This window comes from Symphalangus syndactylus, chromosome 13, assembly GCF_028878055.3.
Source record: "Symphalangus syndactylus isolate Jambi chromosome 13, NHGRI_mSymSyn1-v2.1_pri, whole genome shotgun sequence".
NCBI lineage: Eukaryota > Metazoa > Chordata > Mammalia > Primates > Hylobatidae > Symphalangus > Symphalangus syndactylus.
Genome location: NC_072435.2, coordinates 128,141,710 through 128,263,605, shown reverse-complemented (window position 1 = coordinate 128,263,605; position 121,896 = coordinate 128,141,710). Strand labels below are relative to the sequence as shown.

At 52.5% G+C, this 121,896-nt stretch overlaps 4 protein-coding genes across 12 annotated transcripts; 2 read left to right on the top strand and 2 right to left on the bottom strand.

Moving 5' to 3' along the window:
* Nucleotides 1-3,505: 3,505 nt before the first annotated feature.
* On the bottom strand, nucleotides 3,506-17,489 carry PXMP2 (peroxisomal membrane protein 2). Of its 2 annotated transcripts, XM_055238115.2 has the most exons (5): nucleotides 17,170-17,489; nucleotides 15,213-15,326; nucleotides 12,767-12,929; nucleotides 7,136-7,255; nucleotides 3,506-3,872 (listed from the first exon to the last, which is right to left on the bottom strand). In XM_055238115.2, the coding sequence occupies exons 1-5, from the start codon at nucleotides 17,289-17,291 to the stop codon at nucleotides 3,804-3,806; spliced, it is 588 nt and encodes a 195-aa protein (XP_055094090.1). In that variant the 5' UTR covers nucleotides 17,292-17,489; the 3' UTR covers nucleotides 3,506-3,803. The 2 variants fall into 2 exon arrangements, with proteins under 2 accessions (XP_055094090.1, XP_055094093.1); XM_055238118.2 differs by lacking the exons at nucleotides 7,136-7,255; nucleotides 12,767-12,929 and having other exon boundaries at nucleotides 17,170-17,303.
* Nucleotides 17,490-17,603: 114 nt separating this feature from the next.
* POLE (DNA polymerase epsilon, catalytic subunit) lies at nucleotides 17,604-78,504 on the top strand. Of its 2 annotated transcripts, XM_055238083.2 has the most exons (49): nucleotides 17,604-17,708; nucleotides 24,524-24,665; nucleotides 25,116-25,196; nucleotides 25,607-25,651; nucleotides 25,783-25,875; nucleotides 26,176-26,330; nucleotides 28,127-28,268; nucleotides 28,403-28,483; nucleotides 29,189-29,296; nucleotides 29,638-29,748; nucleotides 30,018-30,103; nucleotides 30,321-30,440; nucleotides 32,065-32,197; nucleotides 32,423-32,536; nucleotides 32,861-33,073; nucleotides 33,378-33,485; nucleotides 36,658-36,786; nucleotides 36,860-36,962; nucleotides 37,101-37,247; nucleotides 37,961-38,106; nucleotides 40,159-40,307; nucleotides 41,152-41,244; nucleotides 41,388-41,532; nucleotides 43,867-44,024; nucleotides 44,388-44,583; nucleotides 46,029-46,243; nucleotides 47,936-48,038; nucleotides 48,478-48,558; nucleotides 48,649-48,771; nucleotides 52,350-52,562; nucleotides 52,727-52,936; nucleotides 53,170-53,313; nucleotides 58,267-58,407; nucleotides 58,682-58,835; nucleotides 58,912-59,018; nucleotides 59,246-59,422; nucleotides 59,513-59,736; nucleotides 59,863-60,083; nucleotides 60,407-60,611; nucleotides 62,969-63,142; nucleotides 64,121-64,246; nucleotides 66,220-66,352; nucleotides 67,884-68,061; nucleotides 69,510-69,641; nucleotides 69,797-69,990; nucleotides 75,949-76,149; nucleotides 76,496-76,621; nucleotides 77,272-77,361; nucleotides 77,456-78,504. In XM_055238083.2, exons 1-49 carry the CDS (start codon nucleotides 17,647-17,649, stop codon nucleotides 77,567-77,569), a joined length of 6,846 nt encoding a protein of 2,281 aa, XP_055094058.1. In that variant the 5' UTR covers nucleotides 17,604-17,646; the 3' UTR covers nucleotides 77,570-78,504. The 2 variants fall into 2 exon arrangements, with proteins under 2 accessions (XP_055094058.1, XP_055094059.1); XM_055238084.2 differs by lacking the exons at nucleotides 17,604-17,708; nucleotides 24,524-24,665; nucleotides 25,116-25,196; ... (5 more) ...; nucleotides 29,189-29,296; nucleotides 29,638-29,748 and having other exon boundaries at nucleotides 30,028-30,100; nucleotides 30,317-30,440.
* A 1,373-nt stretch (nucleotides 78,505-79,877) lies between these two features.
* On the bottom strand, nucleotides 79,878-83,393 carry P2RX2 (purinergic receptor P2X 2). 7 transcript variants are annotated; one of them, XM_055238107.1, is made up of 12 exons: nucleotides 83,180-83,393; nucleotides 82,697-82,832; nucleotides 82,521-82,592; nucleotides 82,352-82,427; nucleotides 82,175-82,271; nucleotides 81,924-82,004; nucleotides 81,687-81,825; nucleotides 81,144-81,274; nucleotides 80,922-81,012; nucleotides 80,727-80,792; nucleotides 80,571-80,648; nucleotides 79,878-80,369 (listed from the first exon to the last, which is right to left on the bottom strand). In XM_055238107.1, exons 1-12 carry the CDS (start codon nucleotides 83,350-83,352, stop codon nucleotides 80,292-80,294), a joined length of 1,218 nt encoding a protein of 405 aa, XP_055094082.1. In that variant the 5' UTR covers nucleotides 83,353-83,393; the 3' UTR covers nucleotides 79,878-80,291. The 7 variants fall into 7 exon arrangements, with proteins under 7 accessions (XP_055094082.1, XP_055094079.1, XP_055094085.1 ...); XM_055238104.1 differs by having other exon boundaries at nucleotides 79,878-80,648; XM_055238110.1 differs by having other exon boundaries at nucleotides 79,878-80,792; nucleotides 80,903-81,012.
* Nucleotides 83,394-91,459: 8,066 nt separating this feature from the next.
* Nucleotides 91,460-100,347, top strand: LRCOL1 (leucine rich colipase like 1). The gene is made up of 6 exons (XM_055238102.2): nucleotides 91,460-91,648; nucleotides 96,032-96,146; nucleotides 97,456-97,581; nucleotides 97,704-97,829; nucleotides 97,915-98,037; nucleotides 100,094-100,347. The coding sequence occupies exons 2-6, from the start codon at nucleotides 96,045-96,047 to the stop codon at nucleotides 100,094-100,096; spliced, it is 480 nt and encodes a 159-aa protein (XP_055094077.1). The 5' UTR covers nucleotides 91,460-91,648; nucleotides 96,032-96,044; the 3' UTR covers nucleotides 100,097-100,347.
* Nucleotides 100,348-121,896: the final 21,549 nt, after the last annotated feature.

Genomic DNA, 121,896 nt, shown 5'->3' with positions numbered 1-121,896 from the left:
TTGAACAGGAGGATTCTGGATTTCAGGACACCAAGCATAGCTCAGATCGGGGATTCAGTAATAAAGATGGGATTATACAGAGTTCACATAAGGAACAGTAGGACCTCTAACCCCTTTCCTCCAGATAGACACAAGAATGTTGGCCACTAGGCTCATTCCATGCTCAGCTACCACCACCATCCTTCCCCCAACACCCTGACAAGAACTAAAGGATCCTCTGTGTGGAAACTGACCAGCCCAAGAGAAAATATTTTTTTAATGTATTTTTTACACCGGGCGCAGTGGCTCCCGCCTGTAATCCCAGCACTTTGAGAGGCCGAGGCAAGCGGATCACTTGAGGTCAGGAGTTCGAGACCAGCCTGGCCAACATGGTGAAACCTCATCTCTACTAAAAATACAAAAAATTAGCAGGGCATAGTGGCACGCGCTGGTAATCCCAGCTACTTGGGAGGCTGAGCCAGGAGAATCACTTGAAAACGAGAGGCTGCAGTGAGCCCAGATCACGCCACCACACTCCAGCCTGAGCAACAGAGCGAGACTCTGTCTCAAAAAAAAAAAAAAGAAAAAAAAAAAAAGCCTGTTTACTGATGACTGTTCAAGTGAGTGAAACTAAAAACTCCTGGTCTCTGCTCTCCCCTGTGTGCCTTGACAGCACTCCGTAAAGGTGTATTCAGCGAACTGACCTGATGTGGGCTGTGGTAAGCCATATACATGATGCGAAATCTCCAGCAAATTATCTTGACCTTGCCGTGACACTCTGATGCCCTGTGATAAAGTGGTGAAGACGGTGGCTCAGGACCTGGCTGACTGCCTCTGAATCAGGACTTGTCTCTTGCTAGCTGAGGCATCTTGCATCCCCCACATGTGGAGCAGAGAAAACAATGGCACCTCCCTCAGGGCTGCTGCAGGATGAATAATGCCAACCCCGCACAGCTCTCGCAGCTCTCAGAAGAGTTCCGGCACAAAGCAACCCTGAGCGGTGTCAGTACTGTCATCTCTGGATTCTAATCTAGAATCTGCTCTGAGATCCAGGTTCTTAATCCTCCATCATGGCAGGGGGGTGGGACTCACTGGGAAGTGGCAAGTTAGAGGGATAGTCAGAATTGTCACCTTCCGCATCAATTGCAGGAGCATCTGTTACTTTTGCAAATGCCCTAAACTTCCTTTGGGAACGACTCCACCTTAAATATTCTGAACTGAAAGAGCAGTTCTTTGAAAACCCAAGGCAAGCAGGACTTGAGCAGGCATTAGTACCACCGTCTGCACCACCACGTCCTTCACGGCATCCAGGAGCTGCAAACAGTCTAGCCACTGACGGACAGACGGACAGGCAAAATGCAGTCCACGCACACGGGAATGTTCAGCCTTTTAAGTTTTTAATTATTATTTTTTAGTAGAGTGGGGGTTTCATCATGTTGGCCAGGCTGGTTTCAAACTCCTGACCTCAAGTAATCCGCCTGCCTCGGCCTCGAAAAGTGCTAGGATTACAGGCGTGAGCCACTGCACCCAGCCCTATTTTTATTTCTTATTTTATTTATTTATTTTTTTGAGACAGAGTCTCACTCTGTTGCCCAGGCTGGGGTGCAGTGGCACGATCTCGGCTCACTGCAACCTCTGCCTTCCCAGTTCAAGTGATTTTCCTGCCTCAGCCTCCCAAGTAGCTGGGATTATAGGCGTGCATCACCACACCCAGCTAATTTTTTTTTTTTTTTTTTTTTAAGACGAGTCTTTCTCTGTCGCCAGGCTGGAATGCAGTGGAGCTATCTTGGCTTACTGCAACCTCTGCCTCCCAGGTTCAAGCGGTTCTCCTGCCTCAGCCTCCCGAGTAGCTGGGATTACAGGCACGTGACACCACGCCCTGCTAATTTTTTTTTTTTTTTGAGACGGAGTCTTGCCCTGTTGCCCAGCCTGGAGTGCAGTGGCACAATCTCGGCTCACTGCAAGCTCTGCCTCCCAGGTTCACGCCATTCTACCACCTCAGTCTCCCGAGTAGCTGGGACTACAGGTGCCCGCCACCACGCCCAGCTAATTTTTTGTATTTTTTTAGTAGAGATGGGGTTTCACCGTGTTAGCCAGGATGGTCTCGATCTCTTGACCTCGTGATCCGCCCGCCTAGGCCTCCCAAAGTGCTGGGATTACAGGCATGAGCCACTCTGCCCAGCCGCTAATTATTTATATTTTTGGTAGAGATAGGGTTCCACTGTGTTGGCCAGGCTGGTCTTGAACTCCTGACCTCAAGTGATCCGTCTGCCTCAGTGATCCCAGCCTCCCAAAGTGCTGGGATTGCAAGTGTGAGCCACCGAGCCTGGCCTATTTTTATTTTCTTTTAAAGAATCTTAAGGACAATCAAAAGTCAGCCTTTTTTAAAAGGAAAGAGGGCCGGGTATGTTGGCTCATGCCTGTAATCCCAGCACTTCGGGAGGCCAAGGCAGGCAAATCATGAGGTCAGGAGTTCGAGACCAGCCTGGCCAACATGGCAAAACTCTTTCTCTACTAAAGATACAAAAAATTGGCCGGGCATGGTGGTGTGCACCTGTAATCCCAGCTACTTGGGAGGCTGAAGCAGGAGAAATCTCTTGAACCCGAGAGGCAGAGGTTGCAGTGAGCTGAGATCGTGCCATTGCACTCCAGCCTGGGCGACAGGGCAAGACTCTGTCTCAAAAAAAAAAAAAAAAAAAAAGGAAATTGCCCAGTGCAGTTGCTCCCACCTGTAATCCCAGGAGTTCAAAGACCAGCCTGGGCAACACAAGAAGACCCCATCTCTACAAATAAAAGAAAACAATTAAGGCGGGGCGCGGTGGCTCACGCTTGTAATCCCAGCACTTTGGGAGGCCGAGGCGGGCGGATCACGAGGTCAGGAGATCGAGACCACAGTGAAACCTCGTCTCTACTAAAAATATAAAAAAAATAAGCCGGGCGTGGTGGCGGGCGCCTGTAGTCCCAGCTACTCGGAGAGGCTGAGGCAGGAGAATGGCGAGAACCCAGGAGGCGGAGCTTGCAGTGAGCCGAGATCGCGCCACTGCACTCCAGCCTGGGTGACAGAGCAAGACTCCGTCTCAAAAAAAAAAAAAAAAAAAAAAAAAAAGAAAGAAAACAATTAGCCAGGTGTAGCTGGGTGGGAACTTATAATCCTAGCTACTTGGGAGACTGTAGCAGGAAGATATCCCAGGAGTGTGTGTGTGTGTGTGTGTGTGTAGACTGTAGCAGGAAGATATCCCAGGAGAGTGTGAGTGTGTGTGTGTATATATATATATATTTTTTTTTTTTTCTTGTAGAAATGAGGTCTCACTGTGTTGCCCAGGCTGGTCTCAAATTCCTGGCCTCAAGCAATCTTCCTGCCTCGGCCTCCCAAAGTACTGGGATGACAGACATGAGCCACCACGACCAGATACATGGTAAATTTTGTATTTTATGTATCGTACCACACACATGAAAATTTAAAAAACATCTGGCTATGCATGTCTTTCGAAGCAACAGCAATTGTTCTGAGAGATTAAAGTCACCCTTGAAGAACCTGCATTATCGTTTATTGTGATCCTAATTCAGTCCACAGTAACAATTGAAACTGCCTCGACTAAATTTTAAGTTTCTGGGGCAGCACCACCTGAAGGCAGCGACTGCCTTTTTAAAACACAAGGTTCTGACATTCAGAGATTTCTGTTTCTCTATCCATCATTTTCGGGCATCTTGAATCACCTGATTTAGAGTCAGTGATGTCCTGACCGGATTGGTTCTGCTCTTGCTGGGCGGGTGAGACCCCCAGACCCATGTCCACAGTGCACCTGATGTTCTCCCAGCGGTCGTCACTTCCCCAAGGAGGCCAGGTAGGCATACCAGAACAGAGCTGCCAGGTTGGCGAAGAGCACCCGGAACTGCCAAAAAGAACAGTCCGACAGGCCACGGTCAGCGGGAGGCCGTGGCCAGTTATCCAGCCTCAGTCACCCAGTTCATTCGTTTACCCGTTTGTTGGTCGGCTGGTCCAACTACCCGTCCATTACTGCATTTACTGAGCCTTTGTTTGTACCAAACACTGTGCTAAGCCCCTAGCAGAGGAGTGGAGAAGAAAAATGGTCCCCTAGTTACAGTGTTCACAGGTTACAGTGGCCCAGGAATTCCAAAGACAAGTCACTCTCCTTTTTCCCCCTTCACTGCACACCTTAGCTCCTGGTTCAGCCTCTCTCACTCCAGGACCAGCCATCATGCAGGTGGCTGCACCCTCCTCAGGGGACACAGCTGATGAACAGGGGAGGGGCCCCAGACCTTCTCTCCTCTAACCCATCACCATCCCACTGCCCTGCTTTGGTGACTCAGCACCTTCACCCTTCCCCAGAATCCTCTGGCCCGGTGCTGAGTCTCTCCCTGGCATGTGGTGCTATGAAAAGTAGTAGCCCATGTGTCTGGTTAATCACCGCGTCCCCGAGTCTAGCAGCATGGCGCAGTCACTGCTCAGGAAACGCTTGCTGAATGAATGCTGCTTCCGCACCCACCTAGGATGGCGACTCTGCCCCCACGCTACTCAGAGGCGCGGCTTACCGGCTCTCCCCTCTTGCATCCCAGATCCTCCGTGTTCCCCGCCAGTCTGTCTTCTCACTTGTCCCTACTTCTCTAAATTCCTGAGAACCAGTGGCCTATGGCTGTGACTTCCTTAGCCTACTGTTCTTCAGTCACACTCTGGAAAATCCTTTATCCTTCCTGCCTTCTCACCTCCCCAGATGCTGACCACAGCTGGAAAGGCCCCAGCCCCCTCTGCCCAGAAATCCTTGTCTCTGCAGTCAGCATGCTCTCCCATCCTCCACATGGCCAAACTTGCCCCTTCTGTATCCCCTCAAAATGCCCGTCTGGCTTCCTCTCCCCTCAGTCCCAGCCCTGGCCCTCCAGAGGAGAGGCACGTAGGGGCTTGAGGTGGATGTCCCACTCTCCTCTCCGCTCAGCTGTCACTTTCTCTCCTCTCTCATCACAGAGGGCGGGGCCTCTGTCCCAAGCACCACTGTGAGTGTGCGGGGGCTCACATTCACCCTGACTCCTTAGGGGACCCCGCAGAGCTGCTCTTTCTGGACATGTCTGTTTGCCCATCCCACAAGCAGCTTCACGTCTGCACCCACCATGGCCGCCATCTCTGAGTGTCAGAACCCCCTCTGCCACCCAGCCTTCTTCCATCGCTTCTCCTCACCTCCTCTCAAACTTTTTAAAATTCATTTTTATAAAATAGAGATGGGGTCTCACTATGTTGCCCAGACTGGTCTGAAACTCCTGGCTTCGAGTGATCCTTCTGCCTCGGCCTCTCAAAGTTCTGGGATTACAGGCATGAGCCACCAGGCCTGGCCCGCACAGACTTTGAGAGCATGTTCTAGACTTGTGATTTTTAAAATAATTCCCACCCACTCTTCAAGGCAATCTGGCTTCAGCCCCATGGAGCTGAAATTGCTCTGGGAAGGGCCACTGTTAAAGCCAAAGGAAATTTTGTTTTTATTTTGCTTTAACTCCTGGCAACTTTGGCTAAGGGTGAACTGCCTCTTTGTCCTGTCTGTGTGCGCCCCTGGTTTCCTGCTGCTTCTTGGTGTGTGTGTGTGTGTTTGTGCTGTGTGCAGTGTGCGCACACTGGGCTGCCTCCCTCCTCTCCCTCGGGGGTCACCCTGGTCCTCTCTTCCCTCCTGGGCAGGGTTCAGAGCCGGTGCTAATGCAGGAAGGCTCTCTGCAGCTGAGATCCAGCCACTGCAGGCCTGTCCAGGTCCTCCCTAGCGGCAGCCTGGGCTGGGACGGCACCCACCTTTCCCAGAAGGGCCACCTGCCCTGTGCCTGGACTGTTTGCATCAACAATGCAGGCTCCACACAGCTGCTGTCTTTCTAGGGGTCTGGAGCTTTGGGGCGGCAGGCAGAGATGCCCGCCCAGAGTGCCAGTAAAAAACCCTGATGGGCGGCACACCTTGCAGGGGAGGGAAGCATGTGGCCCCTGCAGGCTCTGCCAGGCCTCCTCCTGTAGCATCCGGGGGTGTCCTGCCATGCTGCAGGGGGTGCTGCACCCCATCCTCCCAGTGTGGGAGTGGTCCTGGGGACCCCGGCTGAGCATAAAGACAGTTGATCCCAGTGGCAGAGCCTGGGGCTCCAGCCTCCGCACCACCAGCCCAGCCCCAATCTGACACCTTTGACTCAGCCCCCACAGCAGCTCCTTCATGCGCAGGATAGCGGAAAGGCTCAGCTTCCCCAGAAGGCCTTCACTCTGCACCTGGACGGGCCCACCCCTCGCCTAGGTGTGGCTGCCACGGCTGCAGGTGAGGCAGCCCTTCAGGTCAGTGGCAGGACCCATGGCCGCACAGTGCCTGCCTTCAGGCTCAGCTGTAATTCATGAGCCCAGGGACCACGAATGCTTTGTTTCTTTTTAACATTTTATTTATTTTTTGAGACAGGGTCTTACTCTGTTGCCCAGGCTGGAGTGCAGTGGCGCAATCTCAGCTTACTCCAACCTCCGCCTCCCAGATTCGAGTGACTCTTGTGCCTCAGCAACCTGAGTAGCTAGGACTACAGGCACCTGCCACCACGCCCGGCTAATTTTTGTATTTTTAGTAGAGATGGGGTTTCGCTATGTTGGCCAGGCTGGTCTCGAACTCTTGGCTTCAAGTGATTTTGCCCGCCTCAGCCTCCCATAGTGATGGGATTACAGGCATGAGCTACTGTGATGGCCTTTTTTTTCTAAGTATAACTAGAGTTTATTTGGGCCAAGTTTGAGGACTGCAACCCAGGAGCATAGATCCAAGTTGCCTGAATGTACACTCCTGGGATTGGGAATGTTTCAAAGGCTAGAAAACTCATAGGCATCCCTGGCATGGGGGCTTTTAATGAGAATTTGTTGAACGAACAGAAGAGGCAAAGACGACCACTCGGGACACCCTTCTGTGTTGCTTCCTAAATCCCGAACTAGCAATGATTCAGGGTCATGGGCAAAATCCAAGGGTAGTTGAGGAGTCTAGACACGGGTGAAACCAAGTCTAGCAGAAAACTACAGCAGAAAGAAAAGAAGAGAAAAGAGGGGAGGGAAGGGAAGGGGGGAAGGAAAGAGGAAGGAAGGAAGGAAGGAAGGAAGGAAGGAAAAGGCTGACAGAAAGTAACGTTGGCAGAGGCTGAGCCCCGTGGCCCTCACCTTCAGAGGGACGTAGTTGACGTTGATGAACTGTAGTGGCGTCCACACCCTCCAGTTCATCCTCAGCGCCGGCCAGAAGCCCCCCCTCATCTTGGCGGCAAAGGCTGAGGCGTCTTTCCCCTGCAAAGGAGGGAAGGCGGGTGGTGAACAGTCTCACTGCCCATCAGAACTGAATTCCGGGCACCCAAACCATATCGTGATGGTTTTTAAACTGCTATTGGATTTTGTTCTGTGTGTACGCAGACAGCACACATGTGTACTCAGCACTGCGGCTCTAAGGAGCCAACCAGCAAGATGGAAAATGATCATTGAGATGCCAGACAGCAGCCTGCTCATGCTGGCGGTGATGTCTGTCCTGGCCCAAAACTCCTTGCGGACAACTGGAGGAGGTGACTCCCAAGGCTGGCCCTGGGCACCAGAACTGCTACTCAGAGCTATGCTGTCAGTTCCTCCCAAATAACCTCCAAAGTCGATGTCTTTCCAATCAAAACTTGTTAGGAGTTATGAAAAAATAAAAAGGACCCCAGTAGGTTCATTCTAAATATCAGCTGGTGGATTCAAGACCTGAACCCAAGACCTGAAACCATGAAGATCCTAGGAGCAATTCCTCTGGACGTCGGCCAAGACAAAGAATTTGTGACTAAGTCCTCAAAAGCAAATACAGCAAAACCAAAAACAGACAAACAGGACTTCATTAAACAAAAAAGCTTCTGCACAGCAAAAGAAACAATCAACAGACAATCTACAGCCTGGGAAAAAATATATGCATATTATGCATCCTACAAAGGACTGTTATCCAGAATCTATAAGGAACTTACACGACTCAACAAGAAAGAAATGAATAACCTCATTAAAAAAGTGGGCAAAGGACATGAACATTTTTCAAAAGAAGAAAAACAAGTGGCCAAGAAACATATGAAAAAATGTTCAACATCACTAATCATCAGAGAAATGCAAATTAAAACCACAAGGAGATACCACCTCACGCCAGTCAGAATGGCTATTATTAAAAAGTCAAGTGGCCGGGCGCGGTGGCTCATGACCATAATTTAAGCACTTTGGGAGGCTGAGGTGGGTGGATCACGAGGTCGAGTTTGAGACCAGCCTGACCAACATGGAAAAACTCTGTCTCTACTAAAAAAAAAAAAAAAATACAAAAATTAGTCGGGCATGGTGGCGTGTGCCTGTAATCCCAGCTACTCAGGAGGCTGAGGCAGGAGAATCACTTGAACCCAGGAGGCGGAGGTTGCAGTGAGCCGAGATTGCGCCACTGCACTCCAGCCTGGTCGACACAGTGAAACTGCCTCAAAAAAAAAAAAAAAAAAAAAAAAAAAGGCAAAAAACAATAGATGCTGGCAAGAATGTGGAGAAAAGTGAACACTTACACACTGCTGGTGGGAATGCAAATTAGTACAGCCTTTCTGGAAAACAGTATGGAGATTTCTCAAAGACCTAAAAATAGAACCACCATTCGATCCAGCAATCCCACTACTGGGCCTCTACCCAAAGGAAAAGGAATCATATCAAAAAATCCTTGCCCTCATATGTTTATCACAGTGCTATGCACAACAGCAAACACATGGAATCAACCTAAATGTCCCCCAACAGAGGACTGGATAAAGAAAAAGTGCCATAAATATACCATGGAACACTACTCTGTTATAAAAAAAGAATGAACTCAGCCGGGCACAGTGGCTCATGCCTGTAATCTCAGAACTTTGGGAGGGTGAGGCAGGAAAATCGTTGAACCCGGGGGGCGGAGGTTGCAGTGAGATGAGATTGCGCCACTACACTCCAGGCTGGATGAAAGAGCGAGAGTCTGTGTCAAAAAAAAAAAAAAAAGCATGTCTTTTGCCGTGACGTAGATTGAACCGGGGGCCATTATCCCAAGTGAAACAACTCACAAATGGAAAGTCAAATACTGCATGTTCTCACTTTTTTTTTTTTTTCCAGACAGGGTCTCGCTGTCTCACTCTGTTGCTCATGCTGGCTGGAGTGCAGTGGCGCGATCACGGCTCACTCAGCCTCAACCTCCCGGCATCAAGCCTCAGTCTCAGCCTCCTAAGTAGCTGGGACTACAGCCATGTGCCACCACAACCCTTTGATTTTTAATTTTTTTGTAGAGAAGGGGTCTCACTCTGCTGCCCAGGCTGGTCTCGACATCCTGGGCTCAAGTGACCTTCCTGCCTCAGCCAATGTTCTCACTCATAAGTGGTGGCTAAACAGTGGGTACACATGGACCAACAGAGGGAAATAACAGACACCAGAGACTCGAAAAGGTGGCGGGGAGAGGAGGGTTGAAAATCACCACTGACTACTTGGGTGATGGGAACTAAAAGCTCAGACTTCACCACAGCACAGTCACATAAGAAATCTGCACTCATACCCTCTAAATATATACAAACTAAGAAAAAATTTTAAAGAAATGCTTAAATATTTTCTTGTTTAAAGTAAGGGGGAGAGCTGGGTACAGTGGCTCATGCCTGTAATGCCAAGGTGGGCATATCACTTGAGGCCAGGAGTTCAAGACCAGCCTGGCCAACACAGAGGAACCCCATTGCTACTAAAAATACAAAAATTAGCCAGGCATGGTGGCGGGCGCCTGTTGTCCCAGCTACTCTGGAGACTGAGGCACGAAAATCACTTGAACCCGAGAGGCGGAGGTTGCAGTGAGCTGAGATTGTGCCACCGCACTCCAGCCTGGGTGACAGAGTGAGACTCCATTTCAAAAAAAAGAAAATAATCCAGCAAAAGAACAAAGAGTGCAGATAATTGCCTGTACAGATGGAAATGAGAATATTTCAAAATACTGGGGATTGCCCAATAAATGGTAATGAGAAAATTTGCTATGTAAGTGGAAAAATCAGCACAGAAGTCTGTCTCTTACTGTACACAAGTAAAACCATAAGGATACTGGAGGAAAGCATAGGAAAATATTTCTATTATCTTCCTGTAAGGAAAGGCATGAAGGAAAATAATGTCATATTTGAATACATGAACCTTTAGAACTTCTGTATGGAGAAGTGAATGGTTAAAACAAATTACTTTCAGGACAGAAGGTGACGCCAGGTGCGGTGGCTCACGCCTGTAATCCTAGCACTTTGAGAGGCCGAGGAGGGTGGATCACGAGGTCAGGAGTTCAATACCAACCTGGCCAAGATGGTGAAACCCCGTCTCTACTAAAAATACAAAACAATTAGCCAGGCATGGTGGTGGGCACCTGCAATCCCAGCTATTCAGGAGGCTGAGGCAGAGAATTGCTTGAACCTAAGAGGCAAAGGTCGCAGTGAGCCGAGATCATGTCACTGCACTCCAGCCTGGGCAACAGAGTGAGACTACTCCGTCTCAAAAAAAAAAAAAAAGGTGACACGTCTCACACACAGCACAACCTGGCTGGTGCTCCTAGAGATGGTGAGGATTTGAAGGTGCTCGTGAATGGGGAAGGTGGGACAGTCAGAACAGATACAGCTGCTGAGTGCAGGTGAACACGCCTCCCGTGCGTTGGATTCTGACTGGGATTATGTCAGTAGGTGAACCTCCAGGCCCGGAACTCTTCTGTGTTATCAGTAGGGTCTCAAACTTCTTGTGCCACAGATCTCTTTGGCAGTTTAGTGAAGCGTGTGGACACCCTTCTCAGAATCATGTTTTGTAAGTATAAAATAAAATATGGCTGGGCGCGGTGGCTCATGCTTGTAATCCCAGCACTTTGGGAGGCCGAGGCAGGCGGATGATGAGGTCAGGAGTTCAAGACAATGCTGGCCAACATGGTGAAACCCCGTCTCTACTGAAAATACAAAAATAAGCTGGGTATGGTGGCAGGCTCCTGTAATCCCAGCTACTCAGGAGGCTGAGGCAGGAGAATCGTTTGAACCCGGGACGCACAGGTTGCAGTGAGCTGAAATCGCACCACTGCACTCCAGCCTGGGCAACAGGGCAAGACTCTGCCTCAAAAAAAAAAAAAAATTAAAAAAATAAATAAATAAATAAATAGGACTACAAAGGAACCAATAATACTGAAATACAGTTATCAAAATATTCAGAAAAAATTTTGACAGACTAATGTGTTTATTTCTTTTTTTTTTTTTTTGTCTTTTGAACCAGTGTCTTGCTGTTACCCAGGCTGGAGTGCAGTGGTGCGATCTCTGCTCACTGCAGCCTCCACATCTTGGGCTCAAGGGATCCTCTCACCACAACCTCCCGAACAGCTGGAACTACAGGTGCACATCACCACATTGGCTCACTTTTTATTTCTTGACAGATGGGTTTTCGCCATGTTGCCCAGGCTGGTCCCGAACTCCTGGCCTCAAGCTATCCACTGGCCTTGGCCTCACAAAGTGCTGGGATTACAGGTGTGCACCACCACGCCCGGCCCTGTTTCTTTCTTTTTTTTTTTTTTGTTGAGACAAAGTCTTGCTCTGTCGCCCAGGCTGGAGTGCAATGGCACAATCTCAGCTCACCGCAACCTCCACATCCCGGCTTCAAGTGATTCTCCTGCCTCAGCCTCCTGAGTAGCTGGGATTACAGGCACACACCACCATGCCTGGCTAATTTTTTTTTTTTTTTTTTTTTTTTTTGAGACAGAGTCTCGCTCTGTCACCCAGGCTGGAGTGCAGTGGCGCGATCTCGACTCACTGCAAGCTCTGCCTCCCGGGTTCACGCCATTCTCCTGCCTCAGCTTCCCGAGTAGCTGGGACTACAGGCGGCCGCTACCGCACACAGCTAATTTGTTTTGTATTTTTAGTAGAGACGGGGTTTCACCGTGGTCTCGATCTCCTGACCTTGTGATCCGCCCGCCACGGCCTCCCAAAGTTCTGGGATTACAGGCGTGAGCCACTGCGCCCGGCCACCTGGCTAATTTTTTGTTTTGTTTTTGTTTTTTGTTTTTGAGACGGAGTCTTGCTCTGTTACCCATGCTAGAGTGCAGTGGCGCGATCTCGGCTCACTGCAAGCTGTTCTCCTGCCTCAGCCTCCCGAGTAGCTGGGACTACAGGCGACCGCCACTGTGCCCAGCTAATTTTTTTGTATTTTTAGTAGAGACGAGGTTTCGCCATGTCGGCCAGGCGAACTCCTGAGTTCAGGTCTCGAACTCCTGACCTCAGGTGATCCACCCACCTCGCCCTCCCAAAGTGCTGGGATTACAGGCGTGAGCCACTGCGCCTGGCCTGTTTCTTTCTTTCCACAGTGACAAGCCCTCTAATGGCAGGTCCAAGTAGTAATGAGCATAAATTATATTTCGAGATATCTGTAACAACTGATGTGATATAAAAATATCTGATTAGCTGGGTGTGGTGGCACGCACATGTAGTCCCAGCTACTTGGGAGGCTGAGGCAAGAGGATCGCTTGAACCCAGGAGTTTGAGGCTGCAGTGAGCTATGATTGTGCTACTGCACTGCAGCCTGGGTGACAGAGTGAAACCCTGTCTTTAAATAAATAAATAAATAAAGTGACTCTACTGGGTACAAACAGGTCCTGCCAATACTAGACGTTTGCTTCCTATATTCATAAAGGAAAATGCAAAATTTCAATGTGAGTGAAAAGTCTGCAGACCCTCTGAATTCTGCCAGGAATGTCAGGTGAAGAATCCCTGTGCTAAACGAAGAGCTGCAGTAAGTGCTGTGGCAGACACCCACCTCCAGAAAGTTCATGATGAGGAAGAACAACATGAGGAAGGCCGGTGCAAAGACGAGGCGGTCCAGGAGGAGCCTCCTGAGCCCTGCCAGGGGGACCTCAGGAGGGATCCAATGTTCCATGAAGAAGTAGAAGAAGTGACTCAGCGGCCCTGTGAAGAAGAACCTGAGGCCCCCAGGGGCTGTGAGCCAGACTGTGGTTCTCTGGATGTGCTCTTCTCTGGTCTAGCTTCACCCCCAAATCCCAGGTCCTAAGCCCTGCTTCCGGATGTCCCTCAGCATTGGCCACACAGGTCTGTACAGACAAGTCGGCTTCAGGGGCACTCTGTCTCTGTTGCTCTAACAGACCAGACTTGCTCCTGCTGTTGACTCTCTGCTCCCAGCGCTTCCCCGCCTAGCCATGTTGGCTCGCTCCTCCTCACACTGTCAGCTTCCAGGTTGTCCCAGCACGTGTGCACGCCTGTGCTAACACTCTTGGCCCTGGTTCATTTTCTGCCTAGCACTGTCCTTATCTCATCTGTTAGGTTAGTCTGTGCCTCTCCTCCCCCCCTAGAAGGCAGGCTCCACAAGGCAGGCTATGTCTTCTGTCCACTGCAGTACCCAGAACAGGGCCTGGCTTTGAGAAGCGCTGAATAATGAATCATCAGATATGTCCCTGGTTGTAAAGCTTTTCATTAAACTCACTAGGCTAACTGGCAAGGGAACTCACTAGGCTAACTGGCAAGGGCACTCACTAGGCTAACTGGCAAGGGCACTCAATAACTGGCAAGGGTGCTCACTAACTGGCAAGGGCACTCACTAACTGGCAAGGGCACTCACTAACTGGCAAGGGCGCTCACTAACTAACTGGAAAGGGCAGGACCTGGTACAGCACTCTAGCTTATGTGCGTTGCTACTAATCATTCCCCTGTGTGCTTGGGAGAGAATGGAGCCAGCTGCCACATCTACTGGGACAAGAGGCCTGCAGTTCCATAAAATTCGGCAACAAAAAGAGGGGTCTTTCAACTTGTGACGTCGACAGTCTTTAGGTAAGTGGTTCTCAGTGTGTTTTCCCACCCAGTCATAGGGGGTTATGTGGCCTGTGCAGGGATTCTCAGTGGGGAAGGGGACTGAAGTACTGTGGATGGGAAAACTGTACTTGGATGAGGCCTGCTAGGTGATCTCATCACCTGCCCCTCTTGGGGGGATTACTGCTTTAAATACATTATGGAAAAATCCATGACGACTCAAGTTAGCAAGCTTGGAAGTATAAAAATGTTCTTCAGGAATTCTGAATTAAAGAAAAAATCACTGTAGTTGGAAAATACTTCAAATAATCCATCTGTAACATTATTGTTGGCCAAGAGCTCAGGGTGGATTAAATTGGTAAAACTCTTGAATCACTGTGCTTTTGCAATTCAGAAAGTGGTTCAGAAACCGGACATTTTTCAGGGTACCGAAGTATTTCTTTTCTGGATGTTTACACTATGAAAATAACAATAGAGGCCGGGCGCGGTGGCTCACGCCTGTAATCCCAGCACTTTGGGAGGCCAAGGTGGGCGGATCACGAGGTCAGGAGATCGAGACCATCCTGTGAATAGTGAAACCCTGTCTCTACTAAAAATACAAAAAATTAGCCGGGCGCGGTGGTGGGCGCCTATAGTCCCAGCTACTCGGGAGGCTGAGTCAGGAGAATGGCGTGAACCCAGGAGGCAGAGCTTGCAGTGAGCCAAGATCACGCCACTGCACTCCAGCCTGGGCAACAGAGCGAGATTCTGTCTCAAAAAAAAAAAAAAAAAAAAGTAAAATAACAATAGAAACTAACTGGTCAGATTGGAGTCAGTTTTTCTCTTCCATGAGCCCAGTCTAGGACGCTTTCAGGGTTTTTGAATCCTGAAGTCTGACTTTAGGTTGAGTTACTTGTCCTCAGGTTTGCCTCTCAGCCCAATTAAGACAGTCACCCCCACCCATCCAATTAAAAAGAAACATGATAAAACCACAAATGTGAGGCTGTAATCCTAGCACTGTAATCCCAGCACTTTGGGAGGCCACGGAAGGTGGATCACTTGAGGTCAGGAGTTCAAGACCAGCCTGGCCAACATGGTGAAACCCCATCTCTACTAAAAATACAAAAATTAGCTGGGCATGGTGGTGCGCGCCTGTAATCCCAGCTATTTGAGAGGCTGAGGCAGGAGAATCACTTGAACCAGGGAGGCAGTGGTTGCAGTAAGCCTGGGTGACAGAGTGAGACTCTGCCTCCAAAAAAAAAGAAAAAACAAAAAAACTACATATGCGTAAATATGCCATACAAACTATATGAACCATTCGAGTTTTTTCCCATGATGATTACTACAATGTTTTCTAAAAAATCATATTTCCAAATAAGAGTACTCCAACTACTCGGTTTTGGTGCCCAGCTTGGTTGCACTCAGCGGCTACAAGGTAAACCCACCCCTTGTATGGCACTCACCCATAAACGGCATATCTCAGAGGCCCACCGACATCTAGACTTCTAGAGTTTTCTTTTTTCCGCTTCTTCTCAATCATCTGGGCCAGGAAGTTCCCAAGTGCTGACAAAATGCCACTGTGGAGAGGGAGGTCATCAGAAAACAGGAGTGACCAGCAGGAGGGTGTCCCTTTCCTACAGGTGAATTAGCAGGGCCGTTCTGAGGCCATGCAGCACATGGGCAGGGGGTAGGAATTCTTGTTAAAGCGGCTGCAGTGTATAGTTCTTGTATCAAAAGGTGGAGATGGTGGACTTAAACACACAGGTAAGGACAAGTGGCTTTCCAGTATCAATGTCAACATTCTGGCTGTGATGTTATACTATAATTTGGCCGTTTGGGAGTAAGGAAGCCGTGTGGTTATGAATGGGCAACAGGACGGCCCTATCATGACGCTGTTCTGCATTTTGACTGTGGTAGTGAACACATGAATGTACAGATGTGATAAAGCTGTACAGAACAGATACAACTACAAGAAAAATGGAGAAATCCGAATAGGATCTGTGGACTGTGTCCACGCAATGCCCTGGTCGATACTGCACTCCGTTTCACAGAATGTAACCAATGGGGGACACTGGGAAGGTGTACGAGGGATCTCTCCATGTTAGTCCTGGAACTGTTTGTGAATCTACAATTATCACGATAAAAATTTCCATAAAAAGGTGGAACAGGCCCAGTGGCTCCCTCCAGGCCTTGGTTTGTATTTGCCTTCTGAGAAGCTCTCTGGACCATAAAATCCAAAATTCCTAGCACGGACCTAGACACCTTCTGGATCAGATCCCTGGCGATTCCCTTCACATCTCCTGCCTCTTGCTCAGGGTTCACGTTCTCCACACACAGATCTTCCCTCCCTCGGGACTGAGTCCAAGCTGCACCTCTCTCCGCCTTTCTTTAATGCCGGCCTTCCCTTCAAAACCTAACAGAGACCTTTGCCCTGCTGTTCCCTGTGCCAGGAGAGCCTCTGCTCCACTTCTTTACACAGCCTGTTCAATGTCACCTTCTCAAAAAACACCTTCCCTGGCCGCGTCTCCATCCGCGCCCCGCAGACTCGCTTCCTTGGCCCTGTCTTCACCCGCGCCCCGCAGACTCGCTTCCTTGGCCCTGTCTTCACCCGCGCCGTGCAGACCCGCTCCCCTGGCCCTGTCTTCACCCGCGCCCCGCAGACTCGCTTCCTTGGCCCTGTCTTCACCCGCGCCCCGCAGACCCGCTCCCCTGGCCCTGTCTTCACCCGCGCCCCGCAGACTCGCTTCCTTGGCCCTGTCTTCACCCGCGCCGTGCAGACCCGCTCCCCTGGCCCTGTCTTCACCCGCGCCGTGCAGACCCGCTCCCCTGGCCCTGTCTTCACCCGGGCCGTGCAGACCCGCTCCCCTGGCCCTGTCTTCACCCGCGCCGTGCAGACCCGCTCCCCTGGCCCTGTCTTCACCCGCGCCGTGCAGACCCGCTCCCCTGGCCCTGTCTTCACCCGCGCCGTGCAGACCCGCTCCCCTGGCCCTGTCTTCACCCGCGCCGTGCAGACCCGCTCCCCTGGCCCTGTCTTCACCCGCGCCCGTAAAACCCGCTCCCCTGGCCCTGTCTTCACCCGCGCCCTGCGGACCCGCTCCCCTTGCCGTGGCTTCCCCGGGCGCGCGGGGCCCCTGTTGGGTCCTTGGGTGAAACCTCAGCGCCGACCCCCGGGTCTGGGCGGGCCCTCCACGCGCTGGGAGGGCGGGATCCGCGAGGCGCCTCACAATCGCTGACTGGGGACGCGGGTGTCGCCGCGGGAAGTTCAGCGCCGGGTCGGAGGGCGCCCGCTGCGGGGGCTCTGACCCGGGCGCGCCCCCAGCCTCGTCCTGGCCCCGCGCTCCCGTCCAGGCCCCGCGCCGCTGCGGCCGACCTGGGGCCGGGGCGGCGTCCGATTCCCGCGCCGGCCGCGCCCCCGCTCACCTGGTGGCCGCCTTGGTGAGCACCGGGTAGAGCCGCAGGAAGAGCAGGTATTGGGCGAGCGCCCGCCGCGGCAGCGCCCCGACCTCGGCTTCGGCCCGCAGCCTGGACGCGGCCGGCGCCATAGCCTCCCCAGCGCCGTGCCGCCGGGGGCACCGACCCCACCTCAGGCTGGCCGGGCGCGGAGCCGGAGGCGCGGAGCGCGGAGTGGGCACCGCCTGACATTTCCGGCCCCACCGCGGCCCGCAGCGCCGCCCGGTCGCAACGCTACGGTGCGCCGCGCGCGCCTACCACACACTTTTCCCCGGTCCCTGCCGGCCACCTCCCCCGCCGGGCGCTGGCGCCTATTGGAGCGCCTCGGGGGGCGGGGGAGGGGCGCAGTGCGGCTCTTGATGGACGGCGGCATTTCCGGCTCTCGCGAGAGTGGGTGAGAGCGCGCCAAATTTCCCCCGTGAAGCAGAGGCTGTAGCCAGCGGCTCTATGGCTCTGAGGAGAGGCGGGCGGCGGCGCGCGGACCCAGGCGCGGATGGCGAGGCCAGCAGGTGAGGGGCGCCCTCCTGAGGCCCTCGGGCCGGCCCTTCGGAGGGTGCCATGGGGCCGTCCTTGGGTGGCGCCGCCAAGGCGGGAGGGAGGCCCGGGTCCCGCAGCCACCCGCACTCGCCGCGCCTGACAGGGGTAGGGCGGCGCGCCCCGACCGCCGACCGAGGGGCTCGGGGTGGGCGGAGGCGCTACGGACGCGGCTTCTCCGCGGGGAAACGAGGCGGGCCGCGCGGCCTTCCCCTGCTCGGCTCTTTCTGAGGTTTTTTGGGCCTCGCCTTCTGCGCAGCTGCGTTTGGGACCTGCCGCGCGGCGGGGGCGATGAGAGCGGCGGGATCCGGGCCAGGCCCTGCGGGGTGGACGCGCGGCTGGGGAGGGTGCGGGAGGGGCCGGGCCGGGGACCCTGCCTGGGGGCCTAGCGTTGGGGGAGGCCGAGGCGGGCCGATCGCTGGAGCCCAGGATCCTGTTCTAGATCAGCCTGGGCAACAGAGCGAGACCTCGTCTTCTCTATTTTATTTTTTTGGACAGGGAGTCCCGCTCTGTCGCCCAGGCTGGAGTGCAGTGGCGCGATCTCGGCTCACTGCAACCTCTGCTTCCCGCGTTCAAGCGATCCCGCTGCCTCACTCAGCCTCCCGAGTAGCTGGGATTACAGGCGCCCGCCACCGCGCCCGGCTACTTTTTGTATTTTTAGTAGAGACCGGGTTTCACCATGTTGGCCAGGCTGGTCTCGAACTCCTGACCTCAGGTGATCCGCCCACCTCGGCCTTCCAAAGTGCTGGAATTACAGACGTGAGACTCCGCGCCCGGTCCTTCTCTTGTAAAAACAAGAAAAATTAGACAGGCTGGTGGTGCGCGCCTGAGGTCCCAGCTATTAATACTCCGGAATCCGAGCCCGGAGGTTCACCTGAGCCCGGCATGTCGAGGCTGTTGTGAGCCGGGATCGCGCCACTGCACTCCAGCCTGGGTGACGGAGCCAGACCCAGTCTCAAAAAAAGTAGAACAAGGGTAAGACGCGGCTGCTTGGTGGCCAGAGCAAACGGTAAACATGACCGGAGGCCCGGCGTTCTGCCATAAGCAGAAAACGTATGAGGCCCGGCGCAGTGGCTCACACCTGTAATCCCAGCACTTTGGGAGGCTGAGGCAGGCGGATCACCTGAGGTCAGGAGTTCGAGACCAGCCTGACCAACATGGAGAAATCCTGTCTCCACTAAAAAAAATACAAAATTAGCGGGGCGTGGTGGCGCATGCCTGTAATCCCAGCTACTCAGGAGGCTGAGGCAGGAGAATCACTTGAATGCGGCAGGCGGAGGTTGTGGTGAACCGAGATCGCGCCATTGCACTCCAGCCTGGGCAACAAAGAACGAAATTCTGTCTCAAAAAAAAAAAAAAAAAAAAAAAAGAAAACGTGTGAGAACGTGAAGCTTTTTACAGACACTTAGCTGAACAAAATTCTTCCCAGAGAAGAAACCAAGTGGTAAGGAGCCCTAACTGCTATTGTGCTAATCGCTGTCTGTCCATATCAGGCAAGCCCTAGAGAGGTAGGTACCCTTAGGATCTACATTGTGTGTTGGAACTTGGAGCTTAGAGACGTTTACTGACTGCCCTGGTTCAGGACACAGGACTGCCCTCACCTGCTCCACTCCACTGCCCTGCCCCAAGCTCAGTGACGGCCTCCAGGCAGGGGGAAGGCTGCTGCTGAGATAAGTACAAGTGATGGCTTTTACCTTACATGCTTTATGTGGGTTACCTCATCTCATCCTTAAAACAGTCCTGGGAGGTGAGTGTGCCCCAGGAGGCAGTGGGTGCTGTTTGCCTGCGTTTCTTCTTGTGTGAAATGGGGACACCAGTGGCCTCCCTCATAGGGGTTGTCATGAAAACTGAATGAGAGCATATGTGGAGTACTAGGACAATGTGATACAGTAACCAGTCAGTGGTAGCTCTCTGTGAATGAGAGCCTGTGTGGAGTACTAGGACTGTGTGATACAGTAACCAGTCAGTGGTAGCTCTCTGTGAATGAGAGCCTGTGTGGAGTACTAGGACTGTGTGATACAGTAACCAGTCAGTGATAGCTCTCTGTGAATGAGAGCCTGTGTGGAGTACTAGGACTGTGTGATACAGTAACCAGTCAGTGATAGCTCTCTGTGAATGAGAGCCTGTGTGGAGTACTACGACTGTGTGATACAGTAACCAGTCAGTGGTCTGTGAATGAGAGCATGTGTGGAGTACTAGGACTATGTGATACAGTAACCAGTCAATGGCAGCTCTCTGTGTGACTCTTATCCCCATTTTTCAGATTTCTAACTGTCACTGGGTTAAAAGTGAGATACACAGCTCAGAGAAAGCAGTTTTGGGAGGAAATATGGTCCCAGTGAGCAGTTTTCTAGTCTACTTAATCCAACTTACTTGAGGCAAGGATATTTGGAGGACAGTGTCATAGAGGGCCATGCGGCCCCATTAAGTGGTGATGCCTCATAAATAGCACTTCATTCACTCTTGATTTTGATAAAGATCTGGGCCTCAGAACTGAGGCTGTTCTCTAGCAAGGTTTGGAATATAGTTTCTCTGTGTTTTTGATTATGGGTGCATCCAAATATTTAAAAGATTAAACCTTTATTATACAGTATGGTGGTGTATCAGTTTCCTATTGCTGCAGTAACACATGATCACTAAGTGACTATATAAATTTATTCTCTTATGGTTTTAGAAGTCAGAAGTCGTAATATGAAAGTGTCTGGTTGGTTATATTTATTGTGATGGTTCCAGGGGGAGAATCTGTTTCCTTGCTGCTTCTCCATCTTCAGAACCAAGGGTTGCATCTCCTCTCCCCCATGCCCTCTCTCTCTCATCCCTTTCTCCTTCCTGACTCTGGCTCTCCTGCCTTACTCTACAGGGATTCTTGTGATTACACTGCGCCCATCCAGCTAACCAGAATCTCAAGGCCCTTAATTTAGTCAGATCCGCAAAGTCCCTTTTGTCTTGTAAGACAACATTCACAGGTTTGGGGGATTAGGATGTGGGTCTTTCCTGGGAGGGTGTCATCCTGCCTGCCTACAACAAGTGGTTATAATCTTTCGTGAGAAGTGAGGATCCTAGTCTTGGAATATGGTCATTCTGCTCTTGAGTTGAAGGTGATCCAAGGAATACCTTCAGACAGGTATTCTGGGTGGCAAAAGTGAAACTTGGTCTCAAAAAAATAAATAAAATAAAATAAAAAGAAAGGAAGGGTCTTCCTTTCTTTTTTTATCTTGTTCTTTTTTTTTTTTTTTTTTTTGAGATGGAGTCTCGCGCTGTCGCCCAGGCTGGAGTGCAGTGGCATGATCCCGGCTCACTGCAAGCTCTGCCTCCCGGATTCACGCCATTCTCCTGCCTCAGCCTCCCGAGTAGCTGGGACTACAGGCGCCCACCACCACGCCTGGCTAATTTTTTGTATTTTTAGTAGAGATGGGGTTTCACCACGTTAGCCAGGTTGGTTTCAATCTCCTGACCTCGTGATCCGCCTGCCTCGGCCTCCCAAAGTGCTAGGATTATAGGCGTGAGCCACCACGCCCAGCCTTTTATCTTGTTCTAAAAGAAAGCTGACAGGAAGGGTTTTTCTTAAGAAGCAGTTCTCTGTCTGTTTCTGTTTATAAATTAACAATTGGGGATATAATGTAATTAAAGACATGAGTTCTGCACAGGCTTGGTTTAAATCCTAAAAAAATTTTTTTAACTGGTCTTATTTTGGATGGTTTTCTTTCTTCCTCTCTTATAAACACACCTGTAATGAACTTCTATATGTAAAATAATTGCTTTCTGCACATCAATTTCCTTGGCGTAAATTTTTAGAAGTGGATCTACAGGGTCCACGATATTTTACACAATGACACTGATATTTTAGAAACAGTCTCACCTTATGGAGAAATCTAATAGTGTCAGAAATGGAATGGTCATGTAGTTTAATCAAGAACTGGTATTCCAGGAAACATGTAATAGCAGTGAGCTGGAATCAGATCCTGGGAAATGAGAGGTGGTAGAAGGGAAGGACTGAGTGTCTGTGAGTAGTTGGGGAAAGAACACCTTTGATACCTGGATCATTGGAACAACATGTTTTGCCCTGTTTGGAAGACCACATGGATGACTTTAAGGGTAACACTGCCCAGGAGAGCAGTCTAGCAAAACATGAGACCTAGCATATCTGTATATGCCTGCGTGGCCAAGGCCAGAAAGCAGTCGTGGGAATCTGTTGCTTCTGAAACAGGGAATATGTATTTACCACCCCCACTCATTTATTTACATTAAGATAAAAAGGCACATGAAAAGTTGAGTTTCCCAGTCAGTGAAGATTGTTCCTCTCATACAGAACAATGTGACCCATTTTTATTCACATTTGATTGTGCTGACATCTAGACAATGCACTCCAGAAGGATATGTTCTTTTTTTTTTTTTTTTTTTTTTTTGAGAGAGAGAGTCTCGCTCTGTCGCCCAGGCTGGAGTGCAGTGGCACGATCTTGGCTCACTGCAAGCTCTGCCTCGCAGGTTGACACCATTCTCCTGCCTCAGCATCCCGAGTAGCTGGGACTGCAGGCACCCGCCACCACGCCTGGCTAATTTTTTGTATTTTTAGTAGAGATGGGATTTCACCATGTTAGCCAGGATGGTCTCAATCTCCTGACCTCATGATCTGCCCGCCTCGGCCTCCCAAAGTGCTGGGATTACAGGCGTGAGCCACTGCGCCCAGCCTACATTTTTAAGATATATTTTGCTGCAGCAGGTGTTTCTGTAACCCTGATTAGTTCACATGCAACAGGTAAATAGGAAAATTATGTTAGTAAAATGTGGTAATTGTATCAGCTCATTTATAACTTTTCCTAGGCAAGGGGAATCAGAATAGAGGAGTAGAATTAGAATTACATTCTTTCATAGGAAAGGAAAAAGCTCTTAGTTGGAGTGTTGCACAGATATGTGTCTTGTTGGCTCTATGTTTCAAAATTTCATGAGTTCCTATACTTGGGCTCCCTCTACAGAGAGGCACATCCTTGGCCTTGCACAGTTCACAGCTTGTGGCAGGTTATTCTTTTCTCCTGTGCTCAGAGGTCCACTTGGATCTTCATCGTCTTAGTGATCATAAGGTAGCATCTCCACTCTCTAGTTTTGAAGCATTTAAGAAAATAAAACAACCTTTTTTTTTTGAGACAGAGTCTCGCCCGGGCTGGAGTGCAGTGGCACGATCTTGGCTTACTATAACCTCTGCCTCCCAGATTCTAGCAATCCTCCTATCCCAGCCTCCCAAGTAGCTGGGGCTACAGGTGTGTGCCACCACACCCTGCTAATTTTTGCATTTTTAGTAGAGACGGGGTTTCACTATGTTGGCCAGGCTGGTCTCAAACTCCTGGCCTCAAGTGACCCACCCTTCTTGGCCTCCCAAAGTGCTGGGATTACAGTTGTGAGCCACTGCGCCTGGCCCTCAACCTTTTTTTGAGGTAATTGTAGATTGATTCTCATGCACTTGTCAGAAATGATAGAGGTTCCTGTATCACTTCACCATAACATCTTGTGTAACTAGAGTACAATTGTCACAACTAAGAAATTGACATTGAGACAACCCATGTATTTTATTTTATTTTATTTATTTTTTTGAGACCAAATTTCACTTTTGCCACCCAGGCTGGAGTGCAGTGGCGCAATCTTGGCTCACTGCAACCTCCACCTCTAGGGTTCAAGTGATTTTCCTGCCTCAGCCTCCTGAGTAGCTGGGATTATAGGCCCACCCCACCACACCCAGCTAATTTATTTATTTATTTATTTATTTAATTTATTTATTTTTATTTTATTTTATTTTTTTGCCGGAGTCTCGCTCTGTTGCCCAGGCTGGAGTGCAGTGGCGCGTTCTCGGCTCACTGCAAGCTCCGCCTCCCAGGTTCATGCCATTCTCCTGCCTCAGCCTCCTGAGTAGCTGGGACTACAGGTGCCCACCACCATGCCTGGCTGAGTTTTTGTATTTTTAGTAAAGACGGGGTTTCACCGTATTAGCCAGGATGGTCTTGATCTCCTGACCTTGTGATCCGCCCGCCTCGGCTTCTCACGGTGCTGGGATTTAATTTTTTGTATTTTTAGTAGAGATGGGGTTTGGCCATGCTGGCCAGGCTGGTCTCGAACTCCTGACCTCAGGTGATCCACCTGCCTTGGCCTCCCAAAGTTTTGGGATTACAGGTGTGAGCCACTGCGCCTGTCCTGACAATCTGTCTGTTTTATTCAAATCATGTCAGTGTTACATGCACTCTCATGAGCCACTGCGCCTGGCCAGTTTTATGCATTTTTAGTGTCCCAAGAGGCAACAGTGTCTAGCCATGATGACTGTTTTTGTTAGTATTCTGGTTATAAAGTTGAACAGGTTTTGAAGGGCCTGCCCTAATTGTGTTTTTCCAATGAGTCCTTTTATTTTAATGAGCCTTTTTGCCAAGCTCGGGGTTTTTCAGGAATATATATATACCCTGTCATATCTGAAACACACTAGATGGGATGAGGGTTGCAGAAGTAGGTGGCAATCGGATCACAAGGTCAGGAGATCGAGACCATCCTGTCTAACACGGTGAAACCCCGTCTCTACTAAAAATACAAAAAATTAGCCAGGCGTGGTGGCTGTCGCCTGTGGTCCCAGCTACTTGGGAGGCTGAGGCAGGAGAATGGCATGAACCCGGGAGGCGGAGCTTGCAGTGAGCTGAGATCGCACCACTGCACTCCAGCCTGGGCGACAGAGCAAGACTCCGTCTCAAAAAAGAAAAAAATAAAAAGAGGTAGGTGGCATTACAAACTAAGCACTGGGTTCCCTTCTTTCACTCAGGGATGATGGTGCCACTTCCTCAGTCTCAGCACTCAAGCGCCTGGAACGGAGTCAGTGGACGGATAAGATGGATTTGCGGTTTGGTTTTGAGCGGCTGAAGGAGCCTGGTGAGAAGACAGGCTGGCTCATTAACATGCATCCTGTAAGCACTAGGTCCTTCTTCTACCCAGGAGTGTGGCTGCACCCCTTCTTGTCATAGCATGGTCCTTGTCTAAAGAGTGGGGGACACATGAGGGAACTTTGAGTGAGTCAGGTGGGAGATGTGAAGGTTCCCAGCTCTCCTTTCCTCTTTAACGTCATTGAGGGCCACAAAGAGGCCACTGTGAGAAGCCGGAGGTGATGGGCATCTCTTTTAGCCATCAGAATAAAGCTTTCAAAGATTATGAGGGAGAAATTGAGAGAAATCCCCATTTGGAGGCTGTTACAATGTGGTTCTTGTGAATAAGGCTGCTAGTGTTAATGTAGGGATGGAGTAAAGACCTAGATGAGAGGGTTTGTTTCTAAAGTGCTCAGTTTCCCAAAAGGTAGGAGGAAAGTTTCTTTAACTGTGTAGAGGATGAACTTGTGTCTATGTTGACTGATTATCTTGTAGACCGAGATTTTAGATGAAGATAAGCGCTTAGTCAGTGCAGTGGATTACTACTTTATTCAAGATGACGGAAGCAGATTTAAGGTAAGCCCCTGACTGCAACAAGCTAAAACCCACTTTAATTGAGCAGCTTGATGCAAAATGAGGGGTGTTCATTTAGCTCTGTGACTGTCAGGGAGGGCGTGGGAGGCTTCCAGTGCACAGCAGCCCATAGCCTACCAGAACTCAGGCCCCTGGAGGCCCCATCAGTCATCAGGTAAGATGTCCTGAGAGAAGTCAGTTCAGGAAGACTCTGAATGGTGAGCAGTATTGTGTCTTTCAGATTCTTGCCCCTGTGAAAAGTGCACATTCTGACTTCCTGTTATGCTACCAAGGTTAAGGCTACCCTGGCCCTAGGCTGTTCATGGGATATAGGAGCAAGCAATGTGTTTTTACTTTTCTCTCTCCCTTTTTTCTTTCTCATCTCCCCTGGATGGGTTGGTGACTCTTAACAGGTGGCCTTGCCCTATAAACCGTATTTCTACATTGCAACTAGAAAGGTAAGTGTGTTTTATAGATTCAGGTCAGACGACCTGTGTGTCATTCTGTGGTGGGCTTTGCAACTAGGAAATAGGCAAGGAAGGAAATGTATTTTACCAATGGAAAGCCTTTTCATTCTGATCCTGATTAGGGTTGTGAGCGAGAAGTTTCATCTTTTCTCTCCAAGAAGTTTCAGGGCAAAATTGCAAAAGTGGAGACTGTCCCCAAAGAGGATCTAGACTTGGTGAGTATCACCCAGACTTTCCAGGGGTAAATGAGGCCAGAGTCTACATTGTCCATGGCAGGTGGGATTGGAAGAGGTAGAAATTCAGGTCATCTATTGGGTGATGGGGCGGTGTGGCGATGGTCTATAAAATTCCTTTCAAAGAGCTCTAGTGGTGTTAGTTGGTGCCACTAACAGTTGGACAAGTTGCCTTGAAGTCGCCAACTCTTTGACTTGTGTGTTTACCTTTGAGTGTTTACCCTCTCACCCATAAAGTCCTATTTCTCTTGAACCAATGAGCGTGATCTCTTCGCATTATAGCCAAATCACTTGGTGGGTTTGAAGCGAAATTACATCAAGCTGTCCTTCCACACTGTGGAGGATCTTGTCAAAGTGAGGAAGGAGATCTCCCCTGCTGTGAAGAAGAACAGGGAGCAGGATCATGCCAGCGACGCGTACACAGCTCTGCTTTCCAGGTAAACTTTGCTCTTGTGAGCAAAGCATCAGCTGGTTCAGAACGACAAGATGGATAGGAGACAAGAACACATAGCAATAAAGTTACCTCAATGGCTGGCTCTGTTTGATACGGAAAACTTGAGCAATTAGGTAGAGACTTCTGTATGTTCTGTGTTAAATAAACCGTGGCCTCCCAGGTTATATTTTATGTGTTAGCTCTCTTTTCCAATGGAGGGGTGGGTTTATGGCTCTAAAATTGAGTGGCTGTAATAGTAAAGTCACCTTAGATGGGAAAAGATCCCTCATCCTACTGCCCTAATACAGTCCATCTATGAATTTCATTAAGTGCTGAGATTTACACAGCACATCTCCAGAGAACCTTGGGTATCGTCCACAGAAATTTAAGTCTAGAACACTAAACACTGTTCATCAAATGTTTGAGCATCAACAATAATAGGATGCAAAGTAACAGATTAGGAAGAGAAAATCTTGAGTAATGAAGTTTGGATGACTTCGGAAGAACCTACCTTACCCTCTGACAAAAGAGGATCAGTTTGGGATGCTGAACATTTCTACAGTCCCTACCCGGAGTCTGCCTTCCCTGGCAATGCCACAAGTTACTTTTTGAAATATTGGAAGGTGTGGTCAGAGACTGAGTCCTCAGAGGCTTGAGCCATATCTGAGACTCGTCTGTCTTTTTCTCCCTGAATAGCCCGTTCAGTATTTGAGCTTATAGGCCAATAGTGGCCGCAAGGGTGGGCCACTTCTTTAGACATGGCAGAGACCCATGCATAGGCTGTGTGAGGCCCAGGCCTGCTCTTCAGCCTGCATGAGGCAGCCTCCTGAGTATCAGGACCATGGTGGGATGGTCATGCCTGGCTCTCCTGACTGGCAGCACTTAATGTTTTCATTCTTTTTTCTTCTATTTACTTATTTATTTTGAGACAGGGTCTTGCTCTGTTGCCCAGGCTGGAGTGCAGTGGTGCAATCATAGCTCACTGTGGCCTCGAACTCCTGGGCTCAAGCAATCCTTTCACCTCAACCTCCTGAGTAACTGGGATCACAGGTGTGTACCCCATGCCTGGCTAATTATTATTATTATTATTATTATTATTTTTTTTTTTTTGTAGAGATGAGTCTCCCTATGTTGCCCAGGCCTGTCTTGAACTCCTGGGCCGAAGCAATCCTCCTGTCTCTCCTAGAGTGCTGGGATTAGAGGCATAAGCCACCATGCTTGGCCCTCCTTTTTTTTTTTTTTTTTTTTTTAGTTGAGGTGTAACTCACACATATAAAATGCATACATCTTACACTGAATTTTCTCCTGTCTGTAGGGTTATCATCCAAGCTATTTATTTTTTTGAGATGGAGTCTGGCTCTGTTGCCCAGGCTGGAGTGCAGTGGCGCAATCTCGGTTCACTGCAACCTCCGCCTCCCGGGTTCAAGTGATTCTCCTGCCTCAGCCTCCCAGGTATCTGGGATTACAGATGTGCGCCACCACGCCTGGCTACTTTTTGTATTTTTAGTAGAGATGGGGTTTCGTCGTGTTGGCCAGGCTGGTCTCAAACTCCTGACCTCAGGTGATCCACCCTCTTTGCCTCCCAAAGTGCTGGGATTACAGGTGTGAGCTGCCACGCCCAGCCCAGTCCAAGCCATTCTTAAAGGAAGGACTGCCCTGGTCATTGAAACCACATCAATTTACCTTTTGTGTTTCCTCAGTTTGAACTCTGGTCTCACCTCTTTCTACTGAGTTGGAACTCTGGTCTCACCTCCTCCAGACCCTGGCAGCTGAGTTAGTTGCTCTCTTGTTAATTCCTAGTGTTCTGCAGAGGGGCAGTGTCATAACTGATGAAGAGGAAACCTCTAAGAAGATAGCTGACCAGTTGGACAACATTGTGGACATGCGCGAGTACGATGTTCCCTACCACATCCGCCTCTCCATTGACCTGAAGATCCACGTGGTGAGTGGGGCAGGGTTGGGTTGCTGCTCACATGAATTTCCTAACAGCCAGGAGATGATTATTATGGGTGAATCCACAGAGGAATAGACTTTCCTGGATGTAGAACTCTAGTTAACACACTGTGTGTTTTGCAGGCTCATTGGTACAATGTCAGATACCGAGGAAATGCTTTTCCGGTAGAAATCACCCGCCGAGATGACCTTGTTGAACGACCTGTAAGTTTTGCTCACATTACCTTCATCCTAAAATTTCTGGTTTTCTGGAGAGAATATTCTTCAGTGCTGAAGAGTGAATTCAACTCAAAGATATGTTTGCTGCTTTTCCCCCAAATACTTTATTAAAGGAAATATGGAGTTAGAATTTTTCATCAGTTTCTGACTGTATCATTTCCTTTTTTGTTGTACATCACTGCATGACATCAGTATTTGAGCTAGACAGGATTTGGACATTCGAGGGAAAGCTGGGACTTCCATTTGGGTAGTTGATAGTGAAGGGACATGGTGAAAAATGGATTTGTAACTAGAAGGCCTTGGTTCGAACATGACTGGTGTTGGGAAAGTCTTTGTATTCAGTTTTCTCTTTTCCGAAATCAAGATATCATCTCTGTGCCATAATTACCTTTCAGAGTTGTCATAACCACCAGAATGAGGTGATGTCTTTTAAAGAGTTTTTCTCCTAAAGTTCTGTGATTTTAGGCTTGTCCTGTGATCAGCTGCTCTCTTAGGTGTGTAAGTTTTCATACTATAGGGAGTTGTGATACTCTTGATGTAGGTTGGTCAGTCTTAGGGTCCCTCTCCCAGCTCTAGAGCCTTTTGACTCTTTTAACAACCAGAGGGAGGTAGAGCAGGCCGGGGGTGGATCTTCAGGGAGGCCTAATGGGGAGTTTAGAGCTTAGCTTTATGCTTATTTTGTCCCCACAGGACCCTGTGGTTTTGGCATTTGACATTGAGACGACCAAACTGCCCCTTAAGTTTCCTGATGCTGAGACAGACCAGATTATGATGATTTCCTACATGATTGATGGCCAGGTGAGCAGGTGGCTTCTGGGAAGTAAGCTCCTGGGATGGGGACCTTGTCTGGTCCCCATACTAGAGCAGCATCTGTCCCACTGTTAGTATTTGTTGAGTGAATAATGAGTTAGTCCAGGAATGGGAGCAACCAAGCCGTTCTGACCTCCAGCTGTACCCTCCCCTTTCCAGTGGGAATCCAGACACGGAGGGTCTCTTCTCAGGAAGCTTAAAGTGCTTTCACATTGCTGTGGACTTCTTTGTAGTGAGAATCTCTAGGCAGAGTGTGTGGGCAGGGTGGGGACGCCATGTCTTGGCTTTGCGGCCTCTGACTTGTGCTGATTGCTAATGAACTTCGCTAGGGCTACCTCATCACCAACAGGGAGATTGTTTCAGAAGATATTGAAGATTTTGAGTTCACCCCCAAGCCAGAATATGAAGGCCCCTTTTGTGTCTTCAATGAACCCGATGAGGTAAGGAGGTATCACTTGGGAAACTACCCAGTATTGTGGGAAGAATGGACATGCGGATCTTTCCAAGGCCTCAGGCATTCTGTCAGATCAGAATTGCAGCTCCATGAGCTTCGTTCTCAGGGTTTGACCCTCTTTTCTGCCAGAGATGGGTTGGGGGGCAGGAATAAGGGCCAACATGAGGCTGCTGCTTCTGAACTTTGGGAGAGGAATTTGGAAATAGCTTGAAGAAGAGAAAGAGCAGACCTCTGACTGCTGTGACTTGGGTTCAGGCTCATCTGATCCAAAGGTGGTTTGAACACGTCCAGGAGACCAAACCCACCATCATGGTCACCTACAACGGGGACTTTTTTGACTGGTGAGTCTGTGTCTTCTCTGTGAGTAACTGGGCAGCCTTTGAGAGGGAGGGCGTTGCGTGGTGCGGGGGCGCTTCCCATGTCGACTTAGGAGGTGGCTCCTGGGTTCACTCTGCACCTTCCCTGTCTGGGTTCCTCCCTGGGTCTGAGGGAGGAATGGAGAAAGGGGAATTAGAGCCTGACCTGCCCACTTGCTTGTCTGTCCTCTTTCCAACCCAGGCCATTTGTGGAGGCTCGGGCAGCAGTCCACGGTCTGAGCATGCAGCAGGAGATAGGCTTCCAAAAGGACAGCCAGGGAGAGTACAAGGCACCCCAGTGCATCCACATGGACTGCCTCAGGTAGGGGCCACAGAGCAGCACGGCTCCTCACTGCTGTCTGTGAGTGCGATCTGAAGGCCTCTTGCAGACTGTGCTGTCGCCACATCTCATGGGAGGAGGGTGGCCTCCGAGAGGCCATTTCAGGTCACCCAAGAGGATGGCAGCTGCAACCCTGCTGGGGCCCGGGATGTGCTGTCTTTGACTGTTGACTGACAGTTCATCAGTGACCAGGCACATTGAGCATCAGCCTCTAGGGTGGGGAAGCCGCTGGGAAGACGCACTCAGCTAACAGGTCCCAGACCTAGGACCTCATGGAGCTGCTCTGCCCAGGCAAGGTTGGGATGTGGCAGCCCGGCTGCCTCACAGGACAAGCCTCACGGGACAACCACAGATTCCAGATGAGCTGGGGTGGGAGGCAGCTCAGAGCTTCAGAGAGTCACGGCGTTCGGGGGCTCTGACATGTCTGGTTAGGTAGACAGGTGGATGTGGAAATGCCAAGAGAAGGAGACTGGAAGGGAAGGGAGGGAGGGAAGGAAGGGAATGGAGGGTCCTCCATGGCCTCTGTACTCTGCACAGTGCCACTGGGGCGCTTGAAGCCTGAATGCATTTCTGTTTAGCTCTGATGCTCAGCACTTGGCTTGGAGAGGGAGGCCAGGAGGCTGGGGCTGGTTTAGCATGTGACGGTGTGACAGTCCTGATCCAAGGCAGGGAGTGAGGGTTGTGAGGATTCAGGGTCTGCCATGTGGGGCGGGGGGAGGCCCAGGGATGCTGGTTCTCAGGGAGGGAGTGGCACCTGGGGTTTTTGTGCCATCCATGGAGACAGGGAATGGGTAGAGAAGGGGCTTGAGGTAGGAGGTGACCCTGCTACCGATATGCTAGCCTGGAAGCCCCACCCATATGGGGGCCCTGAAGACCACCATGAGGCTTGGTTTGGGCTCGCACTGTGGATTGGGATTCACTGGGATGCGGGTGGGTCTTGGTGAAAGCTGGGGTGGTGGATGAACTGAAGGCAAGAGGTAAAGTGAGAGAAGAGGGCCACAGGGTGGAGGCTGTGGGGGGCGGAGACCGGACATAAGCCCTGGACAGCTGCTCCAGGGAATGCGTCTGTAGGGAGGAGGTAGAGACAGGTTCCGGGTAGGGTGTGGGGGCCTTCTTTTCTTAATTTTTATTTTTTATTTATTTTTTAAATTTTTATTCTTCTTCGCATCTGATCACATCTTGCCTTCTATTAAAGGAGGGTGGGCTTGAGTGTTTCCGTGCTGAAGGGACACTGTGAGGAGAGAAGCTCAGTGTGGTTGATAGAACTAGGCCCCAGGGGTGCAAACCTGAACTCTGGGGGAGAGGTCCAAAGAGGTGGGGTGCCCATTGGAGAGGCCACAGGCTCTGCTGTGGGTGGGAGGAAGGCCAGGGCCAGAAGGAGCAGTCCTGGTGCTTCCTTTTGTTGTGGATAGGTCTGTGAGATTAACTAGATCCTGATGAAGGGTTTTCATGAGGGGCCTACACCGTGTGGGGCCTTGGTGTGAGGCTCCTGGGTGCCTGTTAGGACCTTGCATCTGTCTGTGTGGTGCCCAGTTTTGTCGGTTCTCAGGGGTTCCCAGGCTGCATGTTAGAATCGTCCTGGCTTCTGTTCTCATTCTCCTTCCAGGTGGGTGAAGAGGGACAGTTACCTTCCTGTGGGCAGTCATAATCTCAAGGCGGCCGCCAAGGCCAAGCTAGGCTATGATCCCGTGGAGCTAGATCCAGAGGACATGTGCCGGATGGCCACCGAGCAGCCCCAGGCACGTAAGCCACATCCCGGCTCCCCCTGCTGCCGTGTGCACGCATGTATGCCAGCCCGCTCCACCCAGCAGGCTGTGTCTCCGGGACACACATGTTTTGTCCCGTGCCCGTCTCCTTACTGTGTGTGCGGCAGGCTGGTCAGGCCAGGCTTTGCTTTCTGTGCTTCACACTTGACCCTGGGCTCTTGATTTTGATGGCCCTGCTCTCTGGCATTCTCTCCTCAGACTCTGGCCACGTATTCTGTGTCAGATGCTGTCGCCACTTACTACCTGTACATGAAGTACGTCCACCCATTTATCTTCGCTCTGTGCACCATTATTCCCATGGAGCCCGATGAGGTGAGTATCTTCTGTCCTATCGGCACCCTGGCCTCCTCATCCCTTGCCCCATTCCAAATGCACTGGAGCTGAATGGAGGTGTACGTCTCAGGAGTGCTGGCGCCAAAGGCAGCAGTAGAATTCTGGTGTGTGATGTCAGGGATGTCCTTTGGGAATTCTCTGGCCCTGGTGTGAGGAAGGAACCACAGGAGGCAGAATTTGCAGCCATTTACTACGAGGTTTTCTCTCCCATCACACTGAAGTTCAGCTTAGGTTCCTGGACTTTGCCTGCAAGTCAGGGCCTTTGGTGTTGCTTTTGGCTGGAAGCCTTGGTTTCTCTTGCAGGTGCTGCGGAAGGGCTCTGGCACGCTGTGTGAGGCCTTGCTGATGGTGCAGGCCTTCCACGCCAACATCATCTTCCCCAACAAGCAAGAGCAGGAGTTCAATAAGCTGACGGACGACGGACACGTGCTGGACTCCGAGACCTACGTCGGGGGCCACGTGGAGGCCCTGGAGTCTGGGGTCTTCCGCAGCGATATCCCTTGCCGATTTAGGATGGTGTGCTTCTTCCCTGGGATTCAGTTTCTTCCCACTTTTGGGCTGTGGTAGGACCCAGAAGCTGCAGGGGCTGAAATAAAGCCCCTTCTCCCCATCCTGTCCCATGGACCCTCACTGGGTGTGGATTCTCTGGCCCAGCTTCCCCCCGGGGCTTCTTTAGGGCAGTGCACTGCAGAGTGTGCACGTGAGTCCTTCCGGAGCTTTCTCGGGCACATCCTGCCACGTGCAGCCACAGCGTCAAACCTGAGGTGGGCTAGTGTGGGTGTGTTTCCCCTCTGACCCCGTCATCTCACTGTCGTGCTAGAATCCTGCCGCCTTTGACTTCCTGCTGCAGCGGGTTGAGAAGACCTTGCGCCACGCCATTGAGGAAGAGGAGAAGGTGCCTGTGGAGCAAGTCACCAACTTTGAAGAGGTAACCATCTGGGAGGCAGGAAGAGCTAGTCTGTTTGGCGCCTTCTTCACAGACCACGTCTTTCAGCAGCGCGTTTATTGTGCACCTGCTGCGTGTAGTGCCGTGGATGGATGACACAGGGTCTCTGGTGGGACAGGGCAGTCATGGTTGTGACGTATGATGCTGTCACAAGGTTGGAGGGCTTCATGAGAGGTGGGGTGTGAGCTGCTCCTGAAATGCAGTGACATGGAAGGTGGGTCCTGGTGGGATGTATCCCATGTCCTGTTTTAAGGCATTAGGACTTTATAGGTATTGGGGAGCCATTGGAGGTTTTAAATTTTATTTACTTTTTGTTGTTGAGACTTAAAAATGACAGTAAATTCCTACAAATGACAGGATTAGTGACTGTAAAATCTGTTCACATAATGGTTAGAAAGCACACTTACAAAGTGTGTTACGTGACTGGAGAGGGAGACACCAGTTCTTCTGTGATCCCCGTTTCTCAGGACATGGCACATCTCAGGTCTTTTTTTTTTTTTTTCCTTTTTGAGATGGAGTCTCGCTGTTGTTGGCCTGGGCTGGAGTGCAATGGCATGATCTTGGCTCGCTGCAACTTCCACCTCCTGGGTTCAAGTAATTCTCCTGCCTCAGGCTCCCCAGTAGCTAGGATTACAGGCACCTGCCACCACGCCTGGCTAGTTTTTGTATTTTTAGCAGAGACAGGGTTTCACCATGTTGTCCAGTCTGATCTTGAACTCCTGACCTTGTGATCCGCCTGCCTTGGCCTCCCAAAGTGCTGGGATTACAGGTGTGAGGCACTGCGCCCGGCCTGTCTCAGGTCTTTATATCAGGCACTGTGCTGCACTACATCATGTTCAGTGAGGTTGCTGGTTTAGAGTTTTTAACAGTTTTCACATTGATGCCAAGAAGCTTTTTTTTTTTTTTTTTTTTTTTGAGATGGAGTCTTGCTCTGTCACCCACACTGGAATGCAATGGCACGATTTCGGCTCATGGCAACCTTTGCCTCCTGGGTTCAAGCGATTCTCCTGCCTCAGCCTCCTGAGTAGCTGGGATTACAGGGGCCCACCACCATGCCTGGCCAATTTTTGTATTTTTAGTAGAGATGAGGTTTCACCATGTTGGCTAGGCTGGTTTCGAACTCCTGACCGTAAGTGATCTGCCCACCTCAGCCTCCCAAAGTGCTGGGATTACAGGTGTGAGCCACCGTGCCTGCCCTCAAGAAACATCTTATAATACATTCAGTAGTCAAAATTTAAACAAGAATATGTGTACACTCTTGGCAAACTGAAGCACTATTTGGCTATTGTCAGCCACATCTATTATTATATTTCAGGGAACTCTCATGAACCAATCAGGAAGAGAGCCTTGTCTGAATAACAAATAGGAGTTAAAGAATGTCAGCCATGGCCGGGCACGGTGGCTCACGCTTGTAATCCCAGCACTTTGGAAGGCCGAGGCGGATCACGAGGTCAGGAGATTGAGTCCATCTTGGCTAACACAGTGAAACCCTGTCTCTACTAAAAAAATACAAAAAAATTAGCCGGGCGTGGTGGTGGGCGCCTGTAGTCCCAGCTACTCGGGAGGCTGAGGCAGGAGAATAGCGAGAACCCGGGAGGCGGAGCTTGCAGTGAGCTGAGATCGCACCACTGCACTCCAGCCTGGGCAGCCTGGAATCCCAGCATTTTGGGAGGCTGAGGCAGGCAGATTACCTGAGGTCAGGAGTTTGAGACCAGCCTGGCCAACATGGAGAAACCCCGTCTCTACTAAAAATACAAAACAAAAATTACCCAGGCGTGGTGGTTTGACGTCTCAGACAGAGTTTCACTCTTGTTGCCCAGGCTGGAGTGCAATGGCGTGATCTCGGCTCACCGCAACCTCCGCCTCCTGGGTTCAAGAGATTCTCCTGCCTCAGCCTCCTGAGTAGCTGGGATAACAGGCACTTGCCACCACGCCCGGGTAATTTTTTTGTGTGTTTTTAGTAGAGACGGGGTTTCTCCATGTTGGCCAGGCTGGTCTCGAACTCCCGACCTCAGGTGATCCGCCTGCCTCGGCCCCCCAAAGTGCTGGGATTACAGACGTGAGCCACCGTGCCAGACCTAGAAGCAGATACTTAAAGTCTTTAAGAAACAGTGACATGGGCAGGTAGAGTGAGGCTGGAGGTGTGGTAGATGTAAGGATGCCAGGCTCCCTGGTGAGTGAGGAAGGGAGCTATGTGGATGTGAGGACGCACTTGAAAAGGAAGCCCAGGGTCGCCTTTGTGTCCCTGAAGGGTCACCTGTTGGGTGGAGGGTGGCTGGGGGGATGTCAGCAGGGGCTCACAGCCACGTGGGGCATGTCCAGGTGGTGTCCCCACCATTGAAACTTGGCCATTCACTTGTCCCAGCCCATCCTCCCCTTGGACTGGACAGCCTTTCAGAACACGCCATTACTGGGCAGGGAAGGGTGCAGTGGAAGCTCTTCCCCGGCTGATTCGTTTACCTATAATTCAAGTAGAAACAATAGGTGTTACTGTTGTGGTATTTCCTGTTCTATGGGATAGATATTATTCCTTGTAATCACTTTTCTCTTAAAATTTTAGGTGTGTTTTCTATTTTTACTACTTTGGAGGGTTTTAAGGATTTTTCTTTTTCTTTTTTTTTTTTTTTTCTGAGACAGGATCTGGCTCACTTGCCCAGGCTGGAGTGCAGTGGTGCAATCTGGGCTCACTACAGCCTTGACCTCAGGGGCTCAAGCGATTCTTCCACCCCAGCCTTCCGAGTAGCTGGGACTACAGGTGCCACCGCCACACATGGCTAATTTTTTATTTTTTATAGAGACGGGGGTCCCACTGTGTTGCTCAGGCCAGTCTCAAACTCCTGGGCTCAAGTGATCCTCTGGCCTCGGTCTCCAAAATTGCTGGGATTACAAGCGTGAACCTCTGCACCTGGCCTAAGGATTTTTTTAATACTAAGGAGAGTTTGGTGTTTGAGTAATTTTCTGATAACTCCACCAAATTTAATGTATTTCATAGAAATGATGGCAACCCTTCTTAACTTTTTTCTTCTGGCTAGTTTTTGCTCTATTTATATATTTTTCAGCTTTTTCCTCTCCTGAATGTCTAAAAGGGGTTGGTGAACTGCACACGAGGCAAGCTTGGTCACCAGCCTCGACTGAGTTTCACTTTTCTCTGCAGGTGTGTGATGAGATTAAGAGCAAGCTTGCCTCCCTGAAGGACGTTCCCAGCCGCATCGAGTGTCCACTCATCTACCACCTGGACGTGGGGGCCATGTACCCCAACATCATCCTGACCAACCGCCTGCAGGTGAGACTTTACTTCCCGCGTCAGAGTCGGAGCTCTCTCTGCCCAGCCCTAAGTGCTTTCTCACCCCTTGCAGCCCTCTGCCATGGTGGATGAAGCCACCTGTGCTGCCTGTGACTTCAATAAGCCTGGAGCAAACTGCCAGCGGAAGATGGCCTGGCAGTGGAGGGGCGAATTCAGTGAGTGTTGGCTGCTTGGGTGGGCACTCGGTGGGAAACGGGTGGGTGAGTGTCGGCCACCTTTCCCCACACACACTCGGTGGGAAGCCGGTGTGTCTGTGCCTCCTTTTGAACTGGCCCCCATTGCCTCCTTCCCAGTGCCAGCCAGTCGCAGCGAATACCATCGGATCCAGCACCAACTGGAGTCAGAGAAGTTCCCCCCCTTGTTCCCAGAGGGGCCAGCTCGGGCCTTTCATGAACTGTCCCGTGAGGAACAGGCAAAATACGAGAAGAGAAGGCTGGCGGGTGAGTGCCTGGGCGTGGTCGCAGCTGTAAAGATGTGGCTCCTGCTCCCACTTTCTGTTCTTGCTGGGCTGCATTGGTCCATCCCAGGTGGGGCCGCAGAGGTGTTGTCACAGCAGACCGGAAGCTGCTCTGGGTCACTGTAAGCTGTGCTCTCACTGCAGGGTCCTTTATTTGCTTCCCCTTCTGCAGGTGTTAGACACTGCTGTTCTGTGGTCTTGGGGTATTTGGCCTGTTCCTACCCCTGGGCTGTCTTATTTCTTTCTTCCTTTTTTTTTTTTTGAAATGAGGTCCCACTTTGTCACCCAGGCTGGAGTGCAGTGGTATGATCTTGGCTCACTGCAGCCTCAACCTCCCAGGCACCGGCAATCCTCCCATCTCAGCCTCCTAAGTAGCTGGGACTACCGGTGTGCGCCACCATGCCTAGCTAATTTTTTGTATTTTTTGTAGAGATGGGGTCTCGCCATGTTGCCCAGGCTGGTCTCGAACTCCTGGGCTCAAGTGATCCACCTGCCTCGGCCTCCCAAAGTGCTGGGATTACAGGTGTGAGCCACCGTGCCCACCCACCTTTTTCAGTATGAGAAACTAGCAGTGTGTCTGAGCTGTTGCTCCTTTGTGGTGACGTAGAAGCCATGTTCCTCAGCACCCCTGTGCCCTGGCTCCCTCTGCTCTGGGAGATCTCACCCACTTGCTCTGACCCTCTCCGTCATGCTTAGATTACTGCCGGAAAGCCTACAAGAAGATCCACATCACCAAGGTGGAAGAGCGTCTCACCACCATCTGCCAGCGGGAAAACTCCTTCTACGTGGACACCGTGCGTGCCTTCCGGGACAGACGTTACGAGTTCAAAGGGCTCCACAAGGTGAGCTCAGAGGGGCTGCAAGCTTTGGCCTCTGTGAGGGCAGTTTCGGTTGGCTCATTAAGTGGGCACTCTTGGCTTTTTGCCTGGGATCCTCCGAGCAGGCACCTGCACTCGGATGATAACGTGCAATTGTTTTTGACTTGGAAGAGTTGATGGCCACGAAGGACGCAGACCATCATCCACCCTGGTCTGAGGCCTCAGAAGGACCCTAAAGGATGATTTCTGAAGTGATTATTTAGAGCAAGGGTCAGCAAGCTACAGCTGGCTGGCCATTTGAGTACATCAAGTTTTACGAACCCAACTGCCTTCGCCTATTGTTTATCTCTTTCCTGCTGTCATGGGAGGTGAGGAGTTCCGAGAAACTCTAAGGCCTTCTCATCTGTGGTATTCACCATCCGGCCCCTCTTGTTTAACTGACGTATTTCATCTGGTAGGAACATGGAAAATGCATAGCAACACCTCTGTTTTGATATCAACGGTTCATTATTTTATATCTGATCAGATTGAGCCATTTTTTTTCTGAAGAGACGTTCACTGTAGACTCAGCACGGCCCCTGCTGTGCGGCCCCCTGGCATCCTGCACTGCCCTGCTGAACTCATCATCACACGTTCTTTTTTATAATGGTAAGGCGGACATAATGTGACATTTAGTGTTTTTAAGTGCTCAGTTCAGGGGCATGAAGCATATTCACACTGTTGTGCAACTATCACCACCATCTACCTCCAGAATTCTTCGCCTTCTCAAATCGAAACTCTTGTCTCCATTAAACAGTAGCTCCCCACCTCCTCCCCTGTCCCCTAGCGACCCCCGTTGCACTTTCTGTCTCTGAATTCCACGACTCTAGGGATGTCATGTAAGTGAACCGTGCAGTATTTGTATCTTTGTGACTGGCTTTTTCACTTAGCATGATGCTTTCTTTTTTGGAGACGGGGTCTCACTCTGTCACCAAGGTTAGAGTACAGTGGTGTGACCTTGGGTTACTGCAGCCTCCACCTCCAAGGCTCAAGTGATCCTCCTTCCTCAGCCTCCCTGGTACTTGGGACCACAGGCGTACCACCACGCCTGATTGTTGTATGTTTGGTAGAGACGGGGTTTCACCATGTTGCCCAGGCTGGTCTCAAAGTCCTGAACTCAGGTCATCTATCCACCCCAGCCTGCCACAGGGCTGGGATTACAGGTGTGAGCCACCGCGCCCAGTCTTAGCATGATGTTTTCAAGGTTTATCAACATACAGCTTGTATCTGTACTGCATTTTTGTAAATGGCTGAATAATATTTTATTGTGTGGATTTGTCACATTTTGTTTATCTTTCACACACTGATGTTCACTTGGGTCGCTTCCACCTTTTGGCTGTTGCGAGCAATCCTGGTTTCAACATGGGCTGCAAGTGCGTCTTCACGTCTCTGCTTTTGGTGATTTTGGATATGTACCCAGCAGTAGAGTTGTTGGGTCATATGATAATTCTACATTTTACCTTTTAAGGAGCTGCCTTACTATCTCACTTTATTTTAATTAAGCAATTGCTAAATTACTTGTTCATCTGTCTCCCTCATCAAATAAGCACCAAAAGTGTAGTGATTGTCTCGGGGTTCAAAGTACAATGGAGTTCCTGGCACATACTAGGCACTTGGTAATTATCTTAAGGAATTTGCTTTTGTTCTTTAAATACCCAGCCTTTAAAAACCTTTCCTCATGTTGGGTGGGGAATTTGATGAGACATCTGTGGTCTTAGCTGCATTTCTTTATTGACTGATTTTACCGGGACCTCCTGAGTAGCTCTTGTTCCCTAGAAAGTGTGCTGAAGTGTTCAGACCGTGAAATCTACAATGTTCAAATGATTCTGTCAACACAGAGAGACAGAATAAAGGAAGTGTGACAAAATATTGACAATTGGCCAGTCTAGGAGAAGAATGTACACTCTTCATTGTACTGGTTTTTTAGGTTTTCTATAGATTTGAAAATTTTCAAGATACTAAAAACCTGGGCCATTGACTTTGTAGAATGTGAGATGGAAGAATCTGTGAGGTGCTCCATGTTCGTGTGCTTCTCAGGTGTGGAAAAAGAAGCTCTCGGCGGCTGTGGAGGTGGGCGACGCGGCTGAGGTGAAGCGCTGCAAGAACATGGAGGTACTGTATGACTCGCTGCAGCTGGCCCACAAGTGCATCCTGAACTCTTTCTATGGCTACGTCATGCGCAAGGGGTAGGTGGGGCCCGGGTCTGGGAGAGGCTTATGGGTGGAATGGATGAGTCTACGTTTAGGGCAGCTTCAGGTGTAGGCTGCTGTGCGTCGAGGGCCGTTCATCTGATTCAGGGAATGTTGGAAGGAGAAGGCTTTGGGCTGGGGTGGGGCTGGGAGGTTGAGGAGAGTGGGGGCCACGCTGACTTTGAGGGTCTGGGTGTCCATGAGTGATGCGTGCTGTGGGGTGTATGTGTCTCTGCATCATGGGCTGGAGACATGACTTGCCATTTTCCAGCGTGTTTATGTCTCCCAGCATGGATCCTCACTCAGGGACTTGCAGAGTGTTGGGCGGTTGCTTCTTGCTGCGTGTCAGGGAGGGGCAGAGAAGCAACTGAAAAGGGGCACGGGACTGGTGCCGGGAGGGGAGGGTGGGACAGCTGACAGCAGGGCTGGGACCCAGGCTGGAGGAGGGTCGGGCCTGGCAGGTAGGCCTGGGCTTTCTCTGAGAAGCTGGAGATGAGAATGGGGCTTGGGAGGAGGTGTGAAGAGGGTAGAGAAGGCGTGAATGGGTCTGGGTGGTATTAAGAGTCCTGCTGAAGCTGGAGTCCTGAACGGACAGACGCAGTGGCACATACTACACCCTTCCAGATCCTTCCTGAGCCATGCTGGGCACCAAGGTGGGGACAGAGAAGTGTCCTCAGGCAGAGCCAGATTCCACCTTAGTTCTGTCCTGGTACATGCACATTTGGCTACTTCCCTTGTCCCTGTCGTGTCTCTCCTTTCCTCCTCCCTACTCCTCACTGCCTCTGATAATCCCTGGAGGAGCCATGCCAGCCCCACCCACCAGTTTGTTGTGTCCTCTCAGGGCTCGCTGGTACTCCATGGAGATGGCTGGCATCGTCTGCTTCACAGGGGCCAACATCATCACCCAGGCACGGGAGCTGATCGAGCAGATTGGGTGAGTGCAGAAGGGGAGCCGTGGGGCTAGGAGCAGGTCCTGGGGGCAAGCGTGGGCAAGAAGGAAGGAGGGAAGGCTGGAGGCCACACACTGGGCGAGAAGGAAAGGGGAACTCACGACCTTACTCCTCTCTTTCTCTGAAGGAGGCCCTTAGAGCTGGACACAGATGGAATATGGTGCGTCCTACCCAACAGCTTCCCAGAAAATTTTGTCTTCAAGACGACCAACGCGAAGAAGCCCAAAGTGACCGTCTCCTACCCAGGCGCCATGTTGAACATCATGGTCAAGGTGAGTCTGGGGCCTCTGGTCCTGAAGCGCTGGCTGGCCTGGTGTCAGTGCCCTGACGTCACTGGCTCTGCAGCACCTCACAGTGTGCATGCCTTCCTGGCACCCAGCACTGCTCACATTGCTTTTCTATAGCCTGAAGACCGTGGTCAGAGGGTATCAAGTGATTCCACTCCTTTCTCTTTCAGCATAGCTCCCAGAATTTTTTGCTTTTAACTTTTTATTTTGAAATAATTTTAAACTTACAGGAAATTACAAAAATAGTACAGAGAATTTCTGTATCCCCTTCAGCCTGCTTCCCCTAACGCTGACCTCGCATAAACCACGGTGCGCTTGTCTACACTAAGAAACCTATGTCTGTGCCCCAGTGACTGCACTGCAGGCCTCACCTGGATTTCCCATTTCCCACTACAGCCCCTCCTCTCTCCCAGGATCCCAGCAAGGACCCACGTGGTGCCGAGTTGTCCTGTCCTGGTCCATCCTCGTGTCACGACCTCACCCTTTGGTGGTGCCGGCCAGGCGATGGTTGGCTGTCCCTTGATCAGGGGTTGTCTGTTGTTTCTCGTGACTAGACTGAGGTGATTTGAGTTTTTGGAGGAACTCCACAGGTGCGACACCCTCCCCACGTTCTCAGGCGCATCGTGTTGGTTTGTGGTGGCGTGGGGGTGTGGGTGTGTTGTGGGGATGGCTTAGTCTCCTGCCTGAGGGGCTTCTGCAGGCCTTACTATGGCGCTCCTGTGCCCCCTCCTGTGCGGCTCTTAAGTCGTAAATACACACCCAGTGGGGAGGAATAAGCGTCCCTGGAGGAGGGCTGTCAAGAGTTTCTGGACATGTATTAGAGCCATCACAGCAGCAAATAAATATGTGGAGCAGGTGCTTTGAGACACTGTATCCCCAGCTGTTCCATAATCTTCTGCCCACTGTGTTAGCGTTGCTGATGGGCTGTGTTTGCCGGTGGGTCGCACCTGCAGCAGTTATGCCTGATGTTTCCTTTGGTGGTTTTTCTCTGGCGATTGTCTGTTTCCCCCATTCCTTCTACTGTATCAATTGGGATCCTGTAGGGAAGCGTTGTTATCCTTCTCTCCCATTTGTTCTTGCTTATTTGTCTGCTTATTGACATCTGTGTGGATTTGCAGATCAGAGTAGACATCCCAGGGTTATTGTTCATAGGACCGGAGTGGTGTCCTGCTCCACGTGTTCCCCTTGGGCCACTGGGGCCTCCTGGTTTGTGGCGTGTTCTTGGGACACGCCCTCTTCTGGTCTTTGGAGCACTTTCCTCCTTCTTGGTACTGTAAGGTCCACCAGCCTCATCTTATATTTTCCCTGCTCCGACCTGGAGTCAGCCAGTTCTCCGAGAAGAATGATGTGAAAACCCGAGACGGGGTGCTGGCTGTGCTCACTGTTCCTGGGAGTGTCATAGCTTCCAGTCTCTCACAGTGGAGACAGCCGGGAAGTATGTCTCTGGTAACGCACGCACACAGAGCTGTTTATTTCTGTGTCTGTCTGTCTGCATGGATGCATTTAAACACATGAGTCTGCCCCTTTCTTATTAGTGACTTCTTTCTCCTTCAGTGATAAACCTGTTTCGAATTTCTCAATATATGTATTCGTTCAATCCTAGAGTACATGTAAAGTAGTTTCAGAATTGCTAACAGACTTGCGTCCCATGAGAAATAATTTCACCAGCCACTGTACAGCATTTGTAGATAGTTACTTTTATTTTCAGCCTTACCCTGTCCAGTCAGCAGAGTTCACGGGGCAGCTCCTTCCTCCCCACCCTGTTGGCATGTTCTGCTATATGTCCACAGTGCTATTGGGCTCATTTGGCCCGGTCTGCACCCCCCTTGGGATCCCAGCACCATGGCTGGATGGCTTGTAATTTGCACACAGTGACGTTCACTCTATAGCGTACAGCCCTGTGGGTTTGGACAAGTGCATAATGTGTGTGTCCAGCACCACAAAGCAACACAAAACAGCTGCAACCCCTCTGTCAACAAATCCTCTCCCTACCCCGAAACCCTGGCAACCCACAATGTGTTTTTTGTACTATAATTTTGCCTTGTCGAAAATGTCATGTAAATGGAAGCGTATAGCCTGTAGCCTTTTGGGTCTGGCTTCTTGGACCTAACGAGATACACCTGAGTTTCACCACTTGGTTGCGTGCATCAGAACTTCCTTCCTTCCATCAGGACTTCCCTCCTTCCTGCTGCCAAGTTGTGTTAGTTATGTGGAAAAGCCTCAGTTTGCCAATCCATCCACTCCTGGAGGGACACCAGGTGGTTTCCAGGTTTGGGCCGTCACGAGTGAAGCTGCCCCCTCTTCACTGTTGTTTCTCAGGAAGGCTTCACCAATGACCAGTACCAGGAGCTGGCTGAGCCATCCTCACTCACCTACGTCACCCGCTCAGAGAACAGCATCTTTTTTGAGGTTGATGGGCCCTACCTTGCCATGATTCTTCCAGCCTCCAAGGAAGAAGGCAAGAAATTGAAGAAGAGGTGGGACTCTCATAGCTTTTGTGCTTTAGAAAGGACATGGATTGAGATAGATTAAATTTAGCCCAGAAAGGAGGTTGGATCAGGAGCCAGGATAGAAATAGACCTGGGTTCTTGTGATCTTACTGATTCCGTTTGCACCAGCTCTGTCTGCCCGCCTGCTGTATTCTGGCTCTGTGGCTGCAGGCCCTTCAGTCATTTTCCTTTTAGAGAAGCAGTGGCCTAAGGGAGAGAGACGTTTGCTGCCTGTTGGATGACAGGTGGAGGGTTGGAAAGGGAAGAGGCGGGCAGAGAGGATGAGGCAGAGCTGGTGGCTCCCCAGCGCTCCTTGCCACTGCTGTGCTTGCCTTTTTTTTTTTTTTTCAGATATGCTGTGTTCAATGAAGATGGTTCTCTGGCTGAGCTCAAGGGCTTTGAGGTCAAACGCCGCGGGGAACTGCAGCTGATTAAGATCTTCCAATCCTCGGTGTTTGAGGCCTTCCTCAAGGGCAGCACGCTGGAAGAGGTGTATGGCTCTGTAGCCAAGGTGGCTGACTACTGGCTGGACGTGCTGTACAGCAAGGTAAGGGCCTACCCTCCACCCTCACCTGCTCTGAGGGATGAAGGACCCTGCAAGAAGGGGACCCCGCGCTTCCTGGGCTCCTGGAGACCAAGGTGACCGAAGAACTCAGGGCCAATCCTGATGAAATCCCAAGACCTCCTGAGCACAATTACCCCTTGGAGTTCCCCTCAACTTCTGCATCCAGGGACACAACTCTGAAGGAAACGTTTTTCTAAATAGCGTGATAAGCCTGGCATGGTGATGCGTGCCTGTGGTCCCAGCTACTTGGGAGGATCACTTGAGACCAGGAAGTGGAGGCCATAGTGAGCCGTGAGTGCACCACTGCACTCCAGCCTGGGATATTTGCTTATTTCTATGTTACTTTGTATTTTTTATATTTTTCAGGCGACATAACATTTTACCAGTTTACATACCTTAATGTCCGTAACTAGTCCACGATTATTTACTACCAGATAGGTTTCGCATTTCCATTGTTATAAATGGTGTTGCATTGAACGAGATATCTCGGTGCATATGTTTCCCAGGCACAGGCGTCTTGGGTAGAAGGAATACTAGAACACTCTGCAGTGCTTTCCTGGCTTGCTTTGCTGTGTGGGCTTCTGTTTTTTGGCATATTGTCTTGTATAGAGTGAAACACACGAGCAAGGGAGCACCGGCGGTATCACACAGAATATTCATGAGCCCAGCACCCCTTACAGGATGTGGGGGGCCTGTGGTCAGGAACATGTGTGCAAAGCAGCAGCTCCAGCTGGATGTGGATGCCACACTGGAACTGCTCAGGCCACTCTCCCGCCAGCCGGAGTTTCTCTTTCCTCTCTTCTGGCTCTTCCTGCCCCTTCTTTCTCTTCCTTTCAAGGAGAAAAACTTCCTGTCTTAGGCCAAGCAATATCCTTTTCTGCAGCCTTGGTGCTCTTCAGTAAATTCTTCTTGATATTTTGTGCACAGTTTTATAAAATAAAAGCCAAGCCAGGCGTGGTGGCTCACGCCTGTAATCCCAGCACTTGGGAGGCCTAGGCGGGCAGACCACTTGAGGTCAGGAGTTGGAAACCAGCCTGGCTAACATGGCAAAACCCTTTCTCTACTAAAAATACAAAAATTAGCTGGATGTGATGGCACGTGCCTGTAATCCCAGCTACTTGGGAGGCTGAGGCACGAGAATCTCTTGAACCCAGGAGGGGAGGTTTTAGTGAGCTGAGATTGCACCACTGCACTCCAGCCTGGGTGACAGAACGAGACTCTGTCTCAAAAAAATAATAAAAGCTAAAGTTGTGTGTGTGTGTGTGTGTTTTATAGTATTGCCACACAGGCATATGAGAGAGCTCTTGAAATTGCAGGCTTCTGCATCTCAGGCTAGAGAAGGGCATGGCCTAGAGGACCACAGTCCAGGGTGAGCCCAGACTCTGCCCCTTGATTTCTGCAGTGTTTTACCCATTGTCTTTCTCTAGGCAGCCAACATGCCTGACTCTGAGCTATTCGAGCTCATCTCTGAGAATCGTTCTATGTCTCGGAAACTGGAAGATTATGGGGAGCAGAAGTCTACATCCATCAGCACAGCAAAGCGCCTGGCCGAGTTCCTGGGAGACCAGATGGTCAAGGATGCAGGGCTGAGTTGCCGCTACATCATCTCCCGCAAGCCCGAGGGCTCCCCCGTCACGGAGAGGTGAGGGCTCCCCCCGTCACGGAGAGGTGAGGGCTCCCCCCGTCACGGAGAGGTAAGGGGTTCCTTACAGATTTGGGCTGTGTTTAACACCAAGTTTGGGGATGGCATAAGTGTCCATCAACCAGAAATGGATAATTGCCATTTTGTAGGGAATGAGTTACACTATACCAGAGTTCAAAGGGTTGAATTGCAGCTACAGGTTACAGCACTGACAGTTTGAAACCATGCTGGAGAAAAAAGCAAAAATCAGGTTGAAGGAAGACCCTTATGCCTCCATGTATGTAAGACTTAAAAACATGGAAACTCCTCTTTTTTTTTTTTTTTTTTTTTGGTGGTTATATACAAATAGGACCAGTACAAATGCCTGCATGGGGTTGATGAACACCAGAATAAGGGTTGTCTTTACTTCTGTGTGAGGAGGGGATAGGTTGGGGTCACACAGGGCTTCACTCTGATCGTCTCACACAGGAAGTCAAAGTGGCCAAGTGTTGAAGCTCGATGGAGCCAAGTGGATGCATAGTGTGCATGTCTTCTTTAGGTCTCCTTATGTTTGCAGTATTCACCACAGATGTTTCCTCCAGTGAAAGAGAAGCACTGACGGTTGCCAGTTGCTTTGCTAGTGACGTGAAAACAGGCTCATTCTTTCTAGAAAGCAGCCTGAGTCTTCTGTGTGTTACTCAGCGAGGAACATGTGGACATGGTTATGAACGTGCACGTTTGCCTATACGCATGCGCGTGGTTACTCAGAAACGCAGACATGTTTACGCACACACGCGTCTTTGCCTATACGCATGCGCGTGGTTACTCAGAAACGCAGACGTGTTTACGCACACACGCATGTCTTTGCCTATACACATGCGCGTGGTTACTCAGAAACGCAGACATGTTTACGCACACACGCATGTCTTTGCCTGTACGCATGCGCGTGGTTACTCAGAAACGCAAGCGTGTTTACGCACACACGCATGTCTTTGCCTGTACGCATGCGCGTGGTTACTCAGAAACGCAGACGTGTTTACGCACACACGCGTGTCTTTGCCTGTACGCATGCGCGTGGTTACTCAGAAACGCAGACGTGTTTACGCACACACGCGTGTCTTTGCCTATACGCATGCGCGTGGTTACTCAGAAACGCAGACGTGTTTACGCACACACGCGTGTCTTTGCCTATACACATGCGCGTGGTTACTCAGAAACGCAGACATGTTTACGCACACACGCGTGTCTTTGCCTATACACATGCGCGTGGTTACTAGGTGAGAAACGCAGACATGTTTACGCATGCATGCGTTTATGTATATGCATGCACATGGTTATGCCGTGAGAAACATGTAGACATAGTTATGAACATGCACGTGTTTGCCTGTACGCATGCACGTGGTTACTCAGTGAGAAACGCAGACATGTCTACACACACGCATGCGTTTATATGCATGCACATGGTTACTCTGTGAGGAACATGTAGACATGTTTACACACACACATGCATGTGTTTACACATACACACACACGTGTTACTCCCCGAGGAACCTGTAGGCATGTTTGTGCATACATATGCACGCAGACGTATACACTGATGTTTGTGAACAGCTGTTACAAGTCCTTATTTCCATGTTCATTTGATAAGAGTTATGATCAGATTTTGGGTGATTTTCACTGTTACTGAGCTGTGTGCCTGTCTTCCTCACCCAGGGCCATCCCACTTGCCATTTTCCAAGCAGAGCCCACGGTGAGGAAGCACTTTCTCCGGAAATGGCTCAAGAGCTCTTCCCTTCAAGACTTTGATATTCGAGCAGTGAGTGCCGGTTGTGTTCTCTACTCTTAAAAGTTTACAAGGAAAGCTAGACAGAGCACAATATGTCTGAGTTGGATTATGTTTTTTTGTCTGGCGTCTTCACTCTTGACTTCTTGCTTTCTGATAAGTAGTAGGTGAGCAACTAATAACCCTTTAGGGCAAAACTGAGAACATGAAATGCCTGGGGCTCTTTAGCTGTTCTATTGGATGGACTAAGGCCAGGGATGTTGGCTCAGCCACCTACTAGCTCTGTGATCTGGAGGAGTCAGTGAAGCTCCCTGCCTTGGTGTCCTCTGCTGTGCAGTGGGCACCTTTCATCATAGAGTTTCTGAGAGGATTAAATAAGACACGGTGGTTAGCCCTGTGCTCAGCACAAAGTGAGCCCCACTCATGGCTGCTGCCCCCTGCTGTTCTCTGTGCCCGTTTCCTGCACATGCAGATTCTGGATTGGGACTACTACATCGAGCGGCTGGGAAGCGCCATCCAGAAGATCATCACCATCCCTGCAGCCCTGCAGCAGGTAAGGGCGGGGTCAGTGGCACGGGCTGTGGGGCTAAAAACCGTGCAGTTAGACGAGGGTCTCTCTCTGATGGGTGTTGACCTCACACAGGTAAAGAACCCAGTGCCACGTGTCAAACACCCTGACTGGCTGCACAAAAAACTGCTGGAGAAGAATGATGTCTATAAGCAGAAGAAGATCAGTGAGCTCTTCACCCTGGAGGGCAGAAGACAGGTGATGGTGGGGCCCCGAGGCTGGGCTGGGCGGGATCCTCGTGACACACAGGACGCCAGGCTCCTTGCGCTGCTGAGTGTGCTGTAGTGAAGCTTCTGTTCAAGCATCGAAAGTGGACTTTTTCTGAAAACGTGCCCGTTGGCACTTTACTCTCTAACTCTGAGTTGTCACTCTTTTGTTAATAGGACACCATTGTGAGGCTCGGGTGAGGGTGAGGAACTGTCTCCTTATGTGAAAATATTAGGGTGCACTACTTAGACTCAGGGCCTTGGGCAAATCACTGTCTCTTGAAGCCCCAGTTTTCTGAATGTGAAATGAATATCTTCCCTTGTGGAAACACTTAGAAACACAGGACACAGTGTAATAAAAGGTACAGTGAAAGTCAGAAGAGCAAAAGGAAAATTCTTAAATGCTGAAAATTAAAAGTAAGCTATAAATAAGAGCAGTATACAAACTCACATGACAAGAAAAAGGTTCTTTGGCCAGGTGCGGTGGCTCACGCCTGTAATCCCAGCACTTTGGGAGGCCTAGGTGGGCAGACATTTCCAGACTTCCTTTGGAAGTCCAAGGAAGGAGGATCAGTTGAGCCCAGAAGTTCCAGACCAGCCTGGGCAACATAGGGAGGTCTCGTCTCTACAAAAAAAATCTGGCACAACAAAATTAGGCATGGTTGTGCGTGCCTGTAGTCCCAGCTACTTGGGAGGCTGAGGTGGGAGGATCACTTGAGCCTGGAAGGTTGAGGCTGCGGTGAACCAAGATGACCACTGCACTGCAGCCTAGGTGACAGAGCGAGACCCCTGTGTCTTTTAAAAAAAAAAGGAAACTAAAATCTTTGGTAAACAACTGAGGAAACTATGATGCTGGGGTGGGAAGGTGGGAAGGGCTTTTTTTTTTTTTTTTTTTTTTTTTTTTTTGAGACGGAGTCTCGCTCTCTCACCCAGGCTGGAGTGCAGTGGAGTGATCTCGGCTCGCTGCAAACTCCGCCTCCTGGGTTCACGCCATTCTCCTGCTTCCACACCATTCTCCTGCCTCAGCCTCTCCAAGTAGCTGGGACTACAGGCACCTGCCACCACGCCTGGCTAATTTTTTGTATTTTTAGTAGAGATGGGGTTTCATCGTGGTCTCGATCTCCTGACCTCGTGATCCGCCCGCCTTGGCCTCCCAAAGTGCTGGGATTACAAGCGTGAGCCACTGTGCCTGGCTGGGAAGGGCTTTTTTAAGGCACATGTGAAAAACATCACAAAGAGAAAGAGTGATCAATTAATTAAAAGTTAAATCTTGTGTAGTCTGTGACAAGAAAGGCAGAATGTTGATAATTGTTGACACTGGTGATAAGAACGTGGGAGCTCGTTACTGTGCTTTCGTATATGTTTGAAAACTTTCCTGATAGGAAGTCAACACACACAAACTTATATGTAGCACAGAAGTCACCATGAAACAAAGGCCTGAGTTACATTTTGAAGATGTTTAGAATGTACAAAAGTTAGAAATGGCTCATAAATGTGTGTTAGCTATCTATTGCTGCATAGCAAATAACCCCAAAACTTAGCAACTTAAATGCACTCGTGTATCCGAGGGCTCCACTGGAGAAGGAGCCACTTCCGAGCTCCCTCCCATGGGGATGGCAGGACTCAGTTCCTCCTTGGCCTTTGTCTGGACATTATCCTTAGTCCCCTGCTCCATGGCGCTCTTCACAGGACATCTCACAGCATGGCACTGGCCTTTTGAGAGAGTGCCAGCCAGGCAGAAGCCACGGTGTTTTATAGCTGCTCTCAGGAGTGGCATTCCATGACTTTTGCTGGAATCTGTTCATTACGGGCAAGTCACTGGGTCCCACCCCCACTCAGGGAAGGAGTCACACAGGGTGTGAACACAAGGAAGTGGGGGTCGTTGGGCCATTTTGGGAGCTGCCTGCACAGGGCCAAGAAGATGTTCAGCCTTACTATTGATGAGGTAAATGCAGCATGATGTATTTAGATAGCAGGTCACACTGAAGGCAAGCGAGTGTGGCGGCATCAAGTATCAAGACTGTGGGAAGTAGGAAATCCCTGGTGCTAGAGGTGGAGGTGGTTGTTCTCCGGGACCAGGCAACACATACAGAGATGGTCATTGAGTCGCAGTTTGTAGTTTTGAAAAAGTAGGCGCTTGTCATTCTTCATTTGCAAAGTCATGGGTAGGTAGGCTGATGTGTTTGTATGGTGGAACATTTCACATCAGTTACAATGAATGAACCATATGTACGTGTTTCACCTGGTGTCAGTCTCAAAAATACATGGCTGAGTAAAGAAACAAGTTGCAGGGCCAGGCATGTGGCTCATGCCTGTAATCCCAGCACTTTGGGAGGCTGAGGTGGGTGGATCACTTGAGGTCAGGAATTCGAGACCAGCCTGGCCAACATGTGAAACCCCATCTTTACTAAAAATACAACAAAAAATTAGCCGGGCTTGGTGGCAGGTGCCTGTAATCCTAGCTTCTTGGGAGGCTGAGGCAGGAGAATTGCTTGAACCCAGGAGGCGAGGTTGCAGTGAGATGAGATCGCGCCATTGCGCTCCAGCCTGGACAACAGAGTGAGATTGTGTCTCAAAAAAAAAAAAAAAAAGGAAACAAGTTGCAGTCAGATGTGTCCCACATGTTACTATTTAGGTTAAAACTTACAGCTGTGGCATGTGTCTGTGGACATGTAAAAATTTAAAGGTATTTGGGGGCAGACAGAAGAGGGCTGTACCCATTATTTGCAATATTTTCTTTCTTATAAAAAGCATTCTGGAGCAAACATGGCAAAATGCAAAGATTTACTTGTTGGTAGTCTTGAGTGACATTTTATTTTTCGGTTTGATCTTTTCACTTTTTTTGAAAGAGAGTCTCACCCTGTTGCCCAGGCTGGAATGCAGTGGTGCAACCTTGGCTCACTGCAACCCCCACCTCCTAGGCTCAAGTGATCCTTCCACCTCAGCCTCCCAAGTAGCTGGGACCACAGGCGCACACAACCACACCCAGCTAATTTTTCTATTTTCTGTAGAGACGGGGTTTCACCATGTTGGCCAGGCTAGTCTCAAACTCCTGGGCTCAAGTGATCTGCCCACCTCAGCCTCTCAAAGTGCTGGGATGACAGGCGTGAGCCACCACACCCAGCCTTCACTATTAAAAGTTCGGTAAACTTGTGTAAACGAACATCCCATTTCAGGTGATATACTTATGTTAGATTTCGAGAAGTAGAATTTGTGGGGATGAGATCCTAAGATTTTTGTTTGCTTGTTTTTATGAGGCAAGGTCTCACTCTTGCCCAGGCTGGAGTTCAGTGGTGTGATCATAGCTTGCCGCAGCCTCCAACTCCTGGGTTCAAGTGATCCTCCTGCCTCAGCCTACCAAGTAGCTGGGACTACAGGCACACTACCACGCCTGGCTAATTTGTAATATATTTTGTAGAGACAGGGTCTTGCTGTTACCCAGGCTGGTCTCAAACTCCTGGCCCCAAGCAATTCTCCTGTCTTGGCCTCCCAAAGTGCTGGGATTCCAGGCATGAGCCACCCTGCCCAGCCCAAGATCCTGAGATTTAAGGCTTCACTGGGTCTTTCCAGGTCACGATGGCCGAGACCTCAGAAGACAGTCCGAGGCCAAGTGCTCCCGACATGGAGGACTTCGGCCTCGTGAAGCTGCCTCACCCAGCAGCCCCTGTCACTGTGAAGAGGAAGCGAGTTCTTTGGGAGAGTCAGGAGGAGTCCCAGGACCTCACGCCGACTGTGCCCTGGCAGGAAATCTTGGGGCAGCCTCCTGCCCTGGGAACCACCCAGGTAAGGCACACGGCTGTGACACTGTCTGTCTCTGAGGGGTCTGCTGCACAGCCCAGGGAGCCCGAGATGCGTCCTGACCCCTAGGGAGGCTGCTTGTGAGAAAGTCATGGTGGGCATTCCCATCTCACCACTTGCACATTGGCTGTGCTCACCATCCATCCCAGGAGGAGTGGCTTGTCTGGCTCTGGTTCCACAAGAAGAAGTGGCAGCTGCAGGCCCGGCAGCGCCTCGCCCGCAGGAAGAGGCAGCGTCTGGAGTCGGCAGAGGGTGTGCTGAGGCCCGCGGCCATCCGGGATGGTCCTGCCACGGGGCTGGGGAGCTTCTTGCGAAGAACTGCCCGCAGCATCCTGGACCTTCCGTGGCAGATTGTGCAGGTGTAGACCTTGATCCAAGGGGAGGGCAGTGACTCTGCTGATGGCCCAGGGATGGGGTGTCCAGCTGGGCCCTGAGGTCTGGGATGGGAGGGTTAGAGTGGGTCTGGAGTTTCCTGCCCATTGTAGGGAGGCCTAAGGCCCTGTGCTAGGAGCTGGAAGCTACCTGGGAGGTGGCCCCGTCTGTGGGTTCCGGTGTGTCCTGTGACATGCTGTATGTCCGTGTGGCCTTTCAGATCAGCGAGACCAGCCAGGCCGGCCTGTTCAGGCTATGGGCGCTCATTGGCAATGACTTGCATTGCATCAGGCTGAGCATCCCCCGTGTGTTCTACGTGAACCAGCGAGTGGCTAAAGCGGAGGAGGGTGCTTCGTATCGCAAGGTAGGGAGGCAGCTAGTGCTGCCTCTGCAGTCATCTGGGCAGCCTGAGGTGGCTTTCCCGTGATCTAGCATGGCCTCAAGCCTCCACCTCCTCAGTACCTTATGGGGATGTTGTAGGAATTCCTCAAAACAATGTGTGTGAGCACTGAGCACAGAGCCTGGGGCAGAGCGAGTGCCAGGAATGGAGCTGCTGGTGCCCTTGTCACTATGAGTTTGTCTGCCCGCGAGGTCCATGTTGTGGGGACAAACCGAGTGGCCTTGGTTAGAGGTTGTGAACTCTGTCTCCACAGGCTCTTTGGTTGTTAACAGCTTTATTGGGATGTAGAGTTACACGCCATCCAACTCACCCATTTAAAGTGCAGGATTCAATGGCTTTTAGTGGCATGACTATTGCCAGTCAATGTTGACATTTTCTTTTTTCTTTTTTTCAAATTTTACTTTGATTTCCGGGATCCATGTGCAGAGAGTGCAGGTTTGTTACATAAATAAGCACATGCCATGGTGGTTTGCTGCACCCATCACCCTGTCACCTGGGCATTAGGCCCCACATGCATTAGCTGTTTATCCTGATATTCCCCCTCCCCTCGCCCCCCGATTCGGATATTTTCATCACTCCAGAAAGAAACCTGGCATCTTTCACCTGTCACCATCCTCCCCCAGCCCTCAGTAGCCACTGATCCACTTCCTGTCTCTGGGTTTGCCTGTTTGGGCATTTGATGTAAATGGAACCCTACAGTAGTAGGTGGGTCTTTGTGCTGGGCTTCTTCCACCTGCAGAAACTGCAAAGGTTTTCATGTGGCCATGAGTGCGCTGAGGCTCTTAGATGGCATCTCCGCCCGAACTCCCCGTTGTTAATGTGTCGGCTCAGCACATTTCTTGACTGGATGCTGTGAATCACGTAAGAAGTGACATGTAGTTGGGGAGGTGAGGTGTGCATATTTGTACCTACACGAGGTTTTCTGGAGAAGGTGAAACTCGATTCCAGCCAGGTGATTCAGTAGAATGTGCATATAGAAAGTAGACACAGAGCCAGGTGTGGTGGTTCACACCCGTAATCCCAGCACTTTGGGAGACCGAGGTGGGTGGATAAAAAAAGGAAAGCAGACGCAGAGGCATCGAGACCACAGAGAACAGGTGGGACTGTGGGATTTCTACACCTTCCTTTAGATGCGTGGTGCTGTGGTGCTGTGGCCGTGTAGCAGTGCCCTAACTTGTGGGATGTTTCCCTTTATGACTGTCAGGTCATCTCTGGAGGGAGGTTCTGGCACTGTGTGAATATTCTGTCCTCAACGTTTGGCTGGATGGTGTCAGCATCCGTGTCTCATGGGGTCCACGAGGCTCCAGGATGATGTCTTCTGATTCTGTTCCCCTGTGTATTAGCTGTTTCCTTGATAACAAAGAGCTTTGTGCAGATCAGGTAGAAATGAACTCTAGTTTATTCCTTAAAAAGCAAGATACGAGAGGTATAATATGCTGAGGGGTTTTTTTTTTTTAAAGCAAGATAAATGCTTTTTCTCTTTAAATTATTTTTAATTTTCAAGGTAGGGCATGGCAAATGGGTTTATTCCTTTCACTTTTCCTCTCTTTTTAAAGTATTACTATGGAGTAGTGGATTTTTGTTTAACTTTGTTGTTTCTATTTTTGAGAAGGTCTCTCACTCCATCACCTAGGCTGGAGTGCAGTGGCATGATCTTGCCTCACTGCAGCCTTGTACTCTTGGGCTCAAACAATCCTCCTGCCTCAGTGTTTAATGTTTTAATATCAACCGTAGCCAAATCCTGCCCAACACACACGCGTTAGGTATGTTAAGGTACAAGGTAGGCCCTCACTTTATGGGTTGATAGGTCCTTAGAAACTGCAATTTTAAGTGAAATGACTAAGTAAAATGATGTAAAATGAAACAGATTTTTTTTTCTTCTCTGAAACTATAATGAAACTGTTGGCCAGGTGCAGTGGTGCATGCCTGTAATCCCAGCAATTTGGGAGGCTGAGGCTGGTGGATTGCTTGAGCTCAGGCATTTGAGACCAGCCTGGGCAACATGGCAAAACCCCTTCTCTACAGAGTTTTTTTTTTAAATTTATTTATTTTTATTTGTTTGTTTGTTTGTTTTGAGTTGGAGTTTCTCTCTTGTTGCCCAGGCTGGAGTACAGTGGCGCTTCTCAGCTCACCGCAACCTCCGCCTCCGCCTCCTGGGTTCAGGAAATTCTCCTGTCTCAGCCTCCCGAGTAGCTGGGATTACAGGCACGCACCACCACGCCCAGCTGATTTTGTATTTTTTAGTAGAGATGGGGTTTCTCCGTGTTGGTTAGGCTGGTCTCGAACTCCCGACCTCAGGTGATCCACCCACCTCGGCCTCCCAAAGTGCTGGGATTACAGGTTGAACCATGGCGCCCGGCCCCAGAATTTTTTTTTTTTTTTTAAAGGAAGAAAGAACATTGAACAAAATGATGTTATTTGAGGACCTGCTATACATCACTTCACCATCGCAGTTTCCAAGAATCCATTGATATTAAGTGAGAACTTACTGTTATTTACATTTAGTTAAGTGCAGATTTTTAAATGTGCAGTTGATTGGGTTTTTGGACACATGACTATGCCTGTGTCACCCACACCCCCACCCAGGTGCAGAATGTTTCCATCACCCCGGAGGGTGCTCTTGTCCCCCCCATGCAATCTTCTGCTGGCCTGATTTCTGTATTTCTATAACTGTGTGCATGTGACTTTCTAGAACTTCATATTAATGGAGCCAGACAGTAGACTCTTTGGTGGTCAATATCTTTTTGAGACTCAAATTATCCCAAATTGGGCTGGCCAGATCCCTTCAAGCTGGCACCTGAGTCCTTTTGACATGCCCTGTTGGTCTTTGAAAACTTCCTTGCTTTCTGGCCACTAAGAGAGGCCAGGCTCACCTTGAACTTCCAGACATGGAATTAGCTGTTCCTCTAAAGAGCCTTAGCCTCGTTGGGAGGTTATGTTGAGAAACCAAGCCAAGAGCTCAAGGGGTATCATTTCATCTAGATTCCTTCAGTGAAAGCCAGGAAATATATACATTTTAAAAAATACAATTACACTAATTGTTCCAGTTCCTATTTACCAGAACATAATTTTTCATTTCTTTGATTTTTGTGTGTGTGTGTGTGTTGGTCTAATTTCATGTTACTGGAAAAATCTAACCCTGCTGGTTCTCTTCTCGCTTGAGAATTATTCAGATTTTCCTGGTTATTGTTATGCCAAGAAACGCTTTATTGCAACCTGGACATTTTACATACTTGAGACTTTGGGTACTTTTAAAAATCCTTTAGAGTGTCAGTTTTTTTTGTTTGTTTGTTTTAGCAACAACCAACCTGGTTAATTCCAGTGCCCAAGCTCTGCCTTGCCTCTTTGCGCAAAGCTTCCAATGTCAGCTCAACCTCCAGAGCCTCTACTGCGTTGTTTTGGGTCACCTGTGCAAGTGCAGCTCGTAGTGAGCCTGGGACTTGTGCTTCTGGTTCATGCATGAAGCTAGGGTGCCCCTCTCCAGCTGTCCTCTCCAGGATTCCCCCAGCCCCCCACACATGAAGCTAGGGTGCCCCCTCTCCAGCTCTCCTTTCCAGGATTCCCCCAGCCCCCCACACATGAAGCTAGGGTGCCCCCTCTCCAGCTCTCCTTTCCAGGATTCCCCCAGCCCCCCATTCATGAAGCTAGGGTGCCCCCTCTCTAGCTCTCCCAGACCCCTCCAGGACCCCACACAGGGAGCTAGGGTGCCCCCTCTCCATCTCTTCCCGACCCCCCAGGAACCCATTCACGAAAGTAGGGTGCCCCCTCTCCAGCTCTCCCAGACCCCCCCAGGACCCCATTCATGAAGCTAGGGTGCCCCCTCTCCAGCTTTCCCAGACCCCCCCAGGACCTCACACAGGAAGCTAGGGTGCCCCCTCTCCAACTCTCCCAGGACCCCATTCATGAAGCTAGGGTGCCCCCTCTCCAGCTCTCCCAGAGCCCCCCAGGACCCCACACAGGGAGCTAGGGTGCCTCCTCTCCAGCTCTCCCAGACCGCCCTAGGACCCCATTCATGCAGCTACAGTGCCTGCCCCCTCTCCAGCTCTCCCAGACCCCCCCCAGGACCCCACACAGGGAGCTAGGGTGCCCCCTCTCCAGCTCTCCCAGACCCCCCCAGGACCCCACACAGGAAGCTAGGGTGCCCCCTCTCCAACTCTCCCAGGACCCCATTCATGAAGCTAGGGTGCCCCACTCCAGCTCTCCCAGACCCCCCCAGGATCCCATGCACACTTTCTGGCTCCCCCAGAGGCTCTCTTTCAGTTCTGACTAGGAAAATGTGATTTCTCTCAGTTTTTGCCATCTACACCCTCAGGTTAAACCCATGAGAGAATGGAGGAAGATGAACTGGGGACCTCCCCAGACCAGTGTTGACTGCTGTATTCTGAGAGCTCTTGTCTATTCTCAGAGGCTGCAGGTTGCTTTTCAAAATTGTGTCCAGAGGCCAGGCATGGTGGTTCACACCTGCAGTTCCAGCGATTCGGGAGGCTGAAGTGGGAGGATCACTTGAGCCCAGGAGTTTGAGACCAGCCTGGGCCTCATAGTGAGACCCTCCTTTCTACAAAAAAACAAAAAAGCCATCCGTGGTGGTGTGTTCCTCGTCCCAGCTACTCGGGAGGCTAAGGCTGGAGGACTGCTTGAGCCCAGTAGTTGGAGGCTGCAGTGAGCTGTGATCACACTGCTGCACTCCAGCCTGGGCAACAGAGTGAGACCCTGTCTGTAAAAAATAAATAAATAACATAAAAATTACGTCCAGAGTTTTTAGTTGTAATCATTGATAGAGGTGGACTGTGGCGTGGTGGGTGTACCCCATCGTTAGGCACTGGAAGTCCTAGGACTCTGAACAGTGTGTGCTTGTGTGTGCACCACAGACATTACCACCTACGCCCGGTGACAAGATCATCGTCATATTCTCGCCAGGTAAATCGGGTCCTTCCTCGCTCCAACGTGGTCTACAATCTCTATGAGTATTCAGTGCCAGAGGACATGTACCAGGAACACATCAACGAGATCAACGCCGAGCTGTCAGCGCCAGACATCGAGGGCGTATATGAGACTCAGGTGACTCCCCAGCCACCCTCGACTGGACTGGGGGAGGCTCCAGCAGGGTGGTGTAGAGGAAAGAAACCCACCCAGGGTGTGGGCTGGGGAACAGCAGTGATTGTGGACTCGTTCCCACAGGTGAGGTGAATGTCAGCAGTGTGTCTGCCAAGAGTGGCCTGTGGGCAGTGGGCCGGGCAGCTGCAGGGGCACAGCCACATCCCAGGCAGAAGTCACATGGGCAGCCAGAGCACCCCATCCAGCCCTTGCCAGCCTGTCTGCCTGATTCTTCCAGGTTCCATTACTGTTCCGGGCCCTGGTGCACCTGGGCTGTGTGTGTGTGGTCAATAAACAGCTGGTGAGGCACCTTTCGGGCTGGGAAGCAGAGACCTTTGCTCTTGAGCACCTGGAGATGCGCTCTCTGGCCCAGTTCAGCTACCTGGAACCAGGTATGGCCTGCATCAGCCGCCCACCATGTGCCTGCCTCCCACACATCTGGGGTGACGGTCTTGTTTCCTTCTCCAGGGAGTATCCGCCATATCTACTTGTACCACCACGCACAGGGCCACAAAGCGCTCTTCGGGATCTTCATCCCCTCACAGCGCAGGGCATCCGTCTTTGTGCTGGACACTGTGAGTCATGGGCCCTCCATGGCAGCACGTTGGCTGGGGCAGGGTTTGGGGAAGGAGGACATCTCCCAGAGTGCCCAGGCCCTCCAGGTCTTGTCCTCAAGGGCCTTTGCCCATGAGTGCTTGTCGTGATTGAATTGGCAGTGCCATGGCAGTGACGGAGTCTGCCCCAGGGCTGCCCCCACTTCCTCCCGCGCAGGGTGAGGCTGACGTGGCCTGCATTTGTCTAGGTGCGCAGCAACCAGATGCCCAGCCTTGGCGCCCTGTACTCAGCAGAGCACAGCCTCCTCCTGGAGAAGGTGGGCCCTGAGCTCCTGCCACCCCCGAAACACACCTTCGAAGTTCGGGCAGAAACTGACCTGAAGACCATCTGCAGAGCCATCCAACGATTCCTGCTTGCCTACAAGGTGATAATGGTTGGGGTCTTGCTGTGTGAGCCTCCTCTCCTTTGAGGCTGGGTCCACCCGGGTCTTTTCTTCCATTTTGCCTTGACCCAGGAGGAGCGCCGGGGGCCCACACTCATCGCTGTTCAGTCCACCTGGGAGCTGAAGAGGCTGGCCAGTGAGATTCCCGTCTTGGAGGAATTCCCACTGGTGCCTATCTGTGTGGCCGACAAGATCAACTATGGGGTCCTGGACTGGCAGCGCCATGGAGCCCGGCGCATGATCCGGCACTACCTCAACCTGGACACCTGCCTGTCGCAGGCCTTCGAGATGAGCAGGTGAGCGCAGCACTGTCGTTGTGGGCCAGTGGTCCCCAGGCAGAGCTGGCCTCGGTGGTCTCTGTGACCCGGCGATGTACCCCGGCGCCAACCTGTGCCCCAGTGCTGACCTGTGCCCCGGTGCAGGTACTTTCACATTCCCATCGGGAACCTGCCAGAGGACATCTCCACATTCGGCTCCGACCTCTTCTTTGCCCGCCACCTCCAGCGCCACAACCACCTGCTCTGGCTGTCCCCTACGGCCCGCCCTGACCTGGGTGGAAAGGAGGCTGATGACAACTGTCTTGTCATGGAGTTCGATGACCAAGCCACTGTTGAGATCAACAGTTCAGGCTGTTACTCCACAGGTAAGTGGGCGGGAGGACGAGGCCCACAAGACCTGGCTGGTGTTTCTGCCATTCTGTGACATCTTCTCAAGGCGAGAGTGCCCGAGGATGGGCTCAGAGCTTGACCGCACAGGTCAGAGCTGAGGCTGTAGGAGATGGTCCTGGGGTCAAGGTCCAGGTGGGGCCTTCTGTGCCCTCGGGAATCTGAATAGCCTGGCAGGTGTGAGGATGGGTGTGGGCAGGTCTGATGCTGGTTCTGGAGGTGGTGGCTGGAGTCAGGCCCGGGGGGCTGGTGGTGCTAGAGCTGGCAGGATGCTGGCTGAGCATGGCGTCTTCCTGTGCAGTGTGTGTGGAGCTGGACCTTCAGAACCTGGCCGTCAACACCATTCTCCAGTCTCACCATGTCAACGACATGGAGGGGGCCGACAGTATGGGGATCAGCTTCGACGTGATCCAGCAGGCCTCCCTGGAGGACATGATCACAGGTGGTCAGGCTGCCAGTGCCCCGGCCAGCTACGATGAGACAGCCCTGTGCTCTAACACCTTCAGGTGCCACCCTCCCTGGGAAGGAGTGTTACTAATAGAAGGGTCTTACCCTTTGCCCTTAATTTGGAAAGCTAAGGTCTAAGACAGGGTCCAGTGGGCTTCCCTTAGTCTTAATGGCAGAGCCATAGACCACTGTGTGGTGAGTTTCCCATCTTCAGTCTGTTGTCTTTACCACTGTGTGGGTCCAGCCTGGTCCCTGGTGACTGTACCATGTGCCGCCTCTGACCTCCCTGTGGCCAGAGGTACTTCACACAAAGAGCCTTTCTAACCAGGGCCACTTTTTGATGTGACCAAAGGTACATCATAGGGATCTCCAGCCAGCCCCACTGAGTATGATGCATGAGGCATCAGCACTTAGGTGTCAGGAGCCGTCGGTCTGCTGCAGAGGGTGTGGTTGAGGGTCAGGAACCGTCGGTCTGCTGCGGAGAGCATGGTTGAGGGCAGCTACTCGCAGTCCCCACCAGCGGTGGTTCATCCCAGGGAACGCTTGCTGTGTACCAGGAGGTGGGCCGAGCACTTCGCATTCTGCCTCTGTCCCCACATCATCCCAGGGACGGGAGCGGTTATTGTCTGTTTTTCAGATGAGGAAACTGAGGTCAGAGGGGCTGCCTTTGTGGTCATACCACAAATGAATGGAAGGGTTGGCGCTCAAAAACAAGTCTTTGTAATTCCAGAGCCTGTACTCAGCCATAGTTTTAATGACTCCACACAAAAGGGGAGAGGGAGCATGCCAGAGCTGGGAAAGAGGCAGGGAGAGGACTGGTGCAAAGAGGCAGGGAGAGGACTGGTGGAAAGAGGCAGGGGGGCAGTTGGGAGCCAGGAGCAGGGTCTTGGCAGAGAGACAGTAGCCCAGGCCTGAAAGGTGCAAGGAGTCCAACGGCAGATCCCCAAACTGCCGCTCTGGAGAGTGTGGGGTTTGCCGAATTGTTGAAGAGTTTGTGATGAAAGGGAGTTTTAGGAATGGGACTTGGACCTCTGTAGGTTCTCTTGTTCTTGACCCCATTGAAGTTCCCGCTTCTTCAGTAGGGTGACGTGCAGTTTTGGAATCCTTTAGCTGAATTGGGGTTCCAGTACCAGAGCAGCTGGCATCTCTGCCCCACGGGAAGTGAAGGGGGCCAGACGGGGCGTGTACAGTGCACTGGCCAATGCCTAGCTGTCTGGCCTGTGACCAGGGCCCTCCACCACGGGAAACTTGTTTACACTGGCACACGCCCTTGTAGCTTTTGTGTGACCTGTGTCTAGGTCCCTCCTGCCTGACCGTTGCTTCGGTGTAGGGGCCCAGCCTTGTGTTCCCCGTAGTGTTGTAGGGAAGAACCAGCCCAGGGCAGCCCCTGCCTCTCAGAGGAAAGGCACAAAATCAGTCACCACCACAATAGGGAACAAGTGCAAAGATGTGTTCCTTACAGCTCCTGGGCAGGGAGGGTGCCGTGAATAGGGAGGCCATCCTCCATCCCTGGGTCCTGCAAGGCAGGACTGAAGAGTCAGACAGGGAGAGTGCCCAGGGCAGCTAGCCATGTGAGGGAATGGGGTGTAGGCATGTGTTAGTTCACGGGCAAGCGCCTGAATGGTCCATTTAAAGGAAGTGGCGGGAAGACAGGGCCCAGCCTGCTAGGTGGGAGAGAGGCCTCTAAGTTCGTGTCTCTGACCAGCTGGGGCCGTGTAGGTATGGTGATGTTTTGCTTTCTTTTGTTTTTGTTTTTTGAGACAGTCTCACTCTGTCACCCAGGCTGGAGTGCAGTGGCGCCATCTCGGGTCACTGCAACCTCCACCTCCCGGGTTCAAGCGATTCTCCTGCCTCAGCCTCCCGAGTAGCTGGGATTACAGGCATGCACCAGCCCAGCTGATTTTTGTATTTTTAATAGAAACGGGGTTTCACCATGTTGGCCAGGTTGGTCTCAAACTCTTGACCTTAGGTGATCCACCTGCCAGGGCCTCCCAAAGTGCTGGGATTACAGGCGTGAGCCACTGCATCCAGCCTAGTGTGGTGTTCTGATGTCTAGGCAGTGGCTTTGCTGTGTCCTTCCTTTCAGGGTCCCCGGCCCGTCACACACTTGCTGCCTTGTACTGTGCTGCCCTCCCATCCTGCTTCAGAACACACAGAGTTTGGGTTATGTTGAGGGATGTGGTGAAGCCTGAACTAGTTTAAGGAATGAAATGGAAAGAAACAGATGAGGCATGAGGGTGAAGGGATGAAATTTGGCTAATGACTTAAGGTGGGGACAGTGAGAAGGGGAGGCGACAGTGACGAATTTGGACCCAGCCATGTAGGGAAAACCTGTGCCCGTTTCAGTTGGAGCATCCCACGTGGCAGCAGCCTGGGAGGCTGAGGGTACGAGGGTGTCCTGCACCTTCTCTTTCAGGATCCTGAAGAGCATGGTCGTGGGCTGGGTGAAGGAGATCACCCAGTACCACAACATCTACGCAGACAACCAGGTGATGCACTTCTACCGCTGGCTTCGGTCGCCATCCTCTCTGCTTCATGACCCCGCCCTGCACCGCACACTCCACAACATGATGAAGAAGCTCTTCCTGCAGTGAGTGCTCCTCCTCCCTGGGCTGTCCACCGCGTCCTCAGCTGGGCTGGTCCCTTACTCCCCAGAACCAGAGACGTGGCCAGCCAGTGCCTCTGGGATAAGTAGTCTATTTCTGAGTTTGTGGAGCATAACAATCCAGGTGATCCCAGAGAAACACGCAGCTGCTGCTACAGCGTCGCCTGCACATCCTGCAGAGAACACTAGGTGGCACCTCCTCTCCTGCCCCTTTCCTGCAGAAAGTCATGCTACACGTTGATTGCTGCGTGCCTTGTTGTTTTAGTGAAAATATGCCTGTGTGAGGAGGTCTGTGTGAGGACATGCCATATGAAAGAACATTTAGCCTCTCTCCAGCCTAGTGCCGTCGTTACAGATAGCAAATCAGTGAGAGGCTTTGTGCATGAGCTCATGCAGATAGATCCGTGGGGTAACTTCTGGGGCGTAGCCCTCTTGCAGGCCTCACAGGTGTTATAACTCGGGATGAATCCTGATTTGATGGACTTCACCAGAGCGGCCCCACAGAGGCCCCTTGTGGACACTTCTTCCCTGGCCGCGCCTCACCAACATGGCCGGGGATTATTACCCAACTGCTGGGATAAAAGTGCTTCTCGGTGCAGTCTTAGGATTCTTACAATGAATGAAGTCGAATTTTCTCTTCTAGTCCTTTGTCTATGTTTCTGTAGTTTGGTGGTTTTTCTCTTACTAAACATTGAATGAGTTGTCTCCATACAAAAAGTTGCCATTTTTCTGTGATAAGAATTTGCCAATTTTTTCCTGTTTTTGGTTATCTTTTGCCTTTGTTTGTGGTGGATTTTTGCCATGCAGAAATCTTTGCTCTTCATTAGCTTCTGGGTTCTAGTGTATCTCGGAGGCTTTTCTGCTTCAGGACCCTCAGCTCTTTTCCCTCATGGATTTTCCGGGTGCCCTCTGGCTCTCCACGGCTGTGGCGTCTCCACCGTGGACTCTCAACTTGCTCCACAGGCTCATCGCTGAGTTCAAGCGCCTGGGGTCGTCAGTCATCTATGCCAACTTCAACCGCATCATCCTCTGTACAAAGAAGCGCCGTGTGGAAGATGCCATCGCTTATGTGGAGTACATCACCAGCAGGTGCGGCTGGCTGGTCCTGGTGACGCAGCACTGTGGCTTTGAGAAGGATGCTAAAATGACCCTCTGAGGTGCCAGCTGTTCTCCTGGGTGGGCTGGGAGGTCCTTAGAAGCGCAGGACTCACCATAGTGAACCCAAGCAGCGTGAAAAGGGGGTTACCGCCATCCGTGCGTGGTAGCAGATCGGAGGCCACGCAGGTGTGCAGCTTGAGTTGAGCAAGTTCAGGAAGTGGCCTGCCTTTGCTAAGAAGGTTCCACAGTGATTTTTGTTTGTTTGTTTTTTTCCCCATGGGAGGCACAGATTCAAGGTGCCCTGAATATATGCACCCCGTAAGTGTTGACGTGTAAACCTTTCATAGACGTCAGTGTTGGCGAGTGGAGTGGTGTGGTTCCCGGGTGCTCAGGTGTGCACAGCTCTCAGCTGTCAGAGCCTGGTGTTGTGGTTTTGACTTCCTGCCTTCCAGGCCATGTTCCTGAGGTTCCCTCGTGGGCCTTGCTGTGGTTCTCACACACTCGGCACTATTTAAATCTAAATAGAAAACAAAGCAACAGAAAAATCTCCACCAGCAACTTTTGTTCGATTGATAGTAGGAAGCTCCCTCCCAGGTGCGCTCACCCTGGGTATGAATGCAGCCCTTTCTGAGCGCAGAGGGGAGTTGCTTGTGGAGGCACAGAGAGTCTGCATGGGTCTGGTCTTTGCATGGTTACAGGGGTAGCATCTGGGGGCGCTGCAGAAAAGGCTGACACTAAATTGATAATAGGTCTTATCACTGAGAAGTAGGAAGGTAGAACTTGTAAGACTTTCATTCCTAATCAAACCATATGCACTGGATTAATTTGAAACACAAAACCACTGTTGTCCTCCAGCAGACCCACTGTGGCCCATTATGTCTATCCAAGATGAGCCTTGATGGTCAGTGGTCACGCTGTGTGCCTGGGAAAGCTGGCTTGGGCTAGAATTGTATTTCAGAGCATGGCTGAGATAATGGGAAGGATGTGCCTCTCCCCACGTTGGCCATGGGCAGCTCCAGGGGTGCCCTGTACTTGAGGAGGCCGGGGTTGCTCGTGTCAGGAAACAGGCTGCTATTCTCCCTTAGCGTGAAGGGCAGAGTTAGGGAGAACATAAAGTTCTGCAGGAGCTGCGGTGTGGGCTACTCAGCTGCGTTTTGAAACTGTGATTTAGGATGTTCCTCCTTCCTTCCTCTCTTTCTTTGTTTATTTTTCCATTTTTTCGGGTTTTGTTTGTTTTTTAAGAGATGGGGTCTTGCTGTGTCACCCAAGCTGGAGTGCAGTGGTGCAGTCATGGCTCACTGCAGCCTCAACCTCTGGGCTCAAGCTATCTGCCCACCTCAGCCCACTGAGTAGATGGGACTAGAGGTACATGCCAGCATGCCCAGCCAATTTTTGTATTTTTTGTAGAGACAGGGTTTTGCCACATTACCTGGTGTGGTATTGAACTCCTGAGCTCAGGCAATCCTCCTGCCTCAGCCTCCCAAAGTGCCAGGATTACAGGCGTGAGCCACCATGCCTGGCCTGTTCTTTTTTTTTTTTTTTTCCTTAAATGGATCTAACGTGCAGAGGATTGGATTGGGTCAGCCCTAGGGAGGCTTAACTGAGGAGTGACAAGGATGACAATAGCTTAAAAGAGCTTGGCAGTGGGAAGCACTGTGGTTGGTTACCTGCAGCTTGCAGGTCACCTGAGGCTGCAGAGCAGAGGCAGAACGCCCTGTGGGCCATCCCCAGCACGAGGAGGCACCCAGCTCTCTTTGTGGCGCCAGCTCCCGGGGCCTGGTGGGCCTCCTTAGTTTTATGTTTACCACATTTCCCTAGGAAGCCTGAGGGATGATGTGATCTGAATGAACTTTCAAATTCAGTGTTAAGTAAGTGGAGGGCACAGATAGATACAAGGGGAAAAAAGTAAAGTTGAGAACAAGTTCGATTTCATTTAAGCAGTGTCTTTAATGCTTCCTCTGCAGCATCCATTCAAAGGAGATCTTCCATTCTTTGACAATTTCTTTCTCTCGATGCTGGGAATTTCTTCTCTGGATGGATCCATCTAACTATGGCGGAATCAAAGGAAAAGTTTCATCTCGTATTCACTGTGGACTGGTAAGAGAGATGCAGTGCGGCACCTGAGCCAGCTTTGGGGGTCGCGTTCATTCCTGCAGCAAGTGCTGAGTGCTCAGGGCCCCGGCAGGCCTGACTGTACAGCAGCAGACACTACACCCACATCCTGCCCTCATGAACATGAGGAGGGACCATGTGCAGACAAGCACGTCAGTGCGGAGTGTGGCATCGGCCCTGGTGAGGGCGAGGCTTGCCATGGGCAACAGAGAGGTGGAGGCCTGTGAGGTGGTGACAGGGAATCTGGGAGCTGATGAAGTGCACCATAGTTGTGCGAGCATAAGGCGTCTCCAGCGGGTGGACACCAGGGAGGCAAAGCACAAGTCAGTGGAGCAGTGGTTGCAGATGCAGGCAGAGAGCTGGCAGGGCCAGGCAACTTGGGCATGGCAGGGCAGGGCCTCGGCTTTCATGGGGATGGGAAGTTCTGTGTGGGTGATGTTAGAGCTTTCTTGGCCCCAGGTGGATAATCCACCATCGGAGGGCACAGGCAGGTAAAGCCACTTAGTGCCTGTGTCAGGGAGATGCTGGGCAGCGAGGTTGGTGAGAAGGTCCTGGGTGGGCTTTGAAGTGGAGCCAAGGGGCCAGCGGATTGGATGTGTGCAAATGCCCAGGTGCAGGCCAGGCTGCGGGTGAGTGGAGGCGGCTGTCAGGAGCAGTCTGGGGAAGGGGTCACGTCTGGCTGGGACTCATGGTGTTTGCAAGGTTGAAGGTTGAGACGTGGGTGGTCAGCTGGTGCAGGAGTGGCCAGAGAGTGGCTGGGTGGGTTGAGAGGAGGCCTGTGTCCTCCACAGGGGCCCTCACAGAGGACTGAGAGGAAGCTGTGGGTACAAGGGCCAGGGGCTCAGATGTCAGAGGGAAAGCCCTCTGTAAGGAGGCAGACACTTCTGGGAGCTGGCAGGATGAAGCCAGGACTGCCCAGGACACCTAGATGGGAGAGATTCTGGTTGGAGTTGGGGGACAAACCCTGATTGAAGGGATTCAGAAGAAAGTGGGAGGGTAGAAACTCAGGCAGTGTAGACCACTCTGAGTAGGGGATCAGCGTGTGGTCAGGGCAGGTGGCAGTGGGTGTCAGTGTCTACACAGATGTGGATGGTGCCGTGGCACGAACACAGGCTGCGCAGGAGGCTGGGTCTGTGATGGGGTCGTGCCGTCCCAGGAGATTCATGGACTCAGAGGAGAGAACAGTCACTGGGAAGCTTTGGCTGGTTCTTTCGTCCTTGTGGGGTGGGAGTTCAGTAATTAAAGTGAACTCTGGAAGAGCAGAGTGAAGCTCGCAGTCCCAGGTCACGAGCACTTCTGTGTGCCAGGCGCTTCCCACAGAGCACTCTGTACTGGGAGCCACCCTGGGGGATGCACTCAGGCTCCAGGAGATGCCTTGAGATGCCTTGACTGCGCGGAAGGCCTCTGGTCAAACAGGGCAGATGGACCCAGGTTGGAGGAGCCTTCGCTGTGGCATCCTACCCCTCTACCAGGCCGCGATGGTGCAAACACAGCCGCATCGTCTCGTGTGTTACAGCAAGACTCCCAGAAAGCAGGGGGAGCAGAGGATGAGCAGGAAAATGAGGACGATGGGGAGGAGGAGGAAGAGGTGGAGGAATCCAACGTGGAGGATTTACTGGAAAACAACTGGAACATTTTGCAGTTTTTGCCACAGGCAGCCTCCTGCCAGAACTACTTCCTCATGATTGTTTCAGGTAAGCCCAGAGCCCAGGGCTGCGCATCCCCCACTAAAGGGACTCATGGTTAGTAGATGCGGCTCCTGTGCCATGGTATCGCAAGAAGGGAGGCAGTGGGAAAATCAGATCGATCAGATTGGGCGGAGCGTGCCCAGCAGTTGGGACTTTGTGAGCCAAGGGGCCTCCTCTCCCGGCTCCAGGCATGTTCCACTGGAGGACCCGGAGAGGGCTGACTGTTTTCCCTCCAGGCCTTGCTCTCTCAGGAAACTCCATGGGGAGCGGCTGCCCCTGGCCATGCCATTGAGGGGTTTCCTAGCTCTGCTCCTGCCATCTGATTCAGTAACTCAGTCACATACATTCCCAGGGAACACTTGTGTGTGTGCACGTTCAGTAGCTGAAGATAAACCCCTGGGTCAGGTCAGCTGCCCCCTGGCTGGTCTGTGAGGCCTAACTTTCTGGTGGGAGAGTTCCTATATGCCTTGGTTTAGGTCTGCAGGCTTAGCCTTTGCAAATCAAGCTATGCAGGTTAGTGTGCAGACGAAGTGTATCGAGGAAGCACTGTTTGTAGTTCAGAGCCCTAAGTTAAAGAACCCCCTAAGTGAAAACAGCAGGTTGTGATGTGCACACACAGGTGGATGCAGTCACAGAGGCCTTCGTTGATGATCATTTTATATTTTTGTCTACTTGTCCTTGAGTCTTTAACTTTCTCAGTTCTCTCTTGCAACTTTCTAAGTCTCTTTTGAAAAGTTCCAGGTTGGCCAGGCACAGTGGCTTATGCCTGTAATCCCAGCACTTTAGGAGGCTGAGGTGGGTGGATCATGTGAGGTCAAGAGTTTGAGACCAGCCTGGCCAACATGGTGAAACCCCATCTCTACTAAAAATACAAAATACAAAAATACACACACACAAAAATACAAAAATATTTACAAAAATAAAAATACTAAAAAAGGTGTGGTGGCGCACACCTTTAATCCCAGCTACTCGGGAAGCTGAGGCAGGAGAATCACTTGAACCCAGGAGGCGGAGGTTGCAGTGAGCCAAGATTGCGCCATTGCACTCCAGTCTGGGCAACAAGAGTGAAACTGTGTCTCAAAAAAAAAGGTAAGTGCCAGGTGACAGGCCCGGAGGAGCTTTTGGAGAAGCTTGCTGATGCCAGGGGCCCTGCCTTTGCTTGTGTTGGGAGCTGTTTTTCACGCGCTACCCAGTGAGAGGCTTAGTGTGTATGGCCCCATTTATACAGTTTTCTCTCTGACAATGAACTCGGGTGTCAGTGAGTGTTCCTTCTCATTTCCACTTCTCACTTCTCTAATTTACTTTTAGCTCATCTAAAGGCCGCAAATAAGATTATTAACAATGACATTTTAGCCTCGTCTGTGAGGCGATCTGACCAGCCATGGATCCCCTCAGATTCTCGGGTGTTTACAGCAGCCTGACTCAGGGCCTGTGGTGTGTGTGCCTCTCCACAGCATACATTGTGGCCGTGTACCACTGCATGAAGGATGGGCTGAGGCGCAGTGCTCCAGGAAGCACCCCTGTGAGGAGGAGGGGGGCCAGCCAGCTCTCCCAGGAGGCCGAGGGGGCGGCCGGAGCCCTTCCCGGTGAGCAGTCTTTTGTCTTTTGAGGACACTGCCGAGTGCCAGTGACCTAACTCCTCTGTGTGCCATGAGTGGTCCCCGGTGCCAGTCCCCTAGGTGGGAGGTCCCCAGTGCCAGACAGGTCCCAGACCCCTCTCTCAGCATCCTTATACTTCCAGGAATGATCACCTTCTCTCAGGATTATGTCGCAAATGAACTCACTCAGAGCTTCTTCACCATCACTCAGAAGATTCAGAAGAAAGTCACAGGCTCTCGGAACTCCACTGAGCTCTCGGAGATGTTTCCTGTGCTCCCCGGTTCCCACTTGCTGCTCAATAACCCTGCTCTGGAGTTCATCAAATACGTGTGCAAGGTGAGAGTGCCAGTGTGCATGGGAGGAGAGGACACTGGCGTACATGTGTAAGGCGAGAGTGTAAATGTGTGCAAGGTGAGGCTGTCACGCACCGTGAACCTGCTAGCGTGTGTGTGCAAGATAAGGACACCCACATACCTGTGCATGGTAAGGATGTTAATGAATGCAGGATGAGGCTTTCACCTGTGCAAGGGGGAGGTACCTACATGTGTAAGGTCAGGGTGCCAGCGTGTGCAAGGTGAGGAGCAGGTGTAAGTTACTTGTTCATTCCACCAACATTTATCATGTCCCTGTCACATGCAGCCACAGTTGCGGCATCTGTGCTCAGGTGTGAGCAAGACAGGAAAGGCCCTGCCTTGTGGGGCCTGTCTGCTGCCAGCCAACCCAAGAAGGGAGAGGGCCATTCACAGGTGCCGGTGCTGTGGGGACGGAGCCTGTGAGGGGCGCTGGGACCAGGTGCGGGAGGAGGGAGGATGCAAAGACCCTGGGGAGTGAGCTTGGTGTGTTGGTGGAGGCACAGCCGAACACCTAGTGCCACCGGCTGGGAGGATGGGTCACCGGAGACCAGTAGGCTGGACCAGGACCCAGAGCTGATGAGATGAGAACTTGCTCGGATGCTGAGGCCTTCCTGGGAAAGGCAGGCTGAGTCCAAGGAGGGATAATATTACCAGATAACGACCGCGGGTGTCAGCCCTTACAGAGCAGAGCGCTTCACTGTCCATTTCCTCACTCAGCCTTCCCAGCAAACTGCATCTCACGCACGGCTAAGATTACACTGGAGATCAGGTGATGGCCTCAAGGTCTGGTTGTGGTGAAGAAGTGTTTTTAGCTCACCATTTTAATTCCTTTATTGACTTTTACATGTTTTAAATTCATTTTTATTAAGGTGTAATTTATATACAGTAAAATGTACTCTGTGGCATGCAGTTGCATGATTTTTCCTAGGTGAATGGAATTGCGTCACCATCAGCAGGATACAGGATAGTCACCGCCCGAAAACATTCCCCGCACTGCCCTCCTCACCTGACACCCTTTAGCCACTGGTGTGTCCTCCATCCCTGCATTTTTTTTCTCTTCCAGAGCGTCACAATAAGTAGAGACATATTGTGCAGCCTTTTGGATCTGGCTTCTTAGCAAAACACACTTGCAGTTGGTTCATCCACGCTCTCGTGTGTATCAGAACTCCCTTCCTTTCTGTTGCGAGTAGTGTCCGTTGTGTGGGCAAACAACAGCTTGCTTTTCATTCACTGGTGGAAGGACATTTGGGTTGCTTTCACTTTGGGGTGATTAATAACAAAGCTGCTATAAACATTCTGTAGGTGTAGGTTTTTGTGTGAACATAAATTTCAATTCTCTGAGATCATTTTTTAAGTGTTTGTTTAACTTGATAAGAAACTGCCAAACTCTTTTCTGAAGTGGCTGCACCGTGTCAGGGTCTCAGCAGTGTGTGGCAAGAGTTGCAGTTCCACATCCTCACAAGGACTTGATATTATTGGGTTTTTAAATTGCAGCTATTCCAGTAGGTGTGTAGTGGTATCGCATGGTGTTTCTGATTTGCATTTCCCTGGTGACTAATTATGTGGGGCTTTTTTTTTTTGAGATGGAGATTCACTCTCATTGCCCAGGCGGGGGTGCAGTGGCACGATCTCAGCTCACTGCAACCTCTGCCTCCTGGTTAGCTGGGATTACAGGTGCCTGCCACCACGCCCCACCAATTTTTTGTATTTTTAGTAGAGACCGAGTTTCACCATGTTGGCCAGGCTGGTCTTGAACTCCTGACCTCAAGTGATCCACCTTCTTCGGCCTCCCAAAGTGCTGGGATTACAGGCATGAGCCACCACACCGGCTGTGGGGCATTTTTTAATGGGCTTCCTTGCTGTCTTGGTGTCTGTCCTCTTTCGTGAAGTTTTAGGTTTTATCCATTTGAGTTAATTTTTATACAGTGTGCATGCTGTAGATCCAAGTCCGTATTTCTGCATGGGATATCTGATTGCAGGCATATCCTGTCTTATTGTGCTTCAAAGTGGTTACATGTACTTTTACAAATGGAAGGTTTGTGGGAATCTTGTATTGAGCAAGTCTCATCTTTCCAACAGCATGTGCTCACTGTGTCTGTGTCACATTTTGTTAACTCTCAGGATATTTCAGACTTTTCTGCTATTATTATATCAGCCATGATAACCTTTGATGCTTCTATGGCAATTGTTTTGGGGCGCCATGAACTGTGCACATAGAAGACAGTGAGCTTAATCAATGTTGTGCATGTCCTGATTGCTCCACTCACTGGCCATTCTGCCATCTCTCCCTTTCTCCTTGGGCCTCCCCAATCCTGGTGACACAACACTATAGAAATTAGGTAAGTTAATAGCCCTGCAGTGGCCTCTACATGTTCAAGTGAAAGGAAGAGTCACACGTCTCTCACTTTACATAAAAAGCTAGAAATGACTAAACTTAATGAGGAAGGCATGTCGAAAGTCGAGATAGGCTGAAAGTCACCTGCAGAGGAAAGGTTCTTGAGGGAAATTACAAGTGCTCCTCCAGTGAACACATGAAAGATAAAGAAGTGAAACAGCCTGTTGCTGATATGGAGAAAGGTGAGTCTGGATAGATCAAACCAGATATAACATCCCCTCAAGCCAGAGTCTAATCCAGAGCAAGGCTCTCACTCTGTTCAGTTCCATGAAGGCTGAGAGGTGAGGCTGTAGAAGGAAAGCTTGAAGCGGGCAGAGGTTGGTTCATGGGGTTTAGGGAAAGAAGCCATCCCGCTAACATAAAAGGGCAAATGAGGCAACAGGTGCGGGTGGAGAGGCTGCAGCGAGTTCTCCAGAAGATCTGTCTGGGATCATTGGCGAAGGTGGCTACACTAACAACATATTTTCCGTGTAGACAAAACAGCCTTCTATTGGAAGAAGATGCCATCTAGGACTTTCATAGCTAGAGAGGAGGCCTCAGAGCCTGGCTTCAGAGGTCTGACTCTTGTTAGGGCAGATGCAACTGGTGACTTTAAGTCGAAGCTGATGCTCATTCAGTCTTTTAAGGCCACTACCTGCAGCTCAGAAAAAGATTCCTTCCAAAATAGTACTGCTCATTGACAGTGGACCTGGTCACCCAAGAGCTCTGATGGAGACATACGAGGAGATGAATGTTGCTTTCGTGCCTGCGGACACAGCATCCCTTCTGTAGCCCATGGATCAAGGAGCAATTTCGACTTTCAGTGTTTATTATTAAAAAATACATTTCGTGAGGCTGTAGCTGCCATAGATAGTGATTCCCCTGATGGAACTGGGCACAGTAAATTGAAAACCTAGAAAGGATTCACCATTCTGGATGCCATTAAGAGCATTTGTGATTCATGGGAGAAGGGGTCAAAATATCAACATTAACAGGAGTGTGGAAGAAGTTGATTCTGACCCTCATGGATGACTTTGAGGGATTCAAGATTATTGTGGGAGGTGTGACTGGAGATGTGGTGGAAACAGCAAGGGAACTAGAATTAGAAGTGGAGCCTGAAGATGTGACCAAATTGCTGCAATCTCAGAACAAAATTTAACAGATAAAGAGTGGCTTTTCATGGATGAGCAGTAAAGTAGTTTTTTGTTTTGTTTCGTTTTGAGATGGAGCCTCCTTGCTCTGTCGCCCAGGCTGGAATACAGTGGTGCGGTCTTGGCTCACTGCAGTCTCCGCCTCCTGGGTTCAAGTGATTTTCTTACATCAGCCTCCCAAGTAGCTGGGATTACAGGTGCCCGCCACCACGCTCAGCTAATTTTTGTATTTTTAATAGAGGCAGCATTTCACCATGTTGGTCAGGCTGGTCTGAAACCCTTGACCTCAGGTGATCCGCCCACCTCAGCCTCCCAAAGTGCTGGGATTACAGGTGTGAGCCACCACGCCCAGCCAAAAAGTAGTTTGTTGAGATGAAAGTGAACATTGTGGAAATGACAACAAAGGATGGAGAATATTCCATAAACTTAGTTGCCAAAGCAGCAGCAGAATTTGAGAGGACTGACTCCAATTTTGAAAGAAGTTCTACTGTGGGTGAAATGTTATCAAACAGCGGCCGGGTGCGGTGGCTCACGCCTGTAATCCCAGCACTTTGGGAGGCTGAGGCGGGTGGATCATGAGGTCAGGAGATCGAGACCATCCTGGCTAACACAGTGAAACCCCTTCTCTACTAAAAATACAAAAAAAATTAGTCGGGCAAGGTGGCGGGCACCTGTAGTCTCAGCTCCTCGGGAGGCTGAGGCAGGAGAATGGCGTGAACCTGGGAGGCGGAGCCTGCAGTGAGCTGAGATTGCGCCACTGCACTCCAGCCTGGGCGACAAAGCGAGACTCCGCCTAAAAAAAAAAAATGTTATCAAACAGCATCACATGCTACAGAGACTCTTTCATGGAAAGAAGAGTCAGTCGATGCAGCAAATTTCATTGTTGTCTTGTTTTAAGAAATTGCCACAGCCACCCCAACTCTCAGCAATATCACCCTGATCAGTCAGCAGCCATTTACATTGAGGCAAGACCCTCCACCAGCAAAACGATTGCGACTCGCTGAAGGCTCAGATGATCATTAGCATTTCTGAGCAATAAAACATTTTAAAATTAAGATACATACATCGTTTTTTAGACATAATGCTGTTATGCACTTAATAGACTACAGTATAGGGTAAACCTAAGTTTTGTCTGGGCAGAGTGACTCACACCTGTAATCCCAGCACTTTGGGAGCTCGGGGTGGGTGGACTGTTTGAGCCCAGCAGTTCAAGAGCAGCCTGGGCAACGTGGCAAAACCCATCTTTACAACGATTACAAACATGACCTGGGCATGGTGGCGCATGCCTGTCATCCCAGCTACTGGGAAGGCTGAGGTAGAAGGATCAATTGAGCCCCAAGAGGTCAATGCTGCAGTGAGCCATGATTGTGCCACTGCAGTCCATTCTGAGTGACAGAGCGAAATCCTGTCCCAAAATAAAAAAATCACATAGCTTTTTTTTTTTTTTTTTTTTTTTTGAGATGGTGTCTCACTGTCACTCAGACTGGAGTGCAGTGGTGCAATCTCGGCTCACTACAACCTCCACCTCCTGGGTTCAAGCAATTCCCTGCCTCAGCCTCCCAGGTAGCTGGGATCACAGGTGCACCCGCCACCATGCCTAGCCAATTTTTGTACTTTTAATAGAAATGGGGTTTCACTGTCTTGGCCAGGATGGTCTTGAACTCCTGACCTCAGGCCATCCACCTGCCTTGGCCTCCCAAAATGCTGGGATTACAGGCGTGAGCCACCACAAATCGTGTAACTTTTATATGTACTGAGAAAACAAGTGTGAGCCAAAAATCATGTAACTTTTATATGCACTGAGAAGCCAAAAGATTTGTGTGATTTCCTTTATTGTGATGCTTGTCCATTGAGGTGGTTTGAAACCGAACTTGCCATATCTCCAAGATACGCTTGTATTCAAGAACCATTTGTTGAAAAGACTATTCTTTTTCTATTGAATCATCTTTGTACCCTTTTTCATAACTTAGTGACCTTATCTGTGTGGGGCTATTTCTGGATTATGTATTCTTTTTTCGATCTTGGATTCAATTTGCTAATATCTCGTTGAGCATTTTTGTGTCTGTGCTCAGGCCGTTATTGGTCTGTAGTTTCTTTGTACGGTCTTTGGTTCTAGTGTCAGGGTGATGCTGGCCTCATAGAATGGGTTGAGTGCTCTCCTTCAGTGTTTTGAAAGATACTGTGTAGAATCAGCAGCATTTCTTCCTTAAATGTGTAGTAAATTCCCCAGGGAAGCCTGTGCTCACTGATGGAAAACTGCCAACGTAGAGAAGTCAGCTGAGGCGTCTGAAGGGACTAAGGAAGGGAGGAAAGGGCACCAGGAAACTGTAGCCTCAGGTCCAGAGGGTTCTGGTCCAGACAGAGCAGCAGGGAGGCCCCGGGAGCTCCTTCCCGATGTGGGCTGTGGTCTCTGCAGGTGCTGTCCCTGGACACCAACATCACAAACCAGGTGAATAAGCTGAACCGAGACCTGCTTCGCCTGGTGGATGTCGGTGAGTTCTCCGAGGAGGCCCAGTTCCGAGACCCCTGCTGCTCCTACGTGCTTCCTGAGGTCATCTGCCGCAGCTGTAACTTCTGCCGCGACCTGGACCTGTGTAAAGACTCTTCCTTCTCAGAGGTGCGGCTGAGCTCCAGCGGGCCCTTCACTGTGGAGCAGAACATCCGAGGGCACTGCAGTGTCTTGAGGGCTTCTGCAGCTCCAGCTCTGTGGGTCACACCTGCTGCCCCTCTGACTCACACGGATTGGCAACAGGCCCCTTCCCAGGCCTCCCCACGCCGTGTTCAGAATGTTGTCCTAGGAAGGGCTCAAGTGTAGGTGGGAGGCCGGAGTGCGTGCAGCTGCACTCAGGAGACTCACCCCTCACCAGGCGCTTCTCACTGCCCCTTCCTCTCCTGAGATCCTGCCCATGGCACTGTGGTCTGGAGGCTGGGCTGGTGACCTCTCACACTCTTGCTCTGCCTAGGATGGGGTGGTCCTGCCTCAGTGGCTCTGCTCCAACTGTCAGGCGCCCTATGACTCCTCTGCCATCGAGATGATGCTGGTGGAAGTTCTACAGAAGAAGCTGATGGCCTTCACCCTGCAGGACCTGGTGAGTAGTGCGTGCCGCCCGCGCATGTGCCCTAGAGTCCGCAGAGGGGTTTCTGTGCACTCCTGGGAGCCGGGGTGTGTGCAGGTCCTGAGGCACGCCCTGGTGTCCTCCAAGGGGCCTGCCCTGCAGACCAGTCCATGCCCTGAGCCTGATGGACTGTTCTGTCCACACTGGTTGAGCACCTGCCTTGGGTCAAGAGCTCTCCTTGTGGGTGCTTCGTTCTAGCGGAAGGAGGCAGACACTCCCAAGTGTGAAGAGAAGGAAAGGAGGAAGAGGGAGTTGCGCAGCTCGGCCACAGGAAGGTCTTGCCGAGGGGCATCTGAGCAGAGGCTTGGGGACGCACCAAGCTGCCGTGTGGTGGTGCACAGTGTCCAGGCCTGCAGGATGGAGGGATTGAGCAGGGCCTGGAGGAGCCCTCAGTACTGGGCGTCTGGGGTGGAACACCCACAGCGAGGGTGGGTGTAGGGAAGGCGCTGGCAGGGTGGGATGAGGTCGTGCATTTTACTCATAACTGAGGGCTGGCTGCACACAGCGGGGGCTCGAGGCTTACTGATGGGCCCATGAATGTGTCTCGCGAGCCTGTAAAGAAGCAGCAGGCAGGTCTGGCCAGCACAGGAGGGCCGGCGCCCATCGGGGCTGCTCTCTTTCAGGTCTGTCTGAAGTGCCGTGGGGTGAAGGAGACCAGCATGCCTGTGTACTGCAGCTGCGCGGGGGACTTCACCCTCACCATCCACACCCAGGTGGGCTCTCCCCCATCTGCCTTGGCCCAGCCTGGCCTCCTTGGCCTCCTCTCTGAGTGGACTGGGGTCTCACTGTGCCTGTTTGTTCCTGCAGGTCTTCATGGAACAGATCGGAATCTTCCGGAACATTGCCCAGCACTACGGCATGTCGTACCTCCTGGAGACCCTGGAGTGGCTGCTGCAGAAGAACCCACAGCTGGGCCGTTAGCCAGCCCCGGGCCCCGGGTGCCTCTGTGTCTATGCCAGGCCTCCTGATGCCAAGGCCACATCCCCGTGCTTCCAGTGACCAGACCACTGACCACCCTGACTGTCCAAACTTGTGACCCCAGGCCAGGGAACAGGGAGGAAACCAAAGAAAACCATTTTCAGGGAGCTCAGACGCCACAGGAGGGAGCGGGAGCAGGATGTGGCCCTGGCCTCGCCAGAGCACCTGAAGAAGCAGGCCGTGAGCGAGGATGCGAGTGCCCTGGGCGCCGTTTCTCACGCAGTGAATGCTTTTCCAGGCCTCTGTTGCTTCCTGCACCACACCTGGTGGAGTGGGAGAGTCCTCTAGGTGCCCCCAGTTCTTTGTCCTGCCTCCCAGAGGGAGGAAAAGCCCCTGGGGGCTTCTGGCTCCCTGAGATTGGGCTCTGAGACGAGATAGGTTCCCAAGGCCCTGGTGGGGCTGGAGTCTCACCTGTTTGCATGGAGAAATGAGCTGGCCCCACAGCCTCGCAGGAGCAGTTTGTGGGCTGGTTTCCCCGGGAATCCGGACCCTAACCCGTGAGAATCTGGATTTTGGCTTGTGAGCCCTGCTCATTTGGAGCTGGGTCTAGAGGGAACCCTCTATCAGCCTCAGGAAAACAAGACCTCTGTGCACCTCACTTTTGGCTCACTGCAGCCCTTGTCCTTCACCTCCACACAGGACTAGCTGGAAGCAGAAAGAAGAAAGGCCAATTTCACAGGGCACCAAACAAGTATGAAATGTAAATCAGAAATGCAGACACCCCAGATGAGAGCCTCACAGGAGGGAGGGGGCCCCACAGGCTCCCCAGGAGGCTTGCGTCTTTGGCCCAGAGCCAGCCTTAGTTTGTCCCTGCCATCTACTGTCCGAGGCCATCGCTGCTACACTTTGTTTTTATTTGTATTTCATACTGAAGTTTCTCTAGGTTGTCACTGTGTATTTGTGCAGGGCGCCTCAGATCAGGGGACTGGGTACCACTGGGCATGTGTCTGGCCCCTGGATGCTGCTCGGGCTGCCTGCCTGGAGAAACCTGATTCCTGCTCAGATGGAGGAGTGCTGAGCCCTCCAGAGTGGAGATCAAATCAAATTAGGGCAAGCAGGGGAGGAGGGAGGCTGGCTGACTGGGCTTCATTCCTGGAAGCGAATCTGGAGAACCCTCAGGGGAGTGAGGAGTGATGGGGCCAGGGGACAGCCGCTCGTCCCCCAGGAAGGCCACCTAGCAGGACCAGAGGTCGCCCGGCGCGGCCGTGGGCGCTGGTCAGCCTGGGTTCACTCTGAGGCCAGCTGAGGGCATTTGAGTAGTGATGGAGGGGTCAGAAACAGGAAGCTCTGGCCCTTTCCCAAGCAGTGGCTCAACCAGAAGAGCCAGTTTCTCCAAAAATGAGCTGGATATTTGTGAGCCACACAGCATGTGCAGGCTGTGGGGTGACCTGAGGCCGATGCCCGAGGCTGGGAGGCCAGTCAAGGGAAATGGGGCCCGAGAGAAGACGTGTTCTCACCACCTGAACATAGCGCAGGGGTGAGGACTCTGGAGTTGTGCTGAGACTTCCAAACTCAGGCTTTAGGGTCAGACCAGAGCCGTCTTCCCCACCCTTCTCTGCTCTTTGACCTTTGGGAGTGGTGTTGCCCTCCTGAGACTGGGTTTCCCTTCAGAGGCAGGATGTCATCTGCCACTGGCACAGGTGACTTCATGACGCTCAGTTCTGGGCTCCTCCCCCCGACCCGGTGGGGACCAGTCTAACCACTGCAGCATCTGAGGATGCAGTAACCAGATTACCCACAGGCCCTGATCCAGTTAATGCCGGCTCCTGGGCTGGTGTCCGTCCACCCCGCCTGGCCTGACTTCCCATCTTGGCATTCCTGCCCCCACCCATGGAGTAGGAATGAACACTGGTCTGAGCACTGCTGTAGTCAGCTTTCGTTTTCCTTGTGTGCAGCTGTCCCGGCCTTCCTCCCATTTCTCTCTTCCTGAGTCATGCTGTCCTCCCACATTTTGAGATGAGCCAGCTTTGGTTTGGAGTCTGGGGTGGCCCTGTCAGAAGCAAGTGCACTGAGGAGGTGGCCTGGGTCCCAGTGCACTCCCAGCCTGGGCAGACCTGACCATGGCCTGGCTGGCTGTGGGGACCATGGGTCATGGGGCAGGCAGACATGTGCCCTGCACACCTCCCAGGCTGCTTACAGGGGAGATGACCCAGACAAAGGTCACCGTGCAGCCCAGCTCCAGGCCGGCAGGACCTGACATCCCATATTCATGGGCTCACAATGCTCCCCCCCAAGGAACGAGGCCAGAAGGTTCTGCTCACAGGTTTATTGGACTGAGTATGTTGTGACTTCTAAGGGAAGAATCTGGGCAGACTCGAGGTTACAACGCCTGTGGGGTGGGGTGGGTGGGGTTCCCAGGGCCCAAGACCAGGAGCAGAGCCCCTCAGAGCTCAGCTGGCTTAGGTTCCAGGTGGCCGTGAGAGGTGATGGGAAGTGAGCAGCCCTATAGGGACCAGCTGGGGAGGAGGTGTCAGGGGCTGTATGCCAGGGTGGGGCACAAGCCTGGGGCCAGAGCATGCTGGCAGCCCTTGCACAGGGATCCTGTGGTGCCCAGTTTCGTGGAGATGCTCTGCTACTGAGGTGCCCATGTCCACTGTGCAGGTCCCTAGCCGGGGACTGTGGCCCCACCAGGCCAGGTCTGCAGTCCAGTGTGATGGAAAGGAGCTCAGAGTTGGGCCAAACCTTTGGGGTCTGTGGGTGTGGAGGCTTGTGGGGCAGGCTCGGAGGCAGGAGTGTCCACCATCTGCTCAGACGGGGCAGAGATGGGGCAAGGCCGCAGGGGCGGGAAGGCCGGGCCACACACTGCCCCTTGTTGGCCCTCCTGGCCTGATGGAGGGCTGGGGTGCTGGTCCTCAGAGCAGTGGCCGGGTTGGGGAGGGGCCTGGCCCAAAACACGGGCAAGGGTCACAGGCCAGCTACCTGAGGGGTGGCTCGGCGTACACACCTTGTCAAATTTCTTATGGCTGTAGACCTTGTTTTTGTTCATGAATGTTAGCAAGATCCAGTCGCACAGGAAGGAGCCCTGGGGCCAGCAGAGACCGGTGTGTAAGGGCCTGGTGGACGCCCCGCACCCGCTGGGACCCCAGAGAGGGTTCCTTACCACCCCAACGGAAGTCAGAGCTGTGGCCAGATTAATAATGGTGGGAATCAGGCTGAACTTCCCGGCCTGGGGAGAATGGGGGTCATGGTCAGAATGTCTGACAGCGTCTGATGGGGCTCGAGGGAGGGGTGGGGCATGAGGAGCTGAGACCCAGGCTAGCAGGGCTGGCCACCCACCCCCAGCAGGTGCAGTCACCTGTCCATGCACAATGACATCAATGCGGATGGCATAGGCCTTGATGAGCGTGCGGGTGGTGGTGCCATTGATCTTGTAGTACTTGGCAAACCTGGAATGGGAAGGCCTGGAAGCCAGTGCCCACTCGTCCTCTGCACTCCAGGGCTGCCCCACGGGCACTGGGCCTCTCGGGACCCCACCGCAGCTATGCCACGGTGGACAGCGGTGTCCCCAGTACAGTACCTGAAGTTGTAGCCTGACGAGGCAGGCACGTGCTTGGGGTCAAGCCTCCGGAAGGAGTACTTGGGGTTGCACTCCGATGCAGGCAGGTCCAGGTCACAGTCCCAGTTGATAATGACCCCGATGACACCACCCTGCCAAGAAGGAGCCAGGGAAGGGGGTCAGGAAGGCACACGAGAGGCCCCTCGAGAGCTGGGGTCAGTCCCAGGCCAGGGAAGGGGGTCAGGAGGGCACATGAGAGGCCCCTCGAGAGCCCGGGTCAGTCCCAGGCTGCATGTGAGGTGTGCACTGAGGGGCCCATGGGGCAGCTCAGGGGTACTGGTGGGCGTCCAGTGTCTGAAGCACAAGGGGTGCCAGCAGCCAGCCCCGTGGCCAATGTCAATAATTCAGCAAGCGCCACACAGGACGGGTTGCGCTGATCGCATTTCTTTCCTCTGCCAGCGGGGCCAGTTGGTCAGGAGGGAGGAGGGACTGGTCCCCTGTACCCCAGGGCCTCTCTGCAGGTGAGAGCCCGCCCTGGCCCCACCCTGCCTGCGCTTGCCCTGCCTTGTGTGCGAGCTCTGCGAAGCTCTCCCCAGCATTCTCCACGATAAAGCCCAGCTTGAAGATGGGGCAGTAGAGGTCGGAGACCTCGTGGAACGTGCAGCGCTTCAGGTAGCCGTCTGTGCGGTCGGCGATGTTGCCCCTGAGGAGGCGGCAGGAGGCGAGACCTGCACCCCAAATACCCCATTCCCAGGAGGTAGCCCTCAGGCTAGGCCATCACCACACACCAGTAGCTCTTACTTGGAGAAGTGGAATTTGGGGTAGTGGATGCTGTTCTTGATGAGAATGGTGAAATTTGGGGCCATCGTACCCAGAAATTGGCTGAGGAGGCACAGACGGGTTGTTTAGTCCCCTCTTCCCGCAAAGTCCCCGCCTGGCCTTGGCCCCCACCCCTCCCCAGCTCTTGTCACTTCTGCCCTGCCCGTTTGGCCTTTGGTCAGAGGAAAAGGATCAGAATGGAGGCTGGGCCCCAGGCCGGGGCGCGGGTGCACCTGACAGAGGCCCCATCTTCCACCGGGCACCAGCCGAACACCTCACAGGTCTTGGAGGGCCCCTGGTAATAGGGCACACAGCGCCCGGTCCGTAGGCCTGTGGGGCAGAGGTCACTGAGGCATTAGTGGGGACGCAGCCCTGCCCCACCCACCCAGCCCCAGCTGGTGCACACTGACCGTTTCCCAACATGTCCAGCTCCCCAGCCATGCAGTCGGCATCGGAGAGGCAGGTGGCGTTGTGGACCCTTATGCTCTAGGGTGGAGGCGGCCCAGTCAGGGACCCCGCAAGGGACAGCTGGCCCGCCTAGCTGAGGCAGGGTCCCCCAGCGCCGCGGGATCCCCTCACCTCGGGGCAGGTTCCCTGGGTCTGGGAGTGGGTGGCCTCGACCCTGGTGATGATGCTGAACACGCTGCCCCCCTGGGCTCAGAAAGAGGGGGCGGTCGGCCAGGCGGCAGCTGCTGCCCCCTCCGCCCACTAGGGTGGGGTGCACGGCGGGGCGGGGGGCAGGGGGCGGCCCGCACCTCGGGGGGCTTCACATACTCCTCCACGTCCCACACTTTGTGCTCGGACGTGGTGATCCCCTTGACCTTGGTGATGATGGAGCTCTCGGGGCCTGTCTCGCTCTCCTGGTAGCTTTTCTGCACGATGAATACGTACCTGCGGGCAGGGGCGGCGCCGGCTCCGGAGGCGACCCCGGTAAGGCTGAGACCGCCCGCAGGCACGGGCCCTCCCGCGACCCAGGTCCGCTCTGCGGGGCTCTGGGGGACTGCCCCACGCCCCCAGTCCCAACCCCGGCCCCTGCCCCGCGCCCCCAGTCCCAGCCCCGGCCCCTGCCCCGCGCCCCCAGTCCCAGCCCCTGCCCCGCGCCCCCAGTCCCAGCTCCAGCCCCTGCCCCGCGCCTCTAGCCCAGCACCCCGAGTCCCAGCCCCTGCTCCGCGCCCCCCAGTCCCAGCTCCCCTAATCCCAGCCCCTGTCCTGCGCCCCGCGCCCCGCGCCCCGCGCACCACACGAAGTAGAGCAGGATGAGCAGCTGCACGGCGCGGTACAGGACCCCCAGGCGTCGGTTCCTCACCACGATCACCTTGGGCGTCTCGTAGTCCCAGAGGGCGGACCAGCAGCCCCGGGCCAGGCGCCGGGCGGTCGCCCCCGCGGGGGACTTGGGCTGGGCGGTGGCCATGGCGCGGGCGGCTCCCACCTCCGGGAAGGCGCTGCCGGGCTGAGGGTCGGCCCCGCTGCGCACCGAGGGCGGGGGGCGCGGGGTGGGCGGGGAGCTCGCGGCTCCGCCTCCGGGGTGCGGCCTCGAGCCCGCCCCGACCCCGCCCCGCCCCGCAGGTGTCCCGGGAGTCCCGGGTGTCCCAGGTGGGGCTGGGAGCGGGGCCTCGCGGGGACAGAGCCGGGGGCGCGGCAGCCCAACCCCAGCTCTCGGTCCAGGTGGGGGCCGAGCGCGGAACCGGCGGTCTCGAAGTTGGAGGGTCGGGATTCCCCCGGTGGCAACTTTTTCCGAGCTCGAGGAGAAAGACATGGAAAGTCCCGCCGGCCGCCGCGGCGCCCCCTGACCCCGTCCAGGCCGGTTCCTGCCGCGGCTGCCGGGGCTTCGAGCGGCACCTGCACTCCCGCCTTTGCCAGCAGACCCCTCGCTTCCAGTTCCTGCCTCCGCCGTAGCTCCAGCCCTCGAGCTGGAGAGGGATCCACGGTCGATCCGTTTTCTTCTTTGCAAGCCAGAGTTTGTTTTCTTTCTTTCTTTCTTTCTTTCTTTCTTTCTTTCTTTCTTTCTCTTTCTTTCTTTCTTTCTTGGTAACTTTTCGAACCTCCACCCCACCCACATTATTTTGAAGCAAATCCCAAGCATCACAGTTTTTCACAAAATAATTTTAAAATAGTTTATTGTGATAAAATCAGCATAGCGTGTAATTAACTATTTTAAAGTAAACAATTCAGTGACAATCACAATATTGTGCAACCACCACCACCTCTATTTCGTCCCCAAACACTTTCCCCACCCCAAAATAAAACTCCCATCCATTAAGCAGTCACAACCCGTTCCACACTCCTCCCATGCCCTGGCAACCACCGGTCGATTTTCTGTCTCAATGAATGGACTTGCCTGTTCTGGATATTTCATATCAAGGAAATGCAATGTTTGTTTCTGGGTTAATGCCTTTTCTGTCTGGCTTCATTCACTGAGCATGTTTTCAAGGTTCATCCACATTGTAGCATGTGTCAGGGCATCACCCCTTCTTATGGCCAGGAGAAATGTCTAGGCTATACAAAGAAGGAATTTAGATTGCTTTCAAACTAACTCTGTGAATAGTGCTGTTATAAACACTGGTGCATAAGTGTTTGAATTGTTAAATTAACTCAATTAACAGGCTGCCTGTGTGCCTTGAGTTTCTAGGTAACAACAAACTGCAACCTAATGTACCACAGAAACAATCTAAAAGCTTAACCTATATTTTGGAACAAATGGCTGGGTCTCAGCCAATCACAGGCTGCCAACTGATCTGATCATGTCCATATAAGGCAAACATCTCAAGCCATAACAAAATCAAGCTAATTGTGATTTTTTTTTTTGTATCTCACTTCTGTGTTCTATCTATAAAAACTCCCTGCCCACATTACAGAGTTGGGCTCTCGAACCTCCCCCATTGGTTCTGAGTGCTGCCCAATTCATGATTTGTGTTTTGCTCAATTAAACTCTGTTGGCCAGGTGCAGTGGCTCATACCTGTAATCCCAGCACTTTGGGAGGCCAACGTGGGTGGATCACTTGAGATCAGGGGTTTAAGACCAGCCTGGCCAACATGGTGAAACCTCGTCTCCACTAAAAACACAAAAGTTAGCCTGGTGTTGTGGCGTCTGTAATCCCAGCTACTCGGGAGGCTGAGACAGGAGAATCACTGGAATCTGGGAGGTGGAGGTTGCAGTGAACCGAGATTGCACCACTGCACTCCAGCCTGTACGACAGAGCGAGACTCTGTCTCACACACACACACACACACACACACACACACAAACTCTTAAATTTAATTTGTCCAAAGTTTTTGTTTTAACAGTTTGGTGTCAGAAGTGGGATCTGAAGTAGACCTCCAGCCACCCACTAGGAGCACTGAATGCTCAGTGGGGCCTGTGTGCCTGCTGATCTCTCAAAGCATCTAGAATCATAGGTGAGTTCTCTCTGCTGGATTTGTGCTCTATGAACATGTGTTTTGAGCCCTCTACTTTGAGCAATTCTTTTTTTTTTTTTTTTTGAGATGGAGTCTCACTCTGTTGCCCAGGCTGGAGTGCAGTGGCGTGATCTCAGCTCACTGCAACCTCTGCCTCCCAGATTCAAGCAATTCTCCTGTCTCAGCCTCCTAAGTAGCTGGGATTACAGGCACATGCCACCACGCCCGGCTAATGTTTTTGTATTTTAGTAGAGACGGGGTTTCACTGTGTTGCCCAGGCTGGTCTCGAACTCCTGAGCTCAGGTGATCCGCCTGCCTTGGCCTCCCAAAGTGCTGGATTAGAGGCATGAGCCACCGCGCCCAGCCTTGAGCAATTCTTAGACTGGAATGGGTCCAGGATTGAATTGGATCCAAAACTTAACTCCATTGTATCCAGTTAGAGGCCTCGAGTAGGTCCCTTTTGGTTCAGGTTTGTCTGAATCCAAGGAGTCTGCGTGCCACCTTCTGGGACTCTTGCTAATTATGTATGTAAGAACTATGGATCCAGAACTTGTGCACATTTTAGAAAAATAGGCTAACCCCAAACTCAAAAAGATGGTTCCAGATTCTTAGAACCATACACCTTTTGGAGACCTTAAGGTAAAGCTAACCAGGGAAGTTTTCCCCAGAAGCAGACGGGATCCTAAATGTGGACAGCTTTTCTGAGATCATGGGTCAAGACTTCTCTGCCATCATGACAGCCTTAGCCTCCCCCTGGCCCCTTATGTCCTGCTGTCTGAATCTTTTCCTTTTCGTTACAGGAAAATCCACAGGACCATAATGTGTGGATGGCGTCAGCTAAGGCTTACGCTCTAGGAAAAACCCAGAGTGGTAATTGGGTTTGTGGGTTAATGCCAAAAACCAGGAAACTACATCAATCCCTGTCATTCTTCACGATGATGGTCACCCTGGAACTCCCAGGGGAGAGTGGAGAGCGTCCCCGTGTGTCCCGGGGGAGAGTGGAGAGTGTCCCTGTCCCTGTGTCCCTGGGAAGAGTGGACACACACACTCTCCTTTATGTTCCAGACACCGCTGCTATCACTTCCCTATACCCGCTGCAACGGTGTCCTGACCTTTCCAATTAATAATCCAAACACTGCTCATTCGTAAAGCATGCCTGAGAGATGCCTTCAGAAGGTAGATGAGGCTCCAGGCATCACATACTCAAGACCTGGGGGTTCGCTCTGTAGGTGGGAGACGGCATGTGTGATGTCATTGGATTGAGTCCAGCGAGGTCCCTTTCCATTAACTGTGGTTACACACCCTCACAGCACACTGTAGAGGGACTTCATACCGGAGCTTTCCCGCTGGACCCGCTTCGGGAGCTGTACTGACATGTGGGTGAAAACAGGTCACTAACTTGTGCTCAGATGCCACCAGGTGGCGCCCTTTTCCAGCCCCCGAGAGCCTCTGCTGGGTCTGTGGAGGAGTCGCTGCGTTGGGCCTCCTCACTGGTTTGAATCTTGCAATTTGGTCTGGCTCAGTCCTGCCTTCCAAGTAGCTTCCCCTGACAGTTCCCACCCGGGATACCTCCCATAATCGGAGGCCAAAGCAGTCAACAACCAAAATTAGCACCAGCCTTGAAATAAATGAAGATAAGTTAGTTTTCACTGAGGAAAGTTTCCGTTAGAATTGTTGGTGGTAGTGAGGTGCTGGTTGTGTGGAATTCTAAACCGATTCGTAAATTGGGGAACATCTTGGGCTCTGTGGCCAACTCGACCTCCCAGGATTTTTTTTTACCCCCAGAACTCCATGAGTTCACTCCCAGGGATTCAGACGGGTGGAAGCCACGCTCTGAAAGGTAGATGAGAATGTTCGTGTTCAACAAAAACACTTACTAGAAATCACACAGCTTTAGATCTGTTAAAGGATATCTGCAAAAAAAAAAAAAAACCAGTTAACTTTCTTCCTAAAATTTATTTTTTATTGTAATAAAACATTTAACATGAGACCCACCCTTTTAACAAAATTTTAATTGCACAATACAATGTTGTTAACTACAGGTGTGATGTTGTATAGCAGACCTAGAACATACTCATTTTGCATAACTGAAACTGAAACTGAAACTTTGTACCTGTTCAGGAGCAACTCCCTTTTACCCTCTCTGCAGCCTCTGGCAACCACCATTCTACTCTCCGCTTCTATGAGTTTGACAACATATTTTTTTTTCATAATTTTTTTTGAGATAGGATCTCTGTTGCCCAGGCTGGAGTGCAGTGGTGCAATCCTAGCTCACTGCAGCCTTGACCTCCGGGCTCAATGACTCTCCCACCTCAGCCTCCTGAGTAGTTGGGACCACAGGCACGTGCCACCATGCAAGGCTACATTTTCCACTTTCTGTAGAGACAGGTTCTCATTGTGTTACCCATCAGCCTGGTCTCGAACTCCTGGGCTCAAGTGATCTTGCCTTGGCCTCCAAAAGTTCTGGGATTACAGGCATGAGCCACCGTGCTCAAGTGACAACATAATTCTTTTTTTTTTTTTTTTTTTTTTTGAGATAGTATTTGACTCTGTCACCCAGGCTGGAGTGCGGTGGTGCAATCTTGGCTCACTGCCACCTCCACCTCCTGGGTTCATGCGATACTCTTGCCTCAGCCTCCTGAGTAGCTGAGACTCCAGGCGTAAGACACCATGCCTGGCTAATTTTTTATGTATTTTTTTGGTAGAGATGGGGTCTCCCTGTTACCCACGCTGGTCTCGAACTCCTGGGCTCAAGCGATCCTCCCACCTTGCTCTCCCGAAGTGCTGGGGTTACAGGTGTGAGCCACTGTGCCCAGTTGACATAATTTTTTTTTTTTTTGAGACAGAGTTTCGCTCTTCTTGCCCAGGGTGGAGTAAAATGGTGTGATCTCGGCTCACCACAACCTCCACCTCCCAGGTTCAAGCTATTCTCCTGCCTCAGCCCCCCGAGTAGCTGGGATTACAGGCATGCACCACTATGCCCGGCTAATTTTGTATTTTTAGTAGAGACAGGGTTTCTCCGTGTTGGTCAGGCTGGTCTCGAACTCCAGACCTCAGGTGATCCACCCCCTTCAGCCTCCCAAACTGCTGGGATTACAGGCCTGAGCCACTGTGCCCAGCCAGCATGGTCTTTCTTAAAGGCTCTTAAAAGAGGGCTCTTGGCCCCTGCTGGGATTACAGGTTTGAGCCACCCCGCCTGGCCTGGTTGACATAATTTTGAATGGTGAAGAGAATAAATGCTTTTCCCCTGCACTCAAGAGTAAGACAAAAGTGTCCTCTCTTGCCACTTCTATTCAATATTATGCTGAAATTCTAGTTATAACAAGTAGGTAATAAATTAAGAAAAACTGCAAAAGAAGTAAGATCATCTCTATATGCAGATGGTATGATATTGTATAAGGGAAACCCTAAGGAATCCACTGGAAACTGTTAGAGCTATTAAGTTCAAGAGAGGTTTCAGGATACAACATAAATATACAAAAATCAGTTATATTTTCTTTCTTTCTTTTTTTTTTTTTTTTTTTTGAGGCAGGGTCTCACTCTGTCACTTAGACTAGAGTACAATGGTACCATCTTGGCTCACTGCAACCTCTGCTTCCTGGATTCAGGCAATCCTCCCATCTCAGCCTCCCGAGTGGCTGGGACTACAGGCATACACCACCACACCCAGCAATTTCTTATTTTTGTGTGTTTTGTAGAGACAGGGTTTCCCATGTCTTGAACTCCTGGACTCAAGCAATCCACCCTCCCCGGCCTCCCAAAGTGTTGGAATGACAGGTGTGAGCCTCCACGCCTGGCCAAGTTTAATTATTTTAGATTCTTCATGCAAGTGGAATCATGTAGCATTTGTGTTTCTGTGCCTGGCCGGTCTCACAGCATACTGCCCTCAAGGGGCACCCATGTTGTTGCATATGGCAGCAGTCTCTTCTTTTTTAAGGCTGAAAAGTATTATGTTGCCTGGACGCACCACACTTTATCCATCATTCATCCATCAATGGGCATTTAGGTTGTTTCCCACCAATCTACTTTCTGTTTCTATGGATTTGCCTGTTCTGGACATTTTCTATACACTAACAGATTTATTTTTATTTGTTTAAGGCCTTTCTCGCTAAAAAAGCTTATAACATATCTGAGATATAATTCACATATTATACAATTCCCCCATTTAAAGTGTACCTTCATTGTTATTAGTATAATTACAAGATTGTGCAAACTCCACCATGATGTAAATTTAGGATATTTTCATCACTCCCTCTGCTCCCCTCCCCATCCCGCCCCGCCTCACCTTGCCTCCTGCCCTACACACTTCCCCTGGGTGAGGATGTTTGCTCACTCTTTGGCTTCTACTGACCACTTGGGCACACAGCCCTGGCTTAGGTAGTCCTCCATTTATTTCCTCCCACATGGATCCTGAGCCCTTTCTGGGACTCACTTTTGGCCAATAGAATGCGGCTGAGGTGATGCTGTGTGACCTCTGGGTAGGTCAGAAGAAGCCTTGCAGATCCTCCTGGGGCTCTTGCTCTGAGGAAGGCACTAGCCACCCTGGGGCCGTCATGTTGTGAGGAAGCCTCTGCGAGCTGCATGGGGGCCATGTGAAGAGGAGAAGAGTTGATGGGCTCCCAATCTATCAGTCCCTCCAGCTACCAGATGCAGGAGTGAAGGAGCCATCTTGCACACAGCCCTGTTGAGTCTTCAGATAATTTTCGGCAGCCTAGCTGCTACCTGAAAGCTGATGCCTGAGCAACACGTGTGAGAACCACCCAGCTGAGCACAGTCAACCCACAGACAGAGCGACCATCACAAGTCATGTTTTTGGGCCACTGAGTTTTGGGTGCTTTGTTTTCTGGTGGCCGACAGTGCAGGTGCTGCATTAGACTGGGTACATGTACCCCTCGTTCCTGTCGCCAGAGGCCAGGGCTCACTCTGAATTCCCACCCTGACTCCCCACATTCACACCCCTCAGCGTCCCCACTGCTCTTCCCTGCCTCTCTCTCTGCTCCTTGTCCCCCCAGCCCTGCCTCACTCAGCCTCCTATCCCCTCTGGCCGGGCGTGCACACTATTGCATGGGTCCTCTCGCTTCCAGCCTCTCCCTACCCATTACAGAGGCCACCACGCACCCAGGAGCTTCCAAATCCTGCCTGTGGTTCTCACCCGAGACCCCTTTAATGGTCTCAGTGTTCAAAAGGGCAACATGACTGGCACTCAAGCTCCAGGGCTGGCTCCTCCCCGCCCTCTCTAGTGTCCTCCTGGGCTGTCCCTGCCCTCCCCACCCTCCCTGCCTCAGCTCCCCAGACACTGGGCTGTGCCCTGCCCCTCCTCCCCATGCCCGGCGCTCTCTTCGCTCTCCCATCCCCACTGGGCCGTGCTCCTGGCAGCAGATGTTGTGCTGGTGTCTCTGTGAAGTCTCCCTGACATCCCTGCTACGTGGTGTCCCCCTGGCACCTCCGTCGTGCCGCTAACGATGCCCACCACTCTCTGGGCAGTGTGTTTGTTGCCAGGCCCAGCTCTCGCACTGGACCGAGAGCACCAAGTTGGCACGAGGGCACAGCCTGCTTCCCCACCGAGCCTGCCACGGTGCCAGGCACATGGTCGATCACAAATAAATAACGAGTAAACAGCCCATACGCATGTACTGCATAAGTAGATGCATGTGTAGATAGATAAAGACCACCCAGACGACAGCAAGCCCAGGCTCTGAGTTCGGAGCTTGGGATCGCCCCACCCTGAGATCGGCAGGCAGGGAGCGGGGCACAGGTCCGCCCGCTCAGGGTGGTGGTGGTGTGGGGAAGGCAGGGGCAGCTGATGGAGAGTGAGGTGTCCGGTGGTTGGTGAGAGAACATGTTTGGCATCCTCTGGTTGGTCCTGAGTTGGAAGTGGGGGCAGAACACAGAGAAATCAAGCGCTGACTGTCCCAGCAATTGGCTGCAGAGGCGGAGCTGCTGCTTCCAGCTTCTCTGTGGTCCGGAGTCAGTAGCCGCGTGGGACTGGCCCCTGTCCAGATGCCCACGCTGAGCCTCTCATGTGGGGAGATGAGCGTCTTTCTCCTGGGACCAAAGGAGGGAACAAGATGAACAAGGAAGAGGCGGGGCTGCGACTGTGCCCAGGGTGCTGCCTGCGTCTTTCTCCTGGGACCGAAGGAGGGAACAGGAAGGAGAAGGAAGAGGCGGGGCTGTGACCGTGCCCGGAGTGCTGCCGGGCTGCCGGGTCCCTGCTCTGGGTACTTCTCTGCTTTCGGGCGTCTCGTCTAGAAGCTGCAGCCTGGCCTGTCTCACCTCTACACAGAGGGGCCGCTGGGGCCTGACGGAAAAAGGTAGGGCTGCTGAATGTCCACGCAGCTGCCAGCCACCAGGGAAGTTTTCAGCAAGGGAGGCCCAATCTCACGAGTCACTCGCACGTCCTGTCCTCCGGGTGTCAACAGGACGCGTGCACGGCCCAGCGCCCAGGATCGACCCTGCAGCTGAGCCAGCTCTGCCCTCAGTCGGGGTGCCCTGTGGGGATGACCCCACCTGACAGGTGCCCGGTGCAGCCCTGCTGGGCCCCCAAAACTCAGAAGAGTCTGGGCAGGGGTTATAGCACCAGCCCCAGGGTCTTATGCTCAAAACATGAAAGCTGTGGTTTCGCAGACGATCTGTGGAGATTTGTAATGTCTTTGACAAGATTTAGCACCAAGCTTTTTACTTAGCTGATTGAACTACTATGGAAACAAACTAGATATTGATAATTGTAGGGAAAACTGAAGAAGTGTCTGATCCAAGAGATTTTTAAGCAAATGTCCTGGAATAGAGACCCCCTGTATAGAACATTTGAAAATAATGAGCTTCCATCCCAGGGGCAACAGCAACTCCAGGGCACTCCTGAGGTCTGCCTGTGACCTTTGCTTTCATTGTGGTAAAATACCTTTAAGTTGACCATTTTAACAATGGTCAACTTTAATACATAAAGTTGACCATTTTAACAATTTTTTTTTTTTTTGAGATGGAGTCTCACTCTGTTGCCCAGGCTGGAGTGTAATGGCGTGATCTCGGCTCACTGCAACCTCTGCCTCCAGGGTTCAAGCTATTCTCCTGCCTCAGCCTCCTAAGTAGCTGGGACTACAGGGATGTGCCACCACACCCAGCTAATTTTGCATTTTTAGTAGAGACAGGGTTTCACCATGTTGGTCAGGCTGGTTTTGAACTCCCGACCTCAGGTAATCGCCCGCCTTGGCCTCCCAAAGTGCTGGGATTACAGGCGTGAGCCACCCCGTGCCCAGGCCACATTAATGATTTTTAAGTGCACAGGTCAGTGGCATGAAGCACGTTCACGTTGCTGTGCAGCCCTCACTGCCATCCATCTGCAGAGCTCTACATCTTCCCAAATGTCAACCGGCCCCATTAAACACCAACCCCCACCCCCCACCTGCCCCGGGCATCACCATCGTACTGTCTCTGTGGGTTTGACGACTCTGGGGACCTCACACGTGGGATCAAACGGTATTTGAGCTTCTGAGAGGGGCTCGTTCCCTCAGCATCAGGTCCTCAGGGTGACTGTGTGGCCCCTGGGTCTGAGCTGCCATTTCTGGGGCCACTGACGTCCCATTGCGCGTACATATCACATTCGGGGCAGGAGTTATGTAACACATTCGTCCACCCTCTGGCCGTCGTGAAAAACGCTGCTGTGAACGGTGTGATCTGTGACCTGTTAGACACTGGACTTTCCCAGAACAGGCAGCTGCCTGTTCCTGGGCCGAGCAGGGCCCTTTGATCTGTCAGGCACATCATGCTCCATTTGGAAACGAGGCCTGTGAACTTTGCAAGGGCCTACGAAAAGGTTTGAGACCAGAAAAAAATTTTTCCTGGTTCCAAGTACAGGAAAGATACTGCAAACTTGAAATTTAAAAAAGTTCTGGTTGTGATTCAATTTAGCTTTTATGTAGTTACATTAAAAATTATATTTAAAACGGGCACAGTGGCTCACACCTGTCATTCCAGCTACTTGGGAGGCTGAGCTGGGAGGATCACTTGAGCCCAGGAGGTTGAGTCTGCGGTGAGCTGCGATTGTGCCACTGCACTCCAGCCTGGGCAACAGAGCAAGGCCCCATCTCTAAACACAGTTATATTGAATAGGCTTGATATAATTGGAAGCAGGACTAAGTTTGCCCGATGGTGGGGATGTGGCCATTCATCTTGGAAAGTGTTGACATGACTCATTTGTCTGGGGTCAGGGGTCCAGGATCAGGTGCAAGGGGCATCTAAGACCTTTGACCTTTGACTTCCTGTGAGGGAGGTAAAATCAGTTCCTGACCTCATGGTGCTCACGCAGCGGCAGGGAAGACAGGAGGGAGTGCTGGGAGCGGGGAGGCTGCCCAGCTGCAGGCAGAGGTGTGGGTGCGGGGACTGCTCATGTGGGGAGGCCACTGCCAGGGCTTGGCTGCCCCTGTGATGGGCATGGGGGAGGTGGGCATCCATATTTGGGTTCCTCTGGCTGGTCTTGAGTGGGGAGTGGAGTCACTGACTGAGTTCTGATCTGCTGTGGTTTCCCCAGCAGGCGGCTATAGGCTGTGGCCAGAGCTCCACATTTCCCCTGAATGCACGCAAGATAATATGAGGAATTTAAGAAAAATAATAATCAAAGGGATTCAAGAGACAGAGACAGGGCCGGGCGCAGTGGCTCACGCTTGTAATCCCAGCACTTTGGGAGGCCGAAGCGGGTGGATCACGAGGTCAGGATATTGAGACCACGGTGAAACCCCGTCTCTACTAAAAATACCAAAAAAAAAAAATTAGCCGGGCGTGGTGGCGGGCGCCTGTGGTCCCAGCTACTCGGAGAGGCTGAAGCAGGAGAATGGCATGAACCCGGGAGGTGGAGCTTGCAGTGAGCCGAGATTGCGCCACTGCACTCCAGCCTGGGCGACAGAGCGAGACTCCGTCTCAAAAAAAAAAAAAAAAAGAGACAGAGACAGAGAGAGGGAGAGACAGAGAGAGACAGAGACAGAGAGGGACAGAGACAGAGACAGAGAGGGAGAGACAGAGAGAGAGAGACAGAGAGAGACAGAGAGACAGAAAGAGAGAGAGAGGGAGAGGCAGAGAAAGAGGGAGAGAAAGAGGGAGAGGCAGAGAAAGAGGGAGAGACAGAGACAGAGAGAGGGAGAGACAGAGAGACAAAGAGAGGGAGAGACAAAGAGAGGCAGAGAGAGACAGAAAGAGACAAACAGAGGGAGAGACAGAGAGAAAGAGAGACACAGAGACAGAGAGGGAGAGATAGAGACAGAAAGAGACAGAGAGAGGGAGAGACAGAGGGAGACAGAGAGAGAGAGACAGAGGGAGAGACAGAGAGACAGGGAGAGACAGAGGCAGAGACAGAGAGACAGGGAGAGACAGAGACAGGGAGACCCTGCCCGGCCCCCCGGCCCCAGCGCAGCCCTGACTGGTCTGTGGTCTCACAGCAAGGGGTGAGGGAGCCGAGGGGGAGGCCAAGGGTGGACTTTCTTTGTGTGGACTTCATATTCGTCCTTCATCTTACATAATGAATGGTTTATCTTGTTAGCGTGCGTGGTGTTCATTTTCTATTTTCTGGTTATTTATGGCCAGTGTGGAGAAATCGTTTTGAATTTTGTGTTGATCTTGGTCTGGCCTCTCTCGTCACTTTTCATGATTTGTGGAGTCTACTGGGTTTTCCCGTATGGCTTTGCAACCCAGGAGGAAAAGAGAGACTGTAATGACGTCTCCGCCTGGGCCCGGCTGGAAGAGTCCCGAGGAAGGGTTCCTGTTGTCCACCCTGTCCTGGGCCGGTCGCTGTGGTGGGGGCGGCGCCATCCGGGCGTGGGGCTCACAATGAGCACAGCTTGGCTGCTGACCACACGCAGGGCAATGCCGCTGCTTCGTCTTGACGCCCACGCTGCTGTGGGGCTGGGCAGCAAGGGCCCCTCCAGGAGGGACCCCAGGCTGAGGCTCCCGCTCCCGCTCCCGCTCACAGCAGGTGCTCACGTTCAAATTCATCAGGGGAACCATTGTCCGCTGGGAAAAGGCTTCTTCAAAATCCATTTTTCACGTTTTGCCTCGATGTGTTAAAAAAAAATCCATTTACCATGCAGTGCTAAAAAGAAATGAGTCATTATGCCATGAAAAGCCACGAAGGAACCTTAAATTGCACTTTACTCAGTGAAATAAGCCAACCCGAAAAGGCTACAGACCGATTCCAACCAAACGGGATTCTGGAAAAGGCAAAACCAAGGAGACAGTGAAAAGCTGGGTGGCTGTCAGCAGCTGGGGAGGGAGGAGCGAACAGACGGGGCATGGGGATTTTTAGGGCATCGGATCTGCTCTGCAGGATACTGAAATGGCAGTTCTGTGAGAACGCACTCACCCAAACCCGCAGCAGGCACACACCGTCTGAGCTGTGGACTCCGGGTGATGACGGCATGTCCCTGTGGGTCTATCAATGGTGGGCAGATGCGTCACACGAGTGCAGCATGTTTATAATAGGGGAAACTGAGGCAGGGGAAAGAAGGTGGCATATGAGAATTACATTTTCTGCACTTTTTTTGTAAGCCTAAAACTACTCTAAAAAATAAAGTCCATTAAGTTTTTAAAAGTCTGTCTTGCAAGAGAAAGGAGCGGGAAGGGACGGGAAGGGAGTGGGGAGGCCAGCGCCAGGCGCCAGGCAGGACAAGGCTGGCGTGGACGCACTCCCACACAATCCTGGTTCTCTGCAGGTCCACGCGCCCGATGGCCGGCCCGGGGTGGACGCTGCTGCTACTGCTGCTGCTGCTGCTGGGGTCCATGGCAGGGCATGGGCTGCAGAAGAAGCAGTTGAACCTGTCCCATAAGGTGGGTGCCAGCCGCCCCTGATGCCCCTGCAGGCCCCACAAGTGCTGTAAGGTGGGTGCCGGGCGCCCCTGAGGCCCCTGCAGGCCCCACCCGCGGGGGCTGCCACTTTCCGTCAGGAGGCTCTCAAAGGGACACAAAGTGCCTTCCTGGATGAAACCCTCCCTGAGGCCACACTCGTTTTCCTGGCCACACACCCAGCTGTGCTGCCCAAGTACACATGAGGCTATGGGACGGCGACCCCAGCACCAGGAGCAGCCCTGGGGCCACCGCGGCCACCGTCAACCAGGCAGGAAAGATCGGGGCCACGTGGGAGCTGCACCAGTGCACACTTCTGTTTTTGAAAATATACCCATTTTTCTATTACTTTGTAAATTGTGTGTGTGTGTGTGTGTGTGTATGTGTGAGAGAGAGAGAGAGAGAGAGAGAGAGAGAGATGAAGGCTTGCTCTGTCGCCCAGGCTGAAGTGCAGTGGCAAGATCTCAGCTCACTGCAACCTCCACCTTCCGGGTTCAGGCGATTCTCCTGCCTCTGCCTCCCGAGTAGCTGGGATTACAGGCGCGCCACACCACGCCTGGCTAAATTTTGAATTTTTAGTAGAGATGGGGTTTCACCATGTTGATGAGGCTGTTCTCAAACTCCTGACCTCAGGTGATCCACCAGCCTCAGCCTCCCAAAGTGCCGGGATTACAGGCATGAGCCACTGTGCCCGGCCAGAAAATATATCCACTTTTAATAAAAAGTTGTTATTTATGTTAACATGTAATGGGATTACTATTGTTATCCTAAAACTCTCTCAGTTTTAGGGTGGAATGCAGTAACATCAATAGACGTAGCCTCATCCTCATCCACAACACTCTGAGCAAACAAGACCAGAGGTCGCGCGCCTTGTGTGTGTGTGGGTGGGGGGTGGCTACAAGCTGTGGCGCGGGGGGCAGGCCTGGCTCTCAGCTCGCCTCTGCTGGGCGCCTTGCTCGCCTTCCCTGAGCCCATTTCTTCTCCTGTAAAATGCCAGGCACTGGGCCGGCCTGCGAGCTTCGCCCATGCTCCACTGCTGCATCCTTGCCCTCAGTGCCTTGGTTTACCCTCTTCCACGTGGCTCACAGTAGACATTCCCTTTCTCAGCCCTGGGCCCCCAGCACTGACCTGCCAGAACCACGGCAGTCTGGGTTTGTTCCAGAAACTTCTCAGGGAACCCAAGTTTGAAGGATGGTGACACAGGGGAGCCAAGGAGAGGGCAGGACTTTCCTGAGTGCTGAGTCTGTAGGCCCTGCCCAGGAACAGGTGAGCGAGCTGGTGAATGGCGTTTCAGGGCATCGGGGAGCCATGCGGGAGCCACGAGGAGTGCCAGAGCAACTGCTGTACCATCAACAGCCTGGACCCACACACGTTCTGCACCCCTAAGACCATCTTCCTGCAGTGCCTTCCCTGGAGGAAGGTGAGATGCGTGCGGGGGGTGGGGGTGGAGAAGCGAGACTGCCTGTGGCCCCCTCCTACCTGCCTCTGAAGAGCCAGGGAGTTGATGGCAGGTGCACGGATGACGCGTCTCCTGTCCCATAGCCCAATGGGTATAGATGCTCGCACGACTCAGAGTGCCAGAGCAACTGCTGCGTCCGCAACAACAGCAGCCCGCAGGAGTTGTGCACGCCCCAAACCGTCTTCCTGCAGTGTGTGCCCTGGCGCAAGGTGAGCTGCGGGCACCCGGGGCAGATGGAGCAGGGGTAGCTGGAGATGGCCCCTCTCCACGACCGCTGCCTGGCTGCCTCCCCAGCCCAACGGCGACTTCTGCAGCAGCCATCAGGAGTGTAACAGCCAGTGCTGCATCCAGCTGAGGGAGTACAGCCCCTTCCGCTGCATGCCCCGTACCGGGATCCTGGCCCAGTGCCTGCCCCTGGTGAGTCCTGGGTGCGGGCTCAGCCTCCAGACCCTCCCTTGGCCGCAACAGGGAAGTCACACAGAAACCCAGGAACTGGGCCAGGACCGCGGCTGTGAGAGGTGGGCTCTGAACCCACGGGCGGGCAGAGCACCCGGGCACCCCCGCTGGGAGAGGCTGGGGCTTCACCGCCCATCTCATAAAGTGGGGGCCGCAGAGAAGGCTCCTGGGCTGGCACTGAGCCCACCAGGCCCCGCAGGGCACGGGTGCCCTGTCAGAGACCGTCAGAGCCTGTGGGGCCGCGGGGAGGGGGACCCAGGACCATCTCCCCTGGCAGCTGGGGTTGGACGTCTTCAGGCTAGAGAGGGAACAGCCTCACCAGCCCTAGAGGAGGAGGATCCTGGCTTCTCCCCTCCCTCCCCCGACCTCTGCTGTGGCTTTTCCCTGACGGGAAATCCATGGGATAAGCCGCGCGGTGCAGGCTCCGACTCTGCTGAGCCCTGGGGTCAGGGGAGGGGGCCAGGTCGCCAGCGGCGCAAACGCTGTGGGGGCGCAAGTGTGTGTCTGCTGGAGCCCAGAGCTCCCATCTGGGGTGAAATGGTCCTGGCACCCAGAGGTGGAGTTTGTTCACAGCCCTCGGGTACCACCAGGCCCCCTCGTGGGCGCTGGGAGCAGCTCCGGGCGCCTGGCGCTGCTCGTGGGCATCCCTCTGGGGAGCTGAGCGTGGGCGTCGGCCTCCGGGTGCGGTCCCGACCCCCACGAGGCTGGTGCCGGGAGATGCTGTGGCCCCGGGTTCACGTCCTCCTTCTGCGGCCGCTTCGAGGCCCGTCCCCCGCGCGTTTCCTCAGCTCCGGGCCCGTCTCCCACCGCGCAGGTTTCCTCAGCTCCGGGCCCGCCTTCCCCCCCGCACGTTTCCTCAGCTTCGGCCCGTCCCCCGCGCGTTTCCTCAGCTTCGGGCCCCTCCCCCGCGCGTTTCCTCAGCTTCGGGGCGGTCTCTTGCGCGTCTCCTCAGCTTCGGGCCTGTCCCCCGCGTGTTTCCTCAGCTTCGGGCCCCTCCCCCGCGCGTTTCCTCAGCTTCGGGCCCGCCTTCCCCCCCGCAGGTTTCCTCAGCTTCGGCCCGTCCCCCGCGCGTTTCCTCAGCTTCGGGCCCCTCCCCCGCGCGTTTCCTCAGCTTCGGGGCGGTCTCTTGCGCGTCTCCTCAGCTTCGGGCCCCTCCCCCGCGCATTTCCTCAGCTTCGGGCCCGCCTTCCCCCCCGCAGGTTTCCTCAGCTTCGGCCCGTCCCCCGCGCGTTTCCTCAGCTTCGGGCCCCTCCCCCGCGCGTTTCCTCAGCTTCGGGGCGGTCTCTTGCGCGTCTCCTCAGCTTCGGGCCCGTCCCCCGCGTGTTTCCTCAGCTTCGGGCCCGTCCCCCGCGCGTTTCCGCAGCTTCGGGGTCCGTCTCCCACCCCGCACGTTTCCTCAGCTCAGGGCCCGTCTCCCCTCCGCAAGTTTCCTCAGCTTCGGGGCAGTCCCCCGCGCGTTTCCTCAGCTTCGGCCCGTCCCCCGCACGTTTCCTCAGCTTCGGGCCCGTCCCCCGCGCGTTTCCTCAGCTTCGGGCCCGTCCCCCGCGCGTTTCTTCAGCTTCAGGGCAGTCCCCCGCACGTTTCCTCAGCTTCGGGCCCGTCCCCCGCGCGTTTCCGCAGCTTCGGGGTCCGTCTCCCACCCCGCACGTTTCCTCAGCTCAGGGCCCGTCTCCCCTCCGCAAGTTTCCTCAGCTTCGGGGCAGTCCCCCGCACGTTTCCTCAGCTTCGGCCCGTGCCCCGCACGTTTCCTCAGCTTCGGGCCCGTCCCCCGCATGTTTCCTCAGCTTCGGGCCCGTCCCCCGCGCGTTTCTTCAGCTTCGGGCCCGTCCCCCGCGCGTTTCTTCAGCTTCAGGGCAGTCCCCCGCACGTTTCCTCAGCTTCGGGCCCGTCCCCCGCGCGTTTCCGCAGTTTCGGGCCCGTCCCCCGCGCGTTTCTTCAGCTTCGGGGCAGTCCCCCGCGCGTTTCCGCAGTTTCGGGCGTCCCCTGCACGTTTCCGCAGCTTTGGCTTCTCCTTCAGTGATGCGAGCTGGAACCTGGGCGTGAGGGGCCGGCCTGGGCCCTGGGATGTTCACGCAGGACCGCGTTGTGCTGGGGCCGGTTCCGGTGGAAGCTTCCCTTACGGTTTGTGCTGCTGTTTCTGGGGCTCTGAAAATCTGTGGGAACTGAAAGGCTATGACCAGCCTGGTGGCGCGAAGTGTCTGTGAGAACAAATCCCAGGCACCCGGGTGTAGCCTGACGGTTAAACATCAATAAAGGCTCTTGGCCGACTGAGCAGCCGTGTCTCACCCCTTCTGTGTTTTGAATAATAAAAGCATAAAATCTGAAGGAAACCTGGAGGTCACAGAGAGGTGGCGTCTGCTGGGTCCGGGCCAGAGCGGCCTCCTGGGAAGCCTCGGGAGGCACAGGCCATGCTGTGGGGGGCGAGACCAGGGCCAGAGTATCGGGTTTGCTGTCACTTCCCCCCACTGCAGGGGCGTCAAATAAAGGGGTGCAAGCCCGTGTGGTCACCGCGGGTAAAAATCGCTCCCTCCCTGTCCCTGGCACGGGCAGTCCTCGGCACATAGGCACCCGCGTCCGGGACGCAAGCCCAGGCCCCTTCCCCTTCCCCGGGCCCTGGCTGAGCTTCCATGGTCACCTCCCCTCCCCTCGGGGGATCCCTGGTTCAGGCCCAGAACTCTTCTGGCCGACTCCCCAGGGCAGCACTTGGGCTCTGCGCGGCTGGGGGCGGGTCTTTCTGCCTCGTTTGGTTTCTGATTCCATCTGCCTGACGTTCCCGGAAATGCCTCCATCCCCAGCCCACCCCATCCCTGCCGTTTTCAGCCTGGGCTGCTGTGTATTTGTTTTTGTCTTGTTCCCGAGTCCCTCCCCGGCACGTGGGTCTTCCTTTCCTAACTAATTATAAACAATCTCCATCTCTGTGACTGCCAGGCCATCTGAGACTCCCCCAGGAGAGACCTGCAGGGGCAGGAACACCTGGCCGCAGTCAACTCTGCACAGCCTGAAGTTACACAGTTTTGGCGACTTCCTTAAGAAAAGGCATATGACATTATGAACACAGCGTTAGGCCTAAAACGAACATGCTTACGGTGAAAGACCCAGCACACCATGAGTGTAGGAAGCTCACACAGGCAGCATCACACACAGAATCGGAAGCTCACACAGACGGCGTCACACACAGAATCGGAAGCTGTCACAGGCAGCATCACACACAGAATCGCATGGCACGTTTTTTACCCTAAAGTTCCTGACTGCACAGCCTTGGATCACGTTTACAAAACGGCAATTTGGTAACGTTTTCTATGGGAGAATGGAAAATCAACTTAGTCTTCCCACGGATGGGGCTGAGCCATGTTTTCTGTGGATACGAGTTGCTCAGGTGTGAACCTCCCTGGGCGTGTGTGGGCGACAGACACAGCCGCCATCATGCTGTGTCCGGAATTGGTGGGTTCTTGGTCTCACTGACTTCAAGAATGAAGCCGCGGACCCTCGCGGTGAGTGTTACAGTTCTAAAGCCAGCATGTCCAGAGTTTGTTCCTTCTGATGTTCGGATGTGTTCGGAGTTTCTTCTTTCTGGTGGGTTCGTGGTCTCGCTGGCTTCAGGAGTGAAGCTGCAGACCTTCGCCATGAGTGTTACAGCTCATAAGAGCAGTGTGGACCCAAAGAGTGAGCAGTAGCAAGATTTATTGCAAAAAGCGAAAGAACAAAGCTTCCACAGCGTGGAAGGGGACCCGAGCAGGTTGCCACTGCTGGCTCAGGCAGTCTGCTTTATTCTCTTATCCGGCCCCACCCACATCCTGCTGATTGGTAGAGCCGAGTGGTCTGTTTTGACAGGGTGCTGATTGGTGCGTTTACAATCCCTGAGCTAGACATAAAGGTTCTCCACATCCCCATCAGATAAGTTCAGATAAGTTAGATACAGAGTATCGACACAAAGGTTCTCTAAGGCCCCACCAGAGCAGCTAGATACAGTGTCGATTGGTGCACTCACAAACCCTGAGCTAGACACAGGGTGCCGATTGGTGTGTTTACAAACCTTGAGCTAGATACAGAATGCCGATTGGTGTATTTACAATCCTTGAGCTAGACATAAAGGTTTTCCAAGGCCCCACCAGAGTAGCTAGATACAGAGTGTCGACTGGTGCATTCACAGACCCTGAGCTAGACACAGGGTGCTGATTGGTGTATTTACAATCCCTGAGCTAGACATAAAGGTTCTCCACATCTCCACCAGACTCAGGAGCCCAGCTGGCTTCACCCAGTGGATCCCGCACCGGGGCTGCAGGTGGAGCTGCCTGCCAGTCCCGCGCCGTGTGCTCGCACTCCTCAGCCCTTGGGTGGTCGATGGGACTGGGTGCCGTGGAGCAGGGGGTGGCGCTCGTCGGGGAGGCTCGGGCCGCACAGGAGCCCACGGAGGGGGTGGGAGGCTCTGGCATGGCGGGCTGCAGGTCCCGAGCCCTGCCCCGCGGGAAGGCAGCTGAGGTCCGGTGAGAAATCGAGCGCAGCGCCGGTGCGCTGGCACTGCTGGGGGACCCAGTACACCCTCCGCAGCCACTGGCCCGGGTGCTAAGTCCCTCATTGCCCGGGGCCGGCAGGGCTGGCCGGCTGCTCAGAGTGCGGACCCGCCAAGCCCACGCCCACCCGGAACTCCAGCTGGCCCGCAAGCACCGCGCGCAGCCCGGGTTCCCGCTCGTGCCTCTCCCTCCACACCTCCCTGCAAGCTGAGGGAGCCGGCTCCCACCTTGGCCAGCAGAAAGGGGCTCCCACAGTGCAGCGGTGGGCTGAAGGGCTCCTCAAGTGCCACCAAAGTGGGAGCCCAGGCAGAGGAGGCGCCGAGAGCGAGCGAGGGCTGCGAGGACTGCCACCATGCTGTCACCTCTCAACGCGATTCCCATAAGAAGTCAAAACAAACCTCCATCCTGATTAGAAGCTGCTGAGAACTGAATTTTCCACGCACACCTCTACCTGTCTGAAGCCGTCCCGCGCCCCAGTGTCTAGATCCGGAATCTTCAAACAGGATTGCCCAGTGCCAGCAGGACACGTCGGAGACACCGTCAGGTTCCTGCCTTCATGTTGATGTCAAGTGGGTGTGCCCAGCACAGGAGCCATCCCTACGCGGGTGAGCTGGGGTTTGCAGGCCATCCCCACAGAGGTGAGTCAGGGCTCGGGGGCCGTCCCCACGGGGGTGAGCCAGGGCTTGGAGGCCGTCCCCACAGAGGTGAGTCAGGGCTCAGGGGCCGTCCCCACAGAGGTGAGCCAGGGAATAGTGGCCGTCCCCATGGAAGTGAACCATGGCTCGGGGCCCATTCCCACGGGGGTAAGCCCAGCAACACCAGGGAAAAGCTTCCTCAACTCACCTTCCCCAAAGGTAGCTCCTCCTCCTGCAGAGATACCGGAAGCGCACAGGGGCTGTGCCGAGTGGAGACAGGTCTTGACCCAGTACAGTGAAAAGATCTTATTTTCCCAAACTTCATAGAAACATCAACCGTGTGTTTGTCAGAGTCAGTTGGCGGCAGACGCCACACCAACATGGGGACGAGGGCGTCTAAGGTGAGGGGTTGCATGCTGGCTCCAGGAGGAGCAGAGTGAGCCCAGCGGGCACCCCGGGCTTAGGGCAGCCCCCAGGGTGGATGCAGAAGGGGTACCCTGCCTGGCGCTCGGGAGACGGTGCGGCTACAGCCATTGGTTTGGAGAAGCTCTCTGGGTTGAGGCCTGGGGCCCACAGCGGGGCAGCAGCACTGTCCGCTAGAGGGAAGCACTTCTGGGTCCACGCGGCCAGGGGAGCCACTGAACCGGGAAGCCCCCGCTGCGCCCACCCATGGCAGAGGGGCTGCTGGTGGGCAGTTCCAGAACCATCCATCAGTGTGAGGCTGCTGGCCCTTCAAACCCCTCGAATCCTGTTTGTTGTCATGTGGGTCAACTTCACTATGAATTTGGAAGTCTAAGAAAATTACAAAACAAAACAACATTATGAAAGGGCGTCAGGTGCCACCACTTCTGAGTGCGCCTGTCCGTTCCTTCCGCATGGGCACCCTCTCCCAGCCGCTGCCTGACTGGAGTGTGGCCAGAGTCCGCCCCTGCTCCCTGGGGACACGGCCTTGCTGTGGACTGATCGTGTCCTCGCATTCATGGGTTCAGGCCCTGAGCCCCAGCGTGACGGGACTGGAGTGGGGTTCTGGGAGGTGACTGAGGTTTTGATGAGGCTGTGAGGGGCCTCATGAGAAGGGAATTCATGCCCTTGTAATGAGAGGCTCCAGGTGACCGCGGTGGTAAACAGTCATGCACTGTGAGAAAAAAGAGACAACAGAGCCGAGTGTGCCAGCTCCCCCTGCCCTGCCCACCTGCTGGGGGAGGACGCCCTGGGAAGGCAGCTGCCTGCAACCCAGAGGGGGGCCCTCGTGGAGCTTGGCCTGCCGGCACCCGGATCTCAATGTCATTGTTTTAGCTGCTGGGTCTGTGGTGTTCCGCATGGCAGTCCAAGAAGGCTGAGACAATCCTTGTAGCAAAATCCTGAGGAACCGTTGCTTCCACCCTAACAGTGAGAACAAGCCAGATACGCTGCAACATGATCGTTGTTATTTTGACCTCAATAATATGACCTCAATATTTTGACCTCAATTTCATTCTCAAGTTCTAACAAAATGATAATTTTTTTAAGACAGAACAGAATAGGTAAACGTAACCCATCAAACTTGAAAGCATCTGGCAGAAGTGTGGCTCCCAGCACTTCGGGAGGCTGAGGTAGGAGGACTGCTTGAGCCCAGGGGTTTGAGACCAGCTTTGGCAACATACCAAGATTCCATCTCTACAAAAAATATAAAACTTAGCTGGGTGTGGTGGTGCATGCCTGTGGTCCCAGCTACTAGGGAGGCTGAGGCAGGAGGATCGCTTGAGTCCAGGAGGTCGAGGCTGCAGTGAGCTGTGATTGCATCACTGCCCTCCAGCCTGGGCGACAGAGCAAGAACTTGTCTGAAAAAAAAGAAAAGAAAGGGCCGGGCGTGGTGGCTCATGTCTGTAATCCCAACACTTTGGGAGGCCGAGGTGGGCGGATCACAAGGTCAGGAGATCGAGACCATCCTGGCTAACACAGTGAAACCCCCATCTCTACTAAAAATACAAAAAATTAGCTGGGCATGGTGGCAGGCGCCTGTAGTCCTAGCTACTCGGGAGGTTGAGGTGGGAGAATGGTGTGAACCCGGGAGGCGGAGGTCGCAGTGAGCCGAGATCACGCCACTACACTCCAGCCTGGGCGACAGAAGGAGACTCCATCTAAAAAAAAAAAAACAAAAAACAAAAAAACAAGTTGTTGGTTTTCCGGTTGTTTTTTCTTTTTTCTTTTTCTTTCTTTCTTTTTTTTTTTTTGAGACAGAGTCTCGCTCTGTTGCCCAGGCTGGAGTGTAGTGGCGTGATCTTGGCTCATTGCAACCTCTGCCTCCTGTGTTCAAGCGATTCTCCTGCCTTAGCCTCCTGAGTAGCTGGGATTACAGGCGCGGGCCACTACGCCCGGCTAATTTTTGCATTGTTTTTCAACATGAAGCCCCCACAGTGCTCTAGTCCCCGGAGGGGCCGTCAGCTCCAGGGAACCTGGAAAGTGCTTTGTTGCTTTAATAACACGGTGGGGGAAGGCGGGCGCCTGTGCGAGTGGCTTTAATAACGAGGTGGGGGAAGGCGGGCGCCTGTGCGTGTGTTATGTCTGCCGGGGAAGATGGAAGTTTGCAATTGTAGGAGGAAACTCGGCCCCCGCACAACTGCCCAGTGCAGGCTCAGCCGTGAAGGGTCCCAAGAGCCCGCAGTCTGGGCCCAGGTGAGGAAGCGACTGTGAGGGCTGTGGCCACCGTAGGGACGCCGGGAGGCCAGGACCCTCGCTCACAGCAGAGGAGGCCAGACAGCCTGGTCGCTAGGAGGGTTTCTCAGAGCGGGAAGAGCAACACTGAGGGTGCAAACTGGGAAACCTCCTGCATCCTGACTGGGCGGAGAGGAGGGGCGCGCGGAGGGGAGGAGGGGCGCGTAGTGAGCACTTCAGTAGACGGTGCGATGGCAGGATGGACAGAGACAGACAGAGGAGAGACAGAGAAGGACAGAGAAGGAGAGACACAGAGAGAGATACACAGAGACAAACAGATACACAGAGAGGAGAGACACAGAGGCAGAGAAGGAGAGACAGACACACAGAGACAGAGGAGAGACAGAGACAGAGACAGACAGAGATACACAGAGACAGGAGAGACAGAGACACACAAAGAGACACAGAGAGACAGAGACAGGGACACAGAGACAAGGAGAGACACAGACGGACACAGAAGGAGAGACACAGAGACAGACACATGGAGACAGATACACAGAGACAGAGGAGAGACACAGAGACAGGGACACAGAGACAGAGACATGCAGAGACAGAGGACAGACACAGAGACAGAGACACACAAAGAGACATAGAGACAGAGACATACAAAGAGAGACAGAGACATACAAGGACAGAGACACAAAGACAGAGAGAGACAGAGAGAGTGGGGGGAGAAGAAGCGAAAACTCCAAATTTGTTTTTCACCAAATAGAACAAGATAGACAAGCGCTGAATTGACAAAAGAGAGGAAATAGCAATCAGCATTAGAAATGTGACAGGTAAAAAAGCCACAGATAAAAGGAGGATTTAAAAATTATAAACAGGCTGGGCGCAGTGGCTCACACCTGTAATCCCAGCACTTTGGGAGGCCGAGGCGGGCAGATCACAAGGTCAGGAGTTCGAGACCAGCCTGGCCAACATAGTGAAACCCCATCTCTACTGAAAATACAAAAATTAGCCAGGCATGGTGATGCATGCTTGTAGTCCCAGCTACTCGGGAGGCTGAGGAAGGAGAATCACTTGAACCCGGGAGGCGGAGGTTGTGGTGAGCTGAGATTGCACCACTGCACTCCAGCCTGGGCAGTAGAGCAAGACTCCATCTCAAAAAAAAAAAAAAAAATAAGCTAACATCAAAGCTAACATCACTGGGTGCAGTGGCTCATGCCTGTAATCCCAGCACTTTGGGAAGCTGAGGCAGGTGGATCAACTGAGGTCAGGAATTTGAGATCATCCTGGCCAACATGGCAAAACCCTGTCTTTACTAAAAATACAAAAATTAGACAGGCATGGGGGTGGGCGCCTGTAATCCCAGCTACTTAGGAGGCTGAGGCAGGAGAATCGCTTGAACCCAGGAGGTGGAGGTTGCAGTGAGCTGAGATCGCGCCATTGCACTCCAGCCTGGGCAACAGTGAGATTCCGTGTCAAAAAGAAAACAAAAACAAAAACAAAAGCTAACACTGAAGAAAATCTAGTAATTGAATATTAAACTCTTCCACATACACCTACAGCAAGCATCATACTTTCCTGGAAGCATTAGGAACGTCCCCACCAAGGACAGGAGCAAGGAAAGTCATGCCCGCTGCCCGTCCTACTCACCGTGACCGGGAAGTCCCAGCTGACGTCAAAAAAACACAGGAGACACGCGAGACCACCACCACGACCGACGAGCCACCCCTGATGGTGCCGGCCCAGTATCTTCCTGGGAAGAAAGAGAAGCACTGGAAGTGCTCCTGGAAGGCGTCAGAGGGGTCAACTGGCCATCAGCAAGGGCAGGTGAGGCCATGCTGCCTTGAGGAGCAGCCCCGCTCCCAGGGTTGGGACAGCCACGCGTCCTTCTCATCCAACATGTGCCCCTTGGGCGCCCTGCTCTGTCTTCCTCACTGAGAGCCAGGCTGCTGGAGATGTCCTTGGAATGTCACCCTTGGAAACATTCCTGGCATCTGTGGCGGAGAACATGAGAGGCTCTGGAGAGGATGACGCCGGCGCTGAGGCTCTGGGCCCAAGGCAGCGCACGCTCCCCGACGGCCTGTGACCAGAACAGCCATGAGGGCCGGACGCACCGTCCTGCGTGCGCTGGCGGCGTGGGGAGCTGAGGATACCTGGCAAGTGGAGCATCTGCCACGGCCAGGGAGTGAGATACAAACAGAAAATGTCCAGAGTCACCCGGGCCACAGCAGCCCGTGACAACTCAACACCGTCCTTAAAGCTTGAACACCGGGAAGTAAACTCACCAGGAGCTCTGAGACTTAGATGAGGAAAATCAAAACCTTCACCAGATGACGAAAGAGGAAACAGAATGAGCCCTGAGAGCTGTGTGGTGTTTCAGATCCACATCGATTCTCCCCCAAATTCACTTATAAATCCAGTGCTATCCCAACATAAAGGTCACAGCTAAAAAATTTAACATAATTTGACAAGCTCATTGTGGAGTTGATGTGGCAAGAAATCAGGAACTTTATGCTGCATATTTTCTTCCCCAAAGCCTCTTCCCTTGGCATGAGGTTCCTGTGTCTCATGAGGACAGATATGGTTGCCCAGGCTGGAGTGCAGTGGCGCAATCCCGGCTCGCTGCAGCCTCCACTTCCTGGGCTCAAGGGATCCTCCCGCCTCAGCCTCTCAAGTAGTTGGGACCACAGGCACATATCTCCATGCCCAGTTAATTTATTTATTTGTAGAGAAGGGGTCTTGCTATGTTGCCCAGACTGGTCTCAAACTCCTGGCCTCAAGTGATCCTCCCATCTTGGCCTCCCAAGGGGATTACAGGCGTGAGCCGCTGCACCCGGCCCAGACTCCACCTCTAACTGCTGTGGGGCGGTCATCTGGAGCTTCCCTTTGCTGTCCTTCCAATTGGGTTCTTTTTGTTGGTGTGCACCCTTACTTTACCTAAATGTTTCCTCTGGTAGCTTCCAAAGAAAATATGCAGGGAATAAATGTGTGCCTGAAAAAAATATGCAGGGAATAAATGTGTGCCTGAACCCTTGCCCGCCTGAGACTGCCTGAGAGCATCTTCATCCTTGATAGCTCTTTGCCTGGGAATTTTTTTTTTTTTTTTTTTTGAGACGGAGTCTCACTCTGTCGCCCAGGCTGAAGTGCAGTGGCGGGATTTCGGCTCACTGCAAGCTCTGCCTCCCGGGTTCAAGTGATTCTCCTGCCTCAGCCTCCTGAGTAGCTGTGATTACAGGCGCCCGCCACCATGCCCAGGTAATTTTTGTGTTTTTATTAGAGACGGGGTTTCACCATGTTGGCCAGGCTGGTCTTGAACTCCTGACCTCAGGTGATCCACTTGCCTCGGCCTCTTGAAGTGCTGGGATTACAGGCGTGAGCCACCGTGTCCAGCTGCAATTTTTTTTAATTTTAATATGTATTTGTTTTTATTTTATTTTATTTGAGACGAGGTCTCGCTCTGTTGCCCAGGCTGGAGTGCAGTGGCACGATCTCGGCTCACTGCAACCTCTGTTTCCCAGGTTCAAGTGATTCTCCTGTCTCAGCCTCCCAAGTAGCTGGGATTAGAGGCGCCCGCCACCATGCTCAGCTACTTTTTGTATTTTTAGTAGAGATAGGGTTTCGCCATGTTGGCCAGGCTGGTCTCGAACTCCTGACCTCAAGTCATCTGCCCACCTCAGCCTTCCAAAGTGTTGGGATTACAGGCATAAGCCACCATGCTCGGCCCCTGAACTTACTTTGATATTAACATAGTCACTGCAGTTATTAAAAATTTTTGTTTGCATGGCATAGCTCTTTCTGTCCTTTTGACTTATTGGTGTCTATATCTAAAGTGCATTTCTCATGAGCAGTTTAGCGTTGGGTTTTGCTGTCCTACCCTCCCTGGCAATCTCTGCTCTTAACTGGGGCTGTCTGACCACTTGCTCTGGTGTGGCTGTGGCTGCGTGGAGGCCACGTCTGCTGTCCTACTCTGTTCCCATTGGTCTCAGTGTGCAGTTGCCACGCCCACCTTCCTGTTCTCTGCTCCCATTGGTCTCACTACATGGAGGCCACGCCTACCATTCTGCTCTCTGTTCCCATTGGTCTCACTGCATGGAGGCCACACCTGCAGCAGGCCGGCTCTCTGCTCCTGTTGGTCTCACTGTGCAGAGGCAACGCCCACTGTCCTGCTCTCCACTCCCATTGGTCTCACTGTGCCGAGGTCACGCCCACCATCCTGCTCTCTGCTCTCATTGGTCTCACTGTGCCGAGGTCACGCCCACCATCCTGCTCTCCGCTCCCATTGGTCTCACTGTGCGGAGGCAACGCCCACCATCCTGCTCTCTGCTCTCATTGGTCTCACTGTGCTGAGGTCACACCCACCATCCTGCTCTCTACTCCCGTTGGTCTCACTGTGCAGAGGCCACGCCCACCATCCTGCTTTCCGCTCCCGTTGGTCTCACTGTGCAGAGGCCACGCCCACCATCCTGCTCTCCACTCTCATTGGTCTCACTGTGCGGAGGCAACGCCCTAATGCTGCTCTCTGCTCCCGCTGCTGTCACTGGCTCTCCCTTTCCCATTTCCTCTTCCTTCCTTGGATTCTGTTTGATGATCCTGTTTGATTGCCATTGTTGGCTTATGAGCCAGAATTTTCTGTTTTGTTGTTTTAGTGGTTGCTTCACAGTTCCCAGTAAACATCTTTAACTCTCACGGTGAACCTTTGAGTGGGGCTGCACTTCCACCAGGGCAGATGCTCCGCAGCGCGCGTCACCCACCCTCTCCCCGCCGGGGCCATCACCGCAGGGCGGTTCCCTGGTGACCGCACTCCGTGCCAGTGCCATTGGTATGGTCTGGTTTGAACAGTCTGATATTTCACCTGAAAGGCAGGTGCCCCAGCCCCGGGAGGCCCTCCTCGAGCCCTTCCCTGCTCTGGGACCGCTTGCTGCGGGCTGACCCTGCAGGGGCATCTTGAGGCCAGGACTGGACCCGGCAAGCCCCCGGCCGAGGTCACGGCTCGAGTGTGACTGTGAACTTGGACATCTGACCCCAAAGGTCACTCCTGGGACAAACCCAAGAGAATCGGAAACAGGTGTCACACAAATTCTTGTCCACAGATGTTCAAAGCAGACTCTTCATAGCTGCTCAGGTGTCCACAAACAATCGACAAATAACCCCAGCGTGGCCCTCCACACCAGGGAACAGGATTCCACCAGGAAAAGAATGAGGCCCGCACGGCTGCAGGGGGCGAGCCTGGAGAACGGCGATGGGGGACGGAAGCCAGGCACACAGCCCCGACTGTGAGCTTCCGTTTCTATGCGGGCCCAGAACAGGCGGGTCCGGAGGCAGGAGGAGGCCCGGCTTGCCAGGGCGGCGGTGGGAGGGATGCTCGCGGGGAGGGAGTTCTCTTCCAGGTGGAGAGAGTTTGGAACCAGACGGGAGTGAGGGTCACTCAACATCGCAAATAGACTAAATGCTACCGAATTGTGCGCTTTAAAACGGTTCATTTTATGTGATGTGAATTTCAGCTCAATAAAGAAAAAAGATTTAAAATGTGTCTTGAGGAGCCCCGAGCGTCTGTATCAGGAAGGCTGAGGTCTGGAGATGAGCAAGGGTTGGGGCAAATCCTGGAGATAAATGTGTTATTTCTGCAACTTAAACAGGGCCAGGCTTGTGCTATGAACTCTAAATACTCGCTACAGCTGCAAGACGGCTGCTGTGCTCCAGAAATCTCAGCTGCGTCCAAGACAGGAAGGGGTCGGGAGGGCTGTGTGGTCGGCTGAGCGATGGCACGGAGACGCATCCCCGTCCGTGGAACCTGGGAGTGCTGCCACATGTGGTAACAGGAACTTCGCAGGTGTAACTAAGTCAAGGATCTTGAGATGGAGAGGAGAGCCTGCACTTCCAGGAAGCGCTAAGTGCAGTCACGCACCGGTAGGAGGCAGGCAGTCGGGGCAGGAAGCTCGAATCAGGGACCTGAGGGCGCAGCCGGGAGAGGCGAGAAGAGGCTGCACAGCTTGTCTGCCCGCCCCCCTCCTCCCGCTCGCCTTCCCTTCCTGCACAATTTCGTCCTGAGACCTTTGCATGAGGCTGAGCATCCTCAGGGGCGGTGGGGAGCCAGCGGTTGGGAGAACAGCATGGACCCTGCACCGGCTTGGGGTGGCCGGGGCCAAGCAGAGAGCAGGCGCTGTGCCGGGTGGGCGGCCCAGGGTGGGTGCTGGGCTCAGGTGAAGAGTGGGGGCACCTGCAAGGGGGGCAGGGGCACATCGAGGCAGGAGACCACCCAAGCAGAGTGTGGGAGCCCGGCGCCCCGCCGTGGGGAAGCCAGTGGATGCCAGGAGCGCTGGATGAGCCCTCTGCGGTCGGACTGGAATTCCAGGGTTTTCTTTTTTCTTTTTCTTTTTTTGAGATGGAGTCTTGCTCTGTCGCCCAGGCTGGACTGCAGTGGCGCGATCTTGGCTCACTGCAAGCTCTGCCTCCCGCGTTCATGCCATTCTCCTGCCTCAGCCTCCTGAGTAGCTGGGACCACAGGCGCCCGCCACCACGCCCGGCTAATTTTTTTTTTTTTTTTTTTGGATTTTTAGTGGAGATGGGATTTCACCGTGTTAGCCAGGATGGTCTTGATCTCCTGACCTTGTGATCCACCCGTCTCGGCCTCCCAAAGTGCTGGGATTACAGGCGTGAGCCATCGCACCTGGCCTGGAATTCCAGGGTTTTCAACGCACACTGGTGGTTTTGGAAGTAAATATAGATGTGAAGAAACACAGGTAACGTTCCCAAGAGCACGAGGCACACAGGACACCCAGGCTGAGCCTCCAGGGCTCCAGGAGATGGGGCCAGGCAGGGAGCGCGTGGTGCGTGGAGGCCCCGGAGGGCAGGGGCTGTGAGTGGGGACAGGCATGCGCAGGAAGCCACTGGCCTCGCCCCAGGGCATCACGCTCAGGGGAAGGCCCAGCTGCACTGATGTAATTGATGTATGCAGGGAACGTTTGAGGGGAAAGAGGTTTCACATGGGTTCAAGCGTCTTCCCCTCAATGCTCAATTACAAAATGAGGGGCAGGTGGCTGAGTGCAGGTCGGGACCAACGCCTGATAGGACAAGCTGGCATCGGGTGCTGCAGGCGGCTTCGAGGATCCCCAGCAATTCTGCATATTTCCACTCCAATGCCCATGATCCGGAGAAAGCCAGTGAGGGCGTCCCCGAGTTGCGGTCCAGAACCTTCTGCGCACCAAGGTTGTGAGAGTCCCTGAGAGGCGGGGGAGCTCTCCCAGGAGGAAGGAGCGTGAACGCTGAGGCCCTGCACCAGGCAGGGAGCTGTGCTGCTCATTGATGCTGGGGGGCTGCGGCGTGGACTGGGACGGACAGCCCGCCTGCCGGAAGGGACAGAGGTGCCGAGAGCGAAGGCAGAGGGTTGCCAGCTCGCTCTGAGGTCAGGAAAGAGTTATTTGAACGGCGCTTGCAACTTTTCAAGCTGAAATGTTTAAAATAACAAATACAAGTTACAGATAAGCACCGTTTTTCAACCTACAATTCCACGTTGGAGAATCAAATCCCACAAAAATGTTTGTCCCAGAAGGTGCAGTTTGATAGACAAGACTTAATCCACAAACCGGACACAGCCACAGGGGCTGGCATCATGGAGCACCCGTGGTTCTTCCTGGAGCATGAGGAGTCCAGCTCCCCCGGACGGTTCAAGAGCACAGGTAGTGTCCCCAGAGGGAGCGGCTGCCTTTCCTGATCACTCATGGATTCTTTTGCTTGTGACAAGGAGCATGCATCAGTCCTGTAATTTCTTTTTCTAAAATCTAGGCTGGCGCGGTGGCTCACGCCTGTAATCCTAGGACTTTGGGAGGCCAGGGTGGGTGGATCACCTGAGGTCAGAAGTTTGAGACCAGCCTGGCCAACATGGCAAAACCCTGTCTCTATTAAAAAATATAAAATTAGGCCGGGTGCGGTGGCTCACGCCTGTAATCCCAGCACTTTGGGAGGCCGAGGCTAGTGGATCACGAGGTCAGGAGATGGAGACCATCCTGGCCAACATGGTGAAACCCCGTCTCTAATAAAATACAAAAAATTAGCCAGGTATGGTGACGGGCACCTGTAATCTCAGCTACTTGGGAGGCTGAGGCAGAGGAATCACTTGAATGTGGGAGGCGGAGATTGCAGTGAGCCGAGATCGTGCCACTGCACTCCAGCCTGGGCGACAGGGCAAGATTCTGTCTCCAAAAAAAAAAAAATGTTAGAACAAAAATATAAAGGAGGGAAATCCCCACAGTTGAGTTGCTGTTTCCATTCACACGTTGAACTTGATGAGCAGGGGTGTCAGATCTGCTTCCCTGGGGCAGGAACAGGAGCCGTGCGTGCCAGGCCCGGGAACCATGCAGCCTCTCGGCCGCCCAGGTGCACACACCTGGCCCCTGCTTGGTCAACTCAGCCCTCGAGCCTCTTCCTGACTAGGAGGCAGCTGTGTCCTGGTGGCCTCTCTAGTGAGGGGGGGACAGGCGGTCACAATCCTCAGCCACAAGCCGCTGCAGGATTAGGAGATGTGGTTCTGACCCTCCCTGCCCCCAGAACCCCCGGCCTGGCGGCTGGATGCTGAGCCTCTCGTGGGGCTGGGGTGAGGTTTCCGGGGGCCACCCGGGCTCAGCTGTCTCTGTGAGGCCTCGTTTCCTGTTTGTTGCCACGTTCAGCAAGGCCACATCCATCCCCCCGAACCCTATCGAAGGGGACCCTGTTCAGCTCCAAGCAGCCCCGAGACCACCCAGGAAGGAAGGGGTCGGGGTCAGTGTGAGCCAGTCGCTCTGAGCCTTCATGGTAAATATTTTTTGATGCTTCCTTTTCTATCTAGAAATGAAATTCAGTTCTTAAAAGCTTCACATATAATTTTAGGGAAAAAATATCTAAGGCCCCCAAATATATAAGCCCCAAACTGTGGTATAACAGAAAAATAAAAATAATTTATAGCAAAATGTTGTGGATTTCAAGTCCATGAAGGTCTCAGGTGTGCAGATGCCGAATGTAAAATGACCCTCAGGTTTCCCAAAGGCCCCTGGGTTAGTCCGGCTCCCACCGAGAACCTGGGCCCTTAGCCAGCAGGCCGGGCGCAGCCCACGTCCCTTGCCCTGTTGACGGGGGTGCAGGCCCCCCAGTGTCAGCCGATGACACCTCAGCAGAGACCCTCTGGTGGTGAGGGGGAACCCTGGGGAGGCCCTGTGTTTCCAGACAAGGTTGGCACTCACTGTCTCCCCTTCACTGATCTCTCTCCTTGGCAGGTGGATGTAATGCCTGGAGCTGCAGCAGCTATTTCGTAACTATGAGGCAATGAGCAAGGAAAGGCCAAGAGAATCACAGAAATGCCAGGCCTGACTCAAGCTTCTGCAGCACCTCCCGAACCTCTGCCTCCAGAACACGTGTCCTATGGGAAAACCCTGTGTGTTGACGGCGTCATGCAGGCACCCTTTCTCTCTGGACCTTCCCCAGCGTGTAGAGCCTGTCGGACACAGGAGCACTGGCCACTGGCCTCTCCCAGCAGCGCCACGTGCCCTTGAGCTGTGCACAGGACCCCAGCCGACGCTGCAGAGAACTCAGTGTTATCAGCTGTGAATACTTAAAGCCTGTGTCAAGATTCTTGAATTCCAGGTTCCCATCAGCAGTGGGAAGATCTCCATGGCACAATCTCTGGAACCTGTGAGGACATCATCTAGAAGGCCACGTCTGAGCAAATGTGATTAAAGTAAGGATGTGGAGGTGGTGCGGCTTTCCTGGATTACCCAGGTAGAGTGTAAACGCAGACTAGTCCTCACGACAGAGCAGGGGAAGCCCCAACACAGAGGTGGCCACCTGAGGACGAGGCACAGAGAACAGGCTAGTTTGGACACTCAGGGCATTCCAGGGTCCATGCCTGTCCTGGGACTCCACTCCCTTGCTGGTGAGGGGTCCAGGCATCGCCAGGAGGAGCCCAGCAGGGCGTCTGGGAGGCTTCCTCCTTCTTCGGTGCCTTTGCCCGTCCAGGACACACCTGGCTCCTGCTGTGTGCCAGGCCCTGAGTCCGGTAGTAACAGGATGGACTTTGATGTTGTTCCTCTCTCTCCTGGGCTGGCCAGGAGTCACTGCAGCTGCTTGACAAATGTCACCCAGGTTGAGTGTTTTTAAAACCCTGTATCTATTCTATGAAGGATAGAATATTAAAACATATATTAAAACCTTTATTTTTCTGTCAACATCAGATGTACTTCCATTTGCCTGACCACATCTTTCAGGTCTTGTTGAAATAAAGTAGAATTTCAACTCCTGATTTTTACAGCAGGGTCGGTCTTACCCAAGTTCTAGGTTACCCAGGTTCCAAGTTTTACAGGAGGGTAACTTAGCCCAAGTTCTAAGTTACCAGGTGAGATGGAAACAGCCTGACCAAAATCCTCCAGGGCAAGGGGGTGGGTCGCTTGGACTGCTGACCTTCTGAGCGATGTGCCGCTCAGTGTTTCCAGGAGCGTGTACCCTCACAGAATGCTCCCAGGAAGGTGCCCCTCCTCACAGAGTGCTCCCAGGAAGGTGCCCCTCCTCACAGAGTGCTCCCAGTAAGGTGCCCCTACTCACAGAGTGCTCCCAGGAGGGAGCTCCCTCACAGAGTGCTCCCAGGAGGGTGCTCCATCACAGTGCTCCCAGTAAGGTGCCCCTACTCACAGAGTGCTCCCAGGAAGGTGCCCTGCTCAGAGTGCTCCCAGGAGGGTGCTCCCTCATAGAGTGCTCCCAGGAAGGTGCCCCTCCTCAGAGTGCTCCCAGGAGGGTGCTCCATCACAGAGTGCTCCCAGTAAGGTGCCCCTACTCACAGAGTGCTCCCAGGAGGGTGCTCCCTCACAGAGTGCTCCGAGGAAGGTGCCCCTACTCACAGAATGCTCCCAGGAGGGTGCTCCCTCACAGAATGCTCCCAGGAGAGTGCTTTCATCACAGAGTGCTCTCAGGAGTGTGCTTTCATCACAGAATGCTCTCAGGAGTGTGCTCCCTCAAAAATAGCGCTCCCAGGAGGGTGCTCCCTCAGAGTGCTCCCAGGAGGGTGCTCCATCACAGAATGCTCCCAGGAAGGTGCCCCTCCTCACAGTGCTCCCAGGAGGGTGCTCCCTCACAGAATGCTCCCAAGAAGGTACTCTCATCACAGTGTGCTCCCAGGAGCATGCCCCCTCATAGAATGCTCCTGGGAAGAAGTCCACCTTGGATTCTGCACCATTAGAGATTACTCCCCTCAAGGATGATGCCTGGGGAGGGATGGCTGCCTCAGTGCCAGGGCTGGCCCTACATTGGAAGGCAGCCCAGAGGGACTCTGCCTGGATGGGGTCCCCTCCCCCCTTCTCTGTGCCTCAGTGCAGGCTGTGTGCTTTGATTTAAAGGCAGACATTTCACCATTTCACTCCTTCGCATGGCATCCTTGGGCTCACAGGTAGTTCTGGCCAGCGGATGGCCCTGGAGTGCCGCCCTCCCTCCAGCCGCACTGCCGCCCTCCCTCCAGCCGCACTGCCGCCCTCCCTCCAGCCGCACTGCCGCCCTCCCTCCAGCCGCACTGCCGCCCTCCCTCCAGCCGCACTGCCGTCCTCCCTCCAGCCGCACTGCCGCCCTCCCTCCAGCCGCACTGCCGCCCTCCCTCCAGCTGCACTGCCGTCTACCCTCCAGTTGCACTGCCGCCCTCCCTCCAGCCACACTGCTGTCCTCCCTCCAGCTGCACTGCCGACCACTCTCCAGCTGCGCTTTACAGGTGCGTTCCCAGGTCTCTGGGGCCACAGGGCTGGGCCCTGGCCTTGCCTCCTCCTCGCCGCTGGGCTGCCCTTCAGGGGCCTTGGGGCTTTGGGTCAGACCAGCCCCAGGGCAGAGCAGGCCTTTGTGGGTGACTGTAGGGACGAGCGCCACAGGGTCGGTGGGTCTCTCCCCCTGTGCGGCGACGAGAGAGTGTAGAAATAAAGACACAAGACAAAGAGATAAAAGGCAGCTGGGCCCGGGGGACCACTACCTCCAAGACGCGGAGACTGGTAGTGGCCCCGAATGTCTGGCTGCGCTGTTGTTTATTGGATACAAAGGAAAAGGGGCAGGGTAAAGAGTGTGAGTCATCTCCAATGATAGGTGAGGTCACGTGGGTCACGTGTCCACTGGACGGGGGCCCTTCCCTGCCTGGCAGCTGAGGCAGAGAGAGAGAGGAGATGAAGAGAAAGACAGCTTACGCCATTATTTTTGCATATCAGAGACTATTAGTACTTTCACTAATTTATTACTGCTATCTAGAAGGCAGAGCCAGGTGTACAGGATGGAACATGAAGGTGGACTAGGAGCGTGACCACTGAAGCACAGCATCACAGGGAGACGGTTAGGCCTCCGGATAACTGTAGGTGCGTCTGACTGATGTCACGCCCTCCACAAGAGGTGGAGGAGCAGAGTCTTCTCTAAACTCCCCCAGGGAAAAGGGAGACTCTCTTTCCCGGTCTGCTAAGTAGCGGGTGTTTTTCCTTGACACTTTTTGCTACCGCTAGACCACTGTCTGCCTGGCAACGGGCATCTTCCCAGACGCTGGCGTCACCGCTAGACCAAGGAGCCCTCTGGTGGCCCTGTCTGGGCATAACAGAAGGCTCGCACTCTTGTCTTCTGGTCACACCTCACTGTGTCCCCTCAGCTCCTATCTCTGTATGGCCTGGTTTTTCGTAGGTTATGATTATAGAGTGGGGATTATTATAATATTGGGATAAAGAGTAATTACTACCAACTAATGATTATTGATATTCATATATAATCATATCTAAGATCTATATCTGGTATGACTATTCTTGTTTTATATTTTATGATACTGGAACAGCTCGTGACCTCGGCCTCTTGCCTCGGCGCCTGGGTGGCTTGCCGCCCACATCTCCCCCCTTTTTATTAACTAGGATCGCCATCGCCATCATTGCTTGTCGTTGACTTCGGACTTGGTTTCGGACTCCTTGGAGGCATCTGCAGACTAAAAGGAGAAACATAAGCGTATTAATATTAATAATGCCAGTAACAACAATGATCCTCCGAAGGGTTTGAGCTATTCGAAGGGATTAAAATCAGATAATTGTTTAGTTATGCCTTCAAATATGTCTAAGCCAGGAACAGTGGATAAATGGGCTTGTGAAGCCTCAAAGATTTGCTCTTTAAGTTGTGAAATATCCAAGGTTAAGTTATCGTCCCAGGCTTTTAAATGAGAGGTTTTCCCAGCTATGTTGATCTTGATTATAAGCATAAGGCATTATGCAATAATCAGAAGTATTCCAATCACACTGTAATTGCATAGGGTGTTCCAAATTCATAACTCTATCTCCGAGCCAGGTTACACTTTGGCGGAGATCATTAATTTGATTAGCTAATTTTTGATCAATTTGAGCCTGAGAATTCCAAAGTCTGGAGGAGTTTTTTTTGCCATGCTTCGACATAGTGAGCGGTTTGAACAGAATTGTGAATGACCACTCCAGCAGTTGCTGCTGTTGCAGTAACTGCAATTAGTCCTGCAAGGACTGCAATAAGAGTAAAAATAAATCTCTTTGTCTTTTTTTGTTTTTTTTTTTTTGAGGATACCTTTAAGAACTTCATTGACTATGAATAGAGGGGGAAGGCTCCCATGGGCGATGTAAAGAAACTGGTATCCATACCCCTTGTCTAGCCCTAACTAAGAGAATACTTGTAGTGGGATTAAAAGTAGCATCAATGCAAGTGAACAGCTTACAGTTATCACATTCTATAGTTTGTGTATTAGGAATAATAATTATATTTTTAACCAACAGCATGTAAGGGAGTTTGACACAGCTCCTGATGGGTATCACCCGTTGAGAAATGAGGGTGATGTTGAATGTGGGTGTTTTGGTATTAGTGTGAAGGAGGTGATAGGTAGTGTCCCATATCCTTATTCCTGTCATAGCTGCAGCTAATTTTCATAATTCAGGATGTTTTGGGGTAACAAAGGGATGAATTATTTTTGGTTTAGGAGGAGCAATGCCTGCGTCCATCCATTTAAATGGGTAAGGAGACACCCATTGTCTCAGCCTGTATGACTGCCATCCATGCTCTATATAATCTAAGGAATAAATAAACTCCGAGCATAAGGTATTTTTGCTGGAGCAATCTTGCCAATAATGTCCTTTTGGAGCCCAATCAATAACAATACCTGTGGCTAGAGTTTGAAGCACAATAGCCTTGGGAGCATTACAGTCATCCCATAAAATTGAAGTCGTTATAAAAGGCCCCTTTGTAGGTTTCTTTGGGCAGTCTGGCAGTTTTATTAGTTTTAGTAGTGAGGGGAATTCTCCATGCCTCATGTGGAGTATGTTTGACAGTGAGAAGTTGAAAAGAGTTAGTACTGAACACATTATGTACTTGATAAGAATCATTGTAAAGGACGGTACGGTCCACATCCAATTCTGGTAAGAATAAGCTAAACAGCCAGCTGACTTCCTGATGCATAGTGGTGGATATCTATAACCAATTGACAGATTAAAGTGCATACCTTCTTCTTCCGGTTGAGCTGGAAACCTATCATCATTAGGGGCCGGCCTGAATGCACTATTGTTAGTGTAACTTCTACTGGGGGGTCCATCCAGGAGAGAGACCAAATTAGAGGGGGAAAAGGAACACATGCCCAATAAGTATAATTTTGAATTGCCCCAACTGGTGGTATACTTACCGCTGCACTGACCACCATAAAGGCAGCCAGAATTATATTACCGGTCGTTTTTGGGATTCCTTTTTCTGTTAAGAACTTTTCTGTTTGATGAGAGAAAACCTTTATACGACCCCATGTTGGTGGAGTTGAACGAGCGGTGGTGTTGTAGGTCACACGGCGAGATTTTGTCTCAATGTGGAGGTCCTGAAGTGGATGTTGTCAGGCGGCGAAAGTTGCTCTTTGGTTTCCGAGGGGTCTTTGCCTTTTGTTTCTGGGAGCGTTTCATCTTTGGAGTTATGGTGCAATTTTAATCGTCGGGAGGGGACGCACACGGGCTGTAGTCCTTTTCCTGGGGAAACACAAGCAAAACCCCTTCCCCCAGTTATGACCGTGCCTGATTGCCATGTGTTAGTTTTTATGTCCTTCCACCGTACCCGCATTCCTGTTTGTGGATCAAATTTATTTCCAGTGAAATGTTGTTCTGCGGCGGTGAAAGTTTGATTTCTTGTTAAGTTTAAGAAATTTAGTGTGAAAAGAGCCAGATTTAATTGGGCATGAGGAATAGCAGCATCTCCCTTTGATTTAGTATCCTGTGTTCGAAGTTGATCTTTGAGTGTTTTATTGGCTTGTTCAACCAAAGCCTGTCCTTGAGAGTTATAGGGGATACCAGTTGTGTGAATAATTGCCCATGTCTGAGTGAACTTTTTAAAAGCAGCACTAGTGTAGCCGGGGCCGTTATCAGTTTTTAGTTTCTCGGGACAGCCCATAACCGAGAAACAGGAAAGCATATGTCGTTTACCATGAGCTGTACTTTCTCCTGTTTGACAAGTGGCCCAGATAAAATGAGAAAAGGTATCAATAGTTACATGTATAAAAGAAAGCTTGCTGGCCGGGCGCGGTGGCTCAAGCCTGTAATCCCAGCACTTTGGGAGGCCGAGGCGGGCGGATCACGAGGTCAGGAGATCGAGACCATCCTGGCTAACACAGTGAAACCCCATCTCTACTAAAAATACAAAAAATTAGCCGGACGTGTTGGCAGGCGCCTGTAGTCCCAGCTACTCGGGAGGCTGAGGCAGGAGAATGGCATGAACCCGGGAGGCGGAGCTTGCAGTGAGCCGAGATCGTGCCATTGCACTCCAGCCTGGGAGACAGAGCAAGACTCCGTCTCAAAAAAAAAAAAAAAAAAAAAAAAAAAAAAACTTGCCAAAAGCAGGATAATGAGTCAGTCCATTTGCCAGAGAGCATTCTGTGAAAGTCCTCTAGGGTTAACTTCTGAAGACAGTGGCTGTAAAATTAACACTTGACAAGTAGGACAGTGATGTACAATGGTTTTAGCTTGTTACCATGTAAGGGGGAACTTTTTTCAGAGTCCCGCAGCATTGACATGAGTTAAAGCATGAAAACTTTT

Coding starts and splice junctions, on each gene's coding strand:
- POLE (XM_055238083.2), top strand. CDS start 17,647: ATGGCTCTGAGGAGAGGCGGGCGGCGGCGCGCGGACCCAGGCGCGGAT. Junction 17,709..24,523: donor GCGGATGGCGAGGCCAGCAG/GTGAGGGGCGCC, acceptor TCTTTCACTCAG/GGATGATGGTGCCACTTCCT. Junction 28,269..28,402: donor TTGACCTGAAGATCCACGTG/GTGAGTGGGGCA, acceptor TGTGTTTTGCAG/GCTCATTGGTACAATGTCAG.
- PXMP2 (XM_055238115.2), bottom strand. CDS start 17,291: ATGGCGCCGGCCGCGTCCAGGCTGCGGGCCGAAGCCGAGGTCGGGGCG. Junction 15,327..17,169: donor CTCACCAAGGCGGCCACCAG/GTGAGCGGGGGC, acceptor CCCTCTCCACAG/TGGCATTTTGTCAGCACTTG. Junction 12,930..15,212: donor CTGAGATATGCCGTTTATGG/GTGAGTGCCATA, acceptor TGGGGGCCTCAG/GTTCTTCTTCACAGGGCCGC.
- LRCOL1 (XM_055238102.2), top strand. CDS start 96,045: ATGGCCGGCCCGGGGTGGACGCTGCTGCTACTGCTGCTGCTGCTGCTG. Junction 96,147..97,455: donor AGTTGAACCTGTCCCATAAG/GTGGGTGCCAGC, acceptor ATGGCGTTTCAG/GGCATCGGGGAGCCATGCGG. Junction 97,830..97,914: donor AGTGTGTGCCCTGGCGCAAG/GTGAGCTGCGGG, acceptor CTGCCTCCCCAG/CCCAACGGCGACTTCTGCAG.
- P2RX2 (XM_055238103.1), bottom strand. CDS start 83,352: ATGGCCACCGCCCAGCCCAAGTCCCCCGCGGGGGCGACCGCCCGGCGC. Junction 82,428..82,520: donor CCCAGGGAACCTGCCCCGAG/GTGAGGGGATCC, acceptor CCTCCACCCTAG/AGCATAAGGGTCCACAACGC. Junction 81,826..81,923: donor CCCAAATTCCACTTCTCCAA/GTAAGAGCTACT, acceptor CCGCCTCCTCAG/GGGCAACATCGCCGACCGCA.